The sequence below is a fragment of the Ptychodera flava genome, chromosome 16 (assembly GCF_041260155.1).
Source record: "Ptychodera flava strain L36383 chromosome 16, AS_Pfla_20210202, whole genome shotgun sequence".
Classification (NCBI taxonomy): domain Eukaryota; kingdom Metazoa; phylum Hemichordata; class Enteropneusta; family Ptychoderidae; genus Ptychodera; species Ptychodera flava.
This window is the reverse complement of record NC_091943.1, coordinates 12,844,265-12,985,996: the sequence shown is the minus strand read 5'-3', so window position 1 is coordinate 12,985,996 and position 141,732 is coordinate 12,844,265. Positions and strand designations below refer to the sequence as shown.

Here is a 141,732-nt window from a genome sequence, read left to right as displayed (position 1 = left end):
ATAAAAACAGAGCAGGGAAATAATAATCGTAAATTTGCGACTTTGTAAATGTTTCTTGAATTGCAATTTCACTGATTGAATTATTGTTTTCATTGTATATTATAGAACTAAATGTAAATTTTAATAAAGATATCCAATGTGACCATTTGCCAAACTAATGGTCACCTAAGTCCAGTTGCATTGTAGTAATGTTCACTTGGCGAAAGCATGGACATCGTACCGAGAATGGTTATCTTGATATATTGCTTTCGCAGTTGTCCTTTCAGACACATAGCTGCCTGCCTTTAAAAAATTGCAAGCCATGTCAAGGGAAAAGTAAATTTGAAAAGGAGTATCTGATTCAAGATGACAGAGCGAAGAGAATGGCATATTACCACATTACACACTTGAGACAGCTTCATTCAGCGTGTGTGGGTGCATATTTCAGACACGACTCATGACTGTGCTGACTACGAACTTTGAGAATTCGGAATTAGAATTTTTGGCAATGTTTCCTTACCAGTGCTTGTATTGGATATCTTAAAATGAGCGGTTGCCCCGTCATCCCAGGCAAGATAATGTTGGTGCGACGACTTACATGTTCGAGACCAGATATATCATGATTCGCTCGTAAAGCAAGCAAACTTCTTGCAGGAAATAAATTCAAAGAAACCGTTGCTTTTATACACAAAACATGGATTTGTCAAGTTATTTTAGAGAGATGTTACGTATGGTAAAACAAATTGTGGAAAACGTTGAAGACGAAAATAAGGAAACAGGTTGGTTGCAAATGGTTCCTCAAATACTGAAGCTAGGAGTAACTCAGTCCGATCTCAGATTACCCCGTGCGACTGCGCAAATCATGCAGTGGTATGGCCAAGTGAAATACAGTATAATAACAGCATTTTCGCTTGCCAAGGTCTCTCGTCAGGGCAGCTGGATGCTCCCCGAGATATCAGCTTGCTTTCACACGTGTGCGAATCCCGGCCTGGGAAGCATCAATTGTCTTAAAGCTTTTGAGGAGAATGTTTTTCTTTTTTTGAATAAAATGAAACTGCGTGGAACATTTTGGATTTTACAAAATTATATGCCCTCTACGGTGGATCTCCCCAATCGCTGGGTGATGATAGCTGAATAATCAACAAAACAGATACCACATTCTTACCGCAAAATGAGCATCGGATAATGATAGCACAATCTTCGTAATTACGAAATACTGGACTTTCGTCAGTGTAACCAGGACTCTTGTCTGTTGTCGTGCATATTCACTCAACACAAGTCCCGTCATACAGGGGTGAAATGTCTTCAGACCTAGTAATGTGCTGTGTTGTTGCTTTGGTCAGCGCCGTCAGCCTTGGTAAGTTTATCTCCCCTCAGCAAAACTGTACTTGCTTGTCATGTTCACTGTTTCAGACGTCGTTTCAAGATCATGTCGTCAGTGCAGCTCAATGTAAAACAAACAAGAACATGAGAATCACAGAGCGTATCAAACCAGATACTGTGCGCTCTTTTGCTTTTCGTAAAATGTATTCGGACTCGCACAGGAATCACAGATTTTCGATGTTTTGACTTTGTTGTGCTTTGACGACTAAAATTCGACATGCGACAAACGATCACACAGCTATCACAGAACTTCGAATTTTTACTTTTGTCAGGTCTGACAGTATCTGGTACCGACACTTGTCAACAGCAGCCAAACGCGACAAGACCAAGCGTGTGGATTGGTGAGTTCATTCAATAGACAGACATTTGTAGTATACCCCGTAAATCTTTGAAATAGACATATGATATGTGATGATAAAAAGTTGACATGCTACAAATAATCAAGAGAAACACATCTCTCAATGACACGTCGCATACATATACGCCTACGTTGTTTGTATAGCCACCTTCACATATACCAATAATAATATATAGATAAGTGAATAAATAATAAATAAATACGCATGGGAAAGATAAAATTTAGAGATGAGTGTAACATCTGTATTTACATAATTTTTGACTTTCAAATCTAGAGATGGATTAGGTTTTTGGTCAAAATTCTAGGTTTAAGTTTGTTGACCTTGGATTGCTCTTCCTGAATAATTTCTCATCTGTAAATCGACGAAATGAAGTACGTTTTTAGAAAGTTTTTAAACAAACTTTCTTGTATATTGAGATGTTCTCAAGGTCAAGTGAGATTAGAATAAAAAAGTTACTATAGACAATCATACACATACATACATACATACATACATACATACATACATACAGACAGACAGACATACATACATACAGACATACATACCACTTTTTATATGGTATGCTGACAAAATTAAAGATCCTTCGGAATCATTTGAGCTTAGGCCAAATAAAAACAATGTTTTCTGTATCCGGACCTTCCCCGTTTGAATTTTTTACGCATTTTAAAATATCACATGTGATTTTATCACATTCCTTATGGGTCGCAACCAATTAAAACTAGAAAATGAAATTCCCGACTGATCTACTGTATTTCCTTAAGAAATCGTCACGGAAAAAACAATTTTTGATTTACGAAAATTAGGTTCTCAAAAACAATTCCGTCATCAAGAATTCCGATCGTAAATTATTGCACTACGCACTACGGAGGAAATTCATCTCTAACAATTTTGTGTACACGACTCAGAATTGTGTTTTGTCTTCCTCTATAACGAAGAAAGGCCGTCACCATCACGATTTGGCAGAGCCTCGCTGTTTCAGTTGTGGTTCGATATGATTAAAATCAGATGTAGTGATAGCAACGTTTATTGTTCTTTGCCATTCTCGTTAGCGGATAGTCGTCTCACTACAGTCATTTTATCAGCTTAAACGAGAACAACACAGATCAAGGAGGGTGAAAACTTCGCCATCTCTACATCTGATTTTAATCAGATTGAGTTGTGGTCGTGCCATTACACAGAGTATAGAGGCAATACATCAGATCTTTTTGATGCTTGTTTGCTGGGTGCAGTTTTGAACGGCTGTGTCATCGATTTCAATTTTTCTTTCGTGATGCAGATGATGTGCCTGGCTGCAGGGCCGATGCTTCCCACTGTCCGTTGTACGGCATGGAGTATGTTTGCAGCGCACCCATTTCAAACAACACCAACGCGACGTGTCAAACCGGGGTTAAAGTTCTTTGCCAGCTACGACCAGCAGTCCTACTCACAGAACCGAAACGCGCCAAAATTCTCACCATTTTAGCGTACAACATATTTGAAGTTCGGTACACTTTCCTTCAGCGGGGACAGAGAGAGCGCACTTGTCGTATTCCGTTTCACCTGTTCAACGCCAGCAGTGATGTTGACGTCATCGTCTTTAACGAAGTTTTCATGGGAGGCTGCTTCCCCGGGGAGTTGTCCCTGCGTGACCTCCTCCGTTTCCATGGATACATGCACGTGACATCCACCGTTGGCGTTGATTCGTGTCAGCTGAAGCAGGTGCCGAAAGTTGAAAATGGTGGCGTCCTGATCGCGTCCAGATGGCCGATATTGGCAGAAGATGAGCACATCTACCAGGCTGTAGACAACACCACCACGGACTTGACCTGGTGCAAAGGGGTAATGTACGCAAAAATCAACAAAACCACCGAAGATGGGGAGACTCAGATATATCACGTGTTCGGCACTCACATGCAAGCATTCACCGGAGACAGTAACGATAGAGTGAGAGTAGCGCAGGCCGGGGAAATGAAAGATTTTATGAAAACGCAGTCAATAACCGTCTCTGAGCCGGTCATCTATGCCGGCGATTTCAACGCAGACCGCCTCAATAACACCAAAAACAGCGAAGACGTTTTAGCAGCCCTGGATGCCACAATGCCGACTGTTGTCGGCGACTACGCCTGGACGTACGATCGAATCGGCAACGACCTCAAACTCCTAAACGACAGTTACCGAAGCTGGCTGGACTACGTCACCTATAGCAACGGGCACCTTCTCCCCGATGCATCCAACTCCTCGGTGCGGGTCCTCCGACTCCGCGATGACCCCTTCGATGTCTGCATGGAAAGTGTGCGTAGGCAGTATGTCTATCCGAACTCCGATGATTGCAGAGACACGTGGACTGTCGCGGATCTTTCCGATCATTACGCCGTGCTTGGAGTTTTAGATTTTCACTTTCACGATGAAGGAGTCGGTACGACACAATCCACGTCGCCTGTGGCGTCTTCCTCGCCCTATATTAATATGCCATTATGTCTACTTTATCTGGGATTAATATTCTTAATCGTCTGATTTGCGGGATTATATCCTAAGGCTTGTACATATGGCCGTGCAACCAATCCGGCTTGAACACTGAAGCTATACACCATAAACTTCTAACTTGGTTCTGGTCTGTAATTCAAGTTACTTTAGATCCTTCAAATACTTTTACTTTTTTTTAACTTGAAGCGGTGTTGTTAGGTTGATTGGTATTTTAAAGGGACATTAGCTGTAACTGTTGACTAATGTTTCACTACTCTGTTTCAATGTATCAACTACAGAATTTTACTATAATCCGATCATCATGACCAATGCCCGATGTCTTGCTTGCCAACACAGCCTGTATATGTGAAATGACCATTGTTATTGTTGATAAATGTATTCTAGTCCGGACCTGAATACAAAATTTAAACAATAACAATGCAGATTATACGCATATAAGGTATATTTATGAGCTAAATATTGAGAATTTCTCCATGGTTCAGGGATGCAAACCAGAAACTGCACATGATACACAGAAACAAACAAAATAAAAAATGACCAAAGTTACAGCTAATGGATCTTTAAGTAGCTGTATGACGTCCAGCCCATTGCACATATTCCTGCTAAAAGTTAACGCGGCGAAATAAAATATTTATATCATGAAAAAGAGATGCTCGAAGATCTGCTGCAAACAGCTAAATGGTTTTAAAATACACCATCTTACAAAAAGGTCAACCTAAACCAACACACTAACACCAGTGTATTTGCTACAGCAATGTGAACATGGGGTGCGGGCAGGGAGAATTAAGGTAGTGTGCGCCTCGAAAGTGAAAGACTTAAACTTTTGTTCAAACTTCCCTCAATGAAACTTTCTACCATTCTCTTACCAAATCATCAATATAAATCGGGGGTGACTGCGCAAAGTTTAGAATTAGCGAAACAAATTACCCAACATTTTGCGATATTTGAAATTCAAAATGGCCGCCATTCTGTATTAACTCTATGGGCGGAAAATTAAACTTTTGATTTTTTGAAAAACTAGGACGGTGAAAGTTTTTCCTTTTCGAAGACCTTCAAAATGAGCCCCCAAAAGTGATAGATCGGAAAAGAATTGTCGAAATTTGAGAGTCCGACTATCTGTCCCCGAGGCGCGTTCAGCCTTAATTAAAAGGAACACGCATTCAAAACTTTCATAAGCTTACGGTCCGTTAATATCAATGACGTAGAGGGGATGTCTGATGTCACGCGCAGGCGGAGTGCACAACCCCACGATGTTACCTTCAACTTAAGTTTTACGGATGTTCTCTGTAATATAAGTATACTGTCTGTGTAATAATGTAGAAATATGATATCGGTTGTTTGCCCTTCCTAGGCCATACACTGATGTCAGACGTGGTTGGTGGCAGGAATTCAGCTTTATTTGGATTAATAGAAAGATAATGAAACCTAGTGATTTATTTTCTTGGACTCAATGAATAAGCTTTTCAAACTGAGATAAAACCGGTTGTCAATGGTGCCCCTTTAATCAAGTTAAGGACACTCACTCAATCCGGGTTGTCAGTAAAAACAGAAAGTGTATTTCACGTTAGTACGATCAACAGAATGCTCCGCTTCGAGGAAAGGACATCTCGAACTTCAAATAAATTGTTGGATAAAAATAATCTTGCGCAATTGTATTTCAAATCAGAATCTAGTCGAGTGCAATGCAATGTCGTCAAAGAGGGCGCATTCTAAACACTCTGCCCAGAGTAACCTGGACCTGTCATGAGGGAGCGTTCAGTTATTACGGCCGGAGTGGGCAGGCAAATTCCAGGAGATCACCTTAATTTTGAAAACTGCAAAGGGGGTTCATGTATTTTTCAAACAGCACGGGGTGGGGGGGGGGGTACTTGATTTTCATAAGTATCCATCCCGTCAAAAAGCAGTTTCAGTGTTCAAAATATTCTGGGAAAGAAAATTGCTTCTCTGCATGATTTCATTCTCTGAAGTCACTTCACTGTAAATCTGAATATAAAAGTATATGTATTATCTGTCACATGGACATCTTGCCTTGGCAACTCTATACGGGCTTGTCTTCTTTTAAATTGAGCTAGCTGAGGGTAAATGAACAATTGTATACAGTGTAAACAGTGGGAGAAGAACAGGATCTTGGGAAAAAAATTCCACTGATGTTATATTGTATCTATGCACCTGTAATGACCAATGTTATAATTCAAAATTGGATCAATACTTACTCAGGCAAGGGTGGGGGGATGTCATGAAATTTTTGTCATCTTAAAAGGAGGTCATCAATTGGGGGGTGGCAATGGGTAGTGGGGTTCACTTATTTTCAATTGATGCACAGGAAGAATTTGCCGGCCCACGCCCGGCTATAATAACTGAACGGCCCCTAATATGAACTGAGTAGATTGTATCATCTGTCTGCAATTTGATTTATTGGTGAGAAATAAATTTCGATCATGCTCGTCATGCTCAGATAGTCAAAACTCACAGACTAGGTTTCGGCGAGTTTATCAGGCTGGATACACTATGCAGGTCAGTCACTTAATATGCATATTTGTTTGTTTGTTTGTCGATTGTTGTAAATTTGGCGCCAGAATTTACAGTACACTTATAACGAATTCAATAACAAACCTCCCCCCTGCTGCTGTGACATTCATGCGTTTTTATAGCATGTCCGATGATCATAGTCCAATTTGTGTTTAAAGATATAATAAAAAATCATGGATATTGAGAATGACTTTCTGTCTAAAACATGAATATTGGTTAAATAATTCTTGTTGGTGATTTTCTCAAAGCAGCGCCGGACGCAAGTATCTCTTTGCCTGCTGCGTGGGCAGAAACTCCGGTAGAACGTGGTCACAGCGCGCACCGTCACGCGTTTGCAAAAACAGTTGAGAAAATATTCAAGTGCGTTATTTAAGCTTACTGACCAATTAGCTTTCCGATGTTTTACATGAATTTTATATTAGAATACAATATTAATAACTGTTTGATTAGAAAATGAAAGACCCCAAATCTATTGGGATTTAAATTTCTTTCCAAGTAAATATTATCCTACATTATTACCAGTCTACATATTGGTGTTCTCAGGCAGAGTTGGCCGTGTACCGAGTTGATTACACTGCCAAGCTCTTTCAGTATTTCTGGTATGAATCGTTCAGACGCAGCTGTTTAGTTTGGGGGTCGGAGATATTGTAAGTATGTGAATGATAGCCCTTGCCGACTCTACAAGCTTATGCAAAAATTATCTACTGAGATGTTTTCTTGTTCGTCTTCCATTCAATATCTTCTGGACCTCGTCGCATACCGCGGGCTAAATAAAGCTTTGAACTGAACTTTGCAGGCTTCTCCCGGACGCTAAACTTTTCTGAGGTCACGGGGCGCCCGCACGCGGCTGAATCTTTCAGTCTTATTCTGTTGTTACAGCTAAACCTTCTATGTTTGCTCATTACAACAATGGACGAGTAATACTGACGACGGCACAAAGTAGTGAAAGTAGGAACATCGATGTTTTATCATCGCTGCATGCTGGCAGATACTCAAGTCGGATGTCGGCTGAGAGAGTACACAGCTAAACCAACAGCATTGTAAACCTTTATACTACAGATACTGAGTCGTGCGAGGACATTTTAGTCATTCGTAAATCCTTTCCATTCCTGTTCAGTTCGATACAGTAATTTGCTTGCATTTGCGTATCATACAATCATTTTGTGATTATTTCCAAGTGACACAGTTCAAAAAGTGCAAACAGTCGCAAAACTGACATGTATACCGACATGTACCAATAAATACCACATGAAGTTCAAGTCACAATAGAGGACTTAAAAAATTGTAGTCTGTTCCGAAGGTCATCAACCCCCCTGTACGCTTTAAAATTCAGCACTGTAAATGAATGTGGACTTTATTTTATTTGGGCAAATGTCTTCTTTGAAAGGAACGAGCTGCGAGTGAGTAAAAGAGAAAGTCGGTCGTGACTTGATAAAAATTTTATAGCCTTTACAATTGCAATGGTAGCAACCCTGAGCTGGGCAATAAAGATTTCAATGCTGTGCTCACTGTGTTCACAAATAACGGTTGGGTGGCTGGAGGAATTGTGATTGAAATCTTATTTTTTTTGACCCCCCACCCCTCAATACCCTCAAAAATTTTCAAGTCCCCTTGTCTATATGATCAAAAATTTTCATCCCCCTACAAAAATTATCATGTAGCCGCATATTTATTAGGGATGCACGCAAAGAAAAAAGAAACGTATTGGGCAGTTTTGCTCGTAGATGTGCAACACTATTTTAACCACATCTGTGGATTTTTTGGATTTATCAGTCAAAGTCGTCTTAATTCAACTCGATCTGGTCAGGCCAATGGCACCTGCTGAAGAGCACACAAAATGAAAATCATGAGAGAGTATGTAAATTATGAATTCCTGGGTACACTAGATGCTACTTATAAGTTTTACAAAATTGACAATTATACAGGAAGGTTGAAATATTCCATCAAATACACGTTTTAATCTCTGAAATTTTGGTGTAATAATGGTAAATTTGGTAAAATTAATATAATTCGTTTCACACATTTTTTCATTTAAATTAGAGTGTTTACTGTACAAAGTTTTACTTTTGTGTTATATTATGATGAAAATGTGAAAATTTAGAAAATTAAGCATGGTGACCCCATTTTTTGCTTTAATATTTGATAATTCTCATGTGACAGAATTCAAAAATTCTTGATAATTTCAAGTCTCCGTGACGTGTCTTCCATGTGCTGCTTTCTTGCCTGATCTTGTGTACAAGTATGTTTCACTGTTATGAGCGTCACATGACCCAAACTCTTCTTCAGCTACTTCATAGTCAGAGCTATCTCTGTCACTGCCAATATGCAGTGACCGTGACACTGCCTGTCGGCAGTAGCAGGGCAGTAGCTGTAGCAATAATTTTGACAATAATTTTGTTATGTTTATACAACTGCATTCTTGTTCTGTACTTCCTACACCGTTTTGCACTGTCCAGTATTCAGCTTGCCAACAAAGCCTGTGAATATGTACCCCGCATTTGTATCATTGACAAATGACTTTCGGTCTGGACTCTGTGTATCACCCAACATTCATATATGCAGGCTTTTGTCGACAAACTGTTCATATTGTGTGTTTCAGCATGCTGTAGGGAGACAGCAAGACACTGTATTTTGATGTACTGCACAGAAATATTGAAAAAATTATCAACAGTTGGCGCTTCCGCCCCGAAAGCAGGCCTACTTGTCTGTCTTTTTAACTAAAATTCATACATTTTTAGATTTTCGAGACAAAAAAGTAATAAAATGCGACAAAATGTTCTAGTTTTGTTTAATTATTACTAAAACTAGAACATTTTCATATTTTAATTACCCATGAAACCTTGGAATCGTAATAAATGGGAACCAAAAAATGTTCAGGTGCCCCCCTATAGGCAGAGCAAAACTTTAAAGTCCCCCCCTCTACTGCCCCCAAAATTTTCGAATCCCCTCCTCGTGAATTTGTGAACGCAGCCTTATGTGGAAAACTGTTCTCGACGGTAAATAGTTAAATGTTTGTTGGTATTCTGTCGCCAGGAAGACTCAATGCTTTCACCCGCACGTCAGACTATATTCGCGAATGACACACAGACACCGAATTTCCACACCAATTTATATAAAAATTGAAGCGTTGGTGGACATGTTCGAGCTGGAATTTCACTGGCGCCCTCAAGAAGGTTGCGACTTAACCTATTGAGCCTCGTGATTCAGCCTGTGTGACACTATTACCCGGGACTATTACGGCGGGAGAGACCCTAGATGATAGATACAGAGATTTCCACCTTGTCAGACAATGCCTTTATTAGAATACTTCACACTGACAACATTCCGTGACCTTGCATCGGATCTCAAGTCAGAAATACAGTCACAGACATGGAAATCAGTTTTCTTATAAGCCCTTTTATTCTTGTAGAGGGCGTGCCTCGGAAAGGGGACTTGTACTACGACTAGGAGTAATTCGATTCAATCGAATGCACGTTTGTCGCGGACAAACGGTTTCATGTATAAACACTCTGCATTGATCGGACATCTTGAAATCGATCCGTACATCTTGCTACATTAGTGGCTTTATCGAATTAATGTGAGAGTACTACACTGGCGGCCACGACCACTCCAGAAGCCACTCACTGCAGAACTTTTTTGCGTGGCATGAGGCCTCTTTCATAAACGTAAACATTTTAAAAATCAGCTTGGAGTGATGGGTACAGAATTAATCGACAAAAGACGGAAACTCAACGGCCAAACGCTCCGCTTAGCATAAGAGGGGTTGCATATACTGTAGACTTGATAACGACTCGATAAAGAGTATGTTTCGTATATAATTCGTTGCAGTGTCATTTTTTATGTGTGATATTTGACAGTATCAGATGATCCTATTTTTATTTTCATTTTCTAAAAATTTGTTGCTTGGACCTGGTAAATTATTTATTTACCCTGAATGATAATGATTATTGGACCTGTTTTGATGTCTTATTACAGTAATATAATGTGATTTAGAATGGAGAGATGAAGGGTACGGGCAGTTCTGTCAGCATACAATGATTAAGATTAACTGGCGACAATTCTAATAAAGAATCACTGATAGAAAATTGATAGACACCATTTACACTGCCAAAGACATTTTAACTTCCAGGGGGTAAGTTAACTCAAACCCAAACTAAAAAAGGGACGTCCTAATTCCTGCATGAGTTGTGGCGTTTATGCATTTTTTTTCATTTATATACCCTCCAAGTTCCAACTGTTAGGGATTTCATCATTATAGACAATGGAAGGGTGATCGGAATGAGGGCGTGCTTCGCTTCAAGTATTTTATGCATGATGTGTCTTGCTTCGGCAAAGACAAGATGCGGATTCTTTTTTTGCTCAATTCCGCACTACGTTTATCCAGTCCCACGATTTTTTGTACAAAAGTAATAAAATCAAAAAAATTCTTAAACAACACCCCCATAGGTTCGAATGGTCGATCCCGTGATATCTAACTACTACATATGTAAGGCACATCTGAACCAATGGCCTTGTAACCTTGAAAAATGTTGACAGACCTTTAGTAAGTCAATGCATGCCATCCTGCTCAGAATTAAAGATAAGTGAGGTACAAGCTCTCAAGTAGGATTCCGTCAACTCTTACGATAACGAAGCAATTTTCCAGCCTGGAAATTTGACACGGTTTCTCATCCAAATTTATTTAACCCGTGGCCCTTCTGGTTAGCTCCAAAAAGATTTGTGGCTGTGGCAAAATAGCATAATAACTGTGACGGCACGATTTCCCATCAAGTTTCTGTTGATTCGCTAATTGTGTGGTTTCCTGGCGGTGTTGTCGTCGAGTCCGGCGAGGAAGTCGCGGTTGAGCGAACACAAATTACATGTAAACCGGCGTTTAGATGATGCAAAGTCAATCCCAATATATTACCAGGGAAGAAATCTAAGATGGAAAGAAAATATCGTGAGCAACAAAAAATAGAACAATAGTTAAACTTTTCAGACAGCTATCATTTAGGTAAAATTAGTTATGTATTCTCTTCCTATCGTTGGCGAGCGTGTGACATTGACTTCGGCGACAATCTCGCCATGAGATCACGTCAATTGACGTCACTGCCTATAAAATTGAACTTACGAAGATTCATTGAGGTTGTTACTTCGGGTACTTGTATGTGATCTATGATCCCGCCAGTGGCAGCCAATGTTGAATATTAGCAGGTGGCCTGTACAACCTTGAATTGAAATTCTCGTCCTGACATTAGCCCGAAGGCATCAGTAACGCGTTCATCGTGACCACGTAAACGGCTTGGGAGAAGAGATAGATGATAACTATATATCTCGGTGAATGGCCAGTCCCCGTGTTAAGGTTTGTCCTATGCATCAGCCAGATTTGTTTTTTAGACTTCAGCAGGCGGCAGGAAACCTGTTGATTGCGACGTATTATATGTAGAAATGTCTCAATACATGTGCCTAGATGTACTGTTTTAAAGAGTATAAAAATATCATTTTGAGGGTACAGTGAACGACATTCGCAACTGCCTTAGCGCTACGATTTGAACAAAATCACTCGCCCACTAGTGTTCCCCTCCCCTCTCCCCATTGGGAAAACTCTACGCTGCTCCTCTCCCCGATAAAAAGATTCCCAATTGCTCCTATCCGCTAGCCTTTACCATCATCACTGGAAAACGCTAGAAAACAAGCGAACCCTGCTGTCCACCCACGCGATAGACTTTCTCCAGTAGCCCGCCTGGCGAAAAATACATTCTTATAGCCGTCCGCCAAAAAAGGGCTTTTTAACATTTTTTGATGCTGAAAGAATCATTAGCTGCCCTGTCTACCACAGTCAACTATTTCCAAAAAATTAAAGGATTAAAAACGGAAAATACAAGAAGACGGCACATGGCAGTATTATTGAATAGGAGAGAGAGAGAGAGAGAGAGAGAGAGAGAGAGAGAGAGAGAGAGAGAGAGACTCTCTCTCTATCTCCCTCTTGCAGACTTGATTATATTCTACAAAAGTTAAGTCAGAGAGAGAGAGAGAGAGAGAGAGAGAGAGAGAGAGAGAGAGAAGGAGAGAGAGAGAGAGAGAGAGAGAGAGAGAGAGAGAGAGAGCCCCTCTCATTCTCTCTTATTCTCTCTCTCGCTGACTTAACTTTTGTAGAATATAATCAAGTCTGCAATGGTATACAACTTGCCATGTAACTGTGTTCACGCTGTTTGCCGCCATTAATTGAACACACATCACTATGTCAAACTACGTTGCACACATGTAAACTCTTTTTCCCTTGGTTTAAAACGGTGGTATACTGCTTTACTGTTTTGAAATTCATTTCCCTCCGGCAATATATGTGTGGGAAGGAACTTTCTGGGTCAAATTACACACCGCAAAGCACAAAGCAATTGATTTAACACGATTCTTTGGAACTAATTTGGGATAATTGGATGGTGAAGCAATATCGGTTTAATCTGTAAATGTAAGCTCATCTGCTTTTCTTTCTAAGTTATACACTTGTTTTTATGAGTAATCTATAATATTGCAACATTGAGCTATAGGGTACCTAACACGTTTGAGAAATTTTATAAGCATGAAGACCCAATTGTCCCAAATTAGTTCCAATCGTGTTATTTTTTATCCGATATTTAACCTTCGACGTTGCCCTCTGCTGTGACTTAGTCAGCTGTCCCGTTCTACACATAGCACTAGTCACAAGAAAGTTACGAAAACTCTAAATTTTAAGAGTCTTAAAGAACAAAACTAAACACGGAAGCAGCAACAAATGGACAAATACAAATAGCGGCTCTCGATTAAAAATTTATTTTAGAGCATTTATAACATGAATAAATCAACAAAGTCGTGCATCGATTATACAGACCACGGTTAATCTATATTTTTTTCTATTTGATTCCTGATTTATATTCTCATGGCACTTGATTTTATATTACGTGTACGTCGATTTGGGATTAAGATTGTGACAGATCAATGAAAGAATATCCCGACGAGAGGATCAGTCATTGTACAATATACAAGTTGAATGCAGTATATAGCCTTTGGATGCGTCATCGAATGAGAATAGGCAATATTTTTCTCCGCCAAACGTTTGGCGTAGTTTTTTTTGGCATAGTCAGAACAAACAAACTTTTTACCAAGAATCCTTCACTTCTGCGTTTTGATATATTTTGTCTTTGGAAAAACAGGAAGGTCCCCCCATATTTGACCACTCTTCTCTGCATGCTCTGCGGTTTGCGAGAGGCTAGCCTTTATTTTTGAGACCATCTTGTGACGTTGACAGGTTTTGAAAAAATCCACTAACGTGTATTTATTGTGGTGGAAATGTTAAGTCCACAAATTTACTTAAACATATTACACGATCAATTTACAAATAAATATATAAATGAATGAATAATATATAAATAAATAAATAAATAAATAAACATCACGTTTCATACATTGCTCATATTAAGAGGGTGGATAAGTTAAGAACTGTTATTCTTAAATGTATACAGTCACCTGTAATCTAAATATGCCCATATATAGTCAAAGGGGCGTTCCTTGGCATTCAAAATGCCATGTGAGGGCGCTGTTTTTAAAAAGCGGCCACCCTGTGATTGATGGCTAAATTGGAACAGATGACAGTATACCCTTAACTACTTTCGGATTCCGACGGAATAAGAAAGTAGTTTAACAAGTTTTGATGAAGTAAATCCTTCGACGAGTTTTTTAACAAGTTTTGATGAAGTAAATCCTTCAACTTCGACGTTGAAAAGTGTGTTAATTAGTCAGTCTCATCACCTGTACGACGCTTGATATTTTTTCTCTCGGTGTCCATTATTATCTTGGACCAAGATTAGAAGTACCAGGCAAAACACTGTCTGTTCACAGGACAGCGTTTGTTCATGTTATCGTCTCACTTTAGTAAGGTCTCACCTTAGTAAGGTTACTACTAAGAGGTACGTTTACACCATTACAGAACGGATGTAACGGATGTGAAGGACGTTACATGAATGCAAGGGTTACTTTCTAGCCATGATATGATAATTATCTAAGGTTCATATGAAATAGAGACTGGAATTATCTTATAGAATTATGGCAGCCGCGGTGAAATGTCTCAAACTGCACGGACGCAAGGTTAAATCCTATATTTCTTAAATTTATGAACCGACCCCTTAGCTGTACGATCTGGTGAGAATTTATATCATATTTCCAGAAAATTTACGGCAGCAATTCAGGTTTCTTCATTACGCCTTGATTGGAAAGTTTGGGACAAACAGTGCGTCAAAAACGGGGGCAGGGTTTGATCCGAGGGAGTTTGATCCATAGCTTGAGGTAACAACGGTCATACATTCAGCCAGTAATCGATGGCACCCTCGTGTAAAATGCATCTCTTCTCCGCGAATCCAATTATGCGCCGCCTCGTCTATCGTGTCTGATTTCTCGGCCTGGGCTGTGAGAAAAGTGCGCGCAAAGTGTCGTCTGCGAAAAAATGTGGCAACAAAGGTCTTTTTCTGATTACTTGTGCCAAGTCTTCGCCCTAAATCGAGTACTTTTGGATAATTTTTGCTGTGCCCGAACATTTTTCGAAAACTTAACTTGAAAAGAAAGCTTTTAATGTGATATTTTATCAATATTGTAGCTCTCGAGAAAATTTTGGTACCATTACATGTCACGTCCATTTTGGTCATGGGATGGAGATGACCGCGTTTGAAGGGGCCACATGTGTACGATGCATTGGTTAAAAAAGAGATTGAATAAAGCAAAATCCGTTAATACGTCAAATAAGTGTTTAACAGTTCGGCTGTATGCAATGGATAAATATGTACACTAAGTCTTTCTAATCCGATCACTGAATCGAAATGCCACTTCCTCTGTGTACATTCTTGAAATAATACAACGGACGCAAAAACCTATGAGAATTTGGAGCAGCCGTCTCATAGTGAAGTCATATATTTGCATGTGCCTACAAAAGCTACTATAATGAAATCACGTTTTTCAGAAGCCAACGTATTCAGAAATTGTATAATGTAATACGAAACTTCCATTGAACACTAAAGTATTGAACATTTTCTGGGACAATAAAAAATCACCCATGATATAAACCAAATATGGTGTAGACTCTCTATGAAGGAACTGATGTTTAATGAATCGCAGAACCAATAGTCTCTGACGACACCATTATGAAAAGAAAATATCAACTTTGTGCATTCGAACTCTGATAACCCAATCGACCAATCAATTCCACCCACTCGTCGATAGAGACGATATATTCACTGATAAGATCAACACTTCACAAGCGTATACAGCTTCTTATTCTGTTCCATGACATCTCTCAAGGATTTATCCGAGTCGTTCTTAAAGCCCCTTCAGTCAACTATTTATCAATAGTGTTAAGGTTGTTGATACCCCTGGGTTGGGGGACTGTCATAAGGAAGGGTATGCACATATGCGCAGCTGTTGAAAGTTTTGACTTCCTCCCGTTTGCCTCATGTAGAATTTCTCCCACGTTTTGCCTCCATTTTTTACTCATTTTATGGAAAATGAAAAGTTTTCACGCTAGTGTGGGCAAAATATCAGTTTTTTACCCCTGATTTTACGGAATTTTTAGAGTTTGTGTTTTGTAGTTCGAACTGTCCAGGGAATGGGGTGGGTGCACCCGGGGGCTGGACTCTGAGCAGATTCCTCAAACCCCACATTCTAAGCAAATGCGCACGCGCATGTTAGAGAAACCATAGATTCATTATTTCCGGCGTGAACCTCTTACGGGATTTAACACAAAGCCAATTCTTTGAACGGATTAAACACACACAAAAATTGTGAAGTTTGCATTAAGCAATTGATGGAGACGTCACAGAAAAACGTCGCTTCAAAGAACTGCAGTATACATCATTAGACACACATCCGCTTCTCTTGGACAGATTCTATTAGACATATTTTGAGTATGTGTATTTTATGGCCACATAATAACGGTCTGTTTTGCAATATATCTAATAAATAAAATTATAAAATGAAAAATCGCAATTGAGTTGAGATGCTGAATCAGCAAAATATTCCGTCCAGCGGATGCAAGCGACTTTTCTTAACCTATGATTTCTTGTTTTTAGTTATCTGGTAATGTTACCTTTCCTCGGATATAGCAGGCCAAGAAAAAGGTGATGCCGCCCAATCTCTGTTTTCACTTATTGCAAATCGTTGGAAGTATTCTTTTAATGACACTCCATTCATAATCTAGACGATAATATTAAGGCAGCTAACTAACGATCTACAATTGTATTTTCATCTTTAAGATAGAATGCGCCTTGGGACAGATACTCGGACCCTCAAAAGTTTACAATATTCTTTTGACCCACCACTTGTGGGCGCTCATTTTGAAGCTATAGGGAGTAAATAACGTTTTCAACGGCTTAGTTTTGTGAAAGTCGGGAATTGTATAGCCCTAGAGATAACACAGGGATGGCGGCCATTTTGTATTTTGTAAATATCAGGCAATCTGTTTTTCTAGAACAAAATTTGCACGGTAACCCCCCCCCCCCGATTTTTATTCTTGATTCTGTGAGAGAATGGTAGAAAGTTTGGTTGGGGAAATTTGAGCAAAGTGTAAGTCTTCCATTTTCGAGGCGTGCATTAAGGTAATATGCGCCTCGAAAGTGACAGACTTAAACTTTTGCTCAGACTTTCCTCCATGAAACTTTCAATCATTCTCTTATCGTTCAAAGTCTGGTATTAGAGAAACAAATTTCCAAACATTTACTGAAATTTGCAATTCACATTCCTGTGTTAACTCTATGGGGGAAAATAAACTTTATGATTTTTACAAACTTTAAACCGGTGAAAACTTTACTTATTCCCAGAGCTTTGGCCTCCCTACAAGTTTTAGATCACAAAAGAATTGTAAAAATTTGAGAGTCCGAATATCTGTTCCCGAGGCGCATTCTACCTTAAAGGTATACAGTCACCTGTAATCTAAATATGCCCATATATGGTCAAAGGGGCGTTCCTTGGTATTCGAAATGTCCATGCGGGGGCGCTGTTTTTAAAAGCGGCCACCAGCCTAAAATCTGTGATTGGTAAGATTTTCTCTTTCCATGGTAACTGTGGCAAAATTGGAACAGGTGACAGTATACCTTTAACCAATAGATATAACGAATTACTATACCGCGAAACAAAACGGCAGTCTGACTCTCCTAAACTTTCGCTTTCGCTTGACCCGCTACAGGTATGAAATCACTTTAGGCTGGATAATTACCTGGTTAGATTATACGTTAAAAGGGAAAACCCATTTATCGAGTAGAGCGATCGACACTGATAATATAAATATGCAGTTGTCTTTAACATTACATAAGTGGGCGATGTGACAGTATACCGTTGCACGTTGATCGCTATCTTGCGATAAGTACCCTGTCTTCAATAACCCCATGACGCATGCGTTAAAATGGCTCACTGATCATTATCTCGGGATAAGTAAACCCTATCAGTAACCCAGTGTCATAACCATTATTCATTGATTTTTATCAAGTGATAATTGCTGTGTCGTCGCCAACTGTTCGCTGATTATCATCTACTGTGATAGAAAAATTGATGACTTTTTGAGAAAAGGTATCTCTTCGTTCAAGCACGGTTACTCTACCCCACCAGAGTAACCGTGGTTTAAGCAAGACTCCCAATAAGGGAAGGTCGGTGGAGTTCGCTTCATGCCGTAGACTTGATCAAATTCAGAGAATTAAAAAAAGTTGTTCGTAGCTGCTAACGCGCCTATTTTTATTTCACGCAAAACGTTTTAGTTCTATGATCATGTACGTACCGCGACAAGCCTTCTTCCTGCTTTCTGGCATTTCGCTGTACCACGGAGTTTGCGCAGTGAGCCCGTTGCACTACAGCTACATTCCAGCAGTATCGCGATTAATCCAGCAGTGCAATTTCTAGTACAACGAACATAAACACGTGAGGAGGCTTATAAATGACTACATTCAGCGACTTTACCAATACTTTTGTTCTGAAATTCAGAGCTGTCGAATTTCGTTCTCAGAACAGTGTCGTTAAATTTAATACCCTCTTCGGCAATATTATTGTAACTATTTGGCATATACACATCGACTTATACAAATCTTTTCTTCTGTTTTACTGCGAGTGAGAACAAATTCACTTGCAACACTGTACAGGATATCCGTGTTTGGAATGAAACCATTCTAATTTCCGCTCACGAGTTCTCAGTTCGCGTAGACGTAATTTATAGAGGGAAAGTGTCTGTTTGTCTCCACGTCTGTCCGCCTGTTTCCGTCGTTCACTTTCTGAAATGAGGAGCAATGTCGTAATTGGCTCTGCACGTTTCCATGACTACCGAGATTTGTTGGATCTCCGTAGCATCACTATGGTTTACTGCGGTGTCAAGAAGTGCAATTAAAATGTTAGTGTGAGGGCATATTGAACAAGAACACTGAGACAGACTTCAATTCCAATGAGTCGAAACCCATAAAGTTAAACAACATCGCAGCGAACGTTGTCGAAGTCACACTGTTTGACAGCACTTTGATAAATGACGTTTTACGAGAAACTAAACAATAAATAGATCAACGATAGGTACACAAATGCTACTCCGTCTCCCTGAATCTGTACCTTACAAGAATTCGTATTTTTGGAAGTTGTGACGTTCCACTTGTACACAGGGTGTGGCTTGGCTGTCGCTGGAAAGTGCAATGTACATGTAAACGAATGCAAATATGGCACCAGGTGTAATTCACTGTCGTTGCCATCGTTTCCGTAAAATTGCTACACAACCAAGTATATGAATGATCAATGTAGTTGTTACAGTTACAGATATACTTCAGAAGGTGAAAAGGGGGTCAAAGGTTGAACACCTGAAAAGATTGATGACGTAAAAGTCTGCGGATATGACGAAATTCGCGGACTGTTATCTCTTTACTTTGAGCTCATAAAGCAGTGTTAATATAGTTTATTTATAAATCTGAATCATTGTGGTTTCGATTCCGCTCTTTGCAAAGATTCATTTTGATTACGGTACAGATGTTATCTCATGAATTTTCGGCAAAATTTTCGCTAAGTATACACCTGAAAAAGTTGAAGGTAAGGGAATCACAAAAATATTTGTCGAAATAAAATCACACTTTTTTAAACATTTGGTCTTAAAACTATTTCCGGTGCACAAAAACACGGCCAGCAAAATTAATATCGTTTTATCTTTACGATCATGCGTTTCGACTGACAGGACGGAATAGTCATGCGCATTACTTTTTCCAGTGAACCGGATATAGAATTTCCTGACGTTTAGGTGAAAGGCGATAGAGCTGCTGAAAGACCCCAGAAATTGAGATTAATGTGGTAAAATATAAATTACTCCGTTGTCATATTGTGTACCTGTATGCATGGTAGAACACGCCTCGGGGACAGATATTCAGACCGTCACATTTTTACAGTTCTTTTCTGATCTATCACTTGTGGGGGCTTATTTTGAGGCTTTTAGATTTTCGAAAATCGAACATTTTATTTTTCTTCATAGACTTACCACAAGGATGGCGGCCATTTTGAATTTCAAATATTGGTTAATGATGGGTGTAATTTGTTTCCCAAATCAAAACTTTACACGGTCACCCCTGATTGTTATCTTGATTTCGGAAGAAGATGGTTGAATGTTTAAGTGAGGAAAGTCTGAGCTAAAGTTCAATTTCGAGGCGGATACTACCTTAATAGAGCGTCCGGAGCGGTAGGTATATGTGACATAAAAGACTTGTTCTAACACTCTGTACGTTGTTGAATTGTGCTTACCAACGGGCTTGCGCAATGACCTCACCTATTGAATTTTTTGTACGCATTCCTCAGTCATACATACCGTTACTTCGATCATTTTTCATTGATGAACTATACGGAAAAGGCGACCTGAAGCTTTCAGCGATCTAAACCCCAAATGCCTATATATCGGCGCAGCGAAAGCTGCCTTCCAATTTTCATTTTAAATCTGTCTCCCCAAGATATGACCTTTTGAAGACTACTCGCTTCACCTTCATAGCCTAGGGATTGTTAATTCATACATCCGCGTATTTACTCTGTGTATATTGATTCAAATAAAATAGAAATTTACGCATGGCTTTACTTGTTAAACGTGATAACGGAATGGCGACGCTGGCATCGTCTGTTACTTGGTAACACCTAGATCACGTGCATTTTCCGTGTTGTTAACGTGCGCGTGTTCGATGCAGCCATATCGACAGTCCAGATGACTTTGTATTTAATATCGCTTCTTTTTTTGACGATCTAATCACCCCGAGGGAAATTAATCTGTAAACTTAATCGATTTGTATTGATTTGACCGGAGTCAAGTGCATTACAAGCAGCGTTTTAGGACCGTTAAGGTGTACACAACTTGCCTGGGCATATACCATCATCGCAAAGGCTTGCATAATTGCGGCATTGTAAATACTTAAGCAATTTTGTGTTTACCAGCTGACGCCTCGCCCAATGAAGGGTTAGCCCTCCCCTGTTAGGTATAATTGACCATGAAAATTTCACAGATAGGCACGTTACGCGGGAGTGCGGGCATCAGGTAGGGTAATTGTATGTAATGTAATATTGCAAAGGCAGGGCCGACTCGCCGCGGTAATAAGCTAGCGATGGGAAATTTACATTCAAGTCAAGACGCCAATATCATCTGTCACTTGTCAGTAAGTGAACGCGGTGCATCGAATCGGGAGGGGCCGGCCACACCGTGCTCAGTCAGCGCGTATTTGAGTAACTCTACTATTACGACGGTGCTATTCAGCGGCTTAGGTGCGCTGATAGTGTGGATTTACATCAACGCCATGCGAGGAATGCAGGTCTTTCAACGAACAGATGAAGACGAGACGTCATCATGGGTAGACTCGGAGGGCAACTGTGTGCTCGACGCTGACTCGTACCTAAGTCCGACAAATACCGTCGACGGCGGCTGGAGAGCACTGCCGGGAAGCGGCTCTCAGTCTCAGCGCACAAATAAGGAATACCGCGATATCCTCGACGACGACGAATATGAAGATCTGTGTTCGGGTAACAACGTCCACAAGAGATTCAAGGTGACAGGTCCCGGGAATGTGAGAATCAGGAATAAATCCAAAATGTTGAGGACACAGTACTTCTCTGGTCTGCACGTGATCAAGGAGGAATCCGAGGAGTTCAGTGAGGAGGAATCTAATGATCAAGAAACCGACCGTGATGATGATGGCGAGCATAGAGACGCGAACTCACGCTATCGACTCAAAAACAACGCGCGGAATATAGAATCGTCTGCCGTATCAGACAAAGCTCGACGGAGCCGGTCGGTTGACGGGGTTGACGACAATGGCAAAGAAGAATCGGACAGTTCGCCGCGTGAGGGAGTCTACCCACTCGAGTACACTGACTTGGAAACTACCACGATCAACTATGAGCGCCTGCTAGCCGCGATTCATACAGCCCAAGTCACGGCTCGCAAGGTTGATATATTAGTTGAGAGCTTAACCAACCGCAAACAAACTGGTGGAGTATTGCCTAATTGTGGTCGGCCCACTGTTATTATCAATCAGGGGGCGGTGATAAACAAGAAGTTGAAGTGGTCCAAAACCGATGAGCGCGGCAAACTGCTTGACCACTTAAACGCAAACGTCACCACCTTACCTGCGCCCGGCAATTCTCACGGTCGGGGAGTTCCTAGCACGGCGGACGGGCGTACAGGGCAGATAACAGCGCAAGCAGCAGGTGAGACAGCACAACCCTTGCAAAACAAGAACGGGAAGTTGATACGCTCGGCCGCCGCTGAAAAACCAAACTTAGCGGTATACAAAGACGCTTTAGGCTCAGACGCAATGGAGAGTTTCCACAACGACTCGTCGTATGATTTACACACAGATACGCATTACCTGCGTCAGAACAGAGTGGACCAAAATTTTAATTACGAGCGAATCCGCACGGATGCGGGCGGAGGTGAGTCGGAAACGCCGCGGAGAGCAGTTACGACTCGCCCGGGTTACGATAATCACCAGAGGAGGATTTACGAGCAATATATGAAACGTAAAGAATTGGCCGATCCTGGCGGTAGTGGAATTGCATCAGGCCACTCAACCCGAGGTGATTACGGTACTTCTGAGGGGAACAGAAACTACACACGTATGCGCATTGAGGACAGCCCAACCCATTATTTACGCCCTGCAAACAGAAACGAGGAATATAACAGAACTTTGAACGTGAACTATCGCGATAACAGGGATGCGATAACGGACGCAGATAGCGGTATAGCCAGCCCTAGTAGCAGTTACTCAACTAACAATCAAACCTACAACAGCAGACAGACAGTTAATACAGTTGTCCAACCCATTCACTCCGAAGATGTTCGGGCAAGCCCCACGGGCCCGAGACATTCTAATGTGTTTCCTCAAGACGACATATCAAATACTCCACAAACAGATCGGGTCACGAGAGCACGCGAACACAGAAAAGAACTGCGCACCACGGTCGTAGTCGGAGATAATAGAGACCCCTTGAATCACAGAAAACAAGTGACGCTTAGAGACCAGGTAAGGTGTGGTGTGACGTCTGTTGACTTTGAAATAGAAAGCAACATTAAGTTGTCATTTCTATTCAGGTAGGTATGGCGCCAAAATAGGAGAGCTCTCTCGAGAAATGTTGCCAAGCAAAGCATATGGTCTTGTCTGTTATGTGCGCTTTTAAACGTCAGCTTACACTGCCTACAACGCTTTGTGTAGCTTTTCACTCATGAAGGCAAATATGGCCTCAACTCAGTGATTGTGTGCAATACCGTACGCAATAGATCAATTCCGCGTCTTCTGTAGTAAAAAAAACCTGACAGGGAAGTGTTGTTAATAACTTGTAGTGTACAGTCTTTGAAAGGCGTGAGTGAGTGCGCGAAAACCAGTGACCGTTCCCTACCTGGCGACACCTGAGTAAAATGACTTAACTCAAGAGATTGCTGTAATCAGGGTATGTCAGAATGTAAAATTTATGGGTTTGTGTACACTTGTCTGATTCAAAATCATTACGAGATTTCAATCTCTCTCTCTCTCTCTCTCTCTCTCTCTCTCTCTCTCTCTCTCTCTCTCTCTCTCTCTCTCGTTTGTCATGTGACTGTCAAGCTATAGGCCATGTACACAGTAACAATACGCACTCTTTTATTTTACGTCCCCGTGGGCATGGTAGTATAGTAGGCTCCGATTTACCTCCCTCGTCAACAAAACAATGTTCCCTTTGTTATTTAAATTCTACAAGAACAAAGCTGCTCCAGCCTCGTTCTGCGTTCCATGCACGACCTCTGCCCAGAACCGCGTTCAGCGCTGCGCGTTTCAAGAACCCCAACTGAGATTTGACACACAAAGTGTGTACCCCTAAAATTATATTAAAATTTTCGTGTGTGCGGCATGAATCAAGAGATCTCGTCGTTATTCAATTTCTCTCTTGCAGACCTGCGATGGCGTTCTCGGGAAAGGGCGCCACTGCATCGCCAATTTCAGCAAATATCACAACACCACTTTTCAACTATCTGACAGTGCAACCCGATTCATTTAATGTACTGTCTGAAACGCCTCTTGACACAAAACATGAAATATGCATGACCAGTCCTGTTATCCCCGTACTTCTTATACAGCTTATGCTACCTAATATTTTGTCGTTTTTAATATATTTTCAGGAGAGGTTTGAAAACGACCCGCTAGAAGAGGCTCTATGGCGAAGTAGAAATAAACGAGCTCCGATTGTTGGCGATGAGCCAAGTAATCTCGAGCGAACATACTATATGGATGCAAGGCCGTCTAGTGCCTACGACCACAGCATACCAATATCGAAACGACAGGAAACTTTGCCAAAGGCAGTCGACGGCAGCAAAAAGATGGAAAGAACGCTTTCGCGTAACAATCATGATATATCAGTCAGGTCGGCTGGAGGTGGATATATAGGTGTTTATGCGAAAGTTAGTACTGGCCAACCGCGTGATTCGAAAGACGATCGGACGAACACGGAGTATTTCGCCGGCGAAAAGTTGGCTTCGCCGAGGGAAAACCTCCCGCGGGAATCGCTCATGACGGATTGCTCGCCGACTGTGAATGTCAGAGAGAGTCGAAAGGCGGAACAACACGGGACGAGTCTGCGAACGAGGCAGGAGATGCGCTCGCTCAAGTCACCACCTCCATACGAAGCACACCTCAGCGATTGGCAGGAAAGACGACGTGGAGATCAAGGCCAACCCGTTGCTGGGAAACGGCAAGATCAAGTTTATCACGAAGAGTTGAACAAACGCTCAGAAATGAACCATTCCTCTCTGACGGACCTTTCTAGAAATCAAAACGAACTAGTGAACTTTGCGGCGCCTGAAAATCCGCAAGCAAGGGACCGACCGTCATATCGCAGTACAATAAGATCGATCGAGAACACTTTGGCTCGAGTCGACAGGAGGAATTTCCAGCTCGGCAGGGGCAAGCGAAGTCCAAGTCATAGGTACTCGTACCCTGCGGTCAGAGAAACGCAGCTCACGGGCAATGAGATGGGAGATGAGATAGCCAAGTCAGATCCATTTTCGACACTCAAGTCATCACGGGGATCTCCAGATGTTCACCGTGTAAGAAGTCTACGAGAGGGAGGTGAGGCAGCTAATCAAGTAAGTAGGGGATATAAAGAAGAGGAAGAGAAACAGCAACTGCGCCATACGTGGAACCAATCAGCTGTTTATCAGTCACCCGGTCAGAGGAGTGACGGTCAAAGACCGGCCAGCGATACACACGGAGCCGCCGCCAGCGGAGAGTCAATATCACCGATGGAAAGGCGCATCCAAGAGTCACTGAAGTCGTTAGACTTGCCTGAATGGTTCAAAAACTCTGACGTTGTGAGGAAAAGTCTGGAGAGATCCGAAACGTTATCAGCCAGAGAAAAACCGCCTCCGTACAGGTACAGCTTTCCTCCGAGAGCGGCGATGAAGAGAACCGTCTGGGGAGGGCAGCAGGTCGCCGCAAAAGCTAGAACTTTGCCTGTAGCTGGTGCGACCGCCCCAGAGCAGTCACATCCCATGTATCTTCAACCTGAAAATTTGGCCTCCAATTCAGGGAAACCGCAACCTTTCTCGAGCTCCTTCGCACAACCCGTTACCATGACTACAGAGCCCCGTTCAACTTCATCCAACTCTCAAAGGAAGACCCTCCAATCTAGTTCAACGGGAACGCCGTTTCCAGCCCACGTGTCATCACAGGGTAGATCGTCTCCAGGGCAACACGAGTCACTTAAAGTATTTGAATCACCATGGGAACTTCGAGAGGACTTTCAAAAGCCCAAAGCTACCGCACAAGTCATCCAGTCACCGCGGGCCTCGGGGTTTAAGGAGCCAAGACATCGAACTTCCCAACTCCGAAGCGATGACGTAAAGAAAAATATGCTACCTAAAAGTTCGGAGACGTTGCGATCAAAAACATCACCGCGAACAAGGGACGCATTTTCAAGACGTACCCAGTCTCCTTTCCGGATTAAGGTAATCTGTCCCCAAGAATATTCGGATTCGCCTTTATCTGATTCAAGCTCTCCACCGCCAGTTTATGAACCGCACTTCCTCGATGATCAGACATCAGAAAGCGTTTCTGCTACAATTCATTCGATAAAGACTACCAGAAATGAAGTCAGTCCCGAATTAAACAGCGTCAGTCAGAGACTTGAGGACGCCTCTACGTCAGAATCGGGTTCGTCGTTTACGTCGGTGTCAACCGACTGGAAAATGGTAGAACCCCATTCGATTAAAAGTTTCACGCTTGGTTACAATAGACCCAATCAGAGTACTCCGACCCATCCCTCAACCGAGCTGGAATCAGATTGCGGTCGGAATCCGCCCGCGGCGCAAAAGGAACCTACTTCTCCGTCCAAAACGATACCAAGAAAATTAACTTCCCCAGTCCACGGGAAAGATACGTCAAAAACACCACCTACATCCCCAGAGCGCCGCCAATTCACATTGAGATCTCTGCCGTCACCGGAGGACAAACTCTCATCTCCCGAGCGACAAAGGCTGACTTCACCCGTCAGAAACTCGTCAACCTTGGCAGGGAGAAAATCTACGTCACCAGAAAGAAAAGCGGTGGAAAAGGCACAGTTTGCATCCGTAAAGCCGAAAACGTCACCGTCGTCATCTCCAAAATACAGAGACTCTCCGTCGTCAGGTGGTTTGACACCTCCCCCAACGGTTGCCTCGGTATCGTCTGGAAGAGAGTCGTGCTCCTCCCCGGATTCACCATCGTCATTTTATTTATTCAAAAAAGAGGATAATCTGTCTTCCCGCAACACCGCAGCTTCTGAGTCAGCCGTGGGGAAATCTGCCAAATCAGCATTCCCAAGCCCAACCCGAAGGCAGCTGCCAAATTTTTACGTAGAAATAAAACCGCTCGCCGCGGAAAATGGCAGTGAAGACAGAAAACCGAAAACCGCGACATCCAGCAGTCAGACAGACTTGACTCTGACTTCAATGGAGCAGATTGAAGCCCTCGCCACTTCAGCGACCGATTCGCCCGGCAAGCTGGCAAAATATGCAACCCAGCCAAACCTTGCAAACGCCTTTCAGCTAAGCTCGTTCGGAATGGAGGAGACGTACGATTCTGACGGAGAGACATGGAGGAAAAGCGACTCCGCTCTGACGAAACGCAAACCTGGACTCGGCTTATTCGGTTTCTCGGGCGCGCTGCAAGATAATGACTCACTCAGAGACGCCAGCAGCCCGTTACGAAAGAGCGACACGTCAATAATTGGAAAGAGAGTTGAGTCACTGCCGACAGTGAGGGAGGAAGGAGTATGTGATTTCGGTGCTAATAACGCATTTGGCGCCGAAGTTGAAAACCATCCAAACCCTACGGCTGAGAGACGGCCCTCCAAGTCCATGGAAAACTTAAAAGTGAGAAATGAACTCTCTGCCCTGTTTAATGATAGGAAAGTGTCCCTTAGTGTTAGCGATCTCTCAAATCGATCTCGCCTTCGGCCTGATCCGAATTACAATCCAGATGGAAGCCCGAGGGAAGATTGTCACAGACAGTTTCCCATGATTTCGTATTCCAGCCAAGATCTTACAAGAAAGCGCGACCATTTGCCGGGAAGTAACCAGGATCTGGCTATCACAATCACGGATACATCTCTGAACGAGGATGGAGGCAGTTTCCACGACAAACATTACCATAGCGACACTTTCATGTCGAGTAATGCCAGTATTCATCCGCCAGGAACGACAATGGAAGAAGTGATTGACAGCTTGCTGGCGCTTTCCCCCAGTCCAACAACCAGCATGCATGATCTTGGGAAACAACTCGACAAGGAAAGGGAATTCGCTGAATTGAGTTTCTTCGACTTTCCATCGAGCCCGAACGTGAACGAGGATGAAGTCCCGTCTACCGACGTCAGTACGGCTACTTTAGATTCCGTTATCGTGAAATCACCGACGGATGAAAGTCTCTTAGATGAAAACGAACTGGTCGAAGACCACGATGACGGCGCGTTGAGCGAAAAGGGAGACATTCTCGGCGAAGAGCTAATCATGGTAAAATGCAGATACAAAAAATGCGGGAAAACTACTCCTTTGAAAGACGCCAGAAAGACATACAAATCCTGTCACAATTGCTACACTTATTATTGCTCACGTGAGTGTCGTAAACTGCATTGGGAAAAACACAAGAAAAAGTGCATTTTCAGTCGAGTTGGAAGCACGTGCAAACATATTATATACCACAGTCGACACGATGATGATTGCCAGCAATCTCTTTCCAAAATTGCGCGCACTGGATATTTGTCTCGCGGACGAGGATGCATCATGTTACTTTTCGGGGATCCCGATTCTGCGGATGAGTATCTTAAGTCGGGCGTGGGTGAGATGGATATACCGCCAACGTTTACTTCCCTGCGAGAGTTGGAAGAATCTGGCGTCACCGGTGAGCACATGACGAGTTTGATTAAGATGTGCAAAACGTATAACCCAGAAATGAAATTTGTGCTGAATGTTGCTGTGGTGGTCAGCAGCGAGCCACCGACCAAACCGATCCCGAGACACGATGGAACGACGATAAAGAAATGCGCCAAGGTGAGGCTCAGCGAACAGTTGATGAGTCCAAGGCGAGACGCGCCGAAAGTCAAAGAAGATACGGGTACGATGATACTGACCGCGCCGCCTGGTTCGCAGAGCACCGGTGGACTAGATAAAAAATCCCGCCAAGTATGCTTCATAAATATCCAGAGGAAGCTGCGACAACGTGGAGTCAGCCTTCGCCATCGCTATCCAGCCGTCTACAACAGATTGTGTGCCTGGGTCGAGGACAACGAAAGTTTTGCACCAATGAGCATCTATCCCTTGGACGAGGGCACGGGAAAGCAGTTCATGTGCGTCATCATGCCGACATCTGACCCCGATGCCTTGGGATGGGTGTCCAATCCAGAGCTACTGGAAAACATTGACCTTGACGCGGAGATCGAACGGCTGGAAAGCAGCGTGGCAATAGCCATGGAAGAATCGGGGAAGTCGCCCCGTATCGCAAGTCAGAGTCACCGACCAGATAATTCGTAACACGATTGCGTAGACGTGTTTATATATGGAATGCACATGACAGTGGTTGGTTTCATAGGTTTTACATGAATTTGTTACTCACTTTGCCGCCCAGGACAAGTGAACAGAGTTGATTATTACGTGTGGTGCATATTTCATGGAGCAGACGACAGGCAGCGACAGGAATCAACAGGTGGTTATTAAGAGTTCGCGGCTATACCATTTGTTGCTAACTCTATCGACGCCTACGGAAGTATTAAATACAGAGACAAACTCAAAGACAAATCGCACAAATTTGCAAGCAGTTTATGGAAGAAAACAGAAAATGTGTCGTTCCGGTTTTTTCGCGAGTTAAATTTGCCAAAGATAGGCCTACCTGTATACTGCTGGTCATGTTCTTCAAAATACTGTCTACGCACGCACAAGGCAAATTTCGGATGAAGATATAGATGATTGTTCGGAATTGACTTCACTCTTATTTGGAATTTGAGAGCACAATTGGCGAATTTGAAACTCAGGCGAACTTTGTAACTTCAAGGTACTCGCGGACATTCTGAAATATACGTCTTCTGAGTCGTCATGGTAACGCTTCCGGTCTGTCGTTGCCAGGCAGCCGCGAGAAACACGTGTATTGCACTCAATACATTGACGCTTTGTGGATTAGAATGTATGGCGTGTGGATTAATTCGCCCCGGTTGCCTCTTTTAACAGCTTGTTGAATTTGACTTTGAGTGCGAAACTGCAAGATGTGTCACTTTTGATGCCCTGAATACACCTCCAATATACCGCCAATTATTTGCAATATTGTAAAGTTCGTGACCCAAATGTACTCGTGCAACCGACCCCCATGGACGCTAAAAGCTTTACAACCATGGGTTTATTTGGCAATATGCCCATCGAGATTACGTCTGCTCGGAGAGCGACGGGTTTGCACACACCAGCCTTGGCAGGTTTTCAACTCGTCCCCCGTGGGCAACCCGAAACTACTTTAAGGATGGAAAACAACAAGAGCACGAAGTTGCCAGGAATGAAAGAGAGGCATGATGTTATCGAACTAGTTGATACTCAGCGGACTTGCAAGGTAAGACTTCTGGGCGTTTTAATAGTTTATAGCGCTAATAGTTTCGCGGCAAAACAGTTTTGAGGCAGTCAGCGTGCCTGATGGGACTTCAGCAACAACTCTAACAGGTGACAGTGAGTAAACTGACTTTTTGTGTTCGTCGCCGAAAGGGGTTTTAACGCTGATTGACGATCAGGACGTTACAACAATAGCCTGTAATTGCATTATCGGCGCCTCCTCCCGCTAGTTCAACAGTCGAATGGCGTGCCATTGTCGACACTTACACCCGTTATAAACCTCCTAATCGATTTTATTGACCTCTTCAGTCACACGCCGGGAACAAATATAAAACTTTGCCAAGCCTGTAATTATTTGTGTATCTTTTGCATGACTGATTTGTAACTGTCTCAGTTTTGATGCCTGAAAGTTAAACTTACAAAGGCGGTGGCGGGATACGTCCCTCACTTGTTTTCGATGACAAGCGTGAAGTTATTAGTTTTCCTTCATTATTAAAATAGTTTCACATTCAAGCAAAGACTACTTTCATCTAAGAATGTTAAAATTCAGTCGAGTTTATGCACAAACTTTAAACCCCTGTAATGAATCTAATGATTTGAAGGGTTACCTACATCGCTGGCAGTGTATTAACCATCTAGTATCAATGATCCTCCCATATTGTCAACTATGAAATGGACAATAAGTAGCATTTGATTTTTGCATGACATTAATTTGTTACTAGGACAAATGGGATAATAAATGATGATATGGAAGATACCCTCATCAATGCTGAATATTGTCAGCTTCATGACACAACCAGACTGCAATCGTTAGCAATGGAAAAGCATTGAAGCCTTTAATCTAATGTACACAAAAATAAAAACAAACAAATAAATAATATATACATACAAATATATATATATATATATATATATATATATATATATATATATATATATATATATATAAGCAAAACTCTACCGATGTAAAATATCAAATGAAAATATTACAGAAGACATACAAAAGTCAGTTTTATTCAAAGAAGCAACAATCAGAATATAGCAGTGCCTGGAGACATCTCTCTCTGATTTGTACAAGGTTGAGTTGAATCATCTGAGAGTGATCATCCGAGACTGAGACCGAGTGTTGTTAAGATTCAAGTCACATGGTCGGTTTCATGGCAGCCATAGTATATTATCCGGACAAATCAAGCCAATTTGAACAGAAAGCTACTTCCTGAACCTGAAAGAAACCTTGTCACAAATCTTGTACGTCTCTCTAAGGCCCATTTCGCTCATCACATCCCGGCTTCTCCTTCATTTTACATGCCTTACATCAAGCTGTGCAGAGAAGGATATATGCCATATAAAAGCCTGTGTATGGCCCTAAGAAGCAGTTTTCAAATACTAGTCAGACTCTCACTGAAATTCTTTATCATTGAAGATTTGAATATTTAAAATATTGTATGAAAAGAACAAACTGTCACATACACAGATTTATATATATATATATAGATATACACAAAATGTATACAATGTGCCCTCCCGGTTATCACCATAATGGCTTTATGGCAACCTCTGAACTTGGGCACAGAGAGTACGGTTTACACATTGGTGAGGATTGAAAATATGGACTCACCAGAGTGCTCCAACGGCAATACATACCATGAGCGAAGCATAGTGCCAACAGTGAACGCCCCTTATATTACGCAAGAGGCTGCCCAAACAATCTCAGAGTGCTCTAACTACTATTAAAGCAGTGAGCGAAATACACAAAATGTATACAATGTGCCCTCCCGGTTATCACCATAATGGCTATATATATATTATGGTTATCACCATTATATATATATATATATATATATATATATATATATATATATATATATATATATATATATATATATATACAATATAAAGTATAGGATAAAGCCCGAGTACGAGGGCTCTTCTGGTATATAAAGTCCAACCCAACGATAAAATGTCGAGGCCGCAGGCCGAGACATTTTATCGTAGGGTTGGACTTTATACCAGAAGAGCCCGAGTACGAGGGTTTTATCCGACTTAAAAACTATTGCCCCTAACTGATATATTTTCATTTTCAATGTGTTTACGTCAACCGTCCCCTTTGTCAATGTAACATGTTTAGAATATGAATTAAATTTTTTATTTGTGAAATAGCCTTCCAATGTAATGGAACATCCTATAAATGCCCTGGGGTACATTATATAAATGCCCTAGGGCACAGCAGATTTTGTGTTGCAGCTGGTTTCCGCTGTGTTACCAAATTTGAATATTAAAACGTGCCAGATGTCTACAGAATATGACATGTTCACTTTTGATTGGACAGTATTTTACTACGGCGCTGTCATTCGTTTCTGGAATTTGGTGACCAAGGCTTTATGAGTAAATAAAACACCCTGAATTGAGCTCTCTGATTGGTCAATCAACAGTAGATAGTTTTTAACAATATATACAAAATATATTATACACACATGCACACACACACACACACACACACACACACACACATATATATATATATATATATATATATATATATATATATATATGTAAAAAAATGACTTCAAGTACAAAGTAATAATATATTGTATAATACACACTCACACTCATATATTCAGGTATGTACTGAGCATAGCTGAGTATTATACATGGGTAGGTGTGTTCCAGTAGAGGAATGTTTTGTGACCGATATAGGATAGAGTGACTACACTGCAAACACTGAACAGATGCTACTCAGTTTAATGTTCAGGGATTCTGTCCTTCTACAGTCCAATTTACCTAACAAGGCAGTGAACTATATCTCAAATAGAAATCTGTACAGAGATCACTGATCAAATTTTACCCTGGCATGACCTTGAAGAAGGTAATTCCTGATTTTGTTTTTTTTCTCCCACAAATGGGTTTTTAGAGTTCCTCAGACGGAAAGGGAGAAGTGTGCGCTGCTGCTCAGACATAATTACATCTACTCTTGATTTCAGGTGGTTAAAACATACTGCCACGGGGGAGTTCCTGACATTTTCAGTCGGCATAAAATAGTCAAACAGTGAAGATTTATAATGCCTGGGAGAGCTTCCCTCAGCTGCTTGATGCCCAGCAGTCCAAGATTCATGATAGCCATGAACTTTTACAATTTCATGCTGTGCCATATAGATTTTTTATTTACCTTTATGTAATTAAAAAATAAAATGTTTGAAAATAATTTTTCAATTTTAATTTGAAATTGTCCAGAGATATACTATATACGAGAACTCATCGCACAATCAGTGTCGGCTGTTCAGGTTCACTGACAATGATATTTCCACGATAAAATTTAAAATTTAGATTCGGTGACTACTTTCCCTTGATACAAACTGCCCTTGATTTATCCATATGACCTTGAAATAAATTTGTTGCCATCCTTAGGCCTCATGTCAGCTCAGATACAAATTTTCTTGACTTGTCTCAGACGATGACATTTCCTCCAGGCTGTATGATAAACATGAGTTGTAACTAAATTACAGCATCATCCGCACCGTACCTTCAATAACAGCAATTGATATTCATCAACTGACTGTGTGTGCAGTCTGCATTTCACAGAGCCATCAGGTCACTTGATTGAAAGAACAGATCTTAGAATCGGTTTCTCGTTGAACGATACATTGCCCCCAGTACAATGAAATGAGATGTTTCTCAAGGATCATTGTACTTTCTGTCATACGAACCTTGCAACGTTTGCATTGTTTGAGAAAATAACATCTTTTTAAGTCTTGATCGTTAAATAATTCACCATTTGCCGTCCTTTTTCATTATCCCTGATGCCTGGTAAACTTCATAATTGATTTATCTGTGAAGAGGAAGTAGGTTTTTAGGACAATAGTTCTTCTCTCGAATAAACAGGACACATGGTGATTGATAGTCTATTTAAGTATGCCCGAGAGATCATATGTGATGACGATACAAACAAATCCATGTGTCAAATGCATATGGAAATACATGTGTTGCTATACACGTTCATGCACATGGTTTTGTTTGTACCATGGTCAATTCAAATTCCGAGTTTAACCCATTGATAATAAAATTTATATTATGTATATACTTACATAAACAGAGTACTTTACTTTTGAATGAATAATGAATTCTGCCATTTCAAGGTTCGATCTAATCCAAGAAATGTCATTTTATTAGCTCCGCTGTCAGCGACGCAGAGCTTATCAAATAGGTTGATTTTCCGTTGTCGTCCGTCGTCGTCCGTCGTCGTCGTCGTCCGTCGTCGTCGTCCGTCAACAATTGCCTTCTCCTCTGAAGTCCAATCGCTTTGAAATTTTATATGCACTTCACTTGGGGTGACCTCACTTCAGTTTGTTCAAATCGTGGTGAAATTTGCATATTTGTATTTTTGGGGCATTTTTTGGTGTTTTTGGTAAAAAAATCTTCTTCTCTGAAACCGCTTGTCCGATTGCTTTGAAATTTGATATACAGTTTACTTAGGGTGACTTCAGTCAGATTTGTTCAAATCGTGGTGAAATTTGCATATTTGTATTTTTAAGGCAATTTAGTCATTTTTGGTAAAAAAATCTTTAAAAATCTTCTTCTTGAAAGCTACCAGTCAGATAGCTTTGATATTTGGTACATATGTCCCTAGGGATGATCTACTTCAGATTTGTTCAAATTGTGCATAAATATGCAAATTTGCATTTTTTAGGCAATTTTTGCCATTTTTGATCAAAAATTGTATTTCTCAAAAAGTACTGGTCTGATAGTTTTGAAATTCGGTATACAGGTTTCTATAGATGAACTAAGTAATATATATTGAATTTCTGATGAAATCTGTAATTGTGTATTTTTGGGGCAATTTTTGCCATTTCGGGTCAAAAAATGTGTATTTCCAAAACTACTCATTTGTGATAGCTTTGAAATTTTGTATACACGTTCCTACAGATCACCTTAATGATATTTATTGAAATTATGATGAAATCTGCAATTTTGTAGTTTTGGGCAATTTTTGCCATTTTTGGTCAAAAAATGTATTTTTCAAAAAGTACTGGTCTGATAGTTTTAAAATTCGGTATACAGGTTTCTATAGATGAACTAAGTAATATGTATTGAATTTCTCATGAAATCTGTAATTTTGTATTTTTTGGGCAATTTTTGCCATTTTTGGTCAAAAAATGTGTATTTCCAAAACTACTCATCTGATCGCTTTGCAATTTTGTATACACGTTCCTACAGATCACGTTAATGATATTTATTGAAATTATGATGAAATCTGCAATTTTGTAATTTTGGGCAATTTTTGCCATTTTTGGTCAATAAAATGTCTTTCTTAAAAAGTACTGGTCTGAAAGCTTTGAAATTTGGTATACAGGTTTCTACAGATTAGCTAAGTAATATATATTGAATTTCTGATGAAATCTGTAATTTTGTATTTTTTGGGCAACTTTAGCCATTTTTGGTCAAAAAATGTGTTTCTCAAAAAGTACTCATCTGATAGCTTTGAAATTTGGTATACAGGTTTCTATAGATGAACTAAATGATATTTATTGAAATTATGATGAAATCTGCAATTTTGAATTTTTTGGGCAATTTTAACCATTTTTGGTCAAAACATATGTTTCTCAAAAAGTACTGGTCTAACAGCTTTGAAATTTGGTATACAGGTTTCTATAGATGAACTAAATTTGATCTTTTGAAGTTATGATGAAATCTGCAATTTTTTTTTTTTTTGGGGGGGGGGGGGCAATTGTTGCCATTTTTGGTCAGAAAATTTTATTCTCAAAAAACTACTCATCAGATAGCTTTGGTTGACATGTTCTTAGGGATGATCCGATGTGATATATTCAAAGTATGATGAAATCTTCAATTGTGTATTTTTGCAGCTATTTTAGCCACTTTTTTCTGGCCACTGCATTGAGCTATCAAAGATTTCCACCTTCTTCATCAACATGTGTCAAAAATAGTTATTCTCTACATAAACACAGCGGAGCTATATCGGCCGCTAGGTCGCTTGTTATCATTGACACTTAGTAAGGTTGATTTTATCTCTAATACTAATTGGTTGAGTTTCTGTACTTTCTGTGAGTTAAATCATTGCCTATCTCATTCAGTCTATCTTTGCTATTGACTGTTTCTCAGGATGTAAGTTTGTCTCTATTTATTTTTTTTTCTCATTCTAAAGTTCAGTGCTCTCATATAATACAGAATTTTTTTCTCCTACCTTTTTTCTTATTTTCTTTTACAACTCAAATGTAATTTTGCAATACCATCCTGTCTTTCAAAAATTGGCTTAGGGGGCCTTTTATGATAGATTCAAAGACATCCCTAGCATAATATCGACTTGTGATATGGCAGAGATTAGACCTGGTACTCTCCAGTCCAATCCGAGAAGAAATTATAGTGAGCCAGTTTTCTCAGTGTCTCTGTCAATTTCATCTCCTTGGCATTATGTATTTAGCTATTCTGGCTCGATAACTGGTTAAATTAATACTCATGACTCCTCAATTTCAAGAGAAGTCTAATTGTGTTTTCAAGCAGCAACACTTAATATCGCTCCATGTGATTGCCATTAACATCGTCAAATCCATTTCAGTTCATAATTTATCCGTGTCTGCTGTATTCTGTCATTATCGCTCATCCTCACCAGTTTATTATGCAGCTTGGAAGGGTCCACCTTCAGTGTGTTTCCGCTAAATGATAAATATTCTCCACAGTGAATTCCAAGTACAGTAAAACCTGTCAAATCAAAACCCTGACCGAAGAGAACACTGTCATACTGGACTGAACTCTAAGCTCCATTCCCATGGACACAATGTTAATCAAACTCTATAAACCAAACACCTTTGTTAACTAAACAACTTTTCAAGTCCCAATATTTGATGAAAATGGATTTCAATGTAACATGCTGACCTATCTGTTTGTTTACTTGTAACACTCCTTACTTCAGTGTTTTTGCAGCGTGACCTTTGACCTCTTTGATGAGTTCAGATCTTTTACCTAAATTACCGATGTGACTATAGACAGTACCTTACTTTAAAAAGGCTACAGATTGGAGCAGGAAACATTTTGATGTTTTCCCAAACATTACAAAAACAAAAAACTAAGCAAAAAATTAATAAAATCACTTAATTACAAAAACTCATCAGTACTTTTTTTAAATTGTAGTTTACTTGTTGTTACAGTACAAAATGGGTCCAATGTCACCAATTGAAACTGTGTTTCAATTGTTTCATCCTAAAAGTTTGATGTTAAAGATTTCAAAATATGAGAGTGTATATAGCTGACTCAATTTTTCTTCAATTTTGGTTCATCTCTCAGCATACTATTGTGTTCATACTGTACTTGTTGCCATTCGCCTGACCTTTAACCCTTAGCAACTGCTATTTTCATAAGACTTTGTCAAATTAGAAATGTTTCGATTAGGATTATATGTCTTCCCAAATGTCTCTGGCTCTGGGGATTGTCACTATGTCTCAATACAATGCATCTATCATATGGTAGACAGTCTATTGTACAACAGAGAGTATAGACTCCAAAATTATCCCTCATTCTTGCATTTATATGAGACATTTCCCACACCTGAGTTTGAAGACTTTATTGGATGTGTTCTGAAATGATTTGGTAAGTTCTATAAAGTGAACAGGTGCTCAAAACATGGACCAGTAATGGAGCATTTAATAGAGTCTTTTACAATTGCCATTGCCCAAGGTACAAAAATTAGCAAGTGCTTTTTGTACCTTGGGTCGGAATGGGGGGGTTGGGGGGAGGGGTTGTGTGTGCGTTAAGGATTGCGAGTCAACAAATGTCATAGTAGACCAAATTGTTAATGGATCACTAGAAATACATTTATAGACTTTCTTATCTGGGTCTGAAATGAATTTAAGTATATAACCAGGGATGGAATATTTACCGTTTCCTACGCTTCAACGTTTTCTTCAGTAAAGACTGAGCAATGTTGGAGTAGGCAGATATAAAACTTTTAATGAATCGTTATTGAAGGAGACTATTCACCAGGCTAAAATTGTGGGCTAATGTGCAGCATCTCACAGTTGTCCAATTGGTTGGCTGAGTTGTAGCTTTATCATTTAATTATATACAATAGATTTCTTAAGTTGCTGTGAATAGTGACAAACCGACCAATCAGATAAAACCTTCCGAGCAAGCTGCACATCAGCAGGAGCCATTCTTAGATGGATTCTGTTCAAAAATTCTAGTACATATTTTATCATATATTGTTTGACATATATTGTACTGGTCAAGAAACAAATATTAACAAGCCTGTATTTTTTTTAGGGGGGTGTTGACTGGATCTCATCATCCTAGCCAACCTGATCAATCACTTTCAGTGCTTGTGCAGGCTTTTATTGTCTGCGTGGGAAAATAATCAATAGAATCTGTAAGTATAGACAGATGTTGTCAAAAGGACCAAAACTAGAGCATTATATCTGCTGCTTGATGTTTAATAATGTAATCGCCAGGACACAAATATCAGAAACTAATTTTTTTAGGGGAGAATCTAAATATGATTGTTTTTAACTATTAATAGCAGTTGAACAAGACAAGATGTAATACTGAGTTTAATCCAGAACATTCGATACACAGGATAAGGGATTTTCATCTGCCATTGGAGAACTCAATCTGTGCAATTTTGCAGGAAGATCAAATAATCTATATCTGAAACATGCCTCTGAAAATTAGGGTCGCTAGGTTGCAGGATATTTTTTTACTTTTTTTGACTGAGACCCATAAAATATGGTAAAATTTAGAAAATTTACTCAATATTTTCTTAAAATGTGGAAAAAATTCTAGGGTCGGCTGTCTTTTAGCATGGAAACATATTTGGCCCTACTATTTCTCTGCTACTCAATGGTCAGATTGGCCAAAATGGCCGGAGAGATGTGAAGACTTTGTCCTCATACCAATTAATACACTCCTGTGGATGTAACATGTTGATCCAAGACACTTAGGAATGCATTGTGGGGAGGGGGTTGACTTTGTGTATTCTAATTACTAAAGAGTCAAACAAATATTTTGTGTTTGGAGTAAATGCAAATTGCAATGATACATTGATGTTGGCATGGTAATGGCCTTGTCATTTGGGCCGAGAGTCGATGGACATATGCAGATACCATTTTCCGGTCTTGTTCCCATTTCTGACAGGAGTGGAGTTTCAGGATCCATACATACCATAATATTGAAAAAAAAACATTATTAATTTTAAGATGTCACAGGTTGATTCAGGTATTGCATTATCCCAAGATTACAACAATTCAATAAATGGTTTGACCCCCAGATGACCCCCAGATAAACCCATTCAAAATGTTTAAGATTGTCATAAATCAACTGACGTGTGTCTAAATTTTTACTGTGACCACAGTGTTATTGACACTGTTTCACAAGTATTGATTAAAGTGTTATTTAGTTGAATGATCATTGCAGGTTATTGTTCTATATGGTATTGTAGTTTATTGTGTTAAAGTATATGTTCTGAAGGATGTCATCGCTAACACAGGGTGTGTATTAAAGGGCCAGTGTACCTGTAAATGTTAATTATTTTCCATTATTGTTTTCTGCACATCAGCTCCAAGTTCTTGTGCAACTTCCAAAATCATATTGTTAGAAAACCCACTACTTTAGCTTGTCATTGCAGCATCTCTACAAGTAAAATGCACTGTCATTGCTCACATTTGAATTCTAGTCCGGACCAGAATTCACTTGTTAACAATAAAAATGCAGTCCACATATGTACAGACTGAGTTGACAAGCTGAATTTTGTGTATCTTAACATTTTTAAGGGAGTAGCTAGGAACTACATGCAGTTTAGGTTGAATACGAAAACAGTGAAAAAAATCACAAAAAAGTTACGCCAACTGGCCCTTTAAGTATTGATACTATCTCATGTAGGCTTTTTCAATGTATAGATCATGAAGAGTACACATGATAATTATTTTGTACATTATTTTAATCAGAATTGAAAACTCGGAGGTTAAAAAGTCAGTGCTTATGTTAAAAATCTATAACTGTCATATTTGAATAATTAAAGCAAGAAGGAGGGGGTATAGGCATTGATTAACAATCCTTAAAATTGATTTTTGCAAAACAGCTCTCATAGAGCTGCAGTTTAAAATCAATTATTTTGCTTTCAAATCGCCAAGTATAATAACTTTATAGAGTTTGTTAGGACAATGGACTTGGTACTACTTCATGAGGTCAGTCGACATTGATTGAAATATACAAGTAAACACATACAGTGTCAATTTTTGAATGGGAGCCGTGACACTTTGGAAACAATATGGTTCAAAAGTTTCATGTACTTAAAATCAATGGGTCAAACAAATTAATATGATCATGGATTTCAACAGGTTGCTGTCATACTTATGTAAATTCAGTTGGTCAAGGCAAACATTATTAAAAAGAAGTGCCCCCATTGAAAGAATAAACAAAAACAAACTTAAAGGGAAGGGGAGGGGTCATTAGAACTGCATTCAAAGGTAACACGGGACCCATGTGACCAATACAAACACTGTATCCAAGGAACATTGTCGACTGATGAAAGTTAAAACATTTTTATCATAATGTGCATTGCAAATGTTGCAGCTATGTTTCACGAGATGCATCTAGATATTGTTCATGAAATACATTGTTTGTAAATGAGAAAGTTGCACCGGTGCATTTCTGACAACCCCCCTCTCTGCAATGTTTTTTTAAATTTCTTTTTGATTTATTCTCTTTGCATAACAGACAGGAGTAACCAAAATATGATATAGAAATCAATTCGATAAACTATTAAACAATGTTTTACTTGTAAATACAAAGAGATATTTGAATCAGGCTTAGCCCCATAGAGATGAAAAAATTTCAAATCCAAGAATTCCCTTCCACAATGTAAAATGTAATCCACGGAGTTCAAATAAGAGAACCACGGAAATATTTCAGAAGAGTAGATGACAGGTTTATTGATGGAAATTTCAGCATGTAGTGCAGATAGAAAGGCTGGATTATGACGGTGGAAGATTTAGATGTGACAGTAAAATAGGAGATATTTACGAGTGTGTCAAGAAGGACTTTGTTTGGTTCACTCAACTCAGTTTCTTAAAACCTGAAATGATTCGACAATAATGGCTGATTTGCTGAGGGCACTTCAATAATTCCGAAACATAAAGTACTTTTTCAGTTCTCAGTGTTGCTACTGAGAACTGATAATTTACATGCTCAGCTGAAAGCACCGGGAGGCTGGTTTTATAATTCATCCAGATTTTGTTGAAATCGTCCAAACAAGCTTGAAAGTGTCTGTCCCCAGGCATAATGTAATCATTTATGGAGTTTTCATAATGGCTATATAATGTTAGAACTTTAGTGGGCCACTTAGTATGCTTGCATGGTATTTCCACATATATTCGACTTATCTGTCAGAATCTTGCTTGCCTTCTCGGGCGATTCAATGACTGACAGCATCAATGTACTGTGATATTCATCTGTATCACAAGATGCTAATGACAATTACTGCAGTTGAATTCTAAATTTTGCCGACAAAATTACCGCCTTGTTTCCTTCAAAGTTCATCGCAGCATCGTCAATTTTACAAAAAATGGCCGAGAAAATAAGCCAAACCAATCAACTTTTACCGATGGAAGATTGTCAACAAAATTTGTGGTTTTAAATTTTCTTGATATTTTTGCAGGAATTGATATTTTTCAAGATACCACATGTTTGTAATCATGCCACTACACTTTTCAATGCTAAAATTCACTACAGATTTGTAAATGAATTTTGAAATTTCAGAATAACATTCTGATTGAATCATATGAAACAATTTTCCCTTCTACGATGATATTAATGCAGTTTTTCTTGAGAAACATTCAAAAACTTTTCATAGATTTCTCAAGTAATTTTCTCAACACACTCGGGAAATATTTAATAATAATACATACATGCTTTCAATGCAATTGAAGAAAAGTATATTTTCCCAATTATTTGACTTTTTTTAACTGTCAAAGCTTTTCTCAAAGAAGGCCTTTCACGGAGTTCAGAAATTTTAGGTGATGAAATACAACAAAATTCAGAAAAAATGACTGGATCAAGGTGCAGTCTAGAAATCAAACTGACGCAGGAATTGAACGTACTCTATTAAAATCAGTTGAACGCACGTGTACTGTATGTCTTCCATAATTTCAGTGACAGGTAATTCATTCAAACGTACATCGGTTATCCATATATTACACCATTACAGTAATTTCTGATAAAATTAATTATTCAGTGATGTAAAACGAGCATGTTCTCGTCAATGTGGAAAATTTTGTGACATATAGGTGAGCGCTTATGCTCATAAAATATTGATGCATGCCTGAAGCACAGCAGATGGCGTTCATCTTATTGCTTTACAGAGTGACATGACAACTGTATGTTGCACAGCCTTGTCAGAGCTGAGAGTGAAGTAGGTTTAAAAGCCAGAACACTTTTTCAGCATAGAATACACTTAATATGCGACTTTCACGACCACGTACGTACATGAACAGTGTAATTGTTTGTGTTTCACAGTGGATATTATTGCTTCGGTCACCATAGGAAATCTATTTTGCAAAAAGTGATGAAAATTAGTCAAATGCTAATCCTTCTGTGCGTGTTCACGCACACACTGTGTTAGATGAATACACATTGAGTAGACTGCTTTCTAAGTTTAGCACATTGATATAACATCAACACACAGCTCTGTCAATCAAAATTTTCCTTCCAGATATGTTTATACACATTGTAGATTGAAAAGAATGACTCTGGCTTTTTTTCGCCATATTCAAGTATCTTTGCTGTTTCTTTAGTGTTCCAGTCATAAATTTACGAGTTATTTTGCAACTATTAGCAGTATACCACGTGCAAGTACTTCTTGGTAAAATGGCAAGGACAATTTTGAGGTATTTACCGAGAAAATCAATGGTTTTCTTCTCTGGCACACGCATGACTCTTCAGATGATATGTATCATCCATTGTTTTGCCTCACTGCCCGTAAATTTCACTGCACTTTAACCCTTTGAGTGCTGTAAATTTTCCCATCAAATTTTTAGTGGAATATTTTACCCATTGTTATGAATTTTTCTGTATTTGTTTTGATAATTTTGAAGCAGATAGACATCACATTTCAATGGCTACAGCTTTTTATCAAAATTTTAGGAAAAATCTGAAAAACTTTGACCGGAGTATATTTTGTAAAAGCGACAAAAATTGACTTTGGCTGTCAAAGGGTTAATACTTCTGCATAATTGCCTGTTATGGTCTGCCCATCTGTTTGCATCAGTTATTGACTCCATAGGTCACACCTGTGTGCAGCACAGAATCATGGTTGGTCTATTTCAACAAAGTGGAATGGGCAGAAAAAAGGGAAACAAAAGAAGGCACTAGCTGCCACCTCCATGATCCCAAGAGTTTATATTTGTCTCTTGTTCGCTGGTTCATGCCAGTGCTTTTGTTTCTGTGCATTGTGTTGTGCCTACTTGGACTGTCATGTTTCATGTAGTCCTGCTTTGTATCAGTTTGTATGGGCATCTGAGGGCCCTGGGCAAGATATGCATCTTTACTGAATCTTACCAGGCTACCATCGTTAAATAAGATTTTAAGAAAATAATAATTTAATAAAATGAAATAACAACAAACACAATAATAATGATAGTAACCATTATAATAATTATCATCATCATTGTCATTATTTAAAGTTGAGATGCTGCACCATATTTGTTGAGAAACTAAAAATTTACTGCAACAGTTAAGGGACCAACATGACTCTGAAGACTCAGAAGATATACTGATGATAAAAATCACTGGATAATGGGTCTGTTAAAGTTGTTCATGTATATATTAAGCCAAAGGCCTTTAGAGCTGTTATCTCAGAAAAGCAAAGAGTGCATTAGATAGAGATCACTAAGTGACTACACTGTGGAAATAAAGATGTCTGCTAGTCAATTTGGCAAGATTTTGCATATTGTTTGCAGCATTAACTGTATAACCATGGTCAACCTTGATGTGTATGCCTTGTGTGTGATCAGGGATTAGAAGAACACACGACAGCCAGTGGCACCTCGGAGACAGATATATAGTTAACACAGGGATGGCGGCCATTTTGAATTTCAAATATCGGTAAACTTTGAGTAATTTGTTTCTCTAGTATCATAATTTGCATGGTAAACCCTGATTTTGATTCTTGATTTTGAAAGTGAATGGTTGGAAGATTCCTTAAGGAAAATTTGAGTGAAAGTTTCAGTCTTTTACTTTCGAGGCGTGTTCTACCTTAAGATGGTGCACTGGGCATGCACAGTAATTCAACTTGTTTACATTTACTCAAAGTCCATCAAACTCAATCAATCCTGACAGAAAGCACATATAGTATCAACTTGTTTCTATGATTTTTTGTTAATTGTTTTGTAACATAAAATGAAAGAGATTCCGTTTCAAAATGAAATTAAGTTTTAGAGAAAAAATGAAATAAACCATCCCAGATAGTCATAACAAGTTCTTTGATGAAGTGAAACCCGACTATTTTGTGAAAAAAATCATTTATTGCACATAATTCATGAACACCTTTTGCAAATAATTATAATATAAAATAAACAATGAACATAATATGATGAAGCTCTCAGGCTCCCATACATGTAATTGAAAATAGGAAGAAAAGCTATAAAATGGTGGTTCAAGATACAATATGCCACTATATATATATATATATATATATATATATATATAATATATAATATATATTTATATATATATTATATATATATATATATATCTATATATATATCTCGAGAAATTATCATATGGAAGAGGAAAATGTTATTATGCTTCGACAATAATACAAACTTCCAAATCAATTAAACAGCCAACTTTAAATGTCATTCAAATCTTTAAAAATAGTGTGTGCAGAGCTAAGTTTATGTGAGTGTACATTCATATCTGATTTAATTCATTTTTTACCATGAATATTTTCTTAGACATGTTGGCAATTATGTTTGTCAATGAATTATTTAATGAATAACTTTGCAGTGTGTATATTTTCCATTGAAAAAAAAAAGTAATATACTCATCAAAACTGTTTGGAGCACGAATATTACAAGAATTGCAAGGTTAACGTTCCCATCAACTCTATGACCTTTGACCTTTGCCTTATCACTATATGTATGCTACGTGTTTGCACCATTGTAAAATAATATGACTGGATCTTTAAATGATTGCCTTCACAGCAGGTGAAAAAAGGGTTCATCTTTTCAGTTAGACCCCGAGCGGAATCAGAATCAGTATTTTCAAAAATCATGTAATTGCGATGTGTTTGTCGATCCATAATATGGCTTTGTCAGCTGAAGGAGAGTGAAAACCATGATGATGAAAACTACATTTCCAGTTTTCACTGCATTTTCCTACATTGTTAGGTCTCTGCGATTTTTACAGTTTGTCTATTCTAATTCTTGTTTGGACTCTGCAAGGCTGCTTTCTTGCCTCTGTATGGCTGCTTTCTTGTTCAGTTTCCTCCTTTGTGTAGGCACATCATTTCAAAAATAGCTTGATTTTTAAGAGTGTTCCCATGTATGTTCAGCGGGGATGAAGAACCCTTACAAGTTCCACTTTGACTGATTACACCCATTCTCATGCATGTTTTGAGTTTTTCTGTCGGCTGAATCAAAGGGACTCTGACTCCTATTCATAGAGAGTTCCAATCTTTCCCATGGACAATGTGAACATTTTCCTAGCATCTTCCCCTTTCTTTCAAGGTAGAACACGCCTTGGAGACTGAGATATGCAGACTCTCAAACTTTTACTTTTCTTTTCTGTTATACCCCTTGTGGGGGTCCATTTTAAAGCTCTTGGTGTAAGAAACCTTTTCACAGTCTTGATTTTTCGAAAATTTAAAATTTTATTTTTTACCATACAGTTAACACAGGGACGGCAGCCATTTTGAATTTCAAATATCAGTAAATTTTGAGTAATTTGTTTCTCTAGTACCAGAATTTGCCCGTTGACTCCCGATTTTTATTTTTGGTTTTGAAAGAGAATGGTTGAAATATTCCTTGAGAAAAGTTGGAGCGAAAGTTCAAGTCTTTCACTTTCTAGGCGCATACTACCTTAATATGATATTAGATGTTTATTTGTTCAAGATATTGGGCATGTTCATAAAACTGTTGAATTCTCATTGCTTTACATTCTTAACAGAAGCAGATCAAATACAATTTCCCTTATATTTTTGTCTGCAAAACTTGACATTTAGGATATTTTGAATTCAGTTTTTTTTTAGTTTTTTAACAACAACATTGTGCTATGATTTTCACACTCAAGAAATTATGTGATTTTCAAAATTTTCTGAAACAAAACACATCATCAACATGCAAAAAAATATTTGTCCATATAGATGACACTTTTTGAAATTACACATGGAAAAATGATGAAAATACAACTAGGCAGGTGACTGCTAGTGTTACAATGAATGCTGAAAGATATATCTTCCGCTCACACTACAAATTGCAACAATAGCCATGCAAGCCGTACTGACAAAATTTGTCTGCATTTCAAGCAGCAGTGTCTGATGTCATGCATTTCGTAACAAACTTGTAACCGAGAAGCGCTCTATTGAAGTTTGACAGGAGCTTCTCACACGAAACGATCACTTTTGAGCCTCGGTTTATTTGCCAATAACAACTGCCGTTGCTCAAGTTCCTAAACGTAGTTTGGTGCAGTGTTATACATTTAAGAATTCATTTCTATAAACAATTGGCATTGTTTTATTGTTATTGAACATTTTTGTGATGATTTCCCCATGTGCCTTACTTGACATAATTGCTTGAACTTTTAAATGTTAAAATTCGTTTAGGATTTGTCACAAATGTGTATTTCTCCATGCCTCTGCAGCAAGGTTTATTCAAAAGCATTCAGTATCATAGACTCTACACAGAAAGAAAAACATTTCAATAATGTTGATAAGAGATGTTAATCATTTATGCATAAACAATAAATCCTGACAACATCCACCAAATAGGATGTTTAGAACAACAGATTCAGGGTTTTTTTTGCTTCCCTGTTGAAGGTAGCCATATGCCTGAAAATTGAAGCACTTACATGTTTGCTCAAACTTTCTTTTCTCTTTCATAATAAAGAAACAGAATAGATGGTTACTATAGAAACAAATTACCCATTATTTCACAGGATTTCCAAACCTGGAAATTCAAACAGGCCACCATCCCTGTTAACTCTATGGGGAAAAATTTAATTTTTTGCTTTCATAAAAATAAGCAGGTGAAAACTTTAGTTACTGGTACTCCATGAGATTGAAAATGAACCTGCAAAAGGTAGACCAAAAATCTTTTGTAAAACCGAGTCCAAATTTCTGCTTTACCATAGGTAGAAATGTTTCTTTTGTGGATTATTTTCAACTTTCTGATTCCTTCTTTAATGGCTGACAAACTAAACTGTATTTGCTATCACAGATGAGACCATTAGGCTTTCGCTGGGCATCATTATTCCGCAGGATGTAATGAACAGAAAGGACTACCGTCGTCGGGTGCCTGTTTCATGGTAACTGTTTGGTGAAATCTGATGTGCTTTTCCATGCCCCATTTGTGACTCATTTAGGGACTTTGGAATGTGCGTAAATTTCATAAATGACAGCGGGTTTGTAACCGGTAATCACCCTTGCACGGTCAGATTATTTTTTGCCCCTGTGTGCCAGAGGCACACATGAAAGGGGCCAATGTCATCACTTTATAAGTCTGTGTTCTGTCTGTTTGTCTGTCTGTAGACCAACTTTGTGGAGATCATAATTCAAAAACTGCTGCACCAAATGTGACCAGCTTTGGTCTGAGGAATGTTTGGGTGATTATCCAGAAATTACAGGAATCTCGTAGATGTGGCTTGCAGAATTATGAAAAAATTATATAATTATATTTTTTTGTAAATTTCAAAAATGTATTTACAACAGAGTTATTTCTATGATAAACTTGTTTATACATTGGTAGGGATAATTCATTCAATATTTGTTCAAATTAGCATAACATTTGCATATTTGTAGTTTTGAGAAATTTTTTAACCCTTTTTTGTCAAAAGTAATCTCTTCAGAAACAAATTGTCCAATAGGTTTTGATTGGGATTTTAGTTTTTCTTTAGGATGACCAAATTAACACTAACAAAATGATGAAGAAATTTGTCAAAATTATTGACACAAATTTTCAGATGCAAATTTTTAGAGCAGTTTTCTCTTTCTTTTGTCAGAACATCATATTTTTCGTAAAATCCAACAGCTTTCAAATTTAGTTTACATGTTCCTAGGTGTGTCAGTTTTGTGTTTTGTGCAAATGATGATGAAATTTGCACAATACTGTCTTACTTTTTGTGAAAAAAGTCAAGCTATACCTATTTCAGTTATTCCATATTTGATTTTGAGGTGCCATGGACTGGTTAAGTTTCAGAAAAAAATCTTTTCGACTTTTCTTTTCATCACAGCCATATGACATGGGCAATGAAAGTCTTACTTTGATTCTAAAATCAAGATACAGTATAAATCTAAGCCTTCGCTGATTGTCTCAGATCTAACAACCTTGCATTTCAAGAATTCCATTCCCATATGTCAGGTATGAGTAATTCCTAACTCACAAGAATCTTTGGGTGCATGTTAAAATTATCCGCGATGATCATTACTATGTTTGCATTTTGAATTATGCAATCAAAACTTTCCACAGCCCAGAGAACCAAACGTCATTTAGTCTCTATTAAAGACAGCATGAACAATTATATAATAATAGTCTCAAATTGACCAATCAGTTCCAGATCATCCAGTCTACTTTATTGTAACAAGACTTACTTTATACTTTTTGCTCCAATTATTCCTCTGGGCACACTTTAAAATCTGAAAAACAAGATGATAACTTTTTTGTAATCTTCCTGCAGTTAAGGCATTTATTGATTGACCCGGCGAGGTCATGACCTTCAACCATAATTAAATCTTGTGTAACGATTGCCCTCTGTACAACCCAAACATTTCTAATTTACCATCCAGCCCTGTCTTTTCAGGGAAAATATCTCGTAATACACCGCTTATTAATGATTAACTAAACCTCAGGGTAGATGCACGACGTGTGGCTTTGTCGACTCAGATGAGGGAGAAAACATATTTTGTGATAATAAGTTGAGCCTTGATGATGGCTGAGTTGCCAAAAATAGTTCATAAAATAGATATACATCTGGTCGTAACTGAGGAATAGATAAATGATCAGGTAACGATAAATATCTATCAGTTATATGATAAATAAGTGTACAAATTGCTTGGTTGACATTGCCATGAACAAGTGAACTCGCTTGAATATATAGATACTTACATCTTACAGTCTTAGAAAAGATGGTTTTTACACTTGCTTGGCACCCATTGGCTGAAAGAATGAATTGTATATTAATGCCTTGTCACTGATTGGCTTAATGGATGAATTACATAATACTTGCTTGGTCCTAATTGGCTGAAAGAAGCAAATAATTATGTGTGTCATGAAACTTTCAATAAATCTGTAAATCTTAATGGTGAAAAAATGGGCTGTGATTGTTGAACAAGTTTTGATATAGTTGACGGATTTTAAAAACAAAAACAAAAAAATCCATAAAAAATGTCATTATTTGATGTAATTATTGCAAATTTATACAACCTAAAATCAGAGGATCCATTTATATCCGTCAATGCCTTTCACAGTGGGAAAGATCTTGTCACTTCAGTTTATATGGATGTCTCGTTTAATTGAAAAGTCAAGACAATCGACGGGGAGAAAGTAAATGTATGATACTGATCTCTACTCTAAGGAGGAGCGTTTCAAGCCTATGAATTTAAATGAGCTTTGAAATCTCCATGCCGCAATTCCATCCAGAGAGTCTGCACTCTAGTGGCTTCCACGGCTATTTGTTCATTTTGTTTATTGAGTCGAAGTCACTGCTTTCCACTTTCCAGTTGAGATCCAAATCTGTTGTTCTGAATTTTTTACAGCTCAATTCCTGAGAGAGAGATCTCGAGAGAGAGAGACTGGACCCTGCTTTTAGATGGCATATTTGAACACGCTAGGCCATCTAAAGACATATAGACTGGCTTCCCTTTAATAACAGACAGTAAACTTAAAAAATTGTAGCTTCCAAATCACCAATGTATTAATTTTTCATAGCACACCACTTTCTGCGTACAGCATGATTGTGTACGTACAGTAAATAGTAACAATTAGCATCTGAATGTTGGCCAAGTCACCGATTGCCAGACTTTGATAAAGAGTACATTTATCATGAATTACATCATGCTAATTTGATTAAACATTCAACTGTTTGTCACTGTATTCTCCCGACGGACAATTTATGTGCAATCTTTCCCCTTTGTACAAGAAATACATGAAATGCAATATGGTGCAAAACATCATGTTGATCCAAATGTCAGTTTTTGTGAAAATATATGATTTTTATTCATCAATCAAGTCTCCTTCTTGTCTGACATGTTACAATATGACTGCCATGACCGTAATGTAGAGCACTTAATTTTCTTGATACAATATGAAGTGTAGCTGTCCTAAGAATTCTGGAGATCATAATCAAAGATTTGCATATTTAACCCTTTCAGTGCCAAGGTCAATTTTGGTTGCTGTTAAAGAATATGACATAGTGAACAATTTCTTCAGATCTTGACAAGTTTTTTCAGATTTTTCCCAAAATTTCCCTTAAAAATTGTAGCCATTGAAAAGACAGAAAAAAGTTATGACAGAAAAAGTCAGAAAAATTGGTAAAATGTCACAGTGAAATTTTGGTGGGAAAAATTACAGCACTCCATGGGTTAACATGTTCATATATTCTTCTACTTTTAATTGTTGTTTAATTCTGAGGATTTGCTTGCTTTTATTTTTTCAAATTATGACAAAATCTTGTTGCTGGTCCATTAAATGATCATATAGTATCATAGTTCACAATTAACCTTCCCCTGATTTTGACAAAAGATTCCTCCCACCGGCTGCCATCGAGTCACAGAAATAAAGAGATGGGCATGGAGGCAAAGACTTGCCATAGAAATTGTCTTTGACAGAGACTACAATGTTTGTTTTAGGAGTAACTTTTGTGTAAAAGTGTCAGCGTGTGATATATGACCAACACACACGTCTGCTATGAAGGGGTGATTTTCCATAGTCTAATCTGTCCATCTAAAAACTCTTATCTATTGAATCATTTTGTCTGAATAATTTTACCATGGTGAACATTAACATTTTCACATTAAACATTTCATATTTGGCTACAAATTGAATTATATGAACTAAAGATTTTGAATATTAATTTTTGAATGGTTTACTTTATCCCTCCAATGCAAAATTTAGTATTTGTAACAGCTGAGATATCTTTACCTAATTTTCTTAGAAACTAAAGATTTTCCTCTAACTTATTAATTGGAAAAGACAGAAACAGACAACCAAGACAGAATGAAAACCATTCACACAATTCTTGGACAAAGAAATAAACCAGCCAGTTCTTCAAAAATACAAAAATTTAAAAAAAATTTAAATTTGTACCCAGTTGTTTGTCACTATTGTTTTCAATAGGATTGATGGACCTGTACACTTTGAAGGAGGGGGTTGTAGCATTAATGGACCTATACACTGTAAAGGAAGGGTTGTATGGAGTTAATTTGACCTTTTGTTTTTTGAAAATGATGATTGCAGTAGTCAGCATGAAAGAAATGACCTTTATCATTTCATGTTGCGATTGACAAATGCAATGCCATCCAAAAAATGGCTGCAGACTAGGCACTAAGACGGCAAGATTAAAGTTGAAATTATCAAAGTAGTGTTTTTTGAGATACAGATTTTCAATTATTACCTGTAGCCACCATAACAACAGGTTTTATCAGTTATTGCAAGTAATAATTAATGAAGATCTACACAAAGATAATTTTGAATAAAGATTTTTTTGTACAGTCCGTACAAAAAGAGACAAATAAACAATTAAACAATCTCTCCCCTAAAATATGAGGTCTCTAGGACTATCTTGATGGAGTGGTTAATTGAACTCTTTATTCTCTGTACAGAAGTTCATTAGCATTTCCTTGAAAGAATTATATTTTTATTAAAATATGGATAGTGAGCATTTTTTAAAATATCAACCTTTGCTGTACATTAAAATAACTAAAATTGTCCAAGTTTGCACAATGCTGTAATTATAGGCAATGAAAGATAAAAACTCAAAATAGTTATTTGTTGGTGGATAATTTCAGAATTTGTCCACATTAGAAAATCCGTGCCTATTATACAAAGACTCCCGATGAGAAGTTGATAAATATTTGTCATTACCAATAAATTTTTATCTTTATCCTTTCAATCTTACCTGAAAATAGAAAAAAAATGTGATAAAGTACAAAAGAGGATGTGAAAAACAGGCCATTTTTGTCATAAAGTGTCATATCAAAGTGCAAAACTGAACTGAAATTAAATAAAATCTAATCTAATCTCGACACTATCTATCTCTACACGTAGTTTCATAATTGCCTTATCTTTTTTTGCCTGTGATTTGTGTTTCTTTCACTTTGTAGTATGTTTAGTTTAAATTCAAAGGTCGTACCGAGTCAATATATTATACCAAATCCATTCTTGCAATGGGGATTTAAACGATGACAGCGATTTTTTTGCATCATCTAGTATCTCTCTTGAAAATACACAAAGCCATGCTTGACACATTTCCAATTTTCTCCTTCACTTGAAATTTCAAATCACCGTTCAAGTCTGGCATGGTTGACTTTAATTCTTGGCCGCGTCACTGTATGTTTTATCCATTGTGACGAGTGTTTGAAATCCGAGACAAATAATATGGGATTTCTGTTGCCACCCTCTATGACTTCTTTCAGGAATCCAGCATTTTATGGCCGGATTTGCGAGTAATACTCATTCTGGAGCTCCCTTGACGAGTGGTTTTTATTGTCTGTAGTTCAGGGATATATCGTAATATTTGCGTTGCTCACAAAATGGTCTGTTTGTTTTTTTTATCATATCCACTATACACATGTATTTTCACCCCTGGTGAATTTCAAGACATATATATCTGTCATACTGATGGCCTCTAATTTGCATACTTCTAGTGCAGAACCTCGTTGTCATGGCAACCCTGGCAGGCATTCTACTCATTCACCCAAACTACAAAAAATATTACGAAATTTAAAATACTGTTTTTTTGGACCAGAAAAGGGGATATGCCAGAGCTAATTCTTGGCAATCAATTTTGATTAAATCTATAATTGCATTATCATGAACATACCAGCTCACCTTTCATACTGAAGTCAAATCCAAGAGTTACCAAAAAAGTCATTCAAGGTCAGAATACCCATTGCTCTCACAGTATTTTAAAAGCATTGATATCATCATTATCTATCTAGTTTCCATTGCTTCACATTTCAAAATAAAAATAATATTTTGTTTTCTTCACCGCTGTACGATTTGTTGTACATTGACTTCCAAAGATTGCACTTACGAAAGTCATCATCATTTCAATAACATGCTTTTTTTTAAAATTATGTTATTACCGTAATTTTTGCATTTATAATAGAGAATACTTTTTTACATTTTTTTTTTGCTTGTTGAGGTAATTCCCTCTTTTCAAGTACCTGAGTTGCCCCCTACATTAGCCTCTACTTTCACATTTTTCATTTCATTACTGAAAAGGTCTGATCGTCATTACTTTTTCATCAGTTTGCTGTGTTTTGAAATTTTGCAGTGTAACCAACAACTTATTAAAGACACATATTGACCTGATGACATCTTTCTATTCCAGAATGAATTTACAAGTTTAAAGTAATTTTAATGTGCCAAATATAAATATACTTTCAGTCAAATAAGCTCTATAATAGACGTTTTGATGTTGGCAATGGAGTTTAGTTGGCTGCGATTTCAAGGAACGCTTTACATATGCTATGTCTTTTATAATAACCCTGCCTGTACGCATTCCACGTCTATACTCTACTCGCTGGCATGCATACCAAATATTTGTATGGATTAGCAGGCTTTGTGTGAGTAATTTTTTTTTCACTCAAAACACAACCACATGTCATGATCTCAACAAACGCAAAACGGATATCACACAGGAATCACACTTCAAACAGAATCCACAAAATCACAGATTTCTCACAAGAATTCCTTTTGAGGAAAAAATTTGTGCTACTGTACCGTAATGGCTCTGTTGCAATAAAATGTTTATTGGGTCTGCATAAACCTTTATACACATTAACACTGTGGTGTACGGTATGTCCAGAGTGTGTGAGCTGCTCTCAAAATCATGCCTGTATTATTTCCTGCATCGGCATTTAATTGAAACAGGAAATTTGAAGGAAATGTTTACACAAAGGATATACGTTCCTGTGATCTTCATAATGTATATAAACCTGATTATGTATGGTATGTATATATACACAGCTTTTATTGTGATCAGGGAAATAACAAAAAGTGTTTTGTATTGATCAATAATTTCTGTAAGTTGCTTTAAAAACTGAAAAAAACTGAAAAACTGATATTTTCGAGACACACATGGATATCTTGGGTAGTTACTGAGTTGCAGTACGTCAGGTAAGATAAAGGAACATGAAATTGGATGCGAAGTCTCTCATCTGGTTTAACAGTAAATGTTTACCTCTGAGTTCCGTTGCTGAATATCAGGTGTGGCACTACATCAAATTGTGCGTAGAATGCAGCTACCCTCCTGAAATAAAATTAACTTCAATAATTAGATTGTGTTTTCATTTTATCAGGTTTGTGATTGCTACAGCAAAGTTTATTTGACTCAGTCCCGTAAAATGAATTGGGTGTATAATGAATTAATTTACCCTGTACATGCTCACCGACAAGTTGCCGTGTGGAGTAATGAATACCCGTGTTGCTACATCGCATTTAGACAGTCTGGTATTTGAAAATTAATCTGAACACGGGGTCATGCCCACAACTCGAGACAATTATATGCTGTGATTGAAGAGTGCACATGAATTGTTCAAAAGAATACAACAAATGTTCAAATTTTGTGAAAAAAATAAAGGTTTTCTTTCTGCCCTCTTTAATGTGCTCACTGGTAAAATATTCCAGGACTTTACAAAATCAAAACAATGATTATTTTGAAATTGAAAGCTCAAATTAATGCTGAGTGCAGCAAATTTTTGATTTGTAATTTCCATCTTCATGTAGGGAAAAACTCATTAATTTATGCATGATGTACAAAGTCAAATTAGATTCTTTCATAGTAAACCTCCACGTCATTGATTTTAATATGATTATGAACACTGTTCATCAAATACAACATATTTTGGTCCACTCGTGAAATTGGCCAGGGTACTCAATTTTTGTCAGTGGTATAGATAATACATGGCTTTACGGTGTGCTGTCTAGATGCTGTAAAATACATGAAAAACGGCCTGCACTATTTCTCACCAGTAGAGTAGTAATCTAATTGTGTTAATACATGGGTGACCAGCTGATACAAACACTTAATGAAATAAACCATACATTTACATAACCTTAAAAGGAATGGCTGATTCAGGATGGATATAAACTGTCATTCTATTAACTTCATTACCCTTAAAATCTAAAAAGCAACTCGATTTTATATGTGTAATGACAAATTCTCGACAAAAGGTCGTCTGTGTACCGATCAACTGAGTACTGTAGATTCACTTCGCCTCCAAACAGCACATTCAAAAATCAACGTCGATGACGCTTTGCTCACATTTGGTTACAAGTGGCAGGCCAAAGTGAATGTGCGCACGATATTTAATAGTTTCTATGGACCTTAGCTTGTCATATTCATAATGTAAAATGCATTGATTTGAACACATTTTGATGCACTCCAGCCATCAAAGTACAAAATGGTTGGCAACTGTTGCAATGGACATACACAATACAACACCATGCAGCCTAGCTTGTACATTAAAAATAGTGATACAATCTACCATGACAAAGTAAACATGTCCTCTTGTAATATTGTATTGCACTGAATTAATGTAGACAATATTTGGTCCCTGTTGCACGATTGAAAACTATAAGGTAACATTGTAAAATCGGGCATTCAGCAGTGCAGTGCATTCTTACAAAATTCATGCAGGTTCATGAGTATATTAAAGTAGACATAAGCTTCAGTGTTCAACTATTTAGGATTTCTGTAGGTCTGCCACTGCTAGAGTTCTCTAAAGTATATACACACATATATTAAATGTGAGCTAATGATTGTTAAAAGTGGTAAAATATTACATTTATACTATGTCAATGCTAGGCAATGAACTATCAGATTGAAGATTTCAAATGGAAAATTCAAAACTTAAGCTCAGAATAAGTTAGCAAAAGCTATATGGCAAATAGGGTTTTGTCAAAAAATTTTTTTCAAAAAATATATAAAGATCCATATAATTTTGGAATGGAAATTTTTTAAGACACAGGAAATGATATTTGATGTTTATAAAGATATCATTTTTCATTCAGCAATTTGTTGGGCATTAATTAGTCTTTTATGCAATTCTTCAACAAGTATAAACATTATTTTTTGATTTTGAAAAGATATCTGATAAATAGATTGGGGATCAACACTGTTGAGTGTGTGTGGTAGAGTCTGTTGGGATTTTTAACTCAACATCTGTGCCAACATCATTGAGTTGTTTTCAATCACCATTCAATAGGATTTCCTGGCAGTTGAGGCGTTCTTCTTCCCGTTTCTAGGTTGATCATCACCCCGGGGGTCATGCATTAAAAAGTGAGTGCATGAGGAAGAGAATTTGTCTTGCAATATATTGTTCAGCGATCTCAATGAGACTTGCAGTTTAGAGGGCTCAGTTTGACACGATGTGACAAGACTGAAGGATGTAAATATCCCAGCCGGAATAAATGTCATACCACATGGGAAGATGTTACAAATCTAAAAAGCAGCAATATCGTACAGTTCAATGACATTGCAGTGCAACGTTCATGTACATTTAAGTTCATGTAAGGTCTAAAAGGATCGAAACATTGCTCTTCCTCACCTCAAGAGGGCGCTCCCCTTTGTCTTCCTGGATGAAGTAAAATAGTTGTACATTGACATTGCTTCATTTGTACGGAACCATAAATTTTTCCTTTCAACATGATGGCACAAATACTAGGATAAAATTTTCATCCATTATAGATTATATAATCGACACTGATCACATCCACAACAAAAGATGATATAATTGTGTGATGTATGAAAAGTTTAGTATCATAACACTGGCATCATCAATGCCAGTTTTTAATATCTTATTCATACTATAATAGGAAGAATATCCAAAATGTGGCCATAAATCATATGAACATGAAAATATGAATCCACATTGTACATTTGAAATATTTTTGTTCGCGAGTCATCAAATTTTCCAATCTCTTCGTCTATTGATTGCTCATGTTGCCATGGTAACATGCTGCACATCACCAGACCCCATTTTAATTACAGTACATGTACATCTGTCAAAATCTACTTGATGTATCGTAAAGCAATTCATCAATTTAGTCAGTAGAAACAGAGGTGTCTTGCATAACTCAGCTGGGAAAGCTAAATCAAGAAATGTTAAATGATTTTCAGAGATGCTTGCTTGATGCAAAAGGTCAATATCTGACCCAGAAGTGTTTGGCAGATTGCATGAAATTGAAAAAAAAGGTTGGTTCCAGGTCTGTGATATTGTTTAGAATTGGATATATCACAGCTTTCTATGAATTTGAGTGAAGCACATTCAGGTTTATTATTGTTCTGATGATATGCTACAGAGTCCACAGGAAGCCCAGAATGCTGAGTATTTGCTATATGCTCATTGGGTTTGAAATGTGTCTGTACTCCCAAGATGAGATTACAAGAGTCTGTACTCCCTAGCTGAGATTACAGGAGTCTGTACACTAGCTGAGAGAGGAATTTGTACTCCTTAGCTGAGATTACAAGAGTCTGTACTCCCTGAGCTCAGAGAGATTACAAGGGTCTGTACTCCCTAGTTTACAAGGGTCTGTGCGTACCTGCTGAGATTACAAGAGTCTGTATGTACTAGCTGGGATAACAAGTACTCCCTAGCTGAGATTACAAAAGTCTGTACTCCCTAGCTGAGATTACAAGAGTCTGTACTCCCTAGCTGAGATTACAAGAGTCTGTACTCATCTGGTCTGGACTTAATGGTATGTTTGATCATCCATGTACCAATCTGCTTTGTCATGTTCTAATGGACCATTGTAATTTCCTCTTCTGGAAAATTCAACAGTAATGATAGGAGGACACACTAATGGGCATGTAAAGAGCCTTACGATGTCTGCGCCTGCCAGATGACTGTCAAAATTGACTTTTCCTGTTGGATAACATTAAGAATTTTCAGAAAAAAAACAACTTTTTTCCGTTTCAGAAAACCCACTTTACTTTTCATGAAATTTTGTACCTTAGAAGTTCAGTCAAAACAAATCAAGTTTGATGGTATTATAAATTTACTATCACTTATGCTTACTATGCTTAATGCTTTCAACCCCATTTCCCTATAAACAGCTCCAAATTTAATTGTCTCTGAAAACAATAAGGCTGACCAAATCATGGTGATCAAAGGTGAAATCACTGTCAGGGAAGTCTCCAGCATTTGCAGAAAGTATATTCCATTATAAACTGCAATGCACAGTTCTCAGGGAAGGAAAATTCTTTAAACAAGGAGCCGTATAATGTTAAGGAGTGTTTTAATGACATGGTTCAAATGACATAATTTTGATGACATTTAATGACATAATATATGACAGGATGCATGAAACTTAACTAATAGATATATACTTTGTACTTGAAGTAAATTGTGATATTATTTATAACGCTCTGCTTTAGCATCAAGCTCTGTCATTTCCCACAAGGACGTTGATATACATTAATACTTTGATACACACACACACACACACACACACATATATATATATATATATATATATATATATATATATATATATATATATATATATATATATATAGGTAATTCATTTACATATATCTATCTATATACATGTGTCTGTGTATCTATCTATATCACTATCTGTATATCTATTTATCTCTCCACACACAATCACAGTCTTTTGCCTCACAATTATGAAGAATGAAAAGAATGCGTTAATTCTCAAATGCATTCCTAACCAACCCTCCCCTATCAAAGAAAACATACCAAATGCAACAGTGGGTGTTGTTCTCATACAACAATAAAATATACTCTGAACTCCCTCAGGCTCATAAATCAAGATGGATGTCATAAAATATGGATGTGTGTGTAAGAATCTTGAAGGGTGATTCGCATCTCATCCTGAAATATTAATTACACAAGGCTTTATGAGAAGCTTTGCTTGTGAATATTGAAGTGTTGTAGCTGTCAAGTAATGTAAGCTGTGTGAAATATGCTCTCTCTCATAAAAGATTGAAATCAATATTACATATTCCATGTCTACGTGTCTTCCCATCAAAGCTTTTGACAACCATGGAAATCTGAGTTGCTCATATTTTTTTTGGTCAAAAGAATTCTTATCCTTGTGCCTCAAGCGTTTTTATCTCTGTTTTGACAATATGTTCTTTGATATTCTGTATCATGACCACCGTTCTCTTCAATAGACTCAACACCTCAGGACAATTTGCATTTTATAAAACAAGGTCGTAATACCTTTATTCTGTCAGCTACCGGTAGCTTGAAGAATTGAATTTTCCTTTTCTTAATTAAAATCCAGCAGTATATTTGCAATTGATATCTACTCTCAGAAGGAGAACCATTCTGACTGTGTCATGTCAATTAAGGCTGTTGGGTTATGTACTGTATGAGTTCTTAAACAGCTTGATACAATTACTGTAACCTGTCATGATCAATTTTCTAGTACAGGGATTATATATTCACTGTCAGAAATTTGAAAAAAAATTAATTCTGCAAAACGATAAAAACTAATTAAAATGTACAACTTCACAGTAAATCTTATTATCTACTGATGGAAAATAAAAAATAATCCTCCCCTTTGGACGGGATATTTCTTCATACCATTACACATACTCATTACTGGATGAATTTCAAATATGGATGTACCGGTATGTTCTGTGCCTCAATCTCTGAACCCTAACTTGACAGGGCTGCAACTTAAGTGATAATATTTTTTTAGCTCATATTTGGTATACATAAATACCAAAAAAAGCTTATGTTTAAATTTTGTTTTAGAATTTAAATGACGTTTTTTTACTCGTCTGCCCCTTAAAGTACGCTGACTTGTGAAATATAAGCCCTGATACAACAATAAATTGTGTCCAATATGCACTATAATTGTTGACGAATGAATGGTTATTGGGACTAAAATTCAGTCATAGCATTGGACATTGCAGATATGTGGGCTGTGTTGACTGGTAGAATACTAGCTATTTCAATGTGACTTGTTTTGTTGAGAACTAGAACAGAAAAGTGGACAAAAACCAGACGAAATACTACGAAATACATCAAAAGTCACAGCTAATTCAGAACTTTGGCAAACTTTCCTCTCAGATGCCAATAATGGATACACTCAGTAATTGCAAAATCATCCAAACTTTGATGTATAATGAGATGTGACTTCACATTTCTGCTGGCCTTGAGTTCCTGAATATTAAGAGTGCATTGAACCATCTCTTTGACATGCAAAGCTAAAGTCATGCACTGACAATGCATACTTTCTTTGGCCACTCCACTTCCCATGTAGTAGTATCCCCATCCTTTGTTTTTTTTTCATTATCATATATCAATGTTGAATAATTGAAGGTGAAAAGCATTATTACTTAAATGTCTAAAATGTTAAAGTGACCATCTTATTATTGCAGCTAAATTAGATCCATATTTAGTCTAATTATTAATTGGAACAATAGCTGTAATTGTTGATAGTCATTTTCATTTACAAAACATTCTATAAAATACTTTGATTTTATTCCTCTCCTACCTAAAGTGTAAAAAATACGTCCCAGACAATGTCTTAGTAAGTCTTGCAAGCACAGAGTGCATTGTGTTTATGCCTTTGTTGACAAGTGTAAATTTTCAAGTCCGGACTAAAATTCAGTTTTCAACAAGAAAATTTGACATATGCATGCAAACAGACTGAGTTGACATGCTGAAAATTTTGTACTTCAATAAGTTTTTATGAGTTGAAGACAATATATGCATGCAAACAGACTGAGTTGACATGCTGAAAATTTTGTACTTCAATAAGTTTTTATGAGTTGAAGACAATGTATTTTGTAGATCATGGAAATATACTGCAAACTACTAAGTTACAGATTTTGGAGCTTATAAAATCTGCAAAGCTAAGAATCATTCTGCTGAAGTTTTCTAAGACATTTCTTATGCTTGGCTATGAGTTGATGTATTGTCTGCAAATCCAAATATGTATTTAACCAGAAATAAAATTTCTTCAAATTGTCTTCAATATAATAAAAGAATTTGATGACATTTATAAAATCAACTGATATCAAACTTCTGGAGATAATGATGTATTCATATCTGTCAAAAAAAAAAGACAGCAGTAATCATTCAAATGTGATCTCAGAATTCTGACATGTTAAACATTCATGGAAACTGATTTCATGTCATTTGCAATTTCTTAATATTATAGATATCTAAATTTTTACGTTCCTTTAATCATTATGTTTATAATATTTGTTCGGCAGTTTTACACAAAATGCTGAATATTTTTTGTCGCAAACAATGTAGACTTTGGCTTTGAAAAATGATGTTTTTTGCATTCTATTTGGAGATGATTTAATTGTTGTATCACTGTCCTGTAGTAAAAATGACACAAAAAGATCACATAATTTACTCTCCTTACTCATGGAATAGTATGGAAGTACATGTTGTAAGACAGATCAAAATCCGTAATGTGCGTTTTGACTTTCAACGTTTTATCCTGGAATCTTGAAAGTGAGTAGGAATACTGATAAAGGAAATGTATGATCTGAAAATTTATCCCTTTCATAAGAAAGAGAATGCAGAAATGTAGATATACGATAGGAGCATGATGGATAGTGATCTTAAAATTGACCTTAACGTCTATAAAAAATGATTCAGAACCAATGATAAGAGGAAAAAGGATGATAATTTGATCAGAATACATCAAATATGAATGATTCTTTGTAGTATGGATATAACCGAAGGATTGTATTGACCATTTTTTAAACATTCAAAATACAGTAAAAATCTAAACATTTTAATCATAGAAGTATTTTATTTACAAGTCTGGGTCATAAAATTTCAGAAATTTAATGAATTTATATGCCATTCCATTAACATCGCAGCTTTTGAAATTGTAAATGAACATGTTATTTTTCATTTTCTTTTGTATTACAGCAAGTTTGCCAAAGAAATCCAGCCGCAAAATAAAGGGAATCAAAGTCCCTTGTATGAAATTACTTGCATAAGAAGTGTAATTATAAAAATGGCACTCTAGGGATTTTTTTTTGGCAGAAATGACCTAGGGGCTGTGTAACATTATTGAATATGTCAATTTTCAGAATTTTTGCCCGTAACATTTGGGAATGTCATTGATTTTCAAAATCAATATTTCACTTTTTGCTTCGGTTTACTATTATTGCAGCTATCATGTATGTTCTCATGGTGTAAAGAACTGCGGTCATAATGAGGTTTTTACAGAAACACCAAAAAGGATGCACGAGGACATTGCCGCAGTGAATCACCCAAATTAGAGCTACAGTATAAGGGTGATGTACATCCTATACGGTATTTTCATGATAACCTTATTATCATAGTCATCTTACATTTTGATGGGGTGTCATTTGGGCCAAGTATTGACATTTTTAATGCAAATTCAGCAATTTTTCTTCTGATTCATAGCAAGTATGGAATATGCACTTCTGGATAGCCTGTGAATTACACATACAGAGCATAAGGCATTTGGCAATCGTCCAGCCAGTCCCTTGAAATTATTCAACACGAACACACTGATGCAGCCGCAGAATGCACCGCATATCAGGGTCTGGTTTGGGATGCCGTGAAACAGTTAATGTTACTGAATGGGCGTTCTGTACAGCTTTTTAGAACACGCAAAATTCTATTGTTCTCGATATAGAAGTATATTACTGCATATAGCCCAGTATGCTCAATATGCTAGTTGACAAAACATGGATTCTCTAACAGTACTTGATTGAAGCATATCTTAAAATACAAAATTTGATGAGCAGTGACATGTACATGGTGTATCATATGGGAATTGTTTTATTGTTACTTTTGATCCTGTCTGATGTAAATTTACTTCACAATTCTTGCGATAGTCCTGTATTAACCCGTACAGCTTTTTGAAGAGCTGCAGGTGACTGTAGCCTATAAAACAAACTGCACATTAAATTGGCGTGGTTACACCAGTAATGCATCTGATTTTTATGAAGACGTCAAAAGGGTTGAAGGCTGGACCATTTTCTGTTTTTATGATTCACTTTTCATGGAAGTGGAGAAAATTTATGATCTAACCTGGGGAAAATAATGCCAGAACATCTGATAGCGGTTGAAGAAAGTTTACAATTATTCGTGGAATGTGTTTGATTTGTATGATAATGTACAACAGCATATCACCATGGCACAGACATATTCAAGGCAAGACTGACAATATGACGAAACATTTACACATTCAGATTTATTAGTGTCAGCAAAATTCACTAAGGCTCATCGTACAATGGTGATATGGATATTGCTTTTTTTTCTCTTTTGGTTGCATCTCTTAAAAAAAGAAATTGCTCAAATTTTGATGAATTTGCAGATCATTAAACAATACGTCCTCCATGAGTTTGATTTGATTTCAGAAGTAATGCCTTCAGTCATGTCCACTGACAGAATTTGGTGGAATTTGAACTTGAATTTCTCAAAAGTGTAATACTAATTGGTTTATTAAATCTTTGAGTATTCGGGGCCTGATTCCATCTCCCTTATAATGTGTTTATTAAGAAATACTCATTTTCACCTTCAGGAGACATAATCGCATCAGCAAAATTGCATTAATTCCTGAAAGATTTGTTTACTGCCTTTTGAGCAAAACAACGCTGTAATTTCATTTGAAGATGCTGATCATAAGGCAATTCATGGAACGGCCAGACCTCGAACCCACTGCCAAAAGGTATATTGTGATGTGTTAATTAATTATTAATGGTTTTAATGAACTTTTCATGTGTGTGATTCAGCTTTCCCATCAATGAAATTCAATTATGGACTGTAAATGTGAGCCTTGTTCAGACTTTTAACTATGACACTTGACCTGTGCACTTTGACCTCAATCAACAAAAATATGGGTTTAAGCAGACGTATGTAGTAGTTTGACTTATATCTTGGTGACACTCATATTTCAAAATCATACTCAACAGATTTGCATGTTTTTTTGTGCTTCAAACAATTTTTTCAGAATTTTTAAGGTGGTGAAAATGTGAGATTAAGATGTACAGAGAGTAATTTTACTGAAGATTTAAATGGAAATACTCCAGGTTGCAAAGAAAGTGATGGCAAATAGTTGTATGTTTGCTTCATGGTGGTAACCATGGTGATTGTGTTGTGGTTGGCATGGTGACCACAATGGTGAGATTCAGCAATAATTAATTTGGTGTGGCTTATGTAGGTACATTCGGTGAGTGACAGTGTTCTCATATTTTCCAGCTGCAAACACGCAAATTTCCCTATCGAAATCAAAACTTTTCAAAAATACATGAGTATGCAGTGCATGGAAAAACCAGTATTGTCACAAATTCCTGTAAGGAACCATTATATGTCAGCATCTTTGCACATCACCGGTGGTTTATGCAAGCTCTTTGTCGGCAATTACCATGTGACTGCAGTACGCAGTCATGTATGCTGCGTGTTGTCATACACTCAAGTTCTGACTGCAAACAGTCACGTGAATATGCCTTCCTTGGTGTGATTTCTTGTGTCCATAAGGGATTGTAGAAGCCTTTCTCTGCTACAGCATTTGGAAGCTTCCAGACAACAGCTGGGTCCTTCATAATTATCTTTCAGCAGTGTTCACTAGGGTATTTGTCATAAAGTAATCAAGGTTCAGTGCAATGAAACAAAACAAAATGGTAAATTAATTTCTCTTGATGTTATTATTATTATTATTATTATTATTATTATCAGTATTTTTTATAATAGGCAAGGTCGAAGGTATACTGTGAATGAACATACATGGACACACCAGTATAATCTCATTTCAAGATGAAATTGATATTTTGAAGAAATTACTTTTTCTGTGTTTTCTATGATTGTGTGTGTGCAATTATTGCATTGCATGCCGACAGGAAATTGCATACTTTTTATTGAGTGCTGAGTTTTATGGGCGTACGATTGAAATTGCCTTGGAGGGGAGGGGGGCATGGTTTTCCAGGAATATTCATGTATTCCATTTCAAGTGCAGTGACTGGGAAAAACTGGACTGATACCTGACAAATCAGCAAAACCTGATTTGAATTCTGGTTTACATGGAATTGATCATCAAAATAAAATTTTAGAAGAAAATCTTATTTTTTCTCCAAATGTATTAAATTTATTTTAGAGACTGGAGTTTCTGTTCAGTTTACAAAAAAGCTGCCAAAATCCAATAAAATGGAGTTAATCGAGCAAGCCGTACTCTGCTGCTGATTTTCGAAATGTTCTCAGTGAAAAATATACCTGCATGAATTCAATTCACCTTGGCCATTTTTTTTGACATTTTAACTCAACGTGTACGTCATCTAGAAATGCTTTATCAGATTTGAATGGCTGTACAAGTGCTCGTCTGCTCCACTGCTTGATATGCAGGGAATGAAAACACTCGACGATGATGACCTTGGTTGATTCGGATTCAGGTGTTCACTAGGATGTCGTACATTTGCCGTAAAACAACCTCTACATATCAATGCAATTTCTAAGGAATTGTTAAGCTGTGCACACACACATACACACATATCTGAGAATGTATCTATCAGTCGACTCCGTGAAAAGACAGTAAGCCAATTGATTAAATATCACTGATTATTTTCTTTAAGAATAAGTTGTAGTTACATGAAGTATGAATCCAAAACACATTTGGGTAATTAACCATCATCATCTATGCTCAATAATAATTTCTATACATGGATTAATTTTATTGCAAGATAGTAGATCTGGAAAGTTACAAGGAAAGCAGTGTATTTCAGTGACAAGAGAGTGTCCAAATGAATATTATAAAATTATCCAGCTGGGATTTAAAGTTTAATGAAGTACAGTGAATACGTAATTTGCCTGTGAAATGTACATATAAAATGGATTTATAATTAAACATTGTAAAATCAAGTATCTTTATGAATAATTCTAAGTTAATAAAAAACATCTGCACATCACTTAACTAGCAAAAACATTAGTCAGAAAATCACCACACAATACCATAATGGTAATTGTCACCTTAGCTGACTGGCAATGTTACAGTCTCCAAATGTTCAATACTCTAAAGTGTTCAGAAAATTTTTATGAAAGGAGTTTCATGTGTCTTTATAGACAGAGTCATTAAATCAACTTTAGTCAGGAAGTTCAGAATAAAGTGCATCAGAACTGAGTAATAGAGCTTCATAAAATGGTTGTCTGCTTCTAATATCATGGGGGTGCCTTTCATAGTTAGCATGTTCTACATAAATGCCCGGGGGGGGTACCCCATAGGATGATACTGAATTTCAATATGGCTTCATATGAAGATACTACTCTTCATTGAAATTCTGTCAGCAATCATACTCGTTTGATGTTCTAGATCTTGTCACATCGGGGTTAATGTGTTACTGTAATATATTGAGGGATAAAATTGAAGTCAATTATCATATTTATATTATGATTGAGAGAGAACAGTTTTTTTTTGTCTATCTAGCGCACTTTAGATTAAAAAAAATATTGTTGAATTTGATGTTGATGGTAGAGGCAGTCATACTGTATCGAAATCTGTATATTCACGTTTTACTAGGTTAAGTGTAAATTTTACGTTGGCAAAAGTAAGCAGATTGACTGTATTTTCTTAATTTCCAGTGATTTTTAAATAAAAATTGTGTTAACTTGATAATATCAAAGATACCTTAACGTCAGCCACAAGCTGGTACTTAAGAAACTGTGATTTGGAGAACAAGGAGCAATTAAGTATGATTAGTTTTATGAACTAAAAAAAGCTGCGATCCAAATTATGATATATCCAAAGTTTAAAATTTCATAAAAGTTAATATACATGACTGGAATAAAATGTAAGAATTACATCGGTTTGGTTGCGAAAATAAAGATTGCTTAATGAATGAGTGTGAACGGAACAGTGAAACTGAATGCACAGACAAGAATGATGAAAGAAGTCCATTTCATCAGAAATTAATTTGCATATTACTTTAATATTGGACACATACACACACAAAAACACATGCACAAACTACATATATATATATATATATATATATATATATATATATATATATATATACACACACACACAAACACACATACACACACACATAAACATTATATACACACACACACACACACGCTTACATATGCTAGCATATTGAAATAGTTGTTTATACAATAATATCTATTTTCAAAACTCTTTGATGATACCAAAAAGTGTAGATGATTATAAATATTAAAGACACATGACTAATTAGCTGCCAAGCCCTGGAAAATAATTTACTTCCTCTGTGTATTTCTTGTAGAGTATAAAGAGATTTCTCAGTATGTTTGATTTATCAAGGTTGCGGACATGCAGACACACACATTGCAGCCATTCAGTCTTACACTGACACTACACAAGTTTGATGGCTCTCTCAGCAGTGAATGAACCATAAATTTCATTTTCCCTCTCCCCTAGAGACTGAGTGTCAGCTATTCCGTGGCGACCATGTCAAGGGGGCTCTCCTGACAGCTGTGTCCATCTGTAACTTGAATCATTGATGCAATATTACCCGTTGTCTCCCTTTTTTCATGAGACCTCAACTACATGATTTCAGTTTATTTTTCCGATTGAAATTTCCGAGATTTTTAAAAAGTCACAGGATGTGGATGGGAAAAGTATTGATTTATGTTTGCATCACGGCAGTGTAATATCCAAGCTGAATAATATTGTATTTGTTCAGTAAAGTTCTTGGGTAATTGTACAACAATATGAAATCACATTCAGTTAGCATTACACTTCTCATTTCTCAAATTGGTTCTGAGTGTTATGAAGTGTAATAATACCTTTATGGACAGATTGATAACCGAATTAAAATTCTCCTACAGCTATCATGACAATAATGTACATGTACATGTATGATGTAGGTCACTGACAAATTGCCATCCAAATTTAAAGGGACTAGATGTGTTAAACTTTTGATGACAAAAAGTTTCATTATTTTTGTTCAAGTACAAATACTCATTTCATTGTTTTTCTGTTGGAATGCCATGCGTCAGCGTTCACCAACACATTTTGCATCGTGTTATTGACAAATGCAGTCTGGACTAAGTGTTCAGTTTTGTACTTTGTCCAATTTTTGAATGTACCATATACATGAGTTCAGTATAATAAAGATTGATTGATTGATTGATATAAAATTCGCTGCTCTACAGACAAGCTGAACACTTGGTATCTAACACAGGATTTTGAGAGTTGGGAACTGTATATTTAATAGATTGTGAGATAAGAGTATAAAATACTGCATGATAGAGTTAATGGAGCCATATATGATTTGGCACATCACTGAAAATTTTTTAGTACCAATTAACAATGAATATTAATAAGTTTGAAAAAATGTTTCCATAATATTTCCACACTTCTTTCTTTTTTTTCAGATTTGAAGCTTTAGAATCCTGCTATGGTGATGGTTTGGTAATCACGCCACTTGCCAAGTGCATGATGGGAAACCCGACATTTATGAAGTATGAGATTGGCCATTCATATACTAGCTGTGTGACAAAGTGACCTCAGCTTGTGATGCAGCTGTGACTTGGTGCTGACAGATATTGGATGTTATTCTAGATTCCCCAAAGTTGATTGAAGCTATCACTAATCTTTGTGCAGGTGCTGTGATATCTTTATACTGCTGTGCGTACACCTGAAACATATTGCGAAGCAATGGAGTATTATCTAACTCTCACTGAGTCTGCATGACACGCGGTGCTATCAAAGGCAAACTTCAATTCCAACAGCATGAACAGGGATTTATCATGAATTGTTTGTATATAGTTCAACAAGACAAAGTTGTAAATTATATTTCACTGGAGCAAATCAACCAATTTTGGCCGCAATAAATCTTACATGGTTCATATGCCTCATGAGTAACAGTGGACAGTTTACAATTGTAATTTTCCTTGATGCACTCATCTGTCTGATAATTATGGTGCTTACCTTTCATACTAGGTAGTCTTGCAGAAAGTAAATTGGACAATAATTAGAGGTCAGTGGGCACTCTGGTACACCAGGCTGAGTGATATGAGCAGTGGCTGTGTACATATGTGTGTATGTGTGTTTGTAATTCTCTTCATGAACAGCGCCCTCTCTGTTGAAAAAACTTTCAGATCGTACTTTAAAGTGACATTGATCCACAATGGCTGAAATGTATATTTTTTACAATTTACAAATCTAGCCAGATGAATTAATTAAAATCAATATCAGGATCTTTGTAACCTTGACTACCTGGTAAATAATAGATGCATAATTGTATGTGTAATTCTCAAGGATTGTGTTTAGATAAATTTGATCAGAGATTTTCACGATGATTTGGTAACCAAGTCTTGAATTCTGTGAATGTTTTGGCTTCCATTGATTTTGAGAATACAATGAAAACAATGACAGTGGAAATTTTGAAGGTTTAGGTAAATTTCTCACTTAACATTTTATTAGGTATGCTGTTGTATTCTTGAACTATTTGTCAGAATAATATCTGCCAAGTTCTAGAACTGAGAAAAACTCTTTGCTCTTAATTTATACAAAGATCACCAGACAACAAGAACAAATCGCAAATGTCACGCATTTGTATGTCGCGCATTATTTTACACATATTCCAGGGCCAATAAACTTTGTATCAAATCTATAATATAAGATACCGTTAGATTTGTTGACCTCTGTCAGGAAATCTGGATTCAGCCCTATTTTGATTATTTTGCACAAATTCATACCAACAACGACATGCAATGGCTAGTCATGGAAGTCATGTACATTGATGTTCTTTGAAAACCTATTTCAGCAATTTATCTTTCTTGGATATATTCACGAAAGGTAGTATGCGCCTCAAAATTAAAAAAACTTAAACTTTTGCTCAACTCAAGGAAACTTTATACCATTCTATTTCAAAAGAATTAAAGAATTAGAGACAGGGGTCACTGTACATGTTTTGGCACTATAAAACAAACAACCTAAAATTTATTGATATTCAAACTTCGATATGGCTGCCACCTCTGTGTTAACTGTATGGGGAAAAGTAAAATTTTTGATTTTCGAAAAGCTGAAAATTAAAGTTACTCCATGAGCTTCAAAATGAGCCCTTACAGGTGGTCAACAAAAAAGATAAAATAAAAGTTTGAGATATCTGACCTGGGGCACATTCTGCCTTAATTTTTGTATTCATGCACTTCCAAACTGCTGTCTTTCAGGGAAGGATGGAGGGTTGGTCTGAGGTCAAACACGTTGAGTAAATCCTTTGCCATGCAGTTGTTTTAAGTGTCCGCAGTTCCAAAATGAGTCAAAAATATGACATCACCTGATGTTTGCACAGGTTTAGTCGATTTATAAATAAGGAGAGAGGCGTTGACTCTTGAAAGTAAAAATGGGATGAAATAGTTCTTTTAAACTTTAAAATACTTTTAGAGTAACTATAGAATGTAATATTTGTGTTTCAAAGTGGTGTACAACCGAACCAGACAGACCTATGAAGAAAGGATTATCAAGTCAAGCTTCTTTTGTATCTTTAAGTTATAAAACCTCTGACAAATTACAAGGACTTCACCCTTTCATAAGGCCTGGCCTTACTTTTTTGCTGCCATGGTCTGGCTCAAACCCATTGTTATCGATGGTGAGTGTGGACCGTTTGACAGGAAATTTAGGGGTGAACTAGTTAAGGTGTCTAAAAAATTGAGAGTTTAGCTTTTGCTGTACATCTGGTGAATGAAAAAAAAGAAAAAGTCTCAATTATCAAACATGATATTTATGGCAAAATGAAAAGTCTGAGAATGCATGTTATGCAAGTATATATATATATATTATATATATATATATATATTATATATTATATATATATATATATATATATATATATATATATAATATATATATATATATATAATTTTATCATTAATAAAAATGTCAACAGTATTTCATTTACATGGAATGATGTTTTGATGTAATTTCTGTAAAATTTGTGCAGTGTACAGTCTTATTTGCAGAGTTTTGTAAATATAATGTTGACTGAGATAAAATATTTTGTAAATTATTTCTTAGTATTTTTGCACATGTAGGACATTATTTAAAAGTGTACAGTCTCCAGAGTTCGATTGTTTCGAGTTGAGTTTTAAAATTATGAAAGTTTATTTATGGAGTTCGAGTTCTTATGAGTGAGTCAGCCAAAGTGTTTTGTTAAGATTTCTTTCATGTAAGGGTGAAATTTATTGTACATTATTGATTTCAATATTTGGAGATGGTCAAGCATGTGAAATTCTATACAAAACGTGTGGACAAATGTGCTCAGTATCAGTAAAAGTCGTGTGTGGTGAAGTAGTGAAAGTGAAAGGTATAATAATTATGGTCTGCGTGCCAAAAGTTAACAAGAACCCCTTTCACCACAGTGGTTTGACCCAAACCCATTGTTATCAATTGTCATTGTGGACACATTGATAGGGAATTTGGGGGTGAAAAAGTTAAGCAAATGATTTTTTGATGTAGGTTGCTGAATCAAAAACTTGAAAACGTGCTTTAAAATTGCATGTGAGTGTACCTTGTACATCATTATTTCTTGTGATGCCATCTTATGTTTTTTCCAGGAGCATTTTGTTGTATTTCCGTCAGACAAAGTAAAATACTGACATCATGTACTGAATTACCCGACTCTGACCTGACACTGTTTTTTGTTTGCTGACATAACTTATGTATGTAGCATATCACAGGCATGCATACAACAGTTCACACAGTATATTTTTATACGTTAAAAAAAGTTTTATGTCAAAAAATTATTCAAGAGAAAATATTGTTTTATGTTTGTGAATAATTGTCATGATATTGGAGATTGTAATAGCTTTATTTTGCCTTGGATCAGCTGATTGCAAACTCAATTTTGTGGTCAATTTTTGGACGTTTATTGACTTTGTTTGTTTGTTTGTTTTGCAAGACGAATAAAATACTGAGAAAAAGAGAATCCTTCTCATATCACATTTTATATTATTACCAATTGTACATAGTACGGTACAAGGTGATTTGGTAATCTTGAAGAGTTCTGACACCCTGAAACACTTGGTATAGTTATCGGGACGTAATATCTTTTGTGTCAATTCATATAGAATATGCTAACTGGCAATTTTTCAAAGTTGTGCAATAAATAGTAAAATTGCCAGTCCTTGACTATATTCTGCAAATGAGGGCGCTATATCCGACAAAGAACTTGTAAAAGTCACATTTTGCATTGTTTTGTTATGAAAAGTGTATGAAAGTATGACACTAAACACTTTGTCATATCTTAAATCACCAAACCATTTACTCAAACTCTTTGTCGGTAAAAAAATCACCATAAATAAGAAATGTGGTAAAATATTGTTGCCTATTTTCATTTGATCTCAATGAGTCCATTCTGAGGAACTGTAATATCAAATGTCAGTGGGCCAAGTGATTCCTTAATAAAGATTTATCTTGCTTTAACCAGAAATGACAAAAATATTCTCAAAATTAGATATATTCTGTAACGATTTGATAATATATGTTTGTGAACACCACTAGGGACCTGCAATTGAAGGCAATGGGATCTTGCAAACAATATTTGGGAAAATTTTAGTTTCTACTAAAACGGACAAAAAATAAGATTTCCTAAAAATACAACATTGAAGAAAGTGCTATGAACTGAAAAAATCTGCAGTACATAAACTCTACTGGAGGTTACTGCACTTTAAGCATCAGAGGCACTTCCTAGGTTCCAGAACTTTGTCAGCATTTTTTATATTTTTAAGCTCATTTGCATATCTTCAGCACTTGCACTTTCGTTTATATAATAGGAGCTATATTACCCATGATGCATCTACACACTGAATATCAAAGTGATATCCTCAGCCGTTTTTTAGTTTTTCAGAGGATGGCTGGCCAGATATACAGACAAACAAACATATATACATATCTGCATACATACATATATACCTACATACATACATACATACATACATACATATCTACATACATACATATATACTAACATACATACATACATACATACATATCTACATACATACATATATACTAACATACATACATACATACATACATACATACATACATACCGGTATATACTAACATACATACATACATACATATCTACATACATATATACTAACATACATACATACATCATACATATCTACATACATACATACATACATACATACATACATACATACATACATATATACTAACATACATACATACATACATATCTACATACATACATATATACAGACAAACATACATACATACATTCATATATACATACGAACATACATACATACATACGTAAATACATACATAAAGTAAACATAGTCATACAATACAATGGGCATTCCTCCTCTCAGATAAGTTCCCATTGTCATACACCTATTGTAAAGCGGGAGCTATAAAAACTCTGCAGGAATGTCAGAAAAAGTCTTAACCAGGATGTTTTCAACAAACTGTAGATCTTGCAGAATATTGATAAAATAATCAGTACAAGAGTCATTGTGTAATGATTTCAAATTGATAGATATATTTTATTATCATGATTACTTAGGTTACAATATTTAGCAAAATCTAGTCTTTGAAAATCTCAACAGTTGTAATTTCTTTCAAACTAATAGCCAACATCTAGTGCTAAGCATTTCTGTAAACTGAATGGAAAATTCAGTATTTTAAAAACTTACAAAAATGTTATACATGTTGGCCGAATGAAAGCAATATTGATGGGATAAAATACAAATAAAAAGTAGAATTATAGCGTTTACAAACTATGCAGTGGCAAAATTGGCATTGAGGAAGAAAATTCAGTGAGGACAAGGATAACTTGTTGAAAAGTGTGCGCTTTAAAACTATGGTGAAAACTTGCTTCATTGGGGAAAAATAAATGTTTCTCAAAACCACCAATGAGGGCGCTCATACATTTTGGGAAACAGGTATATCTTCTTTTGCGTAATTTCTGAAGGTAATGCAATGTTCTAGTTCTCATTTTCCCCGTGTTTTGTGAGTCTTGAAGGATTGCTACTATTTCTGGTAGCACAACTGACCAAAAAAAAATGCCATAACTATGGTTGCTTGTTGTGTTGCATGTCATTTGACTCACAATTTCCAACAGCATCATCTTTAAAGAAATGCTCTGGTAGGTTGTCACATACATTTCATACTGATATTCTCCTTGTTTAAGCCAATTAGTCACTTTGTTACAAAGCAAAGAAGAGGATGTATAAATAAAATTAACCTGACTGTACCAGCTATCTTTCACTTGTTGTTCAAAGTTTGGGGTGTGATTTAAAATTTCTTGGCAGAAAAGCCATGATCGAGCTATGATAGTAACTTAATGTTTTAGAACACACATAATAACATGGAAACTTAAATGTAAGCTTATACACATACATATTTTAAAATAAATATTTTCTGTACGGCAAGAGATAAAGGGATTCAGCCACACTACATCTGCATCACTGTTGTCAAGTGAATGGTTCAAGAATTCAGAAAAATCTTCGAAAAAAAAGAGTAAATGAAATTCACCCTGTTGCTGGAAAATAACACCTTGCATTTCTTTTGCAGGTTTTACTGGGCAAGTTAAAATGAAAATTCCGTATTCATTGGAAAGACTCTCATTCTGTTATTCAGTGAAAGAATTCCTTTGGTATGTTTTTCAAAGGTTATGTCAAAAAGTGAAATGGTCTTTTTCCGTGTTAAAGTGGTGCCCCTGTCATTTCTTTGGATTATTGAATTCTTGGTGTGTTCAACACTCCATGTCTTGGCAGTACACTCCTACTGTAAAAAGTATCTGGACAAGCAGAAAGTCCTAATTGGTTTCATTCCAAGCTTCATCTCACTTTGAATTCAAATCATTTTTCTTGATCCATTAAGAATGTATCCAAATTTTTTTTACTATTTTTATGTCCAAGAAACATTTTTTCATAAATTTAGAAATTATCTATCTGTTCAGGCCAAAAAAGCTATCATAAAACAAAATGACAAAAACAAAACCAAAGATAAGAAAATTTACAGGCCATTTCCCAGATTTTGAGCATTTAACAGAATGTCTGATAGTTCATAGGTCAAGCTGATGATGGCTCATAGGCCATAGGATGTGGGGTCATGGGTTTTAGGAAGGTCAGGTCTGGTACTTGTCAAGAGGCTGTTTGTAATGATACTTCTGTACCATCCTATTGGCTAGCTCAAGCGATGTCTACACCACATGATTACTGCTACCACAAATCAGCGTTCTAGCCGCAGAATGAGCATCTAACAAAGCAAGAACCTTACTAAATATATTTATGGTGATTCAAAGAATATGCTGTTACCATGGAAATGACAATACTCTGACTAAACTGCCACCAAAACCACTTAATAATGCATTTGAAAGACATCGATGAACCAGTTTGCAAGAAAAAGATAACACTGAAAGTTTAAAATACTGAACATGTTTTAAGATAATAGTTTGAATCTCCAGCAAAAGACATTTACCTTTGAACCCTGACCTTCTAATGACCTTTGATATAATGTATGCATTTACCCAAAACAGGGTTCTTGGGGTTAAAGGTCTTTTGATAATTAAAAAATGCCAGGCACTGCCTGGTGAAACTATAGTATACATATAGTAATGTAAATATGCAGATGCTAAGAAAAAGACTACAAAAATTATTATAGATCATAGTCAACCTTCCACCCTTGTATAGACCAACCCATTTGGTTTCTTATAGCTTTTATAATGTCCCTGTATATGCAGAAATGGTGTGTTGGGGTGTGTTTAAGGTAGAATATGCTTCAGGGACAGAAGATTTAGACTGTCAAAACTTTTACGATTCTTTTCTAATTCACCACCTGTGGGGGCTCATTTTTAAGGCTGTTTGGAGTAAGAAACAAGTTCAAGTCTTGGTTTTTTGAAAATTTTGATTTTCTCATATAGTTAACACAGATATGGCGGCCATTTTGAATTTCTAATAGCGGTAAATGTTGGGTGATTTGTTTCTCTAGTACCAAACTTTGCATGATAACTCCTGATTATTATTCTTGATTTGGTAGGGGAGATGGTTGAAAGTTTCAGTGAGCAAAGTTTGAGCAAGAGTTTAAGTCTGTTACTTTCGAGATGCATACTACCTTAATTTTGACAGCTCTGCTACAATAGGCTGTCCAGTACACTGGTTGTGCAGTCTGTTCTCAAATTTGATTGACAACAGCCTTTAGAATCTAGTCTTTGACCCAACAGAAATCTTGCTTATTGCATATACGGGGCTGCATGACTAAAGGGTATTTCATAAAAATTTGGTTATATCTATGAAGAGGGTAAAAAGTTAAAGATGTGGGCAAAGGGTTTAATTTACTCTTTATGCAAACACCTGAACAAAAGTTGGATGTAGTTTGTGTTGAGGTGATGACAAAGCAAAACTTGTGTATAATTTCTAGTCCGTTGTGATTGGCCAAAAGTTGCTCCATGGTGATGACAGACTGAAAGTTGTGTGTATCATCCATTCCATTGTGATTGGCCAAAAGTTGTGAGGTCTGTTCCATAGTGATAACAAGCCAAAAGTTGTGTAGGAGAGCCCACTCCACTGGAGTGATAGGGCAATAGTTGTGTTGCAGGGTACATGCTGTACATGCCATGGTGATCAAAGGCTAGAAACTGCTTAAAAGGGTCCACAGTATCTGGATGACAGACCAAATGTTGTGTTGTCAGGTCGATTCACTTTATATGGGGGTGACAGGACAAAAGTTGTGTAGTAGGGTCAGTTCACTGGTGAAGACAGGTCAAAAAGTGTCCAGTACGGTCATTTCCATAATAGTGACAGCAAGCTGCAAGCTGAAAGTCGTATAGTAGGGTCCGTTCTGTGATCGGTGTGATCGCTGGGGATGTAACATATGTTAAGTAATGTCCATTCAACAATGATAACAGGCCGACGTTTGACTAGTGACATATTGCTTCATGGAACTGCCAAGATTTCTACCTTCCCTGTCGGTTTGACCCGCCTCTCCTGGGGTTTCCGCTCTCGTCACAAGAATCGCAGCAAGCTCTCTTGTAAAACCAGTGATTACACAGGTTGTTCTGCACGACCAAGTCACACTTATAGTTCGTGACACTTTCTTTACAGTCAGAAGCTATGCAGGCCGGGCAATTCAATGATGATAATGAAATAAAAGAGAGAGGAAAATTAAAGTTAGTTTGTACTTTTTGTTTTTCCTGACTCATATCATACTTACATATATATTCACGCTGAGTATAATTGAACATCATGCTGTGAATGAAACACTGTCCATGGTTGAATGCTCCAAAAATATCCAAATGTACAGAATTTATTGAAGGGGAGAACAAAACAGTTGATTACCTGGAGTTGCTACTGGACAGGTTGCTTCAACACATTCCACAAGAGTTGGGGGTTTTTCTGCAATACAACCAGTAGCTGGAGCATTGTTAAGATAACACGATACTTCTCGACTCTTGATACCTTGGCCGCAACTTTTAGAGCACTGAGAGAGAGAGAGAGAGAGAGAGAGAGGAGAGAGAGAGAGAGAGAGAAATTACAGTATTTTTGAAATCTGAATCAATGATTTCTATCACCCGCACGAGCCAAGTTCGCTATAGGTACCACAATAATTTAAATTGTGATGTCCAAGGTCTCAAAACACAGGGATTTCTTTAAAACAAATGAAGAAATCCGTAGATCAATGTGACTTCTGAGAAGATGATGAAATTCAATAACCAACAAAGTAGATGAGTATAGCATTGGTTATGTTGGCGTCGTAAACAGCCAGTTGAAAACTTGAGTCACGGTTTTTCTATTGGGTGTGTTTCACACACTCTCGATTTTTCTGTTACTTTAAAAGTCTAGCGTACAATAAACACAACTGAAATACAAGCTCATGATGTTGTACAAACACAGGCAAATTGTCTCATTGCCACTGCTATGGGAGGTGTGAAATACTTTATCAATATATAAACTTAAAGTTTAGGCTGATCAGTGTTTAGAAAGGCAAATTCGATATGTCAAATAATTTTACACATTTTACCAGCAAATGCTTGCTGCAAATGACCTTGGAAGGGAACGTATGTCATCCGGGGGCCATTGAGAAATCCTGATGTTTGTGTGTAAGGACCATTGCATTTGGGGCCCCTTTGATATTTGCATCGACTCACCTGGGACCAACCTGTTGTGAACCACTGTGGTTTCACTTCACAGCTCCCTTCTCTGCAGTCAGCTACTGCTTCAGGCTTTGTTTTCCTATCGCACGAGTTAGTCTCTTGAAAGTCGGTTCCATTCTTTGTGTAACCACACAGAACCTCTCTTTTCTTTGTGCCGCATTCTGACGTACACTGCAAAAGAAATGCGACAATTTAGCTAACGGTACTAAGCACCTTGAAAGTGAAAGACTTAAACTGTTGCTTAAACTTTCCGTAAGGAATCTTTCAACTATTCTCTTTTAAAATCAAGAATAAGAATCGAGGGTCACCGTGCAAATTTTGGTACTACAGAAATAAATAACCCAAAATTTACTGATATTTAAACTTCAAAATGGCTGCTATCCCTGTGTTAACTCTATAGAGAAAAAATAAAATTATCGATTTTCGAAAAACTATGCTGGTGAAAAGTTTTCTTATATCAAGAGGTATAAAATGAACCCCCACAAGTGGTAGATCAGAAAGAATGAAAATTGTGTGAGAGTCTGAATATTTGTCCCTGAGGCGCATTCTACCTTACACTTATTATTGTTGACAAATGAACTTCTCGTTCAGACTGAAAATTCAGTTTTTGTCAATAACATTGGATATTATAAAAGAGTTGGAGAAGAGCTATGATGAAGTTTTTAGGATCTTCTGTGGAGGTGTATTGGACCTACAGAAAAGTTGTATGGACGAACATTGTGCTAACAGTTTAATCACTAATATATGTTGGATGACATACATTGAGCACATACTCTTTGTGACTAGCCAGTGTTTTTAAGGTAGTTTGTGCCTCAAAACTGAACAACTTAAACATTTGCTCAAACTTTTCATAAGGAAACAGTACCCGTACCATTTGAAATAAAGAAAAATTTTGGTCACCGCGCAAAATCTGGTTGCATGGAAACAAATTAGCCACTATTCACAAACACTTAAAATCCAAATGGCTGCCATCTCCGTGTTAATTCCATGGAAAAAATTACATTTTTTATGATTCTTACAAAATCAAACCCAAAATGTAGTGTAAAAGTTTCAGAGTCCAAATATCTGTCCTGTTAGGTGCACTCCATCTGAATGAAAACTACAGTTTTACCATGAGCCAAGCTTGTGAATAGCTGATTACCACATAGTAGAACTAAAAGGTGATTTCTGCTAATGAAATTATCAAAAATGACAAAAATTATGTTAAAAACAAAATTTTGGTAATTGTTTTTATCGATCTCAGTAAATATATATAGTCTGCTCTGTCGCTGACAAGATTTTGCCAGCCAAGTTAGTGAGTTACATCAAACACTGAACATTATTGTGAATTAATTTTAAAAAATTGCAAGTGAAAGTTACTACAACAGGTATCTAAGTTCTGTGGTTCTAGCAGTGTGGATAAATTGACTGGGTATTCACTGATGTTGTCAAGTTATTTTGCTGTGTTTCACCATTTATTGAGATAAGATACTGTATTTGTAATCGTAAACTGTAACTATTATTGAAAAGTAGGCTTTTTTCACTTCTTACTTGGTGGTTAAGAGTTACTTACTGATTCCCATGATTGTGGTACCCACATAGGATCACAGTCTTTATCGCAAGGGTACCTTGACCTTGGTCGAGGATGTGAATCACAGAGGGAGTCTTCTACTGGAATGCCTGTCACCTCACTTATACAGAAAAGAGTGCGCTCTTTGGTGCCACAAGGTTTGGAACACTGTTGGAAAAAAAAGTGCATCAATTCCATTGTGCTTCTATTTGAATATATTACACATATTTGACCTGTAGATGTACAGAAAGTATACTTGAAGAAAAACCTTCCGATAAAAACTGAGCCAATGGGCCCAAAATCAGAAATTTCGTGATCACATATAGATGAGGTTATCCCAAAGAACCTCCAAACTAAATCTGAAAGCTAATTGGACGAGTTAATTGTTTTAGGGAAATACATGTTTCACTAAAATGACAAGATTAGCCAAATTATTTACATATGAAAAGAGTTTAAAATAAAATAGTGCCAATGACACTGTATTCCCATTTTATTTACACTGATGGGGGTATGATACAAGAAATAAAACAACTTTCAGGTGAGAAACTTAAGAGCTGAAGGAAATTTGGCAAAAAAATAGGAAATCTGAAGGTGAAAATTTGCATAAGCAAATTTCACTACCATATTTAAAACACACCTGAATAAAGATTACAACAACAAAATGTTGGCCACCTTAAATAAATCACCAAAGGTACCAAATCAAATTTGAAAGTTCTCTAGCTGAGGTAACTTTTGAGAAAGGTTGGTAAATTGCACCTCTGGGTAAAAATGAATGAAGTCCCAGGCACCACTGAACAAATCAAATTTGAAAGCTATCAGTCAAAGCATAAAATGGCCTAAGAAATTTACTTATGCCATTGTTTTCATCAGTTAATAAGAAAAGAAGACATTCACAAGATCCAAACAAGTAAATACAAACTGTTATACGGTTGCATCTCTACATTAACCAGATTGCAAATTACCTAACGTTCACCAATATTTGAAATTCAAAATGGCCGCCATCCTTGAGTTAACTCTACAGGGAAAAATATCGTTCTCAGATTTTTCAAAAAACTAAGATGGTGAATATTTTTCTCACTCCCAGAGCTTTAAAATGAGCCTGCGCAAGTGGTAGACTAGAAGGGATTGTAAAACTTTGAGAATCCGAATATCTGTTCCCAAGGCGCATTCTACTCAGCTTGGACTTCAACCAAGTAAGTCCCAGCACATGCTGCACTGAACAAGGTGAAAAAAGTGTCAATTGGCGTATGTTCCAATGTACTTGTTTTCTTTGCATATATGTGAATAAATAGCATTTCTTACTTTGACATATACATTTGGTGTGAGTAGATCACAAAATGTTTTGGCATTAGACTGGACAAGACTGTCTAATATTTGTACGAGTAACAGACAAAACTGATATCAAATAAAAGCGAAAGAGAACACAGGTGTAAAGGAAAGATCATAGTGTCAGTATTCATAGGGAAACAGAGTTCAAAGTCATGCACTTCATGAATATCACGTCAGAAATACTTCACTTTTCCAGTGCTATTAAGTTTGAAAATATGCCGGCATGATGCTTATATTTCACCAATACTGTGAATACTCCTTGAAAAGTGGAAAACTTATGTCAATGTTTTACATGTAAAAGTGAGTATAGTATATGGTGAAGTGGTGACTTTCAGTTGTTGTCCATGTGAAGTCGTGTTCAGAAAATCTTAATGGAAGATTATTATAACTTCTTGTGTTGGTGCTACACGATTGGGATTGGGTTAGGCGCTGCCGAGATTTTCCAAATCCCTGCTCTGAGATTTCCCTTCTTCAGGGGGATTGATCTGGTGGTATAATTTCCCTCTCGAATCGTTGTCTGTATCAAATATTTCTCACATTCCTGGCCGCTGGGAATGCGGGACCAACAGTGTGGGAAAAATCGATCCCACACTCTCAGAAACCGTCCCACACTCTGCAGTAAATATTACACGAGCTCTGATTGGATGATAAACAGTCTATTTTGTTCCACACGCAAAATGTTATCCAATGGCACGACGAGTAACACATAGACCAGAACTACAAAGTAAAGCAGGTCAAAGTGCAGAGGCAGACGACAGACTTGTCACGATTTTGGATAATGTTGTACATGTCCAATGTGAATTTAACGCATTTTGTGGTCATGTGAGAAAAAGAATCTCACACACCAAGGACCTGGGATCAGATTTCTCACACTCGTTGGGGATATTTTGTCTCACACACGCCTGCGGCTCGTGTGAGACAAAATATCCCCAACTCGTGTGAGAAATCTGATCCCAGGTCCTTGGGGGTGTGAGATTCTATTATTCTACGGGTGTCTTTCCTGGGAATAACAATGGAAAATAAGCTCCCCAACTTCCAAAAGTAACACTGAACTGTAGCTATAAATAATCCTAGTGTGTAAAGAGAATTCATTAGTCATGCCATCGAAAATATTGAAAATTTAAGAAACATACTTCACTCCACCTTCCACCTGCCCATCCTGTCCGCTGACATGGTCCATTGTTGCATGACTCTCTCACTTTGGGTTTGTCAGCAAGTGTACATGAATTGTCCGGTAGTGAACACCTCACTTGTCGGGTACGAATACCTCTGCCGCACTTCCTGGAACACTATCATTTGCATATAACAGTAAAATGAGAATTAATTCACAAATTTTAGGTGAAAGGTGAAAGATCAGAAAAGAATGATACAAATTTGAGAGTCCGAATATCTGTCCCAAAGGCGCATTTTACCCTAAAACATGAAGAGCTCTTAGAAGCATTTAGCACTAACATCAGAGCCACACACTGCAATTATTGAGTGCTCGCAGTAGATGGACCACTGCAGCTATACATGCAAAATTGTACATGCATACACCTACTGGATGAGCTCCTACACATTAGTCATAATTATAACCAAATGGCAGCTTAAGATACTATGCTTCTCAAAAGTTAAAGACTTAAACTTTTGCTCAAACTTCCCTCAATGAAACTCAATTATCCATTCTCTTACCAAATCCAGAATAAAATTTAGGGGTCACCTTGCAAAGTTTGGAACTAGAGAAACAAACTACCTAACATTTACCGATATTTGAAATTCAAAATGGCCGCCATCCCTTTGTTAAGTCTAAATAGAAAATTAAAATTTTCGATTTTAGAAAACTTAAGACATTGAATATTATTCTCACACGAAGAGCTTTAAAATGAATCACCACAAGTGGTAGATCAGAAAAGTATTTTAAAAGATTAGGAGTCTAAATATCTGGCCCCAAGAGGAATTCTACCGTAAGAAATGCAATAGGTAAATGAAGGAATAATCACCTCACTCCATTCGGAAGTCTCCCACTGTGGTCCACACGCTGGGGCTTCACACGGCCGAGTTGTAGACGGTTTGTTGTTTTCATCGCACTGTGAGTTGGACACAGAGCTGTCCAAACCCTCTGATATCATTCTCCAGCATCTGACAGATCTGTACTGCACTCCGTTACCACAGGTGACTGAACACTGGCTCCACTTACTTTCAACCCATCTGAAATGAATGGAAAGAGTTTGAATGGTTAAAATCAGTTGGTACCACACATTCTTCAAGATTTCTTCCTTTCACCCAATATCCCCAAGTACGGATCCAACTTACCACAGAAAATGATACAATGTTGCCTCCCGTTTGTTTTATGTGGCAGTAGTATATGTCATATCCAAGAAGGAAAAAAGTTTATGGTGCAGCAACATTACCTTCAACAGAGAGTAACTCTTAAACAAAACATTGCATATAGTCCTACGAGGCAATGTATATAAGATAATATAAATTATCCGAAACAGAAGCAACAATGACAACTATGGTGAAAAAGTATGTAAATAGCATTTATGACACCGTTCCCCATTTGATCAGAACTAATGTAAATTTGGCAAACCAAATTTGAAAGCTATTAGACGAACGATTTCAGAGAAGATGATATTTTTGCCAATATAAAATATAGAAAATTTGACCTGAAATGCCAATATCACAAATGTACTGGACTAGTATTCACAATGGTGTGTATCTTGCCATCTGGCATTCTAGTGGATCCAAATTCCTTATCAGTGTTTGGGTTTCCTACATGAAATATTTGCTGAAGTTGGTCCACTATGTCAAAAATAACCTCAAATTTGTTTTCTTGATCATATTTTACTACAAATTGATACAAAATATGACTACATTATGTTTAGTTGTCAAACACAGTGTCTTACAAGTTATCCAAGGTTGGTATAGGTCATTTAAGGTAGCAGAATAAAACATTGGCTCAAAAAAATACAAAATTATGGGTTCCCCCCGTTCAAACAAAATATATGGCTCAGTTCATCCTTCGGACTTAGTATTCTAAATTGCAAAGCAATCCGACAAGCAGTTTTTGCAAAGATTTTTTACCAAAATTGGCAAAAATTGTCCCAAAATACAAATTTCTATATTTCCTCACTATATGAAACTATCTGCCTTAGGTCATCCTAAGGGATCTGCACACCAGATATCAAAATGTCTGACCAGCAGTTTTTAAGAAGCAAAACTAAATGTCCAAAAATGACAACAAATAGCCCCAAAAATACAAACTCGCAGATTTTGATATAATTTGAAGAAATCTCATATCATCCCTAGCGACATGTATTCCAAATATTAATGCTGTCTTACCAGAACTTTTGATGGAGACTTTGACCAAAAGTGGTAAAAATTGCCTTTATATCACAAATTTCATCACAATTTGGACAAATCTCATTAAGGTCATCCCTGTAGACCTGTACACCAAATATCAAAGCTGTCTGATTTTCGACCAAAATGACAAAAATTTTCTTAAACATACAAGCTCACATATTTCATCACATTTTTCATAAATCTGAGTGAGGTCATCACAAGGGACCTGTATTACCAAATATCAAAGCACTTTGACCAGCAGTTATGAAGAATATTTTTGACTAAAAATGGCTTTCTTGCCTTAATTTGCATATTTTCAACAATTATATAACAATGAAAAAAGACCATTCGCCATAATCATATGGTGCCTCTACAAACCAAATATCAAGTCCGTATAAAGTACAGTGGTTCTCAAATATTTGAGTTGGCGGACATCCTCACGAACGGACATACATACAGACATACATACAGACATATATGTATACATATATACATACATACCTAGAAACGGACGCCAGATGGACACCATCCAAATAGCCTATATAGACTATGGCCTATATAGACTATAGTCTATAGTGGCTAACAATATTCCCAAACTTTACATATGCAAATATTATGTGACTGAAGAAAAGCAGAGTCTGGGTGTGTATAGGAATACGTCTACTATAATTTACTGTGAATAAGTTGCAGGCTTTTTTAGCGTTTTTGAAGTTTCATTGCAATCGGCATTTTTCTTAATTTAACTGAAATGACATCCTAATCATACTAAATATAGAGGAAAAGTTTAAATTAGCCGCATCTTAAGTTAGTAAATTGAACAACTCTTTTTAGGGTTGGGATTTAGCCGAGCAGTTTTGACTGTGATGTCTTTGCTATAGGTACCTAGGTGCTGAAAGTTGTGAGTTTGAATCCGATTGAGAATTGACTGACTTTGCTTTAAAAATGTACTTACTAAAGAGACGTTTGCAGTAGTTTGACTGGCAGTTGCATTTTCACATTTTATTAGCTCATTTACATATTTTCCAGAAAATTGTATAGAAGACTCATGAAGCAATAAAATTATAAACAGACATACCGATACATGCTGACAGATTTCAATACTATTATGGGAAGCTTATTAAGATCTGTCAACATAGGTCAACATGTTTTGTCTAATATCTCTCTGAGCTGTGTTACCAGGTGCAGCCAACGGAGCTATTCATCGAAAAAGCTATTCCAGGAGCAATATTTGAGGGCAGGGGAAATTATAATTTTGCTTGGGGAGGGGACATATTTTTAGGTAGCAGGGGAGCAAATTTTAGGTTTTTTGTCGGGGAGGGCAGATATCAGTTGATTGTCCAGGGGACAGGGCTTTGCGAAAAACGAGGAGAGGGGAAGCCACTTTTGAAACGGGGACAGGGGAAGTTGGGCCATGGTGTTTCCAGGGTTGGGGACACAGGGTAAGTACAGGAGCCAGTCAACCTTATCATTCGGGATGGAAACCAAATAGAAGGCCATTGCAGTACTGTATGATGTCTTCAGGGGAATGTTAGTTTTCAGGGGAAATTTTTTCACAGGGCAGGGGAAAATCGACAATATTTTTATCTCAGGATAAGGTAGCTTCATGTCTGCTGGGGAAATGGAATGACAAAATTTTGAGGGGAATTTTTTTGCAGGGCAGGGGAAATCGGCAATTTTTTTGCCTCTGGGCAGGAGAGCTTCAAAAATTGACAGTGGGGAGGGGAAACAGGCAAAAATAAGTGGGGAGTGGGTAAAAATGAAGTTTGAGTGGGGAGGGTAAGTCAAAAAATTTTCAGTGGGAGGGCTAATTATGAACAGCTAATAAATTACCCTAATGACTTAAAATTAGTCAGTTCACATTACTTGTCATGCACAATATATAGGCCTAATATCATAGTAAAGACCCCTTTAAAAGTGCATTGTTCGTTGGCTGCACCTGTGTGTTACCTGGCGTTGCATGGCTGCCCATAACAGGAGTACATAAATAGCGGTTCTGGTCTGGTGGTTTCATCACATTTCCGGTCTTCTACCTGCCGTCGGTTGTTTGCATTGAAACATCTGGCATAAGTCACTGACAGACCTTCAGGATAATCCCAGGAAGAAAAATTTATAATTTTGGTGTGATAGATCACTTTAGTAGATGCCTAATATATCGAACGTCGCCCACATAGGATTCAATGGTAACTTATCAATGACCTAAAGGGCCACATTAGTTATCGTTTGACCGGAAGTGAAGGGGAACTATTTTCAACTTGACACCTTTGGGATTAAGAAGTGATCAAATAAAACGTTTTACACAAAAAAATCTGGTTTTTAGAAATTTATATACGTAAAAATTGGTAAACTGCAAAACAGTGATTTAAATATACATGTATCAATGTGCTGTTCAATGATGAAATTCGTTCTAATTATAACAGATTTTAGTCTAACATTGGAAATAAAGCATATGACTATCATTTGCAAATAAACCAAAAAATTTGGAGTGATTGGAGGCATGTAATAATAAGCATAACTGAAACAAGGGACTATGTACCGTCAAGGCAGGAGACAATTTCCCCTGTATCCGGCAAACGGTTACCTACTCTCAGGCACATACATGTATTAGTCCCTTGTTTTGGCTACAATGTATATGATTGCTCAATTGCTACAATGTATATGATTGCTCAATTGCTACAATGTATATGATTACTCAATTGATGAAATAGTCAGTGAAAGATTAATCAATATGTATTCTACCAGTCTGGAGACACTCTGTGGAGCTGAATGAGGGATCAGGTTTTTATTTCATACACCAGGCAAAGTACATCAGAAATGCTACAAAGTGCAGCGAATTGCAGGGATCATAACTTTCTGAATGTAGAATGTCTTTCATTACGGAAAAAGTTACTAATATTTAAAACTGCATTGGGAAAATTTTAAAATTTTTTTTTTATCATGACAAAACATTGACACACTGCTTCTCAATTTTAAAAGTGATACAACACTAGCTGGCTGTGTAGGAAAGATAGATTGTGCATACAGAAAGACCTTAAAAACTTGTTCTGTTTTCTGGTCTAGAAAAAGTTGTACTTAAATTCATCTGACAATGCTTCTCAATCATCTCTGATGGTTTGGAATGACGGAAGAACTCACCTGTAGAACAGGTAGCACTACACGGGGCTAAACTAGCCTCCCAATAGAAACTGGCAGCCTGCAAATAGCTAATATCGATGTCTGTTTTGTTGTTCCAGATGTAGGCCTCTTCGACATCAAGAGCGACATTCTCCTGGTCGTATTCATTGTAGAAGTACCTGGAGCTGCGTTCGGTGGAACTCACATGCTGGATGTCAGACAGCGGCACGATTGTGGGAGGGACATCAAATTTTAAGAACGGCTCACCTATGTTCAAGTCATATTCAGAGATTAAATCTGACGAAAAGGTAAAATGAAAAATTCAACTTTTTATAATTTGCTGCAAAATTCAGAATGTCACATTGGAATGTTTCCATGGTAACTTGATGACCACTCGCTGCCATTAATGAAACGGTGACGCATCTTTGTGTACTTGTCACCATAGTTGCTTCATTTGCTTGTTTCCATGGTAACCTTATGAATACCTTTGACCACAAAGCCACATCAAGTAGGTCTTAATTCAATGTGGAAGTGATTATGGTTGAATGTCAACTAGGAATGATGTACTTGACAATGGTTTTGTCTTGGTTGTAACCTGGTAACCAAATAATCACTCAGAATACTTCATTTTCTAATGCAGTGTTTCATCCAGGATGGCATCAACAGGGGTATTTTCCCCCTTTACCAGAAAATTTAGGGGGATTTCTCCAGTTAGTGTGTTCTACTTGTATCTGTAAGGTGTGACTGGCATCATTTCTTGGAGGGCTGGTCGCCCCTTGACAAATAACTAGGGGGTGCCAACATGTCAACAAAGGGGGAATCCCCATCCCCCTCTCTAGATTAAACACTGTCCATGAAGGATTATATTTTGTTACCAAAGTTATAATGGTTACCTACCATCTGCTTTGAGTTCCCCTTTTGTTTCAAAATGATTGTGATCGCGAAGACTGGGTTTTTGTCTCTCAAGCAGCTTAATGCGATGCCGCGTTGAGGGACGATGCTGAGTAGTAAATTGATATAGAATGTTCACAGGCTGGACTTCTTGTGCTAGGAGCTGTAGAGATAAAATGCAGATAAAATTCAAACTTTTGCACTGGTTTGTCTAAGATGTACAAGTGTTGATTTACTTGAATGATCAGAGCTTATGTATTTGATCTACTATGAACCAATTTTAATGTGTGTTGACGGAACAAGTCATTTATAAGTAGATTATTTTGATTGAATCAGAGAAAACCTGTGCGCGTGCCAAAACTCTACCAATATCATTTGAAAAAATCTGACTAAGGTCATCTCAAGCTACCTACAAAGAAGTTTAAAGTTACTGGCCGAGGAATGTAAGAGAATGGAAATAATAAAAATAATTGACACTGAAATTTACATATGCAAATGTCAACACTATAATCAAGGTCATCTTTGCAAATATACCCACCAAAGTTGAAAGGAAGTGGACAAATGGTTTGAGAGAAATTATCTTATTTTATGTCTAAAAATTAGAAAATTGGCCTAAAAAATTAAAACATGCAGATTTCATCACCATATGAAATTTGAACAGAGTCATCCCTGTGACTTTCCCACTAGATTTTGAAGCCATTGGAATGAAGAGCTAAATGCAATACATAATAAAAATCTTGATGGGAGATGAACATGCTAATGTGTTTCTAAAAAATTTAGTTATGAGTTTATTGGAAAACAAGACTCATAGCAGTGTTAATTGTTTTTTCATCTCTCTGACCAAACATACCTTTTTGAGTGTGAAGTTTCATCCAAATTGATGCAATTATTTTGTCCCTTTATCCTTAATTGCAAATTGTTTGAAACAAACATTGCAAAAAAATCATTCAACTTTACGGTACAACCTTGAGAGTGAAGTGACATCAATGTCCAGTGTATATAAGTAGTTCAACTGATAGAAATGAACTCAGACACACTTTAGTATTAATTAATGCACCTCTAGAATAGAGAGCTAGACTCAAACTTTTGCAATACATTTTTAGTTTACAACTTGTAGGGGTTCATTTTGAAGCTTATGGAGTAATACTTACTTTTGTGAGAAAATCAAAAATTTCTTTTTTCCCATTGAGTTAACACAGGGATGGCGACCATTTTGAATTTCAAGTGTTGGTAAATATTCAAAGTTGGTTGATTTACATCTCTAGTACCTAATTTTGCATGGTGACCCTCATTTTTTTGTGATTTCGAAAGGGAATAGTTTTACTTTCTTTAAAGAAGGTTTGGGCAAAAGTTTTGGGCAAAAGTTGAAGTCTATTAACTTTGATGTGCGTGTTTGCCTCCAGGTAGAATGCGTCTTGGGGACAGATATATATTCGGACTCTCAAACTTCTACAATTCTTTTCCGATCTACAACTTGTGAGGGCTTATTTTAACCTTTCACCCCCAGTTCCCTGTATACAGGTCCAACTTTACCATAGAAAACAATGGATTTGGGACAAACCATGGTGGTGAAAGGGTTAACCTTTCACCCCCAGTTCCCTGTATACAGGTCCAACTTTACCATAGAAAACAATGGATTTGGGACAAACCATGGTGGTGAAAGGGTTAAAGCTCTAGGTGTATGAAAACTTTTCCCCGTCTTAGTTTTCAAAAATTGAAAATTTTATTTTTCCCCATAGAGTTAACACTAGATTCAAATATCCTGAAAGCTCAGGTAATTTGTCTCTCTGGTACCAAACTTTGAACCGTGACCTCTGATTTTTATTTTTTATTCAGTAAGAGAATGGTCGAAAGCTTCATTGAGGAAGTTTGAACAAAAGTTTAAGTCTTTCACATTTGAGGTGAATATTTGCCTGATACACCTGTACATTAGAGCTAAAGTACTTACTTACCATAAGTACCAGTGGTTCCTTTGTTGGACCTGTTGCTGTTAAACTCTCCGAGGTGTCACTTTTGTTATCTGTTGGTTTTGTGTAGTGAACAGTTGTTCCTGATATCTCAAATTTCAGGCTTGCACTGATGTACTCCTGGCCATTGATGTAAAAATCATTACTTGCTCCACTTTTTAGTGCTGATAATGGGGATGCCAAAAATATTCATATTAAAACACGTGACAAAAATTATGATACAATTTATAAGAAATGCAACTTTACATGCATCATTGCCTACCATTTGCATTTAAAGTGGCAACCTTTCTATATTAGTGTTTGCAGAGTGTTAGAAATTCAAAAACTGAAATTTGCTAGGGGGGTTTTCAACCCAATTCAGTCCATGAGGTGAGTTTCACTTGTTAGATACAACAATGGGAAACCAAAATTTTACCTTATACAGATCACTTATGGTGTCCAATCCATGCCAAAATTACAACTTCCAATTTTACTATTCTGAAATCAATTTCACAACTCAACATGCTATTCTGGATTCTGAATGTCAATTGACAATTGCATCTGAGGGGATTTCTGATCAGTGTGAACAAATTTTAAACGCATGGTGAACGCGACATTGTGAGACGGTCCCTTGGTAAAATTGTATATTAACTTGCAGCTTTCACCCTTTGCAAGTTTCAATACAACTCTTAATTTCCGAAAACAAGTTTCATGTCCCCTGTTGAAAACTGGGTTTTAGCATAGACCCTCCAAAATTTAGCCAGTGCTTTGTTGGTGTTGAAGGGTACTCAATGCATTACTTGATGTCTGCATGGGATATACTTCGGCGAAAGTGTGCTCAACAGAGATAAAAGCCACAGTGAAAATTTACTGTGATAAAAAAACTTGGGTTTGAAAATTTTATGTTATCATCGTACTTACCAAGAAACGTTGAATCACTTTTGCTGTTTTTAATTATCTTAATGTTGGTGGCGCCAGAGGGTATTCTTACAATTTCAGTATATCCTAAATATAATAAAAGAATCTAGTTATTCTCCTTTTCTTGGCTTGTGTGATTTTCTTTCTGTTCTCACTGATGAAGAGGCTGAATATAAATTAGCTTTCAATGGTCTTCTCTCATCCACTTTCACATAGATTATCCCAGACAAATTATGCCAATGAGCTTAGAGTGAAAAGTTTTCCATTTAGCTATTTTCACTAATGCAACAATCTGACCAAATGGAAAATAGCCATAATGTTCAAGTAATCACAAGCCAGGGCTTTATTCCTGTTCCACAATGCTTTGCAAAAATCAAGTGGCATTAATGCTTCAAACTGTTTCCACAAAGAGGCTAGAGGTTTATTGTAACTATTGATAATATGACCATAATTTGTGCTCGTAGTCTCTCTTCTTTCCTTGAAGTATGGTGAATAATTAGTTGGCTTGCAAGTACGATATGTTGTGTGCAACACACAAAATTATTGTGTGATTTCTAGTCTAGGCTGAATTCAAACATCAACTATAACATTATGCATTATAAATATCCTCTGCAAGCACGATAAAAACGTTATAGCTATTGACATTTTAAATTCAACAGGGAGTTATTTTTCAAGTGGGCATGACATAAACATTCTGGGAGCAACCTTCAGTCTTTGTTCACAAATGGAAACTTCAGTCCTTCAGTCTTATAATGCCATTTGATTAAAAAAAGGTACACATCATGCACGAAGATTGCATATACAACGTGATTGTTTGCAATTGGCTGGTACAACAAACAGGACAAGATGTGCTCCCTCTGTTTGAAACATCTAACATCACCTCAGGGAGTGGTATATGTATGTACCAAGTTTTTGACTCCCCTTTGACATCCTCCTACGGTAGACTTTTGTCCGTGGAAATGTTGATAAAATGTATACTTTTCATTGTTTTTTTTTGCCTCCAGCTGGGTTTGACAAATTACTTTGTAGAAAATGTAGTTTTGACTCCAGAAAGTAAAAATGTAGACTCTCATCCCCAATTTCCCCCTTTATGTAGACATGTTACAGTAAAATGCGCCTCTGGGATAAATATTCAGACTCAAAAATTTTTGCAATGCTTTTCTGATCTATCACATGTGGGGCTCACTTTAAAGCTCTTGGAGTAAGAAAATTTCTACTTTTTTTGTTTTTTGAAAACTTTATTTTCCCGGTAGAGTTAACACAGGGATGTGAATCGCAAATTGCGATATATGTTAGGCAATTTGTTTCTCTAGTACCAAACTTTGCAAGGTGACCCCTGATTGTTATTCTGCTTTGGTAAAAGAATGGTTGAAGGTTTCATTGGGCAAAGTTTGAGCAAAAGTACAAGTCTTTCACTTTCAAGGTGCATGCTACCTAATTTCAGGATGGCGTAAGTTTGACAATTGACTGACCTCCACATGATGCCCACTCACCTGTTGATATATTCGTATGATGGAAATGACGTCTAACAGTGCGGCAGGTTGTACCATTTCCATTGCATACACCACACTGGTCCACAGTGGCAGTGGAATATAACTTACCATCACATCCAATGCTCTGAAAAGTTAAACAATGAAAAAGCTGTCAAAAAATATAAATCACATTTTTTTCAAGCTTGTATGCAATTTTCAGCAGGATAAGGCTGAGGTGCCTGGACATGGGTGGCATCATGATATTTGGTATCTTCAATTTTATGGATTTCCTTGGGACCAATAGATTGGAAAACCAAATCACCGTTTTTAAAATTTGATGAGTGGGAAGCAGAATACTGAAACCTTGCAACTTGCCTCACATTTGCCAGCCACACAGATTGACTTGGCTCCAGTGCGGTGTGAAGCACAGGGTGTGCCGTCGAGAACTGACGATGTCAGCGGAATTACCAATTGTGGATCCTCTGTTGCGTAACATACCAGTGAACATGGATCGTACAGATCATCTGAAATTACCAAAAGTCGCATTTCATGAAAACTTTCACATTTTAAACATAATAAACGTGTAGATCAGTAGTAGAATGCTGAGGTTTATATTGTCGAGTTGCCCCCTTCCCCCAAACAATTGCAAAAGTCACGTTATCTCAGCAAACTTGAGTCCTAAAAGAACTGAAGATTACACGGTTGTGCTACCATGGTTGTGATCTCGACTGCATTTGGTTAACCCTTTGATCGTTGTATTTTTTCCCACCAAAATTTTCTTGTAATATTTCACCAATTTGTATGAACTTTTCTGTAATTTTTTGATAATTTTGGACCAAACGAGCACAACATTCCATTGGCCACAGTCTTTTATTAAAATATTGGCAAAAATCTAACAAAAATTGACTGGAGTATATTTTACAAGGGCAACAAAATTGACTTTGGCGCTCAAAGGGTTAAGCTTGTGATGATAAGCATGGTGCTCATGACATTTATGTGAATCCTTTATTATCTGGGTGAGTAGATGATTTTCGAGAAAGAAATGTTTCTGCCAAAATATGAAAATATATATTTTCCTCTCCAGTAAACGTAGAAAAATGTCTTCTATTTGGTAGGCTACTACAAAAACCCTGAGACAAAATTCATCGAAGTATTACTAGTATTTGGACAAATATCGTCATAATGATCAAAAAGTAAAATAAATTTGATTTTATACCTCTTTCCTCCAGCTCAACAAGATGTCAAACTATTCACTCCGTAGCTGCTTTAGACAGAAATCGGAAAAAACGAGACTTTTTGCACGTACTTGCTGCAGGTCCCTTGACCTGTAATTTTGTGTTTTTCATGATGCTATTTGTTATATTCCAAAAAGTACAAATTTCGTCGCCATTACCATAACATTATGCCCATATCTGTATCCAAAAGTCTTGTCAATTTTTTGGAAAAGTTACTTTTGGATATTAAATTTATAATAAAATCGTGACGTCATCAGGAATTAGTCCCTAACGGCTGAGGGAGATCGCTATCACCATGATCTCTTCAACTGGCCCTCATTTCCGTCAACAGGATACATGTGGTTTACCTCGGGAATGTGAGTCATCCGAACACTGTCTATTCCCCCTGTTGGCGGTTTTAAATGCTCAGCCGTACTTAAACTCGCCTGTAGGCAGCGCATAACGATATGAAACTACCACACCATGGCACGAGGAGATAAACGGTTTGTCGTTCGTTAAACAACGCAGTGCATTGACTGGCGGTATATGTTTAATCGTTGATAGAGTGAGGGTAAATTTGTAACTGTAAGCGTTTCCTTCCATCTGACAATCCGACGAACAACGAAATACGATGGATGTACCATGAAATACTATTGAATTTGAATAATCGGAGTAGCTGTTTCTCACAGCCGCTTGCGTTGGAATTACAGTGGTTTATGCCTTTGTGAGGTAGCTTGAAGTACTTTGTCGTCAAATACGACGGTAATTGATTATTGCTTTGAATATGGGCGAAGTCCATGAGTCAAGAGGTCGTGCGTGCCATTTCTTACTCAACGAACCAATGCGATACATGTACGCCACTTCGCCGGCGGAAAAAAACTAATAAAGGTTTGCCGTCAACAAGGGGGAGACTCTCTCCCTGAAGGACGAGGAAAGAATTCGCTCTCCTTTTCAGATGTCCATTTGTTTAAAGGATAGGACTGTTTTGCCTCTAAATGATTCTAAGGGAAGTATTTACCGTCCGTAGTCTGCAGGTTTGCGACTGTCCCACTTCAAAATGGCGCCGTCTTTCGGAAAACGAAACCGAGGCTACACTTTCAACCAATCAGCAATCGCAAAAGCAATAAGTCAACTCGGTCATTTACCCTGTTCACATTTGGTATTACATGTAATGTTTTCCTGGGGATTATTTTACGTCAGACGCCTCACTTCCCTTCGGATTACATATCATTGGTTGAGTCTTTAAACTTTTATCGTGAACTTAAATGACACACACTGATGTCTGTGATGAATTCAAAGCACACCCTAAAAGGAGGTCAAATTATCGTGAATATGTGAGGTGTAGGACGAGTCGAGTCTCAGTGTAACACTATAGCCGGGAGCAATGCTAAATCAGAGGCTTGACTTACCGTCTTTTGCGACGTATGGTTTCCATTGATATTTGCTACCGCGGTAGAACAAATTCTTATCAAAGGAAGAACACTGCTCGGCCCGGAAATCACTAGCAAGCCATGGAGGACAGGGCTGTAGAGGTGAAAAAGTTTACACCGAACATTTGTTAATGTGTAGTCTATAAGGGCTGAACCATCAAGTCTCCGGGAGGGGTGGTTAGAATGCTTGGATTATCTTTCCATTCATTTTCCCCCCACACTTTATCGCTTTTATAAACCTAAAATTTGACAATATTATTCTTTCGGATTTCGCACATGAGGTACGAAAATACAGAATACAAACGTTGGTACAGAATACAAACGTACAACAACTTTTTTGGGTCGACCTTTATTTGCAAATGTGATCAAAAAGTCAGCACACTTGCAATGAGTTTTATAGCAATGTTTGCCTTCTAGATTTTTTCCATTTTTATAACCCCTCCAAAAATCTAATGGTCGACCGTCTGTTGACACTAGCTTTTTAAATGACCATTGGAGTAACTTTGCGTTCAATTTTGCGCGAAATAAAAATCTTCCATATTTTACAGTAGTATAATAATTGTTAATTGTTTTCCCTTGTATCCGTCACTTGCTGTACTGCGACACACAGGCGCTAGGCACATCGTTGTCGTCGAGTTACAGTTCATCATGTTCGTTAGTAAACAGTGACAAACATTTGACGCTTTTCTTTACTGTTTGGTTTGTCTTCTCGATGTACTTCCTGTGTCACTTCACGTATTTGGAAACAAACATGGCGTGGTCACAAGAGGAGCCACTGACACTGGGTTACACATTCGAGCTACACATAAGAGTTCAGTCAACCTACATTACCTCAGTATTGCACGCCTTGTATTCCCTGTTTTGACCTTCACATAGGTCATCCGCCGCTGCAGCAATGGAATGAGCCCTGTAAAGTCAACAAACAGAGGACGTGATTATGAGGTCAGAGCTGAAGACTTTTATAATGATTGAGAAGGGTTTGGGGGCTCGATTTTCCTCTACTGTTTCGCTTGCGAATGTTATCACCTTTGGAAGCAAGCCATTGATTATGTCAGCTTAAATCCATCTGTGAAATTAGCACAATTCCTTAATTTATGCGACCATGGCGACAGCACACAGCCCCAATGATGCAAAGGAGCCTTTCGAAAGCAGTTTGATTTATTCAAATGTTCATGCTTCCCGGCATAATAGAGCAAAGGTAGTATGGGCCCTAGGAAAAGATAGTCGGAGACTCGTAATATCAGTATTCTAGTCCAGACTAGAATTCATTTGCCAACAATAACATTTCGTATTACAAATATAATGTGTGATGTTGATAAGGTTAATACATGTGTATTTAAACCTACTTCAGGGGGAAGAATTATAAAATAATATACTTGTTCCCTTGAAAATGTGAATTTTATCAAAAGCAACATATATTATCTCCTTAATCCTACTGGAGAAGAAGAACTAGACAAAAGGCTTGAATCATTACCAAATAGTTGTTTGCGAAGCACTTCATCATCATTATCATCCTCATCCTCATCATCGTCATCGTCATCGTCGTCGTCGTCTCTGTCTGTCTGTCGTCTGTCTCCCCTCCCTCCCCTCCTCTCTCTCACTGGAAAACGTGGTAGTCAGATCAGAACAGAGCTTAAGTTCGTTAGTTCGTTCATCCATGTATTGGTGTATCCGTCATCCATGTACGTTTGTTTGTGCCCAAGTATATACTGTGACACTGTTTTGCTCAAAATGAACGCTATTACATGTAAAACAGATAAGAAATTTGGCTGCTGTTTTCAACTCACAATGACTGAATGAGAAGGGCCAATTTTCACTGACTTTACAAAGGATTGACGCACTGAACGGTGACTTTATAAAGGATTGACGCATTGAACAGTGACACCGGTGGACCCGAGGCGATTCTGAAGAATCTTCAGTTGTGCGTATAAGTTAGATCTCAGAAGAATGTCGATTCTTGGCGACGCAACAAAATTCGGACGAATGTACCTCCATTTCCCCCCAGTACATCACTCATTTTGTCTTCCGATGAGATGTAGCCTTGCATGCGGGTACACGTTCTGGGTTTACTCGTTGAAAATGTTTGATTCAGTTCCAGCAACGTGTAACTTATGAGCCGCGAGTCAACCCCAGTGAACATCTAAACGGTGATTCCCCCCACCCCCATTGTACGACATAGCAACCGCTTCTTTCATGGCTGATGGCTGCACCCAGGGTAATGGAGCTATTTTTATATCATGCTATTTCTAAATTGCAACCATGCGCCCTCCCGGAAAGCCGATTGCCGCCGGGGTTTCCGATCGTACGATACTATGGTAATACATAGCGGAGGCCTATGAAAAGATATGCAAATTTAACAAACACCAAAGAAAGTACGAACAAATCGGATGGTTCCCACGAGAAAAAGATATGGCATTTGAAAAATATTTTATAGTGAATAGTTATTTCAATATATTTGAAACATACATACATACATACATACATACATACATACATACATATTAGCCCACTATATACAGACATACACATGGACAATTAAAAAGACACCGCTCCGAAAAGTGATACTTGCCCAGATTTAAGACACCTCCGTAGCCTTAACGAAGCCCCAGTGTCGCAGGGACGTGTGCATTCTGTCCATCCACTCCATGGGCCCCACTGGTAACCTTCACTCTACAGAGAGAGAGAGAGAGATTTCTTTTAATAACTGAAGATATAAGGAGAAGATACTTCCTCGGTAGACCTCTGAAGGGTTGTATTCTCATGTAAGTGCATGAATATTGGCGTGCAAGAACTGGCGTCGCGTAAATGACGATTATCGTAGCTCGGCTAATGATTCGAAGGTGTGTCTGGTACCGTGTTACACACACCTGTGCTCAGAGATACATCGGTGTAGCTTGTTACAAGTGTGTGGACGTTCTTCAAAACCATTCCGTATCGAACTGATAATTGTACCAAAGAATTGAAGTAACACCAAGTATTCTGAAATACTGATGACGGTGTGAATAGTGCTGATTTGAGTTGTCATTTTCCAGGCCGTTGCTGTAATTTGATGATTTTTTTCACTATTATCTGCATTGTTATAGATGACAAGTGAGTTCTGGTCCAGATTAGAATACAAACGTAAGCAATAAACGTACATTCTACACGTATAAACGACGTGTTAACAATCTGGATATTAGGTATTTCATCATGCTTTAGGGAGAAAAACAAGAACTTGCAATAGTCAGTAAAAACAAAAATAGTGAAAAAATCATCAAAAGTTACAGCTACTGCCCCTTTAATCATGTAAATCAACAAAAGCGCAATCACTTATTCCATTTAAATTGTTTTATAATCCTCACAAAATTGCTGATCATCCGAAATGATATTTGATATTACATGATAACGTAAGAGGAAAACAGGATCCAAATCGTTCAGTCGTCGGCAGTTCACGCGTTTCATCGGGTTACAAGAGCTTAAAAAGCCCGCTAAATTATTTTCCGTTTCAGCAAATCACTGTTCCCCTTTATTTTCTCTCCAAGATCCAACTAAGTCATTGTACACCCATTGAACTTCACCTGTTACGTGGTGTTTATTCCGAACAAAATGAGACCAAATGGAGAATATTGTGACAGCACACCGCTTTTTGGGCTGCTGTGAGTTCCCAGGCTCAAATGAATTTGACGTTTTTTCCCATGTTACCCCTATTTCCGAATACACGTGCCCAGTAACCCTGTATAAACAATTGGGGGGGGGGGTACCAAGGTGGGATAGTAGGCAATCAACCTATCCATCTAATTGAGCTCGGAATAACATTTCCCAGGACCACAGACCTTCAGTTAACATCACGGTTTATATATCTTTAACCCACGGTCGGATGCATTGAGGTATACACGACGCCGGTTCCAAATATCAGAATATGGGAATCTGGAAAAAGTCCGGGGGTTCAATCGCGAAGAGTGGTTCTTACGTCCGATTTCATTTTAATCAGCATGCTAATGAACACTCTTAAGTGGACATGAAAGTACAGGTAATTTGGCGACGTGGAAGAGTTTCTTAACAGAGGTACTTAGTGTAAGACACACAAAGTGGGGCGACAATCAGGTTCGACTGTAAGTATCGATAAAATTGCCGCGGTATTTATAGAAGTGCTTACATTTCGTCTTACGTTTGTGTCGTATATACGCGCAAGACCTACATGTTCGCATCGGTACTACTGTCTGTCAGCATCTATTCATGCATGTACACATGCAAACATATATACATAAATAGGCACATACCGAGATAGGTATATACACGTCTACATAGATACCTACATACCTACCTTACATACACACAAAAAGATGTACATGCATCTCTATGTTTACTCCATTACCTTACGGGCATGGGTCGTATTACAGGATGAGGGCCCTCTTCCCATAACCCAATGAAGCTACGAGAATGGCCTTGTTCACTGCAAGGGCACACAGTACAACCAAGAGACGAAATCGTTATCTTTTCAAATCAAGTGGCTTACTTTTGTTTCGAGTGAGAAGCTATACACATGTTGGCTCATCAATCATTAGAGTTCTTCCCTCACCTTGCATACACACATAACATGTAAATATGCTGATATACTGATGACAAAATTTCTGGTATGTACCATAAACTATGTCATGTGCGCATTCATTGTAAGGGAAGGACGTCTGACAGTTTTACCATGTGTCAGTGAGCACAACAACATGAATAGTTGCGCTCATGAAGCAAAAATAATTGCAATAATTCGTAAAGCCGGTGACTTTGTCCCTTTAATATATCACATAATTATGCGTGTTGATTGAGCATAGTTATCGGTGCACTATATATACTGTCTTCCTGCTTGATGAAGTGAAAATTCACCCTAGCTGTTTCAGATATGTCGCAAGAGAGAAAGTCTTTGAGTTTCCTGTTTTCTGTTTTCGCTTTCTCATAGTTTGAACATTAGCAATGGTAATTCGGAATAGACTGGTACAACGGGTTTATAGGCGACGGTTTTAAGTAGTACACAGACATTGCGGTAGGTAGGAAGTTTTGTTTATTCGAGGAATGCGTGCAATTAAGCAATTGATATGTGTGAAATTGGTCTTGCAGTCTCTCTCTTCGTGGTCTTTTAATAATGGTTTTCTTTTGAATGGTTTGACAGTTTCGATGACTCTGCCAGGCAGAAACTAATGGTTACAAACTCAAGTGAGCGAAGGTAGACGCCAAAGGTCTACGAGTTCTAGTGGACAAAATTTCACAAATTTTAAGTTTCAAGATCAAGGCCAAGAACATGGATACCAGCTCGTTAGCGACGTGTTTATAAACAATGGTAATACGCGCAAAGTCATTAGTGGCGCACAAAGATTGCAGGGTAGTAGACAGCGTTGAACGAAAAACGAATCGAAGTCATTTTTGTTTGATTAAAAACAGCTCGAAGAAACACTGAAACTCTCCTAAAACCGCACTCGAATTATTAGCAATTTGCAATCTGCTCTTTCATGTAAAGTTCAAGTGGCGGAAGCTTAAACAGTTTTCTCCGGCAACTTAATCCATTTTCACTTTCCTACGTTCACGCTTGTCGCATTTTCTGACATATTTCGTGAGTCGCGGTTCCTGAGGAGTCGCTTTCGGGCAAGCTTGCCAGCTATCGTCTCCAACAAAGGCTCCAAAATGTCTTTGAAACGAAGGCGCATCATTTAAAACACTGAGAGAGGCGTGGAAGAAGATATAACAGATCTGAAAATTAAGCCGGGCGATCTTGCGAGTTTTCCGCAGGACATTGGACTCCACTCTATAGGATGTGTAAACATTTGTGCCAACAGCCGTTTTGTGCCTGGGGATAGTTCAAGAACAAATGGGACAATGTCACACGCGGGCAGTGTATTTAGAGCGGCAGAAACGCGACTTTAGTTAAGCGTGACAGTGCATTCAGTGGTCTTCAAAGGCGTCCAAATGAGTCAATGGTGCTCAACGGACTGTTGAGTTCTTTTCGAACAAAGAAATTCTCAAACACAGATGGTAGGCTGTAGTTTATATAGGTGTACTAAGTAGTGAGGTGGCGCATCTCTCTATATAACTCTGGAATTGAATAATGTCTGAGACGGTTTGATATGCCCATAAAACACACCAATCAACTGTTCACTACAATTATTGCACCTTAATTCCATGCAGGTGAACACCATTACACATGTTTGAAACGCCGCTGCTAAGGTCTACTGCATTTTGGTATTGGAGTTATAGAATGTGACGTCATTGCAACGCGACGCTGAATGAGGCCACCGTTTTGAAATTTGACACTGGAAAGCCAGTGTGTACACAACTCTCGATTTTTAACTATCGGGTTTTCACGCTTATTTCCTCTCATTCGAAGTTTACACTACGACGTGACCTGGCTTCCCTTTTTTTCGCACTATTGTCACCATCGGTACTATTGACCGCGAAAGAATCAGTGGTATTGCCCACTCGATATGTCCACGCAGCAGTGATGTCCAAATACTTGGACAGCAGAAACGCTTAGACAAAGGGTTGTCGCCCGGCGTGATACAGGCCTAGGTCCACATCATTTATGAAGAGGGAGGCGGGGTCCGAGTCGTTAAACCCGTGCGAATTTGCCCATTTCGTCGTCAATTATTAGAGATGCAATAACGGATATTTAATTTTGGGGAGATTTGCGAAACGAAAGGAAAAAAAAGATAGCTGGCGATTTTTTTTCTCTCAAGATGTTGACGGAGTATACCGGACGCATTCAAGGGCTAATAACATGCTGGAATGAGTAATATGCACACAGAAGCCCACCGCTGAGTTATGGCGAAGTCATCTCTTCTTTGCGATCTAATTTATGGCAACATATAATGTACACGGTAAAGGCGAGGGTCACAGACGCAAGGTCCTCGCATTGAAACAGTAAATTATTTGCTTTTGGGTGCACGTGGTTGCTGATATTTTCGAGTGGGTTTGGAAAAAAAATCCGCTAGTCACCGTTGCCAATCAACACCCCACGTCTTGGGTGACTGACAGAGAGTGGCAGCAGCCGAGCTTTTTTTTTTCAAAAACAGGATACTTAATCGCCAACTCTGAACTCAAGTACAGCCGAACGAGGACAGATCTATGGACGAGTCAGTTGGTTTTAACCGACGAACATGCTGCGACTTCAGATGGCTTCTTGTTGAATAACTCCGGCGTCAGAATCACTGATGGGGAGCTAAGAAGAAACGCGGGTCCCATTACATCCAAAAAACTCCGAACGACAACAGACAACAACTGAACCGTTTCCGTTCAAAACAAGTTTAAAGATTCTGCAAACGTGTTCAGTAGCCGATCTTTCATGGAGCAGAGAATATTAATTACCGAAAATGCATACGGCAGCGGGGCTTACTTACCGTGGCTACTTCTGTACTGGACTGAATTGAAAATCGTTCCCGCTGACCAAAAGCCTTGTCGCTGATAAACAGACACACCAGTCCGAAAAAGCCTAGAAACGACCAGCGTTCCATGTCGAACTGCGAAAAAAGTTCCAATAGGTATTTGCCAAGTGAGTGCACTTCCTCAGACGAACTATACCACAGTTAAACAGAGAGTTCCCGGACTCTCATTTTGCAGGCTTTTATACCGTCTGACTCGGAGGGTCTATTGTTGGTGCTATTCTCGTGGTACCTCGGCGATTAATTACATAATGAACCCACTTCGGCATGTCAGAAGCTGTGACACTGGTTGGCTGGCCGATGGCATACCTCACACGCTACCAGCGTGTAATATATGGTTAGGAATAGGAAGCCGAGATTTCCTGCCCTTTCTGCTTTGTCTGCTATAGGGGTACACCCCGTGTCCTTGCTGTGATGTATGTAAGTGGCATAGAAAGACCGTGTCGGGTGTAACAGGTCAGCATGTTTCCGCAGATTAATAGGGCGATAAATAGGTAGTATTAGTGGTAGGGGTATCAAAGCTAATGCCAATTGGGGAGACACCGTGATTGAATGATCGATTTAAAGGCGTTTCTCTTCCTGGGACAGGCTTAGAGCACTGCCAACGGCGGCTTATCAATTTTCAACAAGTGTTTTGCCCGTGTCTTAGATCAAAGCCTATAATGGAAATCACGCCCCGGATTAATGAGAAGGTATGTCGTTCCATGGTAATATCGTGTTACTCGTCGCCATGGCATTTAATCGCATCGCGCTATTGTTTCACAGGAGCAAGTGTCGTTAGCTGAGGAGATACAGAGGATAACGGAGCTTACTTGCAAAAAAAATTATTGTAGAATATTAAATGAAAATGGAGGACTCTTTTGGAGATAAAAAACATGCATTAACAATATGCACTGCCCAATATTGTAAAAACAGTCATGAAATATAAAACATGGAAATCCGTTCATTGTTACGTATCTTGGAACCGACATTTCTTGGCGGAGACTATCCACAGAGTTGTTAAATACCTTTTGAACGAATTCCGTCACTTTATAGTACTCATTTGACTTATACTTTGCCAATTTTTGGTGAGCTAGAAGATTTCTCCACACAGTTGTTGACTCGACAAAGTTGCACAAAGACGACTTTCTTGATGGTAGTCGTATATAGATTTGATGCACCGTTCGCCTGCCCTCGTTATCATTATTAACACGGTCAATGTTTTGTAAATAGACCTCTATCACTATGGTTTCACGAATATACAATGAGCGACGCGAGCGCGCGTCAAGACCGTTTTTACTATCATGCGATTATTACCCCCCCCCCCCCGCTCGAAAGACGTAAATATTGTTAGCATCTTCAACTCTCAGTAAGACATAAAAATACTTGTTTGAAAAGACATAAAACTACTTGTTTGAAAATAAAATAGGCGGAAAACAATTGTGAGAAATAAACGTTTACGGCTTGGTGAGACCACAGTGAATTGTGATGATATAAACTCACGTAGCTTATGTTAACCTCGGTTGAAGCTCCATAAGTTTAATGCATTTTCTATCGTGCTGTTTGTCCGGGTTTTTTTTTTTGAAATACGTTAAATACAAAAATTTAACTCCCAAGATCATGTCGAAATATCCAGTGTTGGACTTATCAACGCAGCCTGTGCGTACTGCGTCTGATGTCTAATGTTGTTGGGTGAAACCACAGTCGCTTGTGAATCCACAACGGCCGCTGGGTGGTATGCATTAGAAAAGTAGGTCACCCAGCGGCCGTGGTGTATCGATTCACAAGCGACTGTGGGTGAAACTGAACATTAATCCAGACAAGAGTTCATTCATAAACGGTATAATAATGCACTGTGTTTGCAAGGCTGATAAATTGTATTTTAACGTAGTAATCTGAGGATAATATATATATATATATATATATATATATATATATATATATATATATATATATATATATATGTATGTATATGTATATATTTTTTTTTTTTTTTTTTTCTTGGACAAATATAAGGCAGCTACTAGTATTATAGACAGTTACAACAATTGTTTCTTGCTGGGGACAATTGATTTAACATTTGTTACTTTCTGCCATGAGAGTTCGATTTTGTACATGTAGTTCGTGCTATCATTGAGCAGATGTCTAGAAGGGGCACTGACACTGCAGTGTGTGACTTTGAGATCAACAAGCAGCCCCGCTGACAATACAAAGATGATTGTGTTTCTCGTTCCCGAAAGCCAGCGTAACGATATCCATATGTATTAAACTTTTCACACCCGGGCACTGTGGCCTTGTTGAAATAATGGAACGGGGTAGGGTAAAGGAAAACAACCCCTCATATTGAACAAAATAAGTTCAGACTAGACTGCATGTAATTTTCAGATATTAGATATCCGTTAACATCGTCTTGGGACGGGTTCTGAAAAACTTGATTTCGTTTAAGTGATAAATAGAAGCACTCATTTTGTAGGGAAAAGTCAAGACGAAGTTGATCCATCGCCCTGTGCGTCCCATCTATCTAGCATCTGGTACTAAACTCACTGTCATGATGGCTCATGGCTTTATTCCCGACCAACAAAATACATCGAGTCCGACAGCTGAATATTTGACTGTGTGTCACATTCTAATGAGGCCGCTGTTTTGAACTTGATGGTATGACGGATCGATTTTGCTGGAATATTTGATGGCAATACGAATGCTCAAAGCATTGCTTGAATACAAATACACTAGACTCCCCTAAATTGACGCAACCGCGCACACAGTTTGACTCTAGGCATTCTACACGTATACGAGTTTGTGTGATGCGAATCTGTCAGATCATATCAAATATGGTGGCGTGAGCCTAGTTGTAACAGTGTTTGGGGATGGCGGCCTATAATTCTGCGGTCACTCCCCAGTTGACTCACTTCTCGACCGTTGATTAGACAGACTGGAAACAACATCCGTATCTTTTGATACGTTCGTCAGTACTAGTTTGCGTGTTCTGGTTTGCTAAAGTGTTTTTTTTTTCCAACCGCTGTTCGTAACGGAAATCTGTGGTTAGCATACAGATTGGGGAATATTAGTTTCAGTTTAATTAGTTTTGATATCTCTCGCAAGGCAAGGAACCGTTTCCAAAGTTCAAGCATGGAGCACTACATAACGATTGAGTAGGTCAAACAACCTATGTTAAATTTCATGTGGCAAAAAGTTATAAAATATGCTATCAAAAGTTACTGTTCACGCCGACGCTTTAGTCGGGTACTAAGTACAAAATTCTTAAAATAAAAAAGCATGATACACGCACGTTTGAATCTTATTTGCTGTAGCTTCAGTAAGCCTTGTTCTAGTTGTTGACGTCAAAGAAGTTTGTTTAGGATGAAAACAGTGCTATATTTTCATCCATCTGCAGTATCGAGCGGTCGTTGCAAGATATTTAGTTTCAAAGCAAAGTTAATGTGCCGAGATATCTCGTTATCTGTCCCATGTTTACAGCGTTGTAAGGCACTTGGAGTACTCTCTTCTTTATCGTAGTAATAATCTGAAACTATTAATGTTTCGGCTTTAGTGATATTACAACCCCCTTCAGGCGTTGTAACTTGTCGCTTACCAATTTGATATCACGTCACGTCATCGAAGTGCGTTCAATTTAAATCTAAGGCGTTTGATGTATTTTGCAATAGATTTCTTCTCTCTGTATTGAAAATATAATACCAGTTCTATTCCCGAAATCGTGTGGCAATGCCTATAGATTTCAACTTCTCAACACCGTGACAGTCCGCATATGTGTAATGCCCAGTGTCATAATATTGTTATTGTTGGCAACTGAATTTTAGTCCACACAAGATCCCATTTTACAACAATTTCGTTGCATTTCGTGAGCAATGCCTTGTGCTCTCAAAGTTAAAATAATCATATATCCATCATATCGTTCATTCAAAAAGATTCGTGAAAAATGAACGCAAACGAGACTGCAAAATTAACAGATAGCCTCGGGGACAGATATTCAGACTCTCAAACTTTTATAATTCTTTTCTAATCTACCACTTGTGGGGGTTCATTTTAAAGATCTTGGTGTAAGAAAACTTTTCACTTGCTTACTTTTTCTAAAATCGAAAATTTTATTTTTTCTCCATAGAGTTAACACAGCGATTGCGGCCATTTTGAATTTTAAATGCTGAAAATTTCGTCAAGGAAAGTTTTAGCAAAAGTTTAAGTCATATACTTTCGAGGTGCATAGTACCTTAAAAACAACTTTCATTCGTTCGTAATGCGGTTAGATTAGAGATGAATGGAGGCCGTGTTATCATTCCCACACACATCCAGATAAAAATAGCGGCAAGTTGGAATTCCAACGTTTTGAAAGCACATCAAGAGATTGCAGTGAGCGAGCAATCTGTCCGTGATCGCCATGGTTGGTCTCCTCAACATTGAGTGACAGCTTTGGCAGTTTCAGCCTCGTTCACTACTCAGTTTGTTTGACAGACTTGGCATTTAGATCGATCCCACAGAGGCAGAATTTACAAACAGTGCGTACTTTAGTTACTTCCTCCGTTCAATCACGATCATGACGATATTCTACCTACGCATTGCTCACTCAGCCCTATTTCGGTAGTCATGTTTTTCTTGTAAAACAGGCTAATGGTGAGATGTTGTCTACTTTTCCCACTGGTAATAAAGTTTTGATCTGATGAAGATTGTGTCAGATTAATGTTGGCTGTTCAGAACTTTTCCATTTTACCGATCCTTCAACACATACGGCACATGGGGCTAGTATTCCACGTAAAACCAGGACAGCTTTAATCGCTGTTGATAAATATTCATTTCTTCTTTATAGATAGCCCTTTATCCCCTGGTATCGTTCCCGCTCCGGTGACCGGGCATATGAGACACGCCCTTTGCTCGCACAGAGTCTCTAATGGGAACATCCGACTTTCGTCGATTGTGAACTACCGCGAGCTTAGCAAGATTATGTAACAGATGCTCGAACTGTCGTTGAGTGAGACTTGGAGTATTTCATATGTAGGTGGATGTTTATCCATCACATGCCATGAAACAAAGATACAAACATCTTACGGTGTAAGCAAACACGGAACCACTGGCACAAAATATTTTGAACTCAGTCAGCACGCGGCGTGGTATGCTACCAGCAGGAAGCGTCAGACCCTTCGTGAAGCTCTCATGACACAATAAACTGACAGGAGTTGTTGGTAACGTCACAAAATATAACGTGCAATCAAAATGAAAGTGTGTGAAAAAACTTACTGGATGCCTGTCGTTCTATTTTTTATTTATTGCCTAAAATAACACAGTTGTTCCGGAAAGGTTTACGCACTCCATGATCAATATTTATGTACCTATCGCCATTTCGGTTTATATAGCGGTTTTTTTTGTTTTGTTTTGTTTTTTGCCGAGGTCGGAAAACCATTGTCACATTGACTGCAAAAGGAAGAAATCTGTATAGCCAATAAGAGGAAAGCACACATTGATTGAAGGCTACAAATTACTTCATTAGTGATCTATGTGTCATAACGTTATATATCCATATATTCTTACCATATGGCACATCGTTACAGATATATATATATATATATATATATATATATATATATATATATATATATATATATATATATATATATATATATATATATATATATCTGTTACGAAGAGGAAAACCTAAATTTCATTTTGCTGAAATTATTGTAAGTGTTTCATAGATATTTACCCGCCAACTTTTTTAGAATTTTGAGAGGACGTTAAACAAAGAATTTACTTGCTCTGGCCTAATTGCAAAGGTTAAAGAGGCCTAGGTGTATGAAGTGGCTATTTAGGCAACGTTCAACAGGTCTACTTTATGCTTAGCGGTTATATCATATTCAAAAGTTCAATGACCAAGATATCGGATCAATGCACGTACACTCCATTTCCGTTGACGTGGTTCACATAATCCGCTACATTCAAGTTCACTAGCCTTTGTGTCGCTACTCGGTATTTGTCTGATAACATTTACATTGTAAAATATTTGTACTCAAGATGTTATTTGTACAAGCTCCTGTTTGCCCACTTTTCCCCCCATGTGCTTATTTTCTTGAACAAAAACAAAAAAAATCATCCATGCTCTTATAATCCCTTCTTATCACGTGCATCCATCGTGATATGCACATGTGACAGTGACCACAGACTTTGGGTATAGGGTAACGTTGATTTATTATGTGATCTCATAGTTCAATCATGGATACGCAAAAATACATATTTGTCCGGGAATTTTTTTTTTGTGAAACTGGTACTTTGATACCACTAATGTTCTAAATGCAACTATACAAATTATACCCCAAAAGGATACGATCTCACAAACAAATAACGGGTTTACAAAGGCAAAGTTACGTAGGATTTTTGTCGGCAGCAGCAAATTGTTGCGCGCTGGGTGCTATAATAAGACACACGTGCAATCGCCTCCAGCGCTACTAAGGTAGTATGCACGCACCGCGAAATTGAGAGACTTAAACTTTTGCTCAAACTTTCCAAAAGGAAACTTTAAATCATCCCCTTCTGAAATCAAGAATAGAAATTAAGAGTCACTGTGCAAAACTTGGCACTGGAGAAGCAAATTACCCAAATATTTACGGACACTTGGAATTTAAAATGGCCGCCCCATAAGCATCAAAATGAGCTCCAACAAGTGGTAGCCCAAGAGAATATTGTGAACGTTTGAGAGTTCAAATCCCGGGGCGCACTCTACATTAATAATTTACGCAAAGGTTTGCGTCGACACATATATGATCATGTTACCCAATGTCTTGACGATTTAAAACTCGTATTACAGGGATGGTGACGGCTTTTGGAACATTATCTCCATTCGAAAATATATCCGAGCACCGTAACCGTTCGGGTATTTGCACTTCTGTTGTGCCGATCTTTGCTTCCCTCTCAAGAAAATTAAGATTTCTGCAAACGCATGAATGGAAATTCGCAGTCATATGGAAAGGAAGAAAGTTGATGATCTGTGACTCTTGTTGTCCTGTGTGCAATCATTTGTGACCAGAAAGTACACGCAGTAAGTGAGTTTGCTTTGGGGTGATTCCGCTCAGAATGTCGTGCCATCGTACCACTCTGCGTCAGAAACTGTCAACCACTCAATCTAGTATGACATCATATATATATTGTTGGCAACTTTAGCGCTCAATCTATGTCGTTCTTGCGATTTGTTTTCACTCCAATGGTCTTTTTTTTAAAGAGGACATCGGAAGTTATCGGCAATTCTGCGAAAACGCACTCCCTATCTAAAAACGAGGTCGACGCAAAGTTGAATATTTGAATAGTTGGAAAAATGTGGCAGGTTTTGCATGGTTGAACACAATTTACGTGTTTCGCGTTCATTTCTCTTGTCGCACCTTGCCCGTATTCGCTATTTCACGGTGGGAGGGGCGATGTCGTAGACCCCGTCCCTTCAAACGTATAACACGTGCGGAACATCCGGATGTGGTTTATCTACGAACGGGGGAGTTGTTGGCAATGTTGACGATAAATCAAGGCAAGAGGACGAGATAGGACAGTGGCTCTTAGGCGCGACAGAACAAACGCACGGTGAATGAATGAATGAATGAATGAATGAATGAATGAATGAATGAATGAATGGATGGATGAATGAGCAGATGAAGGGATGGGTCGGTAGATGGATGGGCAAACGAATAAATGAATGAATGAGGGCGAGAAAGATAAACTACAATTGCCAAAATATTTTTCAATATGAACGAACGCGTGACAACTCTTGTCCAAACAATTTTCATCATTGGAGTAACAACACTCATGATCCTTTAAAAACTCAACGGAAAGGTTGTCTAATTTCAATATTTACTCAAGACTTCTTTGGAGGATGATTAATTATTTTATACATTCATTTGTAACCGCTAGGACCATCCCAGATCTTACTCAGCTCATATGGCTGTCGATAGAATGAGTGATGTGTTAGAGTACTTAGATACTTGCATATGATTGGCTAAATCGGCTGACGTGATACATAGAAATATATCTACAAAAAACTCACATCCCAGAGAGAGAGAGAGAGAGAGAGAGAGAGAGAGAGAGAGGAGAGAGAGAGAGAGAGAGAGAGAGAGAGAGAGAGAGAGAGAGAGAGAGAGAGAGGGGGGTACAGGTAATCTCTTAACCATTCATTTCATCACTAAATGCATACAAAGTAGCAAGTGTATCAAGCAGCGTTGTTCGTTAGGTGTGCAAATATCTACTATACTTGAGTGTATACTCCTCAATAACCTACATGGCATTTGAGCTGATGTAAAACAAGTATGGATGATTTGATAACTTTGCAAGAGACATACATTGCTAGAAAGATAAGACATTGTTATGTAGATAGATAGATAGATAGATAGATAGATAGATAGATAGATAGATAGATAGATAGATAGATAGATAGATAGATAGATAGGTGTTGGTTGGAAGATAGGTATGCAGGTAGGTGGTAGACATATAGATAGCTAGATAGACGGACAGGCAGACAGACAGATGAGCATGCAGGTACAAACAAACATATTGGCACTTTTCGCAATGACCACACACTGCTCTAGATTAGGGGACACTTCTGTTTCTGTTGAAAACCAATAACAATACGCTAATGCATAAGGTAACCCGGCATAAGAAGATCATTAGCCAACCTTTCTTAGCAATTAGACCGGATAATCAATCTCATTAGCGGCTTTTCCAATTCATTAAAAACTTTGGGATTCAAACTGTTGCACTTTAGTGCCGGGTTGTAAGATGCCTGTGCGCGGACAATCCGCACTTACAATCGGGACCCTATACCCTGTCTCATTTCCGGTTGTTTGCGCGAGATCGATAGTGACATCTCGTTCAGTGTCATAGAAACGGACTATAACCAATATCTTAACATTTTTTTTATAATTGTAAAAAGACCCAACATAGACTTAGGCATTGGATGTTGGCTGTTATTTAATCTTTTAAGTGTTAATGGTGATGCAACAAGCCTTTACATCAGACAGACTGCAACCCCCCTTGTTTACATTTCCATCCACATTGGGAAAACAACATGTTGTGTAATGTTGTGCATGGAGGATCTATCGTGACTGACACCATGTCAAGACGGAAATAATAATCGAATTGAAAGTTTTAAACCCTTGCTGCATAATAGCACCGAGGAAACCTATAATTGTTCTGTTGTATGATCAAGAACATAAATCGGTGTCACCGCCCAAAGTTTGGTGTGAGAGAAACAAAATTTACTGATATTTGAAACTTCAAAATGCGGGAAAAATCAGAGTTACGAAACCAAGACGAAGAAAACTTCATTTTAATCCATATATTCCAAAACGAGCCAACACAAGCAGAAGACAGATTGGAAAAGTCTTTGTATAAAATCTTGAGTGCCCGAACAACTTTTCCCGGGAGACATTCTACTGATTATGCGACCTCCTCATACCGGTGAGCGGTTTTCAGTACATTTCGCAGTCAAGGATACTTGGGGTTGACTTTTGCAAAACTTGGATATGCTTGCAAATAGATCGAGGTGCTAGAATACAAACTGTGACTTTTTTATGCATATCCCGGTGTACTTCTGGTATACGTTTGTAAAAGCACAATTTCTTACTTTGCTCCCAGCATCATGTCGGACAAAAATAAGCATTAGAGTTTAAAAATCTAGTTGAGTTATAAGTAGACTAAATGTGCACGCTTTACTTTTCCGCCAAATTGAGATAGAATCACTTCTTCGTACCTGTAATATGTCAAACTATCGTCAGAGATTTCTGAACAAAATTAACTTCTCTGATGGAAAATTCTAGCGTCAGACATACCTTTGCGTTCATATGTAGTATAAAATTTGGCAGATAAGTGTGTTTTCTGTACACATTAAAGTGTTTATATTTCAAAAGTACCAGGTCAGTAAATGTGCGTGATGGGTCCCGATTTGGACAACGTTCGATACTCGGTGTCACGTGACTCTACTGAAGTGTTTGGAAAGAGTATTATTCATGCAGAATAACTGATTTATTGCATCGGCATATTGCTTTGATCCTATCCAGTACCTTTGCTCAGTTTGTGAAATGGGCGTTTTTTTCCCTTCTGATTCAAAAATCACGGCCCGATAGTGTTCAATTAGTCAAAACGGCTACTCAGTGTGCACTGCTCACTGTTATCGTTGAAATTGGATTTTTGATCCGGAGAACTTTTCGACAGTAACAGCACATCTTGTACACAGTCTGATACATTTTAAAGGCGAATACTCATCTTTCAACATATTTCAAACAGAAAGACGAAAATATATTTGCTTTCTGGAACAAAAATAATTAAAATATTCAAAAAAGTCACAGCAGCTGCTATATTGCTTTTAATATAGCCGAACATCACCCGAGCATCAGCAAGCTATTACGCGGGACTTTCCGATAAGTAGACCGTCTACTTAGCAGCAGTATATCTTATCACTGGTCTGACTAATGAGATCGAGGTCTATAAGTTTGCAAAGTGAATTTTGATAAAACACTGCCCAGGCCCCGCCATTTTTGTTGAAATGTCTTGAACATTAGTAAATCAGCAAGGCCGCATCTTGAGGTAGTATGTGCATCGAAAGTGAAAGACTTAAAAACTTTTGCCCAAACTTTCCTCAAGGAATCTTTCAACATTTCTCTTCCAAGATCAAGAATAAAAATCAGGAGTCACCATGCAATAGACTATATTCCGCTGATTGCGAGATCTCGCGAGACTTTAATACATGCCCGTAGAAACAGGTTTCCAGCGTAGTCATACAAGTCAAACTTTGTATGGAACTAGAAAAAGTGAAGAACTGAGCAAAGATTGCAACTTCATATATTTTATGCTGTGTTTAACGTAATTAGCGACTTGTCCTGTTTTACGCAGTTTGTCCTGTGTTGCGAGAACACGTCCACTGCGAACCACATATTCTCGCGATATCTCGGAATGTCTCGCGCGGTTCGGAACATGGTCAATATGCAAAGTTTGGTATTGGAGAAACAAATCTCCCTAGATTTACCGATCCCTGTGTCATCCCTGTGTTAACTCTATGGAGAAAAAAATAAAATGTTCTATTTCCGAAAAAGACGGTAAAATTTTTTCTTGCATAAAGAGCTTTAAAACGAACAGCCACAAGTGGTAGACCAGTAAAGAATTTGAAAAGTTTGAGAGTCTAAATATGTGACCAGCAGTACATTATCAGAACAACAGACTTCCCGGTATTTTTTTCGCTAGCTATCCCTCGGAGGAAGCCTACGCGGCATCCTTTATACACCACGCACTCAGTGGTGCATCATTCTGTTCATTGTCGACTTGAAATGTGTCTCAACTTCGAGCTTTGGTCGTTTTGTCAACGAATCCTGGCGTACGCATAACGAACTGCCGTGTATCCGCGAAATTTGTTACCTTAATTGTCATAAATGACACACGATGACATATTTACCAACGTGAAGCGACGCGATTCACACGGTATATTTTTATCGCTCCCACCCGCGTTACCGCTGGACAAACTCAAAACGTCCAAGTCGCCACATTATGACCAAATATGACAGTTTTATCTTTGTTTCTCGCCGTTAAACTCTTTTTCCTCTCCAAAATAATCCTGCAGTGCTTACCGCAGTGAATTTGCCACCTCGTTATGAAGGACTGGTTACGCTAGACTGAACAAAATGGTCGTTTTATCAAAATTCCTGCATTAGACGGTCGTAGACCGACACAGAATTAGCATATAGTGTCATCTTTCTGGAATTTGCGTAGGTTTTTGCGACATAAATAACTCAAAATAATTGATACCACATCGAGGACGTACTTAACGAGACGTTTCATTCAAAAGATTAATAACAACAAACAGATCTACAATACATGTACTTGCTAAGAGTTATGGCCATTTCGCTGTGGGGTTCTCCCATAAATTGCTTTGGCGTGCGTTAATTCCCATAGATCATTGCGATGTGTACGTGTGCCGCGTACAGTACGTACTTTTGGATTTATTCTGTTCACGTTGAGAAGCGTTTTCGACATCAGATTTGAAAATTCTTGTCATTTGAGTTAAAATTTCTTCGAACAAAATGTTCATCTATAAGCTCAAAGGTGCTGTTATAGGGACGTTACTTTCTTGCAGCTGGCACTGTTGTGTTTTTATTATTGTTGTCGGAGAAAACAGGTAGTATTTTGAGAGAAAATGTTAAACGGCCTTCAAGTACATCGTATTTTGCACAACATACTGTGTTGTTGTTGTTGACTGACGAGTTCTGTAGCTAGTAGTACAGACGAAAGTTCGATTGGGTTTAGAACGTCATCGAACAGTGCACACCCGGACTGTATAAACCGGTAAAACATCAGGTATTTCGACGTTGTTTTGGGGGAACATAACAAAATAAAAATTATAACTGGAAAATTCATCTTGCATAACAGCAATTTGACGCTGTTATAATGTGTGCCTTCCAGTTATATGAGAACGATTGTACCATCGATAGTGTAAATCTGTCTTTGTTTTCCGGCGATTGTCAGTTGCACATATAATGTCGAAACTTTGACAAAAACATTTCAGTGACATGTCGTCATCTTTAGATCTAACCACACTGAATCAATATAATAAATTGCCCCAGTGCAGGCTGCGATAGCAAACTCGTCACTTGAGGATGGAATAATTCGAGCATGAAAGTTACTCGTAATGAGAAAAACATTTGAAGATTTTGAAAAATTCGGGACTCGCTCACCAAGACTTAAAGAAGAATTGTTTTGAGTAGATTTTAATCCCTTTACTGAAACACTCAATGCTGAGATTACTCTGTCGGCCGTATGTTGGTTCGTTCGTATTCCCCCAAAGTAATTCTGTGGGCGGCACTGTAGTGCTTGTTTGATAACAACCTTTTTTCAGATTTCCAAGAGAGAACAGCTTTGTTATGACGACGAACCGTTCGATAACCACGCACAGCACGTAACTTCGAGACCTTGCAGATTTGTACTGCATTATTCCAATACCTTTTCAGTTCTAGTCACTGATACCCATTCCCTGTAATTTGTTTTAGGCAGTCTTCAAAGAGGCGACAGTATTAGTTACCAAAACTCACAACAGGTTCTTTGTACTTTATTAGTAACGGCAGAATATGGGTCACTTACTCTTACACTTTCCTTAGGTCCAAGGATAGCGCATGTGTGGCAAACGAAAGGAATTGCCTCCGACCGAAAACATCTCCCTGGCCGAAAGTTCAGAAATGCGGAAACCCAAAGATGAGATCATTATTTGAATCATCGCCAAATACGATGAATTGCTGGAATAGGTTGTTGGAATAAAGTTTAAAGGGGCAGTTCTCAATCCCTGGTTCACGCATCAGTGATTGACATTTGCTGTTTATGTGATTTTAGTCTCCTGTTCTCCTTCGACAGTTGTGCACAGTTAGTCAATTTGCTGAGAGATAGAGCTGATGTAAGGTGTTTGAACAACGAACATTTCAAAACAAAGTCTAAATTGTGATTGAGCACAGGCGATATGGCGATATGGCGAGTGTGCGGCGGATAAACTGATCTTATGGGCATCGTTAATAGTAAATGCATTGCATGAAATGTATAGTATATGTGAATCTTGGCGGAAGAAAGCGTTGTCGGCTTGTAGCATTGCCATAGTTGCCAAATGAAAATGTCCGCTTTACTTGAAATACAGTCACGCAAAACCGAACCGCATACCCTTCCCTGAACTCTGTAGTGAATTCCAATTTCGCCTGAAACTTGCTAGGTTGATGTTTCCTTAAAACTTTCCCTTTTCAAGCCGACTTGCTCATTTTTAGCTTGCATAGCCAGCTTTGGAGCAAACATCCGCAGAGAGAGAGAGAGAGAGAGAGAGAGAGAGAGAGAGAGAGAGAGAGAGAGAGAGAGAGAGAGAGAGGGGGAGAGAGAGAGATGAGAGAGAGAGAGAGAGAGGGGGGGGCGAGGGAGGGAGGGGCTTATATTGTTCGATATCAATGGAATACAGTTATAGTATCACAGTTACAGAGTCTGTTCATTAAATCGTCTATCGGCCAATTTGTCAACTCAGGTATTTTCATCTGAATTTAAGGTTTGCAATTGTTTTACACTTACCACGATAAAGAGGATCCTCGCATACCGAATTACGCAGATATCGCCGACGTGGTATTTTTTATCTAATTCTAAATAACGATTCAGGACGCAGTGGGTAGTAATTCATACTCACACTCAACCTAACCAAACCAAAACACATCCCCACAAGTCGAAATATGGTGCCCTTAGATGGTAACCGTTGCCGCAAAAATAATGAGGATAAGTTTCGACACAGCAAGATACACGCGTCTTACTTTAGCTGAAAAAGAAGAGCACTTCGATTGTTTTTTGTCTCGAACAATCCTTGCTTCGTATCGGCCCGTCTCTCTGGGCCCTTCTGACTCACAAAACATTTCACAAAACATTTCACCGCAACGTGTGACGATGTCTGTACTAGCCAGAAAGACTTAGAAAATTACAAACCTCTTGGTGCGCAGTGTATGAAATTCATGGTAAATGTCAATCACACGTTCGGACTGGTAACTTTGAAAAGTTTTTCTTCCCGCGCAAACTAGTAACTTTCCTGATAAATTGACTCGCGTTCTGATTTCAGCACATCGAAAATCAGCATATGTTTCTGGCCGCCCACCGAGCAACTCAGGTAACTCTAAAATTTCATCTATCCGGGCACACCTCAGCCTAAGGCAAGCGCGATCTTCGGCCTCGTAGTTATTCTCGCCGCACAACTCTTGAAATTTGCAAGTCACCCGCGATTTTAAAAAATGTGATAATTTTAGGGATGATTGCATACGATAATAGTCTCTAAAATAATGGTAACTTTAGATGTCGCCCTTATTACTGTACTCATACCAGACGATGGGTTTCGATGTGTAAAGAGAGCGAACCTGAGCGAACATATAATACGCCCGTCAAAATTACGAGATTGGAAATTTAAGATTAAGCAGAAGTACTAAGCGTGACTTGAGCGTAGGGTTGATTCCCTTCCCTTAAACAGTTTTGGTAGAGAAAAATGAGCTTTCTTGATTTTCTCTGCCTGTGGACTCCACATCATTTGGGGGAAAGTTATTATTCAATGAAAAGATGAAGTCGGTAATCGCAGATTTTATCTTAAAGCACACACCTTGTATTGTGTCACTCATATGAGTTTCAGACTCAGTGTCAGTCATTTGAGAAATTGTGAGAAATTCATTCCTAACTATCTTTTAAAGAAGTTTATCAGGACCTAACTTATTTTGGAGAGTTTTTACTAATTTATAGAAACTTTTAACATCCGACAAGATAAGTGTTTGTATTTCCGATGAAACATGACAGCGATTTCTAACGTCATGATCAATTTGATGGGATCTCTGCCAAATCAAATCTTGCCAGCGCTCACCTAATGTCTTTATTAGACCTGATATGTCGTAGTTATAAAATCACGAATCAAATCAAACACGGTTGAAACCGCATAAATGAAGAATACGACTCGCATACGCACAGTGTCTCAGCGTGAGTAGCCCGGCATACATGTATAGCTGATGTTGTGAGTCGTCTGCCGTGTGAAAGGACATCAGGTAGTGCGCCCTCTATCAATGAATTAAAATAGTCACTGAGTTAGGGAGCTCAATATCAACTAAACCGGAAGTAGACGACGACAACATGAAGTCAGGCAAATGCGACCTGCCTTATTTAGAAGCTTGCAAACGTAACAAATAACAATAACAGTATATTAACTACCCAGCAGGTAATAAGGGCCTACCAGGAGGTTCAGCGATCGAAAAGGTAACTCTACACAATGCGAAATGCTGTCGATCAGAGGACTAACAGTTGCCAGTCGATACTGTCGATTTGCGGTGTCGACGAGGGTACATGCTGTTGCAACGCTCGATTTGGACCTTGATTTCCAGCAGAGAAATTCGAAAGTCGGTGTTGTGGACTCACCGACGCCGTACACAGTGTGCAGGCAGCACCGGCGACTAATGTCAACCCTCTACACTGCCTTTGGCGACGGAGAAAAAGTGCCGTTCCTCAGCCGACCGGACGTGGACGTAGAATATATCATGCAGAATATTGATAGGATGAAGGCCAACGTAACGGCAAGGAATATGAAGTTTGATTTTGAAAACCTGGTAAAGTCACGATCGTGCGTTTCGTTTTAATCCCCAGGAGAAGGTGACGAGTATCAGATTTATTTCGTGGTTTGACTATGGACAGTAAAGTCTATGGTTTGACCATGGTCTCGCTTGTAGTCTTTTACCTCCATGCTAAGTTTGGCGGTAGCAGGCTAAGGATGTAGCATGGATGTAGGTACTACTAGTGAGACAGGTATTGGTAAAGTATCAGAACTATATTTCACAAGAGGTAGTTTGTCTTTTAGACTAAAGATGTGAACGAACTTATGGAAGGATAAAAGGAATGCCACGATGAGTGCTGTATTTTGTACATTCCATGACAAAGTGAAATTCATGCTCACCAGAGGATTTACAATATTTGCAAAACCTTCCATTTGCAGGGGTTATTTGGAATTGACCTTCTACCTGATTCTACCTGTAAGGCGTGATCAAATATTCTAAGCTTTGTCAGCCATTTCCGATAATTAAATTTTTAATATCTAACAAGTAATTTTCAAATGCAAAATCAATCTTAAAAAATAGTCTGTACGGGGTTCTCAATTTATTAATTTGTATTCTGCATTTCATTTATAAGTAAGACTTGTAATTGTATGATCACCTCTTTTATATTTGCATAAAAACAACTGAAAATAATAAGATTCACCATCCTAAGATCTGCTTCAAGACTGCAGGTAGTACTGATAATCATCTACAAGACACAGTTCTTCCAAACAGGCATACTTTCATTTCTTGCAGTCACAAGTATGGAAAAGGGTCCAAGAGTTAAAGGTCAAAGTTGAAAGTTTAGAATCTGAGAAGCAGAGGATGAACAGACTTGCCAAAGAAATCAATATAAAGGTCAGCAACTAACAATGTACTGTATATGAGTAAAACCTGAACTCTGTGTGTGTGTGCAAGTGATATAATATATTAGGCTGAACTCCCTTTATAATTTGGATGTAAAATTATATAACTTGATATGGGTGCTGGTCATCCCATGTCATAAATTCCCATGTGATAACTCTCACCGTTAAACCAGACTTAATCCTGATCGCAAGTCACCACTCTGTTGTTGCGGCATGTTTCTGTTACAGAAAGGTTCAGAAGAGGAAAAACAGAAGATCAGAAGACAAAGTAAGGAACTTCGGCAAGAGCTTAAGGAAGTAAATGTGAGTAAAAATTGCAATGTTTTTATGTTTGCACTGTCTTTAGCAATCACAAATAAAGCATGTCTCCTTCAATTTGACCAACCTTGTTCAGACCTTTTCCTTAAGCTTAAAATATGTGTGCATTTATCAAATTTTGCCATTTTGCTTTGGTCAGATGTATGAAAATAAAAAAATTCTTAGCCTGTCTGTGTTTCAGAGGCATTTCAGTCTTATCATGCCTAGCCGACTCTATATAGCGCCCAGAACCCTTTTCATCCACAGCAGCATGAACATGTCTTCAAATCCATTCAAAACTTGAGAAAGACAAGTTTTCAATGTCTTCCAGGAGAATTGGCACTCATCAGTAAATCTCAAATAGATTCCTGTCACAACCATTAGCTAAGCAATTGAATACTGCTAAGTCCAACTTGATGCTCATGAAAGTTACTGTGTGGTGTGTTTAGTTTCTCACGTGTTATTCCTTCAATTTTCTCTTACAGTGGATCTGTGTAAAATGTCTGTAGTCTGTAATTCTGAACTTTTAAAAGCCACTTTTCAAAAATCTTCCATTGCAGACGATCTTCTCCAGAGCATCAGAAGATTTATTCACCATTGTTTTAAAACTTCCAAACTTTACCCATGCAGACACGGTGAGTATTTCTGAATGACCAAAGGGTATGAATTGTAAACAGACTGAGCTGTATGACACCAAGACTCTCTCACTGACCCCTTGTTCATTACACAACTTCTGATCTGTTCCCTATACTGCTGTACCCTAAATGGTCTTGCAAGGCTGCCCTAACCAAACTTGTATCAGCCTCCAATGCTATGCTAAGTTCAAAATCAGGGCAGGCAAAGGCCACACGCAGAAACCAATTGATAAGCAGATAATTAATATGCAAACAAAAAATAAACAAACAAATAAACAAAGGAATACCGGTAAAATAGATATCTGTCCTTGTTTCTGTATCAATGTGGTTTTTCCACTTAGGGGATGAAAATATCCATGGAGCAAAGCATAGGTGAATGAGATGCAATACTCGACCAAACCAGTCAGTAATTGATTTAAGAGCAACCAAAAATGAAAGAATAAATGAGGTGGTAATAAAAATAAATTGATGGTACTGTCATTCTTGTTTTAAGACTTGATTCATATGTCTGATATGGAGCATCTCCTTGAATCACACAGCCAATGGGGTCAGAGGTCATAGTCGTGTACTCACACGGAGAGAAAGAAGCGTTTCAACCCTGGATGAGGAGTCATGTTGAAATTGGGAAACAAAAAGATCTGCTGTCTCTAGGGTAAGTTACTTTATGACAAAAATTATACTCAATGTATAAAAAAAGAACTTGATCTCTGAGAAACAGAACAATAAGTTAAATGTGTGAAAATGAGTGAGGCTGACATACCCTGACAGAGAGGGCAATATCAATTCATATTTGGTTGTCTGTGCAAATATTTATGTTAAGGGATGTAACTGTAGTTTTTGATGATTTTTTCATTATTTTTACTTTTCATGTCAATCGCAAATTCTTGGTCTACTCCCAATAGCATGTTGAAACAGCTACTATTTAGCTTGCACAGTGACATATGTAAAGTGCACTGTTACTGTTTACATTTGAATTCTAGTCCAGACTATCACAGGGAGTGTGTACCTTCTAAGCCAAGCTGATACACCTCTCCCTCATGAAATGTTTATCTCATAACTCATTAAAGTTTATATTTAAACTTGGTGGTATATGGCTTGTGTGAAGACATTTCTAAAAAGACTAACTTGACTCCAAGAGTTTGTGAGTCAGAACTCACATCACACAGACCTACATGTTCGTTGTAACCAATGATAGTGTCACAATAATATGCTGATGTGTATTTTCACTGATAGATAGGGCTGTATGCCAATGACATTATTGTCCTGTCATTGATATCAAATGAATATTTGACCACAAATTCAATGTTTGGAAATTATGCATGCAAAAATGACAAAAATAACTTTATAAGTGACTTTCAGGTGAATGTTACAATGAACACTAGAAAAGACATATAAACGGCTTAGACTTTAAGCTGCAACAACAGCCACAAATGTAACATTGGCAAAATTTGCCAGAATTTCCATTAGTGTCTGACGTCGTACATGTGCAGCTACATTTAGTATTAGCATAACCAGACACCATTCGGAATTGAAAACTCTGCTCGGGTGTACAATAATGGATTTGAATATTTACTGTGACAAATGCTTATGAGGTACTCAATGTTGATCGTAAGGTGTTTTATGAAATATCATAATGAAAAGAAGACTTTTTAGTATGCAAAACAACCTGTTATTATCAAAATCATATTGAGGGCTTGAGTGACAAATTTGTCTCTGATAATTATTTTTCATTACTTGCCAGACATGATAATGTCCACCGAGGAGCATGCTATTTTAAAAATGAAGTCACATTGCTTGAGCAAGCTGTGTTGTCATGGATATCAGAGAGTTTACACAAACATGGACTTCTACAAATGTCATGTCCGGATATGTTCAGAGACCTAATAGTGGTAAGTCCCTCAGCATTTCCCTTTTAAATGTGATGTCGTAATTAATCTTATTTGTGTGAGCGAGAGAGAGAGAGAGAGAGAGAGAGAGAGAGAGAGAGAGGTGTTTTGCTAGTCTTAAAGTGGAACAGTCTGTGTGATGTAGGCCAGTTTGTCATCTGTAGCACATACATATGCATGTAGTTTCCATTTTCCAAGACTGACATACCATAAATGCTTTCTATGTGTGACTCGAAACAGATGTTTTCACCACTTTGAACTAACTACATTTCATCATACTTGTTTTTTTTGCAGGAAGGCTGTGCACAGAATATGGAGGAGGTAACTTTTGTCATATGAACAAATGTCTGATTTTTCCCCATCTTTAGCTGTTCTAGCTGAGTACAATGTATCACAGACAGCGTTGAATTCTTCCTTTCCTGAGTGACATGGGCAAAGTGAAGATTTGCCAACTATTCATTGAATTTGATTGTCAGTCATGATATTGGTAACTGAATGTTTCAAGCTTGAGTGACAAGGCAATACTTTTTACTTCTTTTTGGACACCAAAACAGATATGAACACAGTTAAATCAGCACAAATAGGACAGTATAATTACCAAAAATAATAACTAAAAGTAGTAGTAAAATAGTAGTAATTAAAAGAAAAGAAGGAAAACAAAGAAACAGACAAAAAAAATTACTTCTACAAAAAAGCAACATTTACCAGGAGAACAAAGTGCACTAATAAGTGTAAACTCAAACAAAAAATCATTGTGAAATCTAAGCATATACATTAAAAGTGAATTTGAACCATTTTACATATCCCTTGATTTGTAGGAAGGCTTTATTTGCTGGTGTTACTGCCTAGGACTTTTCAATCTATACATGTAAACTGTCTGTGGTCGAAGTTGGACCAAATTGCAATATGATATCAGTTTAGATTAATATGAAAATAACACACCATGGGATTTACTTTCAACATAATGAAAGGACAATATTAATTTTAACCTTTTCAAATTTATCGTAATGAATGTTCTTATTGTGATATTAGAATAAATATTTACATCATCCCACCTCATACAGGTTTATTCTGTGATTGGTAGTGATGGAATATTGTATTTGAAAGGTTCGTCGATAATGTCGTTTGCAGGTAAGAAAACAGGAGGTGTTTAATAGGTAGTGCATGAGGGCGCTGTATATAAACCATATCGTCTGACCGCATTGTACATGTAAATCATGGATATAATGATCGTCCATCCGGGCTATGAACGTTTCCAAAGCCAGCTTACGCAGTGCCAACGCACCGATTGTATTGACTGCAATTTCTGTAACTGATCCGTTCATGTGACAATAGTGATTGTGGAACGTTTCTACTCAGGTAGACTAGCAAAAATTTGTACATTTATCTCAACGAGACTAAGAATACTGCAAATATTTTGTTTGCCTGAAGACCCATACTCCATTCCTACGGGGGCGCTCTCATCAGATCAGAGGGTTGAGTGTGTTGTGATGACCAGTGCTCTCATTTGTTTTCTGTTAACATTTGGATGTTGAAAGCATGTATCTGCTTAACATCTTGAAATGCTACATCACTGGCAATTCAAAACATATACTCTACTTTCATTTTCCGTTCCCTAGCTTATTACACAATGATGGTGCTTGAAAATGACAACCTACCTGATAAGTAAGTCCATAAACATACCTTTCATTCGAAACATATATTTTGAAAGCAATGGCCTTCTTACCGCTGTGTCTCAGGGTATTTCTGATACAGCAAATAGCCTTTTCTGGACTTAACTTCCTGTACATGGTTTGCCATGATGTCAGTCAAGATTTTAACCAAATGTCAGATTCTTACTAACTTCTGTACACTCTGACACAAACCATGTGAGTGCAATTAGAAGATTATTTCTGTAGAATTTGGTCAATAAATGTCTTTTTTACACACATCAAACAAAATAGAATGTAAAAGTAATGATAAATTGGACTTAACATGATTCACTTTAAAGGAAAGTTCAGATTATGGGAGACTTTGAGGAATGTATTTTAAGTGCATATTCAGGTATGTCAAGAATTCGAAACTACGCCAATGCAGCAAAGTCAGTAAAATAAAATATTATTGAAAAGAGCTTCATCTGCACCCAAGGTGTTTTTGTTTGAGTGACTTTCATTTTTCAATTTCTGGTCATAATTGATCACACTATTTTGATGTTCCATCATTACAGTGAGTTTATGATCACAATATCTTATTCACCTTTGATCACTCTTGAACCCAGGTAATCATCCTTTCTTTTGACTTTCAAATTGAAAAGTACGGAATATAGCATTTCGTTTTCTTTACCAGGTGTTTTTCCATCGGTAGGAACTACAATCCTAAATACGGTAAGTGATTTCACAACTGTATTGAAGATATATCAATTTTAAATTTCGTTCTGCCATATAGAGCTTTGGGAAACCTAGAGATGACTTTCACCATACTAAGCATCAAAACCTGATTTCTGTATTTGAAGGCCAGTATCCATGGCAAAACACTGTCAGAGAATGCTGGGTAAATACCAAACATTGTCACAGGACATCCGTATCAACCGCCAACAGAACATGAAACTATTCTGTTTTCAACGAAACCATTGAAAACGAAGGACATTAGGTTTACAACAAAGGCCACGAAACACATCATGTATGTTGCATTCACTGTCAATATCTTGCTGAAAAAGCGATTTGTTACATATTGTTACAGTTTTATTGCATTTGCACAGCTATCAAATGTTGAATTTTAGAATGAATCTGAAGTGGAGGTAGTATACTTAGAACGCCCTCTTGTAGTATACTTACAATGCCCTCTTGTTTTCAGAAACTGACAACTTGACAAGTCTGTGCGTCATGCAACAATCAACTATGGTAAATAAAACATTGAGAAGTGCCTTTGGCTTTTCAATTATTTTATCAAAATCTTAATTATCCCCGATTGTACTTGTGTATGTTCTTAACTGTTTGCCGTGGCGGTGGTTGTGAGGCTCCAAAGATGATCAAGAAGTGCAAATCAAACTCAAGGCATTTGACCCAAACCCCCCCTTACAAAAGTTTTGAAGTGCGTATACTTTGCCTAAATTTTTGACAGATTTTTGATTTGAAAGAAACAGAATTTCTTTGATGCTTCACTAGCTTCAAAATTTTGGTGTATTTTCTCATATTTTTATTATTTACGTAAAATACGGCTTTTGTGCTTCCGCCATAAATCGGAAAGAAATGCTTAGTGATCAGTTAGTCAACACAGCCTGTATGTGTCAAAGGTTAAAGGTCATTGTTGGAAACTTAACAATGGCTCAGATAAGAATTCACTCAACGTTAACTTGTCAGCAAGGCTGATGCTTTGTATTTTAACAAACTTTCAGGAGAAGAATAAGAAACCAGACTTGTTTTTTTATCCACAAAATAAAAGAAACTTTCTCAAACATTATGGCTTTAGCTCCTTTCAGGCACACTGTATGTGTTTCTGGTTGTCTAAATATGATAGACAAGATCTAATGTACTGGTAGCTTGGCATAATGTTTGAAATGGAATTTTATCATGTGGAATGCTTCAAATTTTTGTTTTTATTAATGTTGTGTAAATTTTTGTTTCAGGTCCATGTGTGTGGCTTGACAAGGAACTCTGACATTGAGAGTGACCAAGTGTTTCAGGAGTTCATTGAAATTCTCCGTAGTCTGTTTTCTCAACTCACAATACACTTTAGGTGAGTGAATTGTTTTGTATGCATAGCTCGTTTTACATTGGGAAGATATTCAGAATCTAAAACTTTTACAATACCCTTTGGTCGACCATTTATGGGGTTTGTTTTGGAGCTGATGTAGTGAGGAAAGTTTCGTGAAAATTGAAACTAAAGTCTTACCTCATTTAGTTAACACAGGGATGGTGGCCATTTTGAATTAGAAGTGTTGGTGACTTTTGGGTAACATGTTTCTCCAGTACTAAAATTTACATTGTGACTTCCGATAACTATTCTTGATTTTGAAATAGAATGATAGAAAGTTACCATGAGGAAAGTTTAAGCAGAAGGCTTTCAATTTTGAGTGCATACTACCTTAAAAGAGCAGTGTTTGGTGTTTTTAATATTGTAAACTGTTTTCATAAAATCTATAAGGGTTAGGGGTTTGAGGTCAAACATGATGAGTTTTGATCACCATGTGCATATTTTAATAATCCGAAGTTACAAAGCACTACTGAAGTGTTATTGTGAGAGAAGATGTTTTCTCATCTAATCTGTCAGCACATTTTATAGCCTCTTCACCGGCAATTCACTATAATCAGGTCCACGTGACCATCATCATCAATAATAGGTTATGGCCAAACCATGGTAATGAAAGGTGTGAAAATTACTGACAAATACAACTTTCTGCTCAAATAATACACAATTGAGGGAATAACTGCCAAAAGAAAACTTTCGGTCTTAAAAAATGTATGCATTTGACATGGACGCAGCTATCTTTCATTCTGTCATTACTGACCATAGATACAGCCATATTGAAACGTCCTTTATTTGACTGTTACTAGGATGGTTAACCTACCAAGCTGTAAGCTCTCACCAGCTATGTCTAGGAAATCGTCGTTACAGATTTGGTTACCATCAGAAAAACAGTATGTAGAGGTGAGAACGTGTTCCAGTTTGTTGTTATTGTTTTTAAGTCCATGTAAACCATTTACAAGGGGCACTGAAGTAGGCGTTGATTAGCATTCAGCTCGGTTAGATAGTTTGTTAGTTCTTCTCTCTTGGTTAGAAGGATTTTATGTAGCTCACTGAAGGATATCAAAACTAAAGTCATTCTGCATAAAACCTAACAGGTTTCATCATCAGTATTACTTATCACCATGTTTACATTGATCAAACTGCCAAAATTATAGATTATGCACATATATATATCTGTGTATATGAACTTGTGAGTGATTAATCTTTACATGAGTAATAGACAATAGTATAGTATAGTAAAGTTCTATATCTTAGGTGAACAAGTCTACTGGCACAAGCAAATGAGCTTCAAGTATTAGTTTCTGTTTTATATTCTAGACCAAAGCTCAAGTGTATCATTTAACCAGAAGCTGAAATGTTGACTTGTGGGTTATGTGGGGCTTGTTTAGGCCAAAGTAATTAAATTCTTTGTTTTGCGTCCACTCTAAATGGGAAAAGGTACGCGTCTAAGCGGCTGAAAAACACACACAAGAAAATTAACACAATGTAAGTTGATTGCAGCAAATAAAAAATTGTAACAAAATTTTAGTTCAGAAAAGCTAAGCGGTCATGTCCTAAAATTTCCTATTCAAATACATTGTGTGTGTTTTTCATGAAAACCTTAAAAACCTACGCGGGTGGGGACGCAAAACAAAGAATTTAATTACTTTGGCCTTGTTTATCTTTATTTTAGACTACTAGTCAGTGGACTCTTGGACCAGAATGTGATTTGCTCATCCCTGTATAATACTAATGTGCATGCTTGTAAAAAAGCTTTTGTTTTTGATAATTTTGAAATCAAAAGTATCAAGAATAACACTTCATGAAAAGTGAAATTACCCAGAGCTTTGTTTTTTAAACATATCACAGGTAGCATCAGTCGAGCATTACACAGATTTCATCAGCAGACGACTGAAAATCCAACACCCTACAAGTATGAGAGAGCAAGCAGTCAAGAGCAGAAACAGAAGCTACTGTCAAATTGTGAGTTACTGAAACCTGTTCACCCCCAATTCCCTGTAAACCGGTCCACAGTTGCTGTTGATAACAATGAGTTTGGGCCAAACCATTGTGGTTAAAAGGGTTAAAGCTCTGTAAGCGGAAATTTTTGATGTATCTTCCAAAATGTTTGTTATTTGTAAAATGCAATATCTGGTGCTTGTTCTACTCCCAAATCATGTCCAAATAGCTGGTATTCAACTTATCAGCCTGTGTGTTGTGAAATCCCCGACGTTAGAGCTGACAAATGTATTTATCTCTAGACAGGAATTCATTTTGTCAAGTGTAGCGTTGCATACGGTGTCAGGTTGGAGTAAATAATAAATGGCAGTGCCTTGGTATTAAATCTTGTCATCAGCCCTACACTGTGTTGGTTCAAAGTAACTTAAATTGAGAAGGTACTGTAGCATGAGAAAGGAGTGACTGAATGTTGATGCACACAGTTGTTATAAAAAGTGTTTCATGTAGATGTACAATTTACAAAGACAGTACACACTAGTTTTGTTCCTCGTCACAACTCTGAACCTTACTCAGTTGGAGGTGAAAATTAACAATAGTCAGCATTGTCATGTAAAAACAAAAGTCACTTAATAGTGAACACAAGAGGGCCAATATGCTTACATCAAACATGCTGGTATAAGACTAAATCTTTAGGTCACAACATAGGAGAGTACTGCAACAGTGTGTTAATATAAATAATATAAGTAACTGTCTCACATCTTTACAGGTGTTTGGCACTGCCATCAATGTCCCAGCATTCATTGCTGCCATACTGGAACAATATCAGCAACAGGTACATAGTGTTTGTTTGAAATCATATTGAAATCTCTTCCTTGTTAAAAAACCATCCTGCTACCACTTCTTGTACTGATAGGTAGGCATTTGAAATATTGTATAATATGTTTTAATATTTGATAATTTGGATTGATCAGTAGTTTGAAGGTATGGCAAGTGGTTTAAAATACAGGTACATATAACCTGACTCAGTAGAAGATGCAAAAAGGATATAGAATATCATTTTTGTGCCAGAACACAGTTCAAGTTCAATTCATTGGACAACAATCTTTATCTTTGTTTTTTTTCTGACAGGATGGTTCCATTCTCATACCTCCACCACTGGTAGAGTTTATGTACAACCACCCTGTCATTGCAGAGAGCTGACACATCAATATCAAAGTATACACTGCAATTCACAAAAGCTGCTTTGTGATTGATACTTATGAGAGAAGTCGTCACCACACTTTGTCTGATTTATGTCGTGAAATTGTATGATCTCACTGCTTGCTGCTTTCATTTGAGTTGTAAAACATTTTAAAACAAGTAAAAATAAAAGACTAAAAACAAAAATGTTAGCTTTGTAATTATTCTTGGCTTCCCCAGCTTCCTGTATTTATAACTTTCACCACCAGTGATTTGATACACCTCGGTAGTTTCAATCCATTTACCCCATTCCATGTTGACAGGTCCACAATCAAGAATAGTATGGATGGATTTGGACTAAACCATGGTGGTGAAATGGTTAAAGAGAGTGGATATAGGGATATACAGCAAAAGGACTGAAAGTATATTCAACTTTGCCAGCTGTTTTAATTTCATTTTCTTATTTTTTGGTAATAATCAGTAACATTATTCTTAGTTTCAAGGACAAAGTTAGCTATTATGGTAGCTGGGTAATTTGCGGATCTTCTTCCTGATTATGTATGCAGTTGCTGTCAAGGGAACATCAGCTTAAACATTATTGCCTGCACATTCAAAATAAACTGACTGAGGATTGTACAGTAAGAAAAACTTCGATATCTGCTGAAATTTATTTTAAAGTCCGCTTGTTATGAACAGCAGCCAGAAAGCCACCACAGATTTTTTCATTTTCATGATTGCATTTAGTGACTGAAATCGAGTACACATTATGCGCATCACTAGCCGTAATGATGTTGTTTGTTTGAAGCGTGCAATGACAAATGACGTTACAGATCTCACTGAAGTTCTCGCTGATTTGCATATTTTGTCTGATTTCTCATGGTTTCCAAATGCCTTTCACTTCAACTTTTAAAAACTTGAGGGTTGGCGGCTAAAAATTAGGATAGGTTGGGTAACCGGGAACTACAGTTTCTCTGGAAGACAGGTTTATAGCCGCAGACATGGTACAATCCATCATTTTGGATTAGAACTTCCAGATTTCAGATTTCAGATTTTATTTATTTCAACATTTCAATTGAAAGTAATATGAGAAAGAGACTGTCAATTACAAGACATCATACAATAAAAATTAAAAAAAAAAAAAAAAAAAAAAAAATACTATGATGAACATACAATATTTAAGACAAAAACAAGGTATTATTACACCAAGTTAGATACCGTTTCCTCCCTTCTCTTAAAGGCTTTCCTTAGATAAATTGCTAAATTTCTAATTACGTGAATATTTTCTGTGACTAGTATATGGATAATCTTTCTTTCAGATGGATTTTCGATGTATGACCTTGATTAGGACTTCCAATACAATAGTAAAGACTTATACCAAAATACATCGCAATGGCTCAAATGGATTTGTAAACGTGTGAGTGGGGTGGACGCAATGATTTGTGTTCTGTTTTCATATGAAACGTGTGAGTGGTGTGACCGTGATGAGTGGAGTGAACGCAATACAGGGGAGTTTCAATGGCAAATGGCAGAAACTAACTCACTACTGGGCAGACTCAATGGTATTTTAAAATTCACAGACTCCAACCAAGTCTAATGACTAGTTTGTGGGAATGGGTAACGTTATCGCATACAGAGATACACCGAACTGGGGCCATCAATGTCTGTGTCTATACAGACAACTGGTGCAGGGTGGCACTGTGACTGGCATATTTGATTGACTTTATACAGAGGAGTGGTTCTTGCATCTTGGCTTCCGATTCACATATGTACGTCACGGTAAAACCACGGTTACTCTAACTGTGGTAAAATGTACTCAGAAAAAGTATCATTCTTATGTTACTGAAAGTCTATGCCATTTATCAAAAAATACTTTCAAAAGGAATCATTCTATCTATGGTCACAAGCCTAACTACATGAAGAAGAGAGTATGTTTAGTAAATAATAGTACCAAAATTCATCAGAATTTGACTTTGTAGCAGCAGGCAGTGTCACAAGCTCTTGTGCACTGCTCGCAAAAAAATACTATGAACAACATTGACAAAACATGGATTTGAAATTACATTAACGAAAAATTGCAAAACATTGACTTGACATCTTCAACCTTACATTAAATGTTATGTTATAATCAATTTACAGCCTCCCGGGGCAAACCACTGTTCCTGTAAAAAGTCATAAAATTTTCATATGCTCAATGTCATGGTTACTTAGATATAGTAGATGTTTGGCTGGATGGATGGAAAGAAGGATGGGGGGGGGGAAGAGAGAAGGAGCGAGAACCTCGTGTGTGTGTACATAATTATTTAGAAAGCAGATAATGAGATTTTTTTGGGCTCTGCTATACTGATCACAGAAGTCACCTTACTTTTGAAAGAAAAACAGGAAACTAATTTCTGATAGACACTGCAAATAACTATTAATCTTGTGCCTCCCAGATACTGCAACTTGATACCCAATGTAGACCTGAAAATCTGACTTCTTTCCATTATAATATTTTCGTAAACACCTAAGTGTCTACACATGAATCCTTCCAAGAATTTTCAATCAGAAGACAGTTCTATCACGTTTAGAGACGTCACCCTTATAATAATACAACGCCTTGGGGAAATCTGATGAGATTACTTGTCAGTTAAATGCAAGCTGACACAGCACACACATCAACCCACATTAGAGAAAGTGCCAGCTACGGCTTTCACGACTTTCTAAGACTTGTGGACAGTCTTTCTTAACGCGTCACTGACACATTATCAACGCCACATCGTTCGTGTATTTTCTATTTGAACAGGCGAGAGATTTTCCCAGCATTCAGTCATAAATGACAAGGTTCCATAAAACTATACAGAGCACCAGTACATGGGGCTGTTTATGGAGTAGTTCAGAAGTACATTTTTTACCAAAAATCACGAAAATAGTATTGACAATACTACACTGCAGATTTCACAAAAAGTTACACATATCTCAACTATGTCTTTTCTAGGAACTGTTTAAAAAAATAGCGTCAATGACACTGTAGCTCCCATCCTGGACTATTTAGTGTTTGTTCTCTGGTCAGATATTTGAACATGTGTGAAAGGGATAAAGTGCATGAAGTGAAAATACTTAAATGTAATGTACTGGAGACAGTGAAATATGTTTAATGTATTTATTCAGAATATAAAATGGAAAAAATACAGAATTAGATATATCGAATACTGTGATACAACAATTAACTCAACAAGTCATTTACAATGACATAGTCCCCACTTGTAATAGGAGTATTAGTCTTGATGGGGCAGGAAAATTTGGTCATTAAGAAGTATCACTGGAGTGTATATGTTGTGATCTATGGGCACATAGGTCTATGTCGTTGTTCCCAATTTGCAACACATGAGGCATGTCTAAGTTATGGTTCTAAATCGGGAAAAAAGATCAGACCTCTAGCAGTATTGGCCAGCCAAGAAATACATATGCGCATTATAAATGACGTACAAGATGTGACATCTTAAGGTCTAATATCCTATCAAAATTGGAGGGTATAGAACTTGTGGTTACTGAATATGCATATATATGTATAATCAAGGTCAAAGGTCATCGAGGTCACATGACATTTTGAAAAAAAAAATTATATTGCTAATTAATCCCTATATGCCAAAAATCAGATCTCTAGCTCTATTCGCTTGCCCAGAATTAGATGTGTACACAATTAATGAGGTAAAGCATGTGTTGTCATAAGGTCTCCCATCCTACTAAATACAAAGGACATAGCACTTGTGGTTACTTATTTATTGACATAAACATATATTTTAGGTAAAAGGTCATCGAGGTCACATGACATTTGGTCAAAAAATTTCTCTCCTATAGTTATCCCTATATACCAAAAATCAGACATCCAGCTCTATTGGCTTGCTCAGAATGAGATATGTGCATAATTGTTGAGGTACAGTATGTGTTGTCATACAGTGTCCAATCATACCAAATATGAAGGGTGTAGCACTTGTGGTTACTGAGTTATGGACAAATATGTATATTTGAGGTCAATGGTCACCGAGGTCACGTGACATTTTGTCAAAAAAAATTGTATCGCTAAGTTATCCCTATATACCAAAAATCCGACCTCTAGCTCTATTGGCTCGCTCAAAATTAGATATGCACATAATTAATGAGGTACAATATGTGGCGTCATAAGGTGTCCCATCATACCATACATGAAGGGTGTAGCACTTGTGGTTACTGAGTTATGGACAAATATGTATATTTGAGGTCAAAGGTCACCGAGGTCACGTGACATTTTGTCAAAGAAATTGTATTGCTAAGTTATCCCTATATACCAAAAATCAGACCTCTAGCTCTATTGGCTCGCTCAAAATTAGATATGCGCATAATTAATGAGGTACAATATGTGGCGTCATAAGGTGTCCCATCATACCATACATGGAGGGTGTAGCACTTGTGGTTACTGAGTTATGGACAAATATGTATATTTGAGGTCAAAGGTCACCGAGGTCACGTGACATTTTGTCAAAAAAAATTGTATTGCTAAGTTATCCCTATATACCAAAAATCAGACTTCTAGCTCTATTGGCTCGCTCAAAATTAGATATGCACATAATAAATGAAGTACAATATGTGGCGTCATTAGGTGTCCCATCATACCATACATGAAGGGTGTAGCACTTGTGGTTACTGAGTTATGGACAAATATGTATATTTGAGGTCAAAGGTCACCGACGTCACATGACATTTTGTCAAAAAAATTGTTTTGCTAAGTTATCCCTATATACCAAAAATCAGACCTCTAGCTCTATTGGCTCGCTCAAAATTAGATATGTGCATAATTAATGAGGTACAATATGTGGCGTCATAAGGTGTCCCATCATACCATATATGAAGGGTGGTAGCACTTGTGGTTACTGAGTTATGGACAAATATGTATATTTGAGATCAAAGGTCATCAAGGTCACATGACATTTTGTCAAAATATCCGAGATGTCTGCGTGAACGGATGGACTCACAGATGGACGAACAGACGGACATGACCCAATCTATAAGCCCACTGGACTTCATCCATGGGGACTAAAAATTGTGTCACTGCATCCTTTTTGCAATATGAATACGATGAGAAACTAAATTTTTATTTTTCGTGGCCTTATACATGGGAGTCTATGGAGATCTGCCTAATACATGGGAGTCTGTGGACGTGTAAACTAAAAATATGCAAATTTCACCACGATTTGCCCAAATTTGGGAAAGGTCATTCCTATGCACTTCCATACCAAGTTTCAAATCAATCGGACTTGTGGTTTCAGAGAAGAAGATTTTTTGACCAAAAATGGGAGAAAATTACAAAAAAATTCATGAAAAATAGCAAGTCCAAGATACTGACCCAAGATGTGCACAATCATTTCATGTCAGCCCAAAGTACTTACATGCCAATTTTTCATGTAATCTGCTCAGTGGTTATTGAGTTTTTTCAATTTTGACTGTTTTTACATTTTTTCACTTAATTTGCATATTTTTGGCAATGACAACTTCATTTGAACAAAATCTCATCTACAGCCCATCATCCATGTACACACCAAATATCAAGATGAAATGTACAGCGGTTTTGGAGTTTTGATGTTGACAGACAGACATACAGACATACAGACATACAGACATACAGACACACAGACATACAGACATACATACATACAGACATTTCCCTAGCCTATAAGAATAGCTTCCATTGCCATATATACATATGGCTATGGGAGCTGTTTAAAAAAATGTCAAATAAAAGAGCCTGATAATACCATCAGTTATTGAAATAAATATACCCCTGGTGAGTATTATGCTATGAGTTGCTTTCCAAAGTGTGGTCCATTGACTCAAAATTCAATGGAGGCTGCAAAGGGTACAAAAGGTGAGAGATTGTTACAGCCATTCTTTGTCAAAATGATGTTACATATCATAATATTTCAATGGAAATGGTGAGCACGAAAACCATGCGCCCATGAAATATCCAAAAGAGTGTTTTTTTCACATATTGATTATTATGTGCAATGTGGAAATGCTTCAATGAAGTAGTTGCAATCTAGGAATTGAACAAGCATCATAACCCCATGATGTTGAATAATATATAAAACCAGATTGAAGCAATGTTTATTCCGTTTGTTGGAATTTAGATTGGAAATAAAAGGTTATAACAAATTTTCCCCAAAGGGTGTTATATTTATTATTTTCAACATATAAGCTGAAGTAATTGCAGATGTAAACTTGATCTTACTTTTTTTTTTCAAACATCATAGAATATTATGATTGTTGAGTTATTTTACTACAAAGAGAATGAAATCTTTGTGTTCTGTGGCCGTTATGTATTACCTCTCTGTTTCTGAATGTAAGTAAATGTGAATAAGGTACAAAAGACAGACTATCCTAACCCTACCATCTCAAGAGGTCATCATGTAGAGTGCAGGAGTTGTTTCTGAGAGACAGTGTGACTACCTCCACCCCCACCCCCCCCCCCCCACCCCCGCCTTGACCATGCTCTGATCAACAAAATGCCACCAATGAGCTAGAGAAAATCAGTGATTGCTCATACAGACTTGAATTTTTATTATGGCGTACTCAACGGCTTTAATATCACTTTCTTAGCACAAGTTGCACAGGTAACAATACAGGAGAGTTGAGTCTGTGGATATTGGATGTATGTGTTTCCAGGAAAACCGAGTGAAAAGCTTCAAACACTCAAAATAGGGATGAGCAAGAATATAATCCTTTTCCTCCGAAGGGTGTGCTATTACCACGCTGAATTTTGTAACCAATCTTTTCAATGTTTCATGAACTTAAAGTAATTCTTTTTCTCCCACAGGGTATAACACTGGATTTTGTCAACAGTGTGTTCAATGTTTGATGACCTTTAAGATCAAACTATCCTATAATAGTTAGATTTGACAAGATATCAGGGTTTTCAGTAGGGTGCGACACAGTATTTTCAGCAGAGCCAGTGATATCTCATTAAGCCACCATATTTTGTTTGTCACATATGGCCACTCTCACTGACTAGAACTCAATGTTTTCTCGATCATGGTTCGATACAATATTGTCCAAAGAAAAATGCAGGTTACCTGATAAGGCCGAAAAAAAAAATTGTGCTGTTCTGATAACCCAACCTACCCTTTTTTTACCTGCCGACCCTAAACTTTTTAGAGCTACGTAAACACTGAAGCAAAAAAAAAAGAAAGAAAAAACCCATAAAATCACACGTTTGAGGCATTTGATTTTTGCTTGAATGATGAGTCTTTTATGTTTTATTCCTTTTATATGAATGATACGTTTTTCTGGAAATGTTGTGGCCAGTGTTTGATTGCCCTGAACCCCTGAAAAATGCATAATTTAGCAAAAAAATATTTTGGAAAAAAAAATCCCTGCCGACCTACCTACGCTATTTCTGAAAACCATGTTATCGGAACAGCATAATTTATTTGTTTTGGCCTCAGCATTAACAAAAGAACGGTCTCAGCGTATTGTTCTCAGTCTTAATTGCATGACACCGATTGCGCAGGAACCTCGCAAACAGACAATAAATAAGTATGTTTACTCGCTCATTGGTTGAGTCAAAGGTTTCTATGTCACCATTATCTCTGTAAAATAGAATGAGCAACAAAAGACAAATTTTGTATTCTCTGGCTGTTTAAATCTTGGTCAAAAATAAAGACTATTCATAGTTGGTCAGCATCAAAAATTCATCAAGACTTTATAAAACAACTTTTCAGTGCATGCCACGCAAACGAGCAAGCTTTGGTGTCAAAGGATTCTTTCTCCAAATTTTCAATGAAAATGAACTACATCTGTAAAGTTGCAAAACCAAAGACATGGCCAATGGCAATGGCAAAAAAGTAAATTATATTTTCAGAGGGTTATATAAGTGTCCTAGTACAGGTGTGAACTAGACTGTTGACAGTCCCTTGTGCCTTTTCTGTCTCCTATTGGTGAAGTCTCTTGCACATACGACGGTGGGGGGAATCACAAGTGAAGTGCCAAAGGCGGGAGCCATGAGTCACCTTGTGTCAACATCTTCGGCGCTACGCATGAGATTCCCCACCATCGTATGTGCAAGAGACTACACCAATGAGAGATAGAAAAGGCACAAGGGACTGTCGACAGTCTAGGTTTTAACCATTTTTGGGATGTGCCATGCATTTTTTTAATCAGAGGAATAATATTTGAAGTTTGAAATCAACCAGGTTTTTCCTGTCACAGTAAATGTGAAAACTGGATTGTACATTTATGCAAATTAGCCACAGCTATTTAACGAAATCCTGCGAAGATCCCTGAATCATCCCTTCAATGCCTTCACAATAATGTCAGAATGAAGTTGGCAAACGTTTTCAACTTGAATTTCCAACAATTTTTCACATGGAACAGACACAGAAGAGATATTTTTCAAATAATTTCAAATATGTTCAAGAAAAGGATGACAGGTAACATGTATTCTGTAGAGGGGGGTTACATGTAATGAACCAACACTTGAGTATCTTGCCTCTCCGCCACACACACCTTGCCAGAATATTAAACTGTCTTGTTCAGTGGCACTACTGCTCTTATGCACTACATAGCACCGGCTCCAAGACTGGAAATCAAAGCCAATCCGATTCAAAGACACTAGGATCATGACTGATGTCTGCAAAAGTGCAACTTCGTACTCTGAACATCAGTTCTTCATTCCTTCCCCAATAACATTTTACTTTTTTTTTTCTCTTTCCTCTGAATATTTGGTTGAATATAAAAAAATGACACATGACATCTTAAAAATTGTTTTTTGACAATCTCCTTTTGACAAACCCTGTAACATTTGGTGTATTTGCCCGTATTTTGTTCTGATTGTAAAAAATACGATCTCTTGTATGAGCCAAAAATCCCGTTGAAATGCCTAGCATTCATATTATTCGGTATTTGTGTCAATGCAAGTGTTTTTGCTGACAACTTAAGGTAGTATGCGCCTTGAAAGTGAAAGACTTAAACTTTTGCTCAAACTTTCCTTAAGGAATCTTTGAACCATTCTCTTTCAAACTTGAGAATAAAAGTCAGGGGTTGCTGTGCAAATTTTAGTACTAGGGAAACAAATTACCCAACATTTACCAATATTTAAAATCAAAATGGTCGCCATACCTGTGTTAACTCCATGGGGGAGAAATAAAATTTTTGATTTTCGAAAAACTAAGCGGATGAAAGTTTTTCTTTCTCCAAGATCTTTAAAATGAGCCCCCACAAGTGGTAGATCAGAAAAGAATTGTAAAAGTTTGAGAGTCTGAATATCTGTCCCCGAGGCACGATCTCCCTTACTGTACATGTAAGTCCAGACTAGAATTGAGTCATCAACAATAACATTGCATATTGTGCACTAAACATTTTTATTTCAATCGACTTTGTTTTGAACAAAACTACTGAACAAATTATCAAAACTTACTGTTATTATTCCCTTATCTGACTTATTCATGACTCTTACATGACCATATCTTTCAATATTTTTTCAGAATGACAAAAATTATTGAAAAGTCACTAAAAACCAAACATACTCCCTGAATTCAGTTCTACATTGCCACTGTAACCTCTCTTCAAGCACAAATTTGTGTTTCCCATGCAGCGAGATGTTGAATTTTGAGTACTGATTGTACTGAAAATGCCAGGATGTACAGTTAAATGGGTGTCAAGAAAACGACCCATTCACATATTGAAATTCGTCAGACAGCCACTGGTAGGAATACAATACTAATTGTCATAGGTCAAAGGTTAAATGGGGAAAAAAGTCTACCGTGACATAAAATACTTTGTAATACAAAATGTAGTTCATGAAGAACATGCAGATGACTGTGTGGAAGTTATCCTACATTAACATACCAATGCGTTTTGTTTTGTTTCCATTTGTGAAAAAAGACACTAAAAAATATTCCGAATGGTTCAGGCAGGAATATAGAACAAACACTTTAATAGCTAGGTCATCAACTTCACTTTAAACATATGTTGAGACGATTCCTTTCATGAGCTACATATACACATATTCTTTAGTTGATTTCTTGAAGTCAGATGAACCATGCAAGCTATGTTTTCTTTCTCGATTGAAATCATCCTTGGCATTTCAGGTCAGACAAACATTTTATTTCCACGCAATAATGCCAAAACCAGCGCGAATTTGAGAATAATGAATGTTCTTTTTGTCAGCACGTTTCTTATGATAGAAGACCATCTAGTGACCTTTGACATTAGGCTGGCAAAGAAGGCACAGATAAAAACATATCAGTCTATATGTATTGATTCACTCCACATCCTCCTCCTCATCCTCCTCATTATCGTCTCCCTCATTGCTGGCGGTAGCTGATCCAACTTGCTGTTGCTGCTGCTGCTGTAGCTGTTGTTGTTGTTGAGCGGCCTGGGCTGCTTGTGCTGCTTGAAGCTGGAGCCATTCCTGCTGTTCAATCTCAGCTTGTTGCTGTCTCGCCTGTGTGATGATGATAGATCCAGTCATAAATGCAAAATTTTCCCTTTTTAACGATAGCACTATTGCAGACAGTGAGTGAAAAGTAAACTTTACGATTATGTAACTGGTGATTGTGATGTCAGCAACTGCACAGGACGTCTGTTCTCAGTACACCAGTTTCAAATATTATGCAAATCCCCCTCTGATTTACACAACATAGTACAACAATATGGCAGTTGGACTGGACAGCAGAGCTCAGCATTTCAAATGCTATTTTGGGGCTGATCCTTTGCAAATACTGTGTTTGAATATTCATGGTTGTTTTGGATGTTCACAATCTGTGAACTTGTGCCTCATCAAAGCAAAGACTCCTTCACGTGTACCTGCAGTTGTTTTCATGATACCCTGTGAAACAAGCTTGCTTGTACACTGTACCAGCTTTTCAGCACATTTAACAATCTCATGAAGCCACATATCATATTTGATGACTTAGGGGCTATAACCCTTTGGCTACATGAACATGTAAGTCCATCAGCTGATCATGTGTATGTTTGATTTTTACGGCTTACAACAGAGGTTGCTTGTAAGAAAATGCTGTAGTTGTCAGTCACTCTTAGCGTGGCCTGGAGTGTACGACCACAATGAAATTGAACTTTAATATTCCGCTAATATTTGGTTTTCACCAAGGCAAAACATAAGGAGTGCTGGGACTAGGCCATGCTGCATCACAGTGAAACGTAATCCTACTGGCATATTTCTAATCATTAATTGAGAAAGAGACACCCCCCCCACCCCCCCCGTAAAGGAAAAAAGTTAACTTTGAACGATATAATGTATGAGGCAAAGCTGAGTACACTATGAAGTGCAACGCTTGCTTGAGAAAACATCTTGGGCCACCATGTTGGATAAAAGGATACATTATCAGTGATAATCTACCGGGGGATGTCACAATTATCAGTGATAATCTACCGGGGGATGATGTCACAAAATTCACTGATTATTGATAAGGCTATAATATAATAATTTTTTTCAGGAAAATCACAATAATTTGCCAGAAGGTGCAAGTTACCTTCGCAAAGAGTTCTTGTTGTTGTCTCAGCAACTCCTCTTCGGGAATTCCCAAATTTTCAAGTCTTGTGCTCTGTCTCCTTTTCTTGGCAGCGACAGTCTTGCATTCCTCAAGCACGGACTTGACCTCGTCTAGGTAGGCACCGTAACCAAGGCTTTCTAGTGCTGAAAGTACACAGGTATGAAAACATTGTTACGGTAAACAGTTCTGTTTCAAATATGGTGATGAATCCCTCTATCCTTCTTTTCTCCCAAAGGG

The 141,732-nt window shown here is 37.6% G+C and overlaps 7 protein-coding genes and 1 long non-coding RNA gene across 12 annotated transcripts in view; 5 read left to right on the top strand and 3 right to left on the bottom strand.

Annotated features, from left to right (window-relative positions):
* LOC139114976 (D-beta-hydroxybutyrate dehydrogenase, mitochondrial-like) overlaps positions 1-23 on the top strand; it is a 1,504-nt gene extending 1,481 nt beyond the window's left edge. Inside the window, exon 2 of the mRNA XM_070676887.1 lies at positions 1-23. This exon is cut by the window's left edge and continues 379 nt beyond it. Within this exon, the coding sequence (XP_070532988.1) occupies positions 1-23 (23 nt within the window).
* Positions 1-174, top strand: part of LOC139114036 (D-beta-hydroxybutyrate dehydrogenase, mitochondrial-like) — a 5,420-nt gene extending 5,246 nt beyond the window's left edge. Inside the window, exon 5 of the mRNA XM_070675513.1 lies at positions 1-174. This exon is cut by the window's left edge and continues 379 nt beyond it. The gene's annotated coding sequence lies outside the window, so the exon portion shown is untranslated.
* Positions 175-1,128: 954 nt separating this feature from the next.
* LOC139114039 (sphingomyelinase C-like) lies at positions 1,129-6,039 on the top strand. The gene is made up of 3 exons (XM_070675515.1): positions 1,129-1,336; positions 1,635-1,703; positions 2,998-6,039. The coding sequence occupies exons 1-3, from the start codon at positions 1,279-1,281 to the stop codon at positions 4,212-4,214; spliced, it is 1,344 nt and encodes a 447-aa protein (XP_070531616.1). The 5' UTR covers positions 1,129-1,278; the 3' UTR covers positions 4,215-6,039.
* A 15,042-nt stretch (positions 6,040-21,081) lies between these two features.
* Positions 21,082-71,429, top strand: LOC139114038 (uncharacterized). Its single transcript, XM_070675514.1, has 3 exons — positions 21,082-23,215; positions 24,343-30,283; positions 69,044-71,429. Exons 1-2 carry the CDS (start codon positions 21,302-21,304, stop codon positions 29,221-29,223), a joined length of 6,795 nt encoding a protein of 2,264 aa, XP_070531615.1. The 5' UTR covers positions 21,082-21,301; the 3' UTR covers positions 29,224-30,283; positions 69,044-71,429.
* LOC139114040 (uncharacterized) lies at positions 31,229-69,711 on the bottom strand. 2 transcript variants are annotated; one of them, XR_011547786.1, is made up of 6 exons: positions 69,600-69,711; positions 54,895-54,963; positions 49,596-49,646; positions 49,082-49,126; positions 33,984-34,105; positions 31,229-31,632 (listed from the first exon to the last, which is right to left on the bottom strand). It is a non-coding gene; the product is annotated as an uncharacterized lncRNA (long non-coding RNA). The 2 variants fall into 2 exon arrangements; XR_011547787.1 differs by having other exon boundaries at positions 31,229-31,599.
* A 2,724-nt stretch (positions 71,430-74,153) lies between the features above and the next one.
* Positions 74,154-103,773, bottom strand: LOC139114033 (ADAMTS-like protein 2). Of its 2 annotated transcripts, none has more exons than XM_070675511.1 (17): positions 103,335-103,773; positions 98,546-98,646; positions 96,808-96,883; positions 95,956-96,070; positions 93,708-93,856; positions 93,354-93,477; positions 91,864-91,947; positions 90,949-91,127; positions 89,003-89,159; positions 88,127-88,372; positions 86,942-87,074; positions 83,653-83,860; positions 82,807-82,962; positions 80,348-80,512; positions 78,790-78,966; positions 77,981-78,122; positions 74,154-77,753 (listed from the first exon to the last, which is right to left on the bottom strand). In XM_070675511.1, the coding sequence occupies exons 1-17, from the start codon at positions 103,446-103,448 to the stop codon at positions 77,599-77,601; spliced, it is 2,481 nt and encodes an 826-aa protein (XP_070531612.1). In that variant the 5' UTR covers positions 103,449-103,773; the 3' UTR covers positions 74,154-77,598. The 2 variants fall into 2 exon arrangements, with proteins under 2 accessions (XP_070531612.1, XP_070531611.1); XM_070675510.1 differs by having other exon boundaries at positions 88,127-88,402; positions 103,335-103,692.
* Positions 103,774-118,966: 15,193 nt separating this feature from the next.
* LOC139114032 (serine--tRNA ligase, mitochondrial-like) lies at positions 118,967-130,180 on the top strand. Of its 3 annotated transcripts, none has more exons than XM_070675507.1 (16): positions 118,967-119,464; positions 120,203-120,304; positions 120,541-120,615; positions 121,170-121,244; positions 121,784-121,896; positions 122,986-123,133; positions 123,425-123,451; positions 124,195-124,261; positions 124,750-124,795; positions 125,456-125,493; positions 125,963-126,009; positions 126,735-126,844; positions 127,663-127,756; positions 128,705-128,818; positions 129,561-129,626; positions 129,923-130,180. In XM_070675507.1, the coding sequence occupies exons 1-16, from the start codon at positions 119,138-119,140 to the stop codon at positions 129,992-129,994; spliced, it is 1,521 nt and encodes a 506-aa protein (XP_070531608.1). In that variant the 5' UTR covers positions 118,967-119,137; the 3' UTR covers positions 129,995-130,180. The 3 variants fall into 3 exon arrangements, with proteins under 3 accessions (XP_070531608.1, XP_070531609.1, XP_070531610.1); XM_070675509.1 differs by having other exon boundaries at positions 118,984-119,117; XM_070675508.1 differs by lacking the exon at positions 123,425-123,451 and having other exon boundaries at positions 118,971-119,464.
* Positions 130,181-139,322: 9,142 nt separating this feature from the next.
* The window catches only part of LOC139114031 (protein Dr1-like), a 7,356-nt gene continuing 4,946 nt past the window's right edge, over positions 139,323-141,732 (bottom strand). Inside the window, exons 2-3 of the mRNA XM_070675506.1 lie at positions 141,475-141,638; positions 139,323-140,426 (exon numbers count right to left, since the gene is read on the bottom strand). Of these exons, the coding sequence (XP_070531607.1) occupies positions 140,244-140,426; positions 141,475-141,638 (347 nt within the window). The 3' untranslated portion in view covers positions 139,323-140,243. The remainder of the gene's footprint in view (positions 140,427-141,474; positions 141,639-141,732) is intronic.

Coding starts and splice junctions, on each gene's coding strand:
- LOC139114039 (XM_070675515.1), top strand. CDS start 1,279: ATGTCTTCAGACCTAGTAATGTGCTGTGTTGTTGCTTTGGTCAGCGCC. Junction 1,337..1,634: donor GGTCAGCGCCGTCAGCCTTG/GTAAGTTTATCT, acceptor TACTTTTGTCAG/GTCTGACAGTATCTGGTACC. Junction 1,704..2,997: donor AAGACCAAGCGTGTGGATTG/GTGAGTTCATTC, acceptor TTCGTGATGCAG/ATGATGTGCCTGGCTGCAGG.
- LOC139114032 (XM_070675507.1), top strand. CDS start 119,138: ATGCTGTCGATCAGAGGACTAACAGTTGCCAGTCGATACTGTCGATTT. Junction 120,305..120,540: donor CCAAAGAAATCAATATAAAG/GTCAGCAACTAA, acceptor TTTCTGTTACAG/AAAGGTTCAGAAGAGGAAAA. Junction 128,819..129,560: donor ACAGAAGCTACTGTCAAATT/GTGAGTTACTGA, acceptor ACATCTTTACAG/GTGTTTGGCACTGCCATCAA.
- LOC139114033 (XM_070675510.1), bottom strand. CDS start 103,448: ATGGAACGCTGGTCGTTTCTAGGCTTTTTCGGACTGGTGTGTCTGTTT. Junction 91,128..91,863: donor AAGTGATTCAACGTTTCTTG/GTAAGTACGATG, acceptor CCCCATTATCAG/CACTAAAAAGTGGAGCAAGT. Junction 82,963..83,652: donor AGACTTCCGAATGGAGTGAG/GTGATTATTCCT, acceptor TGCAAATGATAG/TGTTCCAGGAAGTGCGGCAG.
- LOC139114038 (XM_070675514.1), top strand. CDS start 21,302: ATGGGAAATTTACATTCAAGTCAAGACGCCAATATCATCTGTCACTTG. Junction 23,216..24,342: donor AAGTGACGCTTAGAGACCAG/GTAAGGTGTGGT, acceptor ATATATTTTCAG/GAGAGGTTTGAAAACGACCC.